Source organism: Pinus tabuliformis, chromosome 6, assembly GCF_031772625.1.
Source record: "Pinus tabuliformis cultivar Carrire ecotype Pingquan chromosome 6, CPIR1, whole genome shotgun sequence".
In the NCBI taxonomy this organism is placed as follows: Eukaryota; Viridiplantae; Streptophyta; class Pinopsida; order Pinales; family Pinaceae; genus Pinus; species Pinus tabuliformis.
In genome coordinates this window covers 2,071,821,764-2,071,965,942 of record NC_142292.1, presented here as the reverse complement: position 1 = coordinate 2,071,965,942, position 144,179 = coordinate 2,071,821,764, and positions in this window count along the sequence as shown.

The window sequence follows — 144,179 nt, the reverse complement described above, 5'->3', positions numbered from 1 at the left end:
GGATTATGTATAGGTTGACAATAGGATAACCAAAAAATGGTGTAGAATTTGGTATAGGTGGGTTGAATGGTGGTGGAGAAAAAGTGTCAATAATATAGCACGACTCACCAACAACCATTAGGATGTTAGAAGTGGAAACTAATGAAGACACTTAGATAGGAAGGGTGCTATCTAAAGCACAACTGCCCCAAGAGGATTTGTGAGTGGAGGATTATAAGGAGGTACTAGAGATTTAGTAAAAGGGTCCTTAGGTAGAATAGAATCTGGGTTAGTATGATGTGATTCAGTGTTTGAAATTGGAGGCTAACTCCCTTAAGTAGAGGGGGAATCTGAGTCACTTAAAAATTCCTCTGCAGCAAGTGGAGAAAGGCCTCACATCCATTGATACTGATGATGAGGTCCGATGGTAGCCATGGTGGATAATATGTCTTACAAAATTTTATTAAGTGATGTATATATATATATATATATATATATATATATATATATATATATATATATATATATATATATATATATATATATATATATATATAGTCTTAGTAACAAAAATAGCACACACCTAAAAAAAAACCTTTATGAGATTATCAAGAAGTCAAATTTTTTTCGATAGTTATAGCTAGTTGGTGATGGAATCCGATATTGAAGGATAATAAGAGAAAGCCATTTTGGAAAGAGACAATTACGATTACTCATGAGCTTCACTCGAACCTCGGTAAGAAGGGGCCAAGCACTCTCGTGAAGACGAGTACCCTCCCAAAAAACCAAAGACGAAATAAGTTCATCTGACTGAGGTACTAGGGCAACCCACCCCATTCACCTTGTGTATGTTTCCCTAGATTACAATCACTATTGTTTACCTCAAATCACGATCTTTTCCAGGGGGTGGGGGGGGTAACGATTGTAGAAAACACACTGTGTGGGCAGGATACCTGTGTCCCCGACTCAACTATGAAATTCTCGAAGGAATCCTAGGTACAAAAAATGTCCACAAAAATGTATTTGAGGCAGGCGACCTTATCATATAATCTGATGTTGTCTCAAGATTAACTCCCTTGTTAGAGGAGTGGTCCCAACCAATGAGAGTGCAAAAATATTTTTACTCATTAATAAAAATAGTTTAGTTTTTCAACCTTGGGGAGTTGACTTGCAAAACCTATCCCAAGATCCTAGCCTAAACTAAAATGTGTTGTCCCTGTGAAAAAGAGTTTTTAATCAATCTTATTACATGGGGTACTTCCTTAATGTCTCGAGAAGGGTGTTAACGTATGAAATCATGAGACCTGACTCAAACCATGCATATATATGATTTTCAAATTTCTTTCAATGAGAAAGTGATTCTCCAGGGAGAGAGTAATCAACTTTGTTTCTAAAAAAAATCCTGATACATATTCTAACACTTAAAAGTAGATGCAAAAATTCAAACACGTATTAAAAGCTCAATATCAAACTGAACAAACAAGCTAAAATGAATAGAAAGAAAATTCTTTTATTTTTCTTTGAACGATGCAACTAAGCTATCTTTTGAAAAGAAAATGATGGACGCAATTAGATAAAACAAAGTTTCATGCAATATAGATTCAAGGACTAACAAATAAGCAAAGCTAAATAATGAAATCCACAAACAATGTGAAAAGCATAGGTTACAGGTAGTAATTTAGGTTTATATACCAGATAGAGCATCAAGATAAGGGATAACGCACTGTGCACAAGAGTAACTTGCATTATAATGCATTGGAAGAATGTGTTATAATGGATTTTATGAGAAAAAAGGGAACTCTAGGTCAAATCAGAGACTAATATCAGTGAAACTAGCACGCCAATAGATAAATGACATGAATTCAATACCGACAAGACTAGAGATTCAAGATCTAGGAGATACAAATAAAACTGGGAAGCAATGCACTCCCCAGTGGAGTCACCAATTCTGCTATAGGGTTTTATTCTCAGTAGGACAAACAAGAAACCCTCTCATGTTCTCTCAAAAACCTATGGCAGACAGATTAAGGGATCTACTATTCTACGGTAAAACCCATTCAATAATGCAAGTGATAAATTGGAATTAACAAAGTGAGGGTGAAACATAACTTGATTATCCTTTTGTGTAGATAAATTTGAGCAATTAATGTGGTTGAGAAGCATTCCCATCCAACTCCAAGGACCAATATTACACATAAAAAGAACAAACACAACCTTCATAACATATAAACCTTATCAAGCCAAAAAAATATCAATGAACATCAATACATTATTGAATACATCAATATGAGATCATAATCCAAACCATTGTTAGATAAGCACAAGATGCATAAATAATGAACAATAATTTAGAATAAACAATGGTAGATGTATATTTTAAGTGAATGAAAGGAATATTACAATCATAAGTAGCTGTAACATGACCTCCTCTAGCTCCTAGCTCCAAACTCTCTCTCTCTTTCTCATAAGTGAAGTATCCATAACATAACAATACATGAACTCTGATCCCAATCTCAATGGCCTAGCCTCCAATATATAGGCAAGGGGAGGCTATTAAGATTACCAAATTCTTCCTTCAGTGCAATTTGGGAAAAATCCATAGGATGGAAGATGTTTCCTCAACTTTATTGCTTTATTTTTTCTTTATTGGCTTTATTTAGGATAAGAAACATCTATGGATGACTTTGAGACGATCCTCTTCCATATTTTTAGAGTTTATTTGAGTGAACAACAATCATAGTGAGTTAACTAATGATTTTTTCTTGTGGCTACATGAAATTATGGTAATGTGGGCTTTGATAAGATACATGGCATTATTGGCTATGGTAACACAAGTTTCTCCACTATGACCAGTTTTATAACACACTCCGCAAGGAAGTTAGGGCGTGCTATAGCCTAAAAAGGTTAGAGAAAGGGGTGTATCTCAGGAAAAATAATAACCTTCTCCTTTGAGTTGATGAGGAGGTATTTTCATGGATAACACACACTTTATGTGCTTCTCGATATGTGCTAGGTGAGCATCCAAGTGATCAAGGCTGTCTTGCATTATCCGTTAGTTTCTTTGTAGATCACTAAGAAACAAGATGATTTTATTTATATTGTCACACTTCTCCCGTAGAACTCACCCCAATAAAGTATTAAACTACCAATGAAGAGTGAACAAATATATGTACCAATTTTTCCTCTCCCTAGTGTGCCAAGGGTCTAGGAGCCAATGCGAAACTTCACCGATGAGCTCAAAATTTGAAAAGGTTTGTCTTTCCTTGTGAATATTCCTTTCAAGCCATTAAATGTCAACTTGAGTACTAGGAGAGGTTTTAGCTTGGTAAGAAACAATCGCCTCTTGGGCCTAAGCCTCAGAGTGGGGCCTACCAGTCTAACAACACTCCCTAACATATTTTTGGCTATGATCACATTGTCGTAGCATGGTGAACAAGACTATTCACCAAATGTTATAGTCGCTGAGAAGACTGTGAGTAAAATTCCTCAACCCAGGACTATGAAACAAAGTAGTTTGACTGTAAACAAAGAGCTCATATCCCCCCTTTCCGCAATACCAAAGAGAAAATAAAACCTCCTTAACACCTGTAGTGAGAATAAAAAGACACAAGGTGCTACTAGAAATCTAATTCTAGAGCCATGGGAAAGCAAAGAACATGAGAAGGAGACAAGAGACATGCAACTTCAAAAATTATAATAAACACAAAAGAAATAGAGCTGTATGGAGAAACATAAACTGAAAATCCATAGACTTGATCGAAGAGAGCAACTGAAGACCTATAATCACCCAACAACTAACAAAAATGATAAAGCAGAGTAGGCAAAGCCAACATCACATGATTACTTCATATTGTGTCATGAAGGAATTGAAGGCACCCTACTTCGGACCAAAAACTTAGTGATGTGCCTTCAAATTATGCCAATCCAAGCTAGGCACTCTGTGATAGTTATTTTCCCTCTTCAAGCCAGAATCTCTAGCTTTTTGATCTTCCTGCTTGTAAATGTTGGGGCCTTGAGCTTCCAGATATATAAAGGTTTCGATTTTGGGAGGCTTGTTTGAAAGAAAACTTCTAGGTCGCCTTACCCTACCGATAATTCTCACTGCAGACTTCCACTTATTCCAATAATTTACAACATAAATTCTTGAAACCAAGCTTGTAGGGTTGCATGTATAACCCCCCTGCGACCCTTGGATATCCCACACAAATTTCATAAGCAATCTACCTCAAAGAAGGTGAGAGAGAGAGAGAGAGAGAGAGAGAGAGAGAGAGAGAGAGAGAGAGAGAGAGAGAGAGAGAGAGAGAGAGAGAGAGAGAAGTAGATGAGGTGTCATTAATTCATGTGAGGTCACATGTAAGGTGCATGATGAGAAAGGAAGGCCATTCCACCCTCTCTTTATCGTTCTTGGGAGTTAGTGGGGTGGTGGCCGCAGCCCCCCTCCCCTGAACTCCATTTCCATTTGGTCCTCCACCCTATCGAGGTTTTAACAAGACAAATATGAAAGTAAATACTTAACTTGTTTTTTAATTTGAAAATGATTTTTTTTTTAATAACTAGATAAAAAGTTAATTTAAATATAAAATAACAAATAATAATAAAAAAATTTAACCGATTAAAAATTATTTTAAAGAAATACTTAATACAAAATATGTAATTAGAGAATTATGTTGGAAGAGGTAAAAAGTTATTAATTTGCAAATTAAAAAGGATTTTATGGTATTAAACAACCTATGTAATATTATAAGTTTGATTCTTTATTAATGTATGTAGTTAGAGCATTATGTTGGAAGAGGTAAAGAGTTATATATGTGTGTGTGTGTGTGTGTGTGTGGGGTTTTAAACAATATATGTAATATCAAAATTTTGATTTTTTATTATTATCAAAATTGATATTTTTGAGATCTAAATTAGAATATTATATGTATTATAAATATGATGCTTATCATTTCCTTGTTATAATTTTATATTTAGATGCTATGTTATCTTATGGTAATAGTAAATATGTGATTCATGATTTGAAGTTTCATATTTCCACACAATTTGATATGAAGCACTTGAGGATTACAAAATACATCTTGGAAATGGTGATAGAGCAAATATAAAGTTTTGGTTGAGCCAAAGAAAATATGTAATTATATACTATAATGTTTTCACATGGCATATTGGAGAACATTGAGCATTCCAATTTATATGGGATTTTAATTTTTAGTTGAGCAATGTCCTACAACACTGGCAAAGATAGAGGATATGGCTTATGTTCTTTATTGCAGTGTAATTGGTAGTTTTATGTATGCTATTGTTTGTATTATACTATATATCACCAAAGAAATGAGATCTTTGAGTAATTTCATGGCTAATATTGGATGTGAGCATTGCACTAGTGAATATGGTCTTCAAGTTTTTGCGACATACTTCTGGATATTCCATTTGCTATCATAGTAATGTTTTATGGCATTCACATTCACTGGATATACAAGGTTATCTATATTCTAAGTAAATTATGTTGATGTTAATTGTCACCCTAACAATTAACTCTCAATTTTATGCATTCTCCCTTATACTTTTGCAAGGTATACTGAAAGTGGCAGGATGTTGGGATATGTGTGTTATATTATAACCTTGCAGTGTTTTAATAGAGCAGGCAATGATCCTTTAACAATAGTGGGGAATAAAGAGCAGCAGTAGGGAATATATGCTAAGTAGTGGCAAGGCATAAGTGCACATTACATGTAAAATTGCAAAACCATAAATGGTTTAGGGTTTTTTTATGCCTATTTATTGAGTGTTAGCGTTGAAGGAAAACTATATACAAGTTTAACTTACTATAATGTCCAAAATTTCTTGTGAATCCTTATGTTATTATTAAACACTATAGTTGAGAGAAATGGGACTATATAATATATTGTAACCTAAATAATAATTTGAGTGTGTTTTAGAGTGGGGTTTTTCCCATAATATTTACTTATCATTTAAAACTATCTATTTAAAGTTCCACACACATTATTTTCACATTAATAAGTGTAAGGAGGATACTTGGTACCTTTCATTATTCAACATAATGCTCTTGAATTATCTTAATTTTTTAATAAAATGATTCTTTTTTTTAGAGAGAGAGAGAGAAAGAGATCAACACACATTATTTTCACATTAATTAGTGTAAGGAGGATACTTGGTACCTTTCATTATTTAACATAATGCGATTGAATTACCTAAAATTATAAAATGGTTTTTTTAGAGAGAGAGAGAGAGATCTCGAAAAAAATCAATTTATAAATTTTAGGAGAGAGAGAGAGAGAGCTAATCCTGGGGGATTGGGTGAATAAATTGTAAATTTAACTTGGAATATGAATCCCAAAGGTATCTGTTATAGCACCATTTACCACTCTTGGTAGATTTGATGCTCTGATTATGGCCTAGGGCAACCCTTCCTTCCAGACTTGGTCCAAAATCTAAAAAACAATGTTTTATTCCCTATACGCTACTTTACCCCGTGATAAAAGTGTGTACACGTGGGTCATCATATATCCAACCCACGTACATATGTTAAAACACTTAAAAAAATTTAATTTTCTTAATCTCGGGCGAAGTTCACAGGTTTTACCTGTTACTCACCTCCTATTGCCCGTGGCCCAACTGTTTCCCAACTGAAAAGACTAATTTGGAGAAGTATAAATAAACCTCCATAGGAAGGCCTTATGGGAGAAGATATGAGATATTGATACTATGGTGAGATTATCCTTGATCGAGTCTGATGAATCCCTGTGCCTCCTGCACTCCCCAAATCTTCAGGAAACCTTGTTTCCTTGTTATAGATATCCTCCATCTTGCTTGAGATATCGTTGTATTGGTGATGGAGGAAGATTGCTGAAGGCCGGGAAAGGACGGAACTGCTTGGAGCCGGAGAAGGACTCAGGTCGTATCTCTCCTCTTTACTTGTAGCTAACTTAAATAAAAGGAATGATGTTTTGTTTTCGATGTTAAATATGTTTATCCATCAAGTTATGTTGTAATTCATTTATGAATCTTATATTGATGTATAATTAGTCATTCATTGATATGATTTAAAGTTAATATCATGAACATGCTTTATGTTTCTACTGTTGTGTATGTTCCATTTAAATATTTTTTAGGTTTCAAGAACATCGGGAGAAGCTGAGGGCTTGCACCTTGCGGGATCTACCCAAACAAAGGACATCTGGGTAAGGACACTCCTACACAGTTTAGTAGAATAAGCCTTTTTGTTGATTGCGTGAGCATTTCTTGTTGTGGTTTGCCCTTTGCTTTGTTGGGGTTCTCAACCCAAAGCCCTAGGGTGGTTTCACCCGCAACAGTCTCTATATGATGTTATATCATTTTTCTCTCATTATTGCAATGGTATATGAGTTTTGGAAGTCATTCCTTGGCTTGACATGGTATTAGAGCCACATGCCCCAAGTTTAGGAATTCTCTATCATTTTAGGCATTTATCTACCTATGTTCTGCCTCCAATATTTCTCTGCCTCCCACTATGGTCATGAGACATTCTCTTTCAATTTAGGTGTTTCTCTGCCTATGTTCTCCTTGCCTAACATTTCCACAAGTCAAATTTTCCATTACTAAGTGGAGTACAATATTTCTCACATTGATATTCCCTCTAGCCACATCCTCAAACCTTAACGCTTCTATCAAATCACCTCCCACTAGTTGGTCCCTTTGTTTGTACGTTAGAAATTCTTGCCAGTGAGCATTGCAAAATAATGAATCTACTCTCCATAGGGAAGACCTAACTATTCTCTTCACCTTTCTCTCTCTCTCTCTCTCTCTCTCTCAATAGTTTCAAAGTCTCTTATGCTAAAACTTGCTTGCATTTTTCAACTATCATCACTACAACAGAACAGGTAAATAGTGCCTAAAATTGTGTCAGAATTTAGTGTTTTCAATTCACGAATTGGGTACCTTTCTTGGCTAAAAAATGGGGGCGACTAGGTATGTTTTTATTAGTGCTAGATTTTTCGCTGTAAATTGCTCTAGAAATAACATCAGAAATAGTGCCAGAAAAATAACACCAAATAACGCCTGAAACAACGTCTGAAATAGCGCCCTACAATTTGCTAGGAGTTGCACAAGAAATAACGTCGTAAATAAGTGACCTAGAATAGTGCAATTTTAACGTTGGATATCACACCATGAATTTCTTCCAATTTTTCTGCTTGTTTGGAGTCCAGTTTATCGTCCAATTTTACTTCCCATTTTTCTTCTAGTGTGGCTTCCAATTTTTCTTCCAGTGTGGCTTCCAATTTTACGTCTAATTTTGCTTCCAGTGTGGCTTCCAATTTTGATTCCAATTTCGATTCTAATTTTGCTTCCAGTTTTGCTCCTAGTGTGGCTTCCAATTTTTCTTCTAGTGTGGCTTCCAATTTTGGTTCTAATCGTAGGAAATAACGACAAGTTTAGTTCTAGATTGAGTGTCAGATTTATTAACAGGTGTAGCACTAGGATTTACGTCCAGTTTGGTTTCTGATTTGGCTTCAAGTTTTTCTTCCCATTTTGCTTCTAGTGTGGCTTCCAATTTTGGTTCCAAGTTGGCTTCCATTGTTGCTTCTTCATTTGCTTCCAAAAAATGACTATTTTTTTGCATAGAGTTAATTTAATATCCTTTATTTCAATTTAATTAGTTAAATATATCATGTCTCTTAAATAAGTTATATGATTATACATCATATGATGCATTTGAAATATTTTATAGAATAACATTTATAAAGAATTTTTAGGGAAGAAAACATCCATACAAATTAACAACATCATTATACTTATTAAATCTACATCAAAATATAATCTACAACATCCAATATATATAAAATAACAAGATAATTATTGTAACATGATCAACATCTATAGTTAAAACAAGTTAATAAAATATCTATAATTTAAGTGAATTTGATAACATTGATCATGAGTAGTAAATCAAAACCATCATACATAATAAATATGCATCCAAATCATCAACCACTTTCAACATATAAAAATTAATGAGTCAATACTGACAAGATCATCATCATCATATGTGTGTTTGGAGACTCTCTCATTACAATTAAAAAATGTATCAAATTGAATCATTTCAAGAATCCAAATACAAGACAAACTCTATAAAGAATCCAATTGATCATGGATAAATTTGAAAATTTGGAGTTCTATCATATCAAGAGAGAGAACAACACTTTGGTGGACGATCAATCCAACAAAGGCGTCAATTTGGTTCAAGGCGAGTTGATGGAGGAGGGTGACATAACAACTATATGTTACATACCATGAATTATCATAACTCGAGGATATCGAGATGCTTAAGGGTAATTAAGGAGGATAATCTGATTGACTGAGGTTGCATAAATTTGGTAGTTATTTCAAGGTACAAAATATCATCAGTGATCACTCCAACTCATCGGTGATCGCTCTAGCAGAATGAGAGTCCATTCATCCAACATATGGTTAAACAAGAGGATTAATGTTAGGTATGTGGCTAGGTGGGATGTCGTTAGCAAAATGATTTTATATTTTTGTGGCTGAGAAAGAACGTCTCAGTTCAACGTGTGTGTTTATGGTCTAGACTAAGAAGAAATGAATTTACAATTGTTAATGAGAACAACACTAAACTCAAAGAGACTCCCCCCGCAGTCATTTTAGAAATCAAGTTTAGCTATAAGAGGATGGTTGTGTAGAATTCACACACAATGGATCTCCATACATTCTTTCTGAGCCGAAGAGATCATGGCCACTTCGTCACACAATGGTGTTGGTGGCTCCCTATATGAGATTGACCAGGTGTTCAAGAAGGAAATCAAGAACATGATCTCTAGGACAGGTGGGCAAATAATTTAAGAGGCTCGTTCTCATTTCATCTTGGTAACAGTTCAGTTGGAAGGTCTGAAAAAAGATGTTGAAATTGTGCAAGCAACAATGGAGGTAATTATATCCAAGATATAAAATCTTGATTACAAGGTGGAGAACTCTGAGGTCAATGTGGAGAATGTAGTTGTTTTAGTGTTAAAATAAATATTTGACCTCGATGAAAATAGTGAATAGGATATGGTGATTGGTGAGGGAGGGGCTCTCCCTCTAGTGTTTCCCGATCAGCAGGAGTTGGAGCAGGAGCAGGGGCAACAAGGAGCAGCAAAACCATTCCAGCAGGAGGAAGCAGACAAGGATGCTATGAAGGAACTCAAACAGAACAATGTGGAGGGAACCGGGTAGTTAATTTCATAGTAATAGCTAGGTAGATTATGTTATGTAGGTATTTAAGTATTAATGGGTTATTTTGGAGAAATTACAAGAAGAATGATGTAGTAAATTTGGAAAAAACATTACTGCATACCCAAAGATACTGGTCTGAGAAATTTTGGTGCTTTTGAATGTAATGGCACTGGACAAATTCCAGTTTGATTAATAGAAATATATCCGCTCCTTAAAAATAAAATAACATATGAAAATAATGTGTGTCCAATAATAGACATAAGTCAAAATAATATGATGAATTATGTAAGACAAAATGATACAAGTCAATAAGATATGCCATGTCCAAATGATATAAGTCAAAATGATACATGTCAAAAAGATACAACTTAATAATATGGTATAGGAGGCTGTGAAAATGATACATATGATAATAACCATGAAAATCGACATCATAAAACTATATAAAAAATGATACATGATGCAGTCTATATGATCACGATTGTCACTATCTGCTACCAACAATTTCCTCATGATTATCATCACCATTGTGATCATCATCATCATCATCATCATCATCATCTTCATCATATTCTATATCACATTAACCTCGTTTTCATATGTATCTGTGTCATCATGAGCATCATCTGCAATCTCAACATCAGAGCCAATGTGATCTGGATTTATGTGATGAGGATCATTAAGATCTTTTGGAAGATCCTTGTTCTGCAAAAAAAAAAATACAATTAAAAGTTATTATTTATTTCATGCGATAATTAATTTCTCTGTTATATATCTAATATTACAACATATGAAATGAGACAATAATAATATTACATCATATCAAAGTGCACATACGATAATTAAATTCCCAATAAGTTACAACTAAGATGCTGTAACAATGGATGCTGTAATAGCGGATGTTGTAACAACAAGCCATTTAATCTTGCTTCTCAAAGCTTGAAAGTGGGTAGCCAAATAGGTGTTTCTACTACCAAACACTACACAACCACTTGAGGGATCAAGAAAACAAATTTAGAAGCACAACATAGGCAATAAAAAATTGAGAAGTAGATGATGTGACAACGGATGTTGTATCAGTAGATCTTGTAACAACATATGCCATAACAGATACTATAACAACGGATGTTGTAACAGTAGATGCTGTAACAATATGTGCAATAATATATGCTATATTTGTAACAACCAATGTTGTAACAACAAGCCATTTCATCTTGCTTGTCAAAGCTTGAAAGTGGGCAGCCAAAGAGGTGTTTTTGCGACCCAACACTACACCAACACTTGGGGGATCAAGAAAACAGATTGAGAAGCACAAATATAGGAAACAATAGATTGAGAAGAAGATGCTATAACAACGGATGTTGTAAGAACATATGCAATAATAGCATGTCAATGTTAAATATGCTGAAAATGTTGTAGCAGCTAATGCTGTAATACCCATTATTGTTGAAAATGATGAAATTGCTGTAAAGGGTGATGCTATAACAAATTCTACTATTGAAACTACTGAAACCATGACCATTACAGAGGATGTTGTAATAATGGATGTTGTAACAGTCGATGTTGTAACAATTGAGGGGGTATAAATCCATTTCATTTTGCTTGTCAATGCTTGAAAGTGGGTAGCCAAAGAGGTGTTTCTGCCACCCAACACTTAGACACCAACACTTGGGGGATCAAGAAAAAAATTGAGAATAAAAAGTATAGCTAACAACATATTGAGAAGTAGATACTGTAACAATGGATGTGTAACATTACCCAACACCTCACACTATTATAGGAATGGGGTAAAACATATTTATTTATTTTTTCTTTCAAACCTTACTTGAATTCCAACGTCGTAATAAGGGCCTCACAACTAGAGTTGTTTTTTTTTCCAACTGTGGTTCGCGGTCACTAAGTAGCTACTACATCCACGGGAAATAATCCAGGCAAATCCACCCGAATGGATCTACCCGCCGACCTAATATTTTGGGTCTAACCCCAAGGACATCGAGGATATTTGACCCTGTAACCTCCCATTTAGCAAGGTACTTAGAAATGAGAACTCGACCAACTGAGCTATCCCTTGGGGCTTAACTCACAACTAAAGCTTGTAGAAATTCTACAAATCTAGCTCTGATATCATGTAGAAATTTCTAAAAATCTAGCTCTGATACCATGTAGAAATTTCTACAAATTTGACTCTGATACCATGTAGAAATTTCCACAAATCTAGCTCTAATACCATGTAGAAATTTCTACAAATCTAGCTCTGATACCATGTAGAAATTTCTACAAATATATCTCTGATACCATGTAGAAATTCCTTGTAGATTCAAACTGCTAATTTTAATATGCTAAAACAATAGACTTGAATCTACTCTACTCATCAGTGGAAACAATAAATAATTGATGAAATCATGAAGCATATAAGAGAAAGAGTTCAATCACACATAACAAAATAATTTTATGGGGAAAGCCACAGCTAAAAACCCCTGCTATTTGTATATTGGATTAGTCAGAAAATATGAGAAGATTACAATGCTTTTCTCAAGCCTGAGAAATTTTTGCACTATCTAAATCTGTCTCACTTCTTCCTAGGCAAGCCTTGGGTGAATGCATTATGCTCTTCTCAACCTGCACAAGTATTTTTTATCCTCTGCCTCACTGACTTCCTTTGGCCAATACTTAGCCAAATTCCTAGCCTTCCAAGATCCTACTTCCTTGCACTGTTTCCTTGGGCATTAGCCCATATTTAATTGAGAAATTTCACAATTATTAATTGCGCAATCCTCATAGGCCTTACTTTGATTTCATGCACCACTTGTACAATTCAGATGATTATACAACTGATAGTACATTGTCCCTTAAATCCAATCTCAACTGGGTCTTTCTATCATCTGACATGCATGCATTAATTATGAGTGAATCTCCAATTTATTGACCAGTGCAGGTTACACCCCACTACTGCAGGTTGCACTCCACTACAGTAAGTTACACCCCACTACAATAAGTTACACCCCACTGCTACAAGTTACACCCCAATACAGTAAGTTACACCCCACTATAATAAGTTACACCCCATTGCCGTAGTTTACACCCCACTACTGCAAGTTACACCTCACTATTGGATCTCCCACTAATTCCTCCATCAGTTGGAACTAATTTAACTGAATTTAACTCAGTTGTACTTAATGAAATAATTACAACTCAAAATAAACTCAACTAGTGCTCCTAATTATAGGAGACACTCTACATGAATCTAGTTAGAACCTCAACCCGAATTAACTGATCTAACTAAGTCAAAATAAATTAGTTAACTATTACAAGTTGTCATGATAAGTGGAATTACAATTTATTCCCAATTTAATTCAAGGACAAATTAAATTAGGTTTTTTATTGATGCTATTTTTAACATTTCTTGTTGCTATTTTCAACACTCCCTCTCAACAAGAAAGGAATTCAACTCTATCTCGATCCTGTACGTTTGGAATGTTTTGCATGAAACAATTATCACTATTGCTGTTTCTACTGTTGCATCTGCAACCCAAAAAAACACATCCAAACAAAATAAACTAAATCAATTGTGTCTGCAACTGTGTACTGGAAAAAAATTACTACTATTGACTCTACTACTGAGAATCCTGCTCTGCTGTCAACACTTCTCTGCACTCCTCAGTATCTAAATGGCATAGATCCTCCTGCTACTAAATACTGCCCCCCGTAGCAAGGTAATGATCAATGAGACAAACACTCCTCAATGGACCCTACCGAATTTCGAAAACTCGTAGACTAAGGTTTCATATCGCCCCACCTCACACCTAGAGGTATGGATGCATGTGCTCCCTCTGCCCACTTGGCTTAAATGCCCCCCTACTAGAGGTCTATGCTTGAGTGGATGTCTCCAGTCAGTGTCCTCTCTCCTTCTCTAATTGTGGCTGCTCCACAACTTGTTGAGGTTGCTTCTGAGGCTGCATGTTAAGAGGTAATTTATGCTCCCTCTCAACCACAAAATCTATAACCTTTGACTTCCTTCTCAAGGCTTTGGATGCATGAGATAAATTTGATCTACTCATACTACTGCTGCAACTGCTCTGCTGCTGCTTCCACACCACTGTTGTAACTACTGCAATAATGAGTCTGATCTCCCCAGATCCTAAAGCACTAGCTTCCATAGGGCTGTTCCCTCTAAAACTAGACTCCCTCTAAGTCTCGATATCCCTGTGGGAAATATATCTGCTCGTTATTCATCCAATACCAATGATCACAAATCATTTTTATGTCACTAAACATTGGCTCACGAATCTTCCCACTAGTAGCCGTATAACTTGATTAAGAAGTCTGCACATAGGGTCTTCATGATCTGCCATGATCTAGAGCTCCATCAATCTACAAGTACAACTTAAAATTCTTCTCTTCTATCATGATTTCACCTCCGATACCGTGTAGAGATTTCTACAAATCAAGCTTTGATACCATGTAGAAATTTCTACAAATATATCTCTCATTCCATGTAGAAATTTCAACAAATCTAGCTCTGATACCATGTAGAAATTTCTACAAATATAGCTCTGATACCATGTAGAAATTTCTACAAATCTAGCTCTGATACCATGTAGAAATTTCTACAAATCTAGCTCGGATGCCATGTAGAAATTCCTTGTAGATTCAAATTGCTAATTGTAATATGCTAAAATAATAGACTTGAATCTACTCTACTCATCAGTGGAAACAATAGATGATTTATGAAATCATGAAGCACATAAGAGAAAGAGTTCAATCACACATAACATAATGATTTTATGGGGAAATCCATAGATAAAAACCCTGCTATCTGTATATTTCATTAGTCAGAAAATATGACAATATTACAATCCTTTGCTCAATCCTGAGTAACCTCTGCACTATCTCTTATTGGCATTATGGTACAAGTGTTGTCCTTGATGGCAACTCACTCACAGGTCTGCTTAGATTTTATAAAAAAAACTCACAATGTAACTGGTCAATTCAAAGGTAATAGGGCATTGGTACAGAAGAACAAGAAGTTGGAACAATGGTCTATTGATCAGAATCCAGAAGTTGAAGGAAAATGATGTTTTCAGATAGTTTAAACTGTATATGTAGTTTCACCTTGTAAAAATAGCGTATACACGTAGGTTCACATAACAAAAATAGCATATACATATGCACGCACTTTCACAAGAAGAAAAGCGCTTATGGGTTGGAAAATCAAGGAAATTCAAGAGTAAAGGATACCAAGGGTCAATACCATGGTATTAGCCCACAATATTGAGCGGAGTAATGACTATTTGATCCTGTCCAAGAATACCACAAGTCCTAAGTGTGGTTTTGGTCCGAGGTATTGAGGAAGGCAAAAACTATATAAGGAGGAGAAGATCTAAGGGACAAGTGTGCAAGTGAAATGGTTTCTCAGGAATGCTTCTATATGAAGTATATTTGATGTTGCAGGGGATATGATTATGATATAATTTGAAATATTTTGTGCACCTTGAATTAAATGTTGGATCAAGATCACGAGACATGAAATGACTTACCATTGAATGATTTGATATTGGTTGGGCTAGATATGATTGCTTACACATGTTCTATTCTTTAAATGTCATGACCTGGGTATGTCTAAAGTCTGGAATAGCAGTGAAGTTGTGAGTTAATATTTGTAGGATCCATACGCTGGTTCGCCTTGGTAAAGGCATGTGTACACATTGGTTCGACACTTCCAAGTAGCGTATGCAAAAGAAAATCCTGTTGTTCAGAGATGACTGATCTATCTGATCAGTGCTGCTATTTTACTGCTGTCTATCAATGAACTCTTTTTAGATCTGAATGTAAAATCGAATGCATAAGGAGTTTGTGTCTGATCGATTGATTGATTAGGTGAGAAGGGTTATCTTTGATGCTGACTGTCCAGATCTTTTCAAATTGAAAGTAGATGTCTAGAATATTATTGTTTGGTATAGATTTGATTCAGAAGTTGTTATGATTCAGTAGTTCTAAAGGTATACACAAGTTTTGTTAAAGGAAGTAGCGTATACACGCAGGTTGGGTTCAGTAAAGTAGCGTATGCATTCTGATGTATGATTTTTGAGGTTGCAGCTAGTTTTGAATGATGATGCAAATTTCTAGGTTCAACACAGTGTTCTGGTGACAATGATCTGATTGTTTAGATTAACTGATTGTTGGTTGATGCAGTTTGAGTTTAAAAGTTTTTGATGGGTCTAGTATGAAAATTTGATGAAATGAGGCCTTCATATTGTATTTTTGTGTACCAGGAGCATCCAGTCTGAAAATTAATGAAACGTGGTCCTTGGAGGAAGAGAGTAGGTCGTAGCCTTCTGTATGCCGGTGCCTATGTACTAGTAAACGCATTGGCTAGTGCAAGAGCTAGGGGGTTGTAGATCCCTTCCAGCAGAAGCTGGAAAACGAGAGAAGGTTGTAGCCTTTTGTAGGTGGGTGCCTGTGTACTGGTATGAGTTTGCACCAGTACAAGATTGTAAACAATATTTTTTTTTATTTTTATTTTTATATTAAAAGAAGACAAAGACGACAACAACAGGTGGTTTTTCTCCTGCATCGGGTTTCCACCTTAAATCTTGGTGTTCATGTGTGTTGTTTATGTGATGGTTATTATGTTATTACTTTGAATAAATCATAATTTCTTTGGGTATACAATGGTTTTCTTAATCACAGTTGCATACACACACAAGTTCACTTCACTGAAGTAGCGTATATAAATATGTTTTGGAATTGAAAAATTATTGAATTATGAATACTAATTCACCGCCCTCTCAGTATTATTTCCAACAATAGGTATCAAAGTAGGTCCTTCAGAAGAATATTGATCACTTGAAGGGAGATCTTTCAAGATGAACAATCACAAAGGCATGGGATCTATTAGACCACCAATATTCAATGGGAACAACTTGGTATATTGGAAAATAAGAACTAGATATTATCTTCAATTGCTTGGAGCCTATGTTTGGGAAATTTTGGAAGGAGGATACCAATTTCCAGCAGCAATACCTACGGATACAACATGTAAGAAGTTATACGAAACCAATGACAAAGCAGTCAATACTTTATTAGGAAGTCTATCAGAATCAAAATTCATCATAGTCATGTAGTTCAAGACAACCAAAGAGATATGGGACAAAATCATTCAGAGCTACAAAGGAAACTCCCAGGTAAAACGTGCTAAGCTTCAAACTCTCAGAATTCAGTATGAAACTATTAATATGTATAATGATCAAGAATATGGGTGAAGAGATAAAGGAGGCTACTTTAGTACAGAAAATTTTGAGATCTTTGTCTTCTAAATTTGAGTCAAAAGTATCTACCATAGAATAAAAGTAGGATCTTTTAAATATTACTATGGTTCAACTTTATGGAATTATAATAGCCTTTGAAATGAGGAAAGGAGGTCCATTAGATATGAGAGAAGCTGCTTTCAAAGCTTCAACAAAGGGAAAAGAAAAGGAAGAGTACAATGAACCATGATATATTTCAAAAGAAGAAGATGAGGCAAACTTTGTCAAGAAACTTCAACTAGGTTCAGTAAGATTCAGAGGTAAGCTACCATTCAAATGCTTTGCTTGTGGGAGAGTCGACCATTATGCTGCCAAATTTCCTCATAAAGATAAATATGAAAAGGGAAAGGAATATGCAAAAGTCAATAGAAATCAGGTTGTTAATAGAAGAAGTTACTATATCCATGAAGATAATGATGGTTTATCTAATAGTGATGAAGATGAAATTTAACAAGATTATAAACTACTCATGGCTTATGAAAATGATGATTTTTTGGATGCCTTAGAAGAGGAAGAATTTCTTGAAGAAATCACAAAACTCAAAATCTGTTTAGAAGAAAAGAATATGATCATAGACACGTTGACACATCAACTCACTGAAAGAGAAAAGCACAATGAAAAACTAGAATGTAAAGTTGTGGGTCTAAGAAAAGAACTTGAGAAGACAAAATATCTTAATCTTAGATTTGCTAAAGGGTCAGAAACTTTAAATGAAATCATCAAAGTTCAACGTTCTCCTCTTATAAAGACAAGTCTTGGATATACTGAAGAATCATCCCAATCACAAAATCCGTCACCCTCGACTAGAAGCTATGTTGATGCAGCAAAGACCAGTGAACAATATGTCGATTGTTAGAAAAACCCTAAAAGTACTCATCATGTAAATCATGCTCAATTTACTCCAAGGATAAACATTAATAGAAGCATCAACTAAGAGGGAAACAATGCCAAAAGATTCTATGATCGCAGAAACTTCTTTAATGGACAATGTTTTTCATGCCATAAATTTGGGCATAACGCTGCTCAATGTGTTGCTTACAAAACCATCATGAATAGAGAAGAACGAAATCAAAGGAGCGTAATAGGAATCAAGAAATTTTCCTATAATAAATTTTCTCCTCTTGAAGATGAAATTGAATGTTCGTTTTGTAATAAATTTTCTCATGAAGAATCTGAATGCAGGAGAAAATTTCAGCCAACACTTCAAAAGGAGCAAACATCATCAAATTCCAAGACATGGAGAAAGAAGGAATTTCAATTAGAAAGATGTGGCATATTTTGCAGAAGGACAAGAGAATCAGTGGTACATCGACAACGAATGCTACAAACACATGACAAGTGATAAAGAGAAACTTCATTCATATAATGATTTAGAAAATGAAAAGAATGTCTCCTTTCGAAATGAAACACCAGCTGTCATTAAAGGTAAAGGTTTTGTTTATTGAAAGAAAAGGTTAAAGTTGGAAATGTCATGTACGTAGATGGTTTAAAGCATAACTTGTTAAGTGTCATTTAAATGTGTGATCAAGGAAATGAAGTTGTGTTTCGATCAAACGAATGTGTGGTTCGTGAGCTTGATACAGGAAAGACAGTTATCAAAGGTACAAGAACTCCAAACAATTTATACATACTCAAAGGAGGACAAAAACAATGCTATTTAAGCAAAATAGATGAAAATTGGTTATCGCACAGGAGATTGGGTCATCTAAGATTTTCTCAAATAAGAAAAGCATGCAAGCTCAACGTGGTCCGTGATCTTCCATATATCAGCAATCCAAAAAATACCATATGAAAACCATGTCAAGTTAGTAAGCAAACCAGAGTTCATTTCATTGAAAAATAAGGATCAACAAGTAATTCTCTTGAACTCATCCATACTGATTTATGTGGAACAACAAGGAAAAAGTCACCTCGTGGAGAAGAATACTTTATTTTATTCATTGATTTTTCTACAATGTGTTGGATAGGTCTACTAAAGCATAAAGATGAAGCATTTGAAAAGTTTAAAGCCTTCAAAGCTTTAGTTGAAAATGAATCAGATCGAAAAATCAAATGTCTCAGATCTGATTGAGGGGGAGAATTCATATTAGATGAATTCTTTGATTTTTGTGAACAACATGGAATAAAAAGGTAGTTCTCAATCACTAGAACTCCTCAACAAAATGACGTAGTGGACAGAATGAATAGAAAAATTCAACAAATGGCTTGAGGTATGCTTGATGAATCTGGAACTCCTGCAACCTTTTGGGGTGGAGCTGCATTTGCTGCCGTGACTATTCTCAAGAAAGCTAATGTCTAAATAGTGATCAAACTCCATATGAAATCTGGTATGGTAAGCCTCCTACTGTAAAACACTTTAGAGTTTTTGGAAGTAAATGTGTCATTAAAAGGACTAATGAAAAACTTGGTAAGTTTGAACCCAGAGCAGACGAAGGAATTATTCTTGGTTACTCATCTATAAGTAAAGGATACAAATGTTATAATAAAATACTTCGGAAAATTGTTGAATGCATTGACATAGTAATTGATGAAGCATGCAGAAATTCGGAACACATGAAATCAACAGAGGAATATGACAATGAGGAAGACAGTGAATGCTTTCCCGTATCAAATCAAAATGATATAGAGGAAGAAACCAATGAAGCACCAGAAGAAGATACAACAGACAGGGAAAAGACTCCATCCAGGTATGTTCAAAAGAATCATCCAGAATCTCAAATTCTAGGAGAAAAAGGGTTTGGAGTACAGACAAGAAGAACTCTTACAGGTACCTCCAGTTATCTAGCATTACTATCCTCCATAGAACCACAAAATGTAAATGAAGCTAGTAAAGATGAATGTTGGGTTAAGGCCATGGATGAAGAACTTGACCAAATTGAAAAGAATGATACTTGGGAATTAGTTCCTAGACCTCATGATAAAAATATTATAGGAACAAAATGGATATTTAAGAATAAGTTGAATGAAAATGGAGAGGTTATTAGAAACAAAGCAAGACTTGTTTGTAAAGGGTATGCTCAACAAGAAGGTATAGAATTTGAAGAAACTTTTTCACCTATTGCCAGACTTGAAGCCATAAGAATGTTTCTTTCTTTTTCTAGTTTTCAGAAATTCAAAGTATATCAAATGGATGTAAAATCATCTTTCCTTAATGGAGATTTATAATAAGAAGTTTATATTGAGCAACCAGAAGGATTCATTCTAGGAAATGATGCAAAACTTGTATGCAAGCTCAAAAAGGCTCTTTATGGACTGAAACAAGCTCCAAGGGCTTGGTATTATCACCTTGACAAATATCTACAACAACAAGGGTTCACAAAAGGTTCTGCAGACATCAACTTATATACAAAGATTGAAAATGATAAACTGCTAATTATTGTTGTTTATGTTGATGATATCATCTTTGGTAGCAATGAAGAATCTATGAGTCAGAACTTTGCCTCAGTTATGCAACAATAATTTGAAATGTCCTTACTTGGTGAACTTACTTATTTTCTTGGTCTACAAGTACGACAAACAAAATATGGTATTTTTATTTCACAAACTAAATATCTCAAGAAAACTCTGAAGAAGTACATAATGGAAGATTCTAAACCAGTATGTACTCCAATGGTAACATGATGTAGTCTCAGTTCTAACGATGAATCACCTGCAGTGAACCAACCAACATACATATCTATGATTGGAAGTCTGCTTTATCTAACAGGTACCAGACCTGATATCATGCACACAGTAGGAATTGTTGGAAGGTTCCAAGCAAATCCAAAGGAATCACATCTTCAGGCAGTAAAAATAATATTCAAATACCTTCAAGGAACTCAAGACTTTGGTCTATGGTATCCTAAAGATACAAATATTACTCTTCATGCATATACAAATGCAGATTGGGCAGAAAATGCTGATTATCAAAAAGCACTAGTGGAGGTTCATTCTATATGGGATCATGGTTAGTGTCTTGGTTCAGCAAGAAACAAAGTTCAATTGCCTTATCTACAACTGAAGCAGAATATGTGGCTTCCGCATCTTGCTGTACACAACTAATTTGGATGATGCAAACATTGGAAGACATTCAAATCACATGTACTCCACCCATCTCCATTCTATGTGATAATACAAGTGCCATTAGTATTTTGAAAAATCTAGTCATGCACTCCAAGACCAAGCACATACCCATTAAGTACCATTTTCTACGAGAACAAGTTCTTGAACAAAAGGTTAAATTGGAGTATGTTCCCTCCAAAGAACAAGTTGCTGATATATTCACCAAACCGCTTCCCAGAGAAACATTTGAATATCTCAGACAAAAGATGGGAGTAGTTTTTGCATCATCCTATTGTTAAATCCATCTTTTTAGAGGAAGGTTCATATACACGGTTTTCATGAAGGATAGTCGCATATATACGCGAGTTTTTGTGGTTGCAGGAGCGTATATGTTTTTTTGATAGAAAAACAATGGGTCAGACTATGATATGGGTGCTCAGTTTGATATTGATGATTACAATCTGCTGATATGCTTTGTTCATTGATTTTTATCTGACTGATGAAGATGCCTTGATGAATAATTTGTTGACAATGCACAGGTAGCACAGGTTCAGGGGGAGCATTAGCCTTCACAAACATTCTGCATTGTTGGCATTATGGTTGCTGACTTCTGCTATGGTTCAGATATTTATATCAATTGTTGCATAAGTCATGTATAGATCTAGGGTGTTATATGTCTCCTTCTGTCATAGTCTATTTTTTGAGTTCTATTGGACATATGATGTAATTTGCATCCCCACTATGCATGGGATGGATGATGTAATTACTGTATTTCAGTTATGTATAAACAATTGCTATATCCCCACTTGGTTGTGTGGATGAGCCAAATTTGGTGTATCCCCACTTGGTTGGGTGATTGATGTATGTTGAGTCATTGTTCTTAGGGAGGTCATACTCACTTAGTTGAGTTATAAAGTCATTTTATTCTTTTGAAACATATCTCTGCAGACTCTACATGTACTCAGGGGGAGCATGAACATCATAGTGTATCTGATAGGGAGAGAATTTCTTGGTCTGCCCTTTGCCCTTAATGTCAAAGGGGGAGAGTATTTTGGTGTTGTTTGATATCTCTAACAGTCTCTACAGCTTGCAGTAATCAACACCAATATGGTTTCCATCAAATCCAAAGGAGGAGATTGTTGGCATTATGGTACAAATGTTGTCCTTGATGGAAACTCACTCATTGTCCACTCAAATTTGATAAAAGGAAACTCACGGTGTAACAAGTCAATTCAGAGGTAACATGGCATTGGTACAAAGGAACAGGAAGTTTGAACAAAGGTCTACTAATAAGAATCAAGAAATTGAAGGAAAAAGAAGTTTTCAGATTGTTTAAGCTGTATACACAGGTTCACCTTATGAAAACAACGTATACACACAGGTTCACATAACAAAAAGAATGTATAAGTATGCACGCACTTTCACAAGAAGAAAAGCACGTATGGGTTGGAAAATCAAAGAAATTCAAGAGTAAAGGATACCAAGCGTCAATACCATGGTATTAGCCCACAATATTGAGTAGAGTAACGACTATTTGATCCCATCCAAGAATACCACAGGTCCTAAGTGTGGTTTTGGTTCGAGGTATTGAGGAAGGCCAAAACTATATAAGGAGGAGAAGATCAAAGGGCCAAGTGTGCAAGTGAAAGGGTTTCTCAAGAATACTTATATCTGAAGTATATTTTATGTTGTATGGGCTATGATTATGATATAATCTGAAATATTTTGTGCACCTTGAATTAAATGTTGGATCAAGATCATGAGACATGAAATGATTTATCATTGAATGATCAGATATTGGTTGGGCTAGATCTGATTGCTTACACATGTTCTATTATTTAAATGTCATCTTATGGGTATGTCTAAAGTTTGGAATAGCAGCGAAGTTGTGAGTTAATATTTGCAGATCCATACGCTGGTTCGCCTTGGTAAAGGCGTGTGTACACGCTGGTTCGACACTTCCAAGTAGCGTATGCAAAAGAAAATCTAGTTGTTCAAAGATGACTGATCTATCTGATCAGTGCTGCTATTTTACTATTGTCTATCAATGAACTATTCTTAGATCTGAATGTAAAATCGAATGCATAAGGAGTGTTGGCTTATATGGGCCTGACCCAGGTTTAGAAGAATTATTTAGCCAAGCAAATCCTGCAGCTACCAGCCCTTTCGGCAACAGTTCGCGGAGTGCTGACTGAGGTCTCACCCGAGGTAGCAGGGGAGGGTGATGGGACTAGGTTTCCACACCCTTGGGGTGTCTAGATGTGATTTGGAGGGTTTGCGCAACCTTTCGTAGCATCGCGTTGGCCTGTTCGCATAGATCCACACCCAAAACACTCTTTACTAGTTATTAGCGCGTCGTTTATAGATCTACTCTATGTGATGAAGCATTACTTAGAAAGGTATTTAAGCAAACATTTATTAGCCTTGCTAAGTTCGCATACTTAGATTAACCACATATTCACATGTATTCAAAATGTAAGCATATGCACATAGATCAAACAGTAATATCAATCATTCAAAAAGCTAGATCCACGATACTTCAGATTAACATAGAATTATATCAAAGCAACTTATCTTTATTTACTTTCTTCACCAATACATCCAGATCTGCCCTGCGCACTCAGCTACAAGGGTCCGCGCACATAGTTGCGGACTCTTCCAGGCCTCTGTGCACATAACTATAGAGCCTCTACCCACTACCCACACTCTCGACTCGGACTTACAGACGCTTATCGATTGCTCTTCTCAAAAACCCATTACATCAAGATCATAACCAAAACTTAGCTACCTCTACCCATAGAGCCTCGCTCTATTTATACCTTTCCATGGACCGTGATCCATGGGCGGGTTGACTCAACTTACATTTCTTCACATTATTTTCGGGCAGACTACCCTTTGACTTTGACCTACTACCCATCGCGCTCCGCACTTATTGCAAAATCATTACCCAAAATTGCGGGCTTCATGCCCCATGACCGTTGCGTGGGGCTTCTGCTACCCAATAGTCCCCCAACACAATCATCGTGACTCGTCCCGAGTCACTCAGCTGGTGCTGGGATCTTTCCCCGGAGGTCGCTCAACAACTTCTGCATCTTGCCCGTCTCTGCAACAAATTCGGCTGCGAGCCTCTGTACCTTTTCCAAGTGAGCCACGGAGGCATCCCTTTCACCTACAACTACCTGCTCTGTCACACATACTGACTGCATCTGCGTTACCTTGCCTTCAATGGTTGTCGATACACTAAATGCTTCATCGAGCCAGGGCTGGATATGCTCTTTAAGTACTGCCTCCTGTTGCCGCACCTCGTCAATTTGGGCTTTGAGTGCTTGGGCCTCTTTCATTTTGGCCAACCGCTGTGTGATAGTGACCGTCTGTGTAGCCCTGCGGGTGGTATCGTAGGCCTGCTGTAGCTTACACGCCTTGGTTTCTACTTGCTGTATAGTTGGGTCCTCCTGGAGGGAGGTGAGTATCCCGAGTGAATGTCCGAGTAGTCCCGAGCATTCGTGAACAACGCTACTCATCGTTTCTAGTCCAGCTACAACTTCATCACGGCAGCGTTCCCATTCGACTGGGGGTGTGGGAGGCCGGGCCTTAAGACGGAGCTCTACAACTTGTAACGTTAGTTCCTCCTGGTTTCTTGCGGCCTCTGCTTGGGCTGTGCGAAAGTCGGCTGCCATGTGCTGAATCTTGGTGGTTGGTGGGAGGTCCCCAGGGATAGCTAGCTTGAGTACCATGCTACATGCCTCTATCACCGCTTGTTCTACCGCCCGGTACCGTGCAGCCAGTTCTTCATGCATAAGAGTGATCTGTTCGATCTTTGCCCTGTGTTCTATCAAGATGTGGAAAATTCCATATTCCTTGGCTCGAACCTCCTATGCTACTCCCTCTTATAGTAGGTGTAGTATATCTCTAGACAGGGCGGTGAGATTTAATTCCCAACTACCCGTGTCACTTGCAGCTACGACTTGGACAACATCTGTTGGAAATGGGAGGATATGTGGCATGTGCGTGTTGATCCCCTGTTCGGTGGTAGCTGTGTCATCTGTGGGCTCACGAGGGACCTAGCCCGGGGGTCGCTCTTGCAAGGCCTGTAGCTGCGCTCTGATCTCCCCCAACACAGTGGTTTGCACGGTGAGTAGTTCGGGCAACGCGTCGGTGGTAACATTGCTTGCGGGCTGGCTACTGTCCATGAATTTGTTTTCCAGAGCCTTCGCTGTTTTGGACTTTTTCTGGGTGCTCGGTGTTTCCTTGTCGCGCGACCGCTTGAGGTGGTCCTATGTCTCCGATTCTTGTTGCAGGTCCTATTCCAAATCTATGCCTTGCTCTCCCTGATTCCCCGTTGTTAGTGGGCTCATCATAGCCTCCTGTTGCAAAGTGGCCTATTGTTCCTGACGTGTTTTTTCTGCCAGTTGAGAGAGTTGCTGCTGGCGTTCCTTCTTCTGCTGCTGGGTGGCCAATTTGTCGAGAACGACCTTGTCTGGGGCGTGCCATTCCAGAGGCCATGCTGCCAATACTGCGTAAATGGCATCATCGGTCGCAAGGAACAAGAGTGTGACCCAAGATCGTCCCGGATCCTTTCGCGCACGGATATACACGTGATGCATGTCGGCTTTGAACTCGGCCGTGCTTTGAAAATTATTGTAGATCATGGGGGACATGCGTGGTCTTCGAGCAATTTGTGTCCATATCTTTCCTTCCATGGAGGTCCAAAACGCCCAGATCGCAGAAACCCTTGTTGTGTCCTTTGTAGCCTAGAGCGAAATATACCGCACCGCTTCGGGTAGGCTGTCCTCAATGTGGGGAAACTGGCTCTCCTGCGGCAGTTCACCTGTAACCAGAAGGATCGATAAGAGCAACCAAGCATAATGAAAGGTCTTACCCTTGTCTTGTGCTTCCTGACAATTGGTTAGAAACTCGTCACATAAAAACTGTGCCCAAGTGAATTGAACCCCCTCGACGCACTATCCTACCAATGTGATGACAGAGGCTGGTACTTCATCTGCGCAACATTTTCTCATGAGCTTGCAGGCTAGTAGTTGAGTAATGACTTGTACTGCGCAGTCGCTGATGCTTGTTATGAAATACCCACATTTTCCTTTATCTAGATGATACTTCAGCTTCACTGTTTCGGCGAGGCATCCCTCGCTACTGGTTCCTGTGATGTCTACTGGGTTATTCCCTTTAGTCGGTAGGTGCATGATCCAGTGGATTAAGTCAGTTGTGATCGGGATCGGTTCTTCCAACCAGAGATATCCATCATGGATGAGACATAATAGCTGTCAGATCACAAATATGGTGATGGTCATGTGGTGATAATGAGGTATCCATCTGAGATTTAGTAGCCCGGCCCTATCCACACCCAGTAACCACTTCTGTGGCAATAACTTGTCGTGGGCGAGTTCGGGGAACTTGTTGCTGTCTGCGAGGTCCCAATCTTCAAATTTGATGCTTGTAACGCTCCCCATTGGCAATCCTTCGAACCTTATGTCATCCAGAAGAAGCGGGCTTTGCAGCATAGTTTTCACAGCGTCTACGTCTTTCGATATCTTGGTCTTCCTGGTCCATGGAGAAAGGTATGGGGGTAACAATGGAAACTGGAATGCAGGTTCTTCTTCCTCTGCTTGTGCGTCAATCTGATCGATTAGGTCTTGTAGATCGTCCTCTTCTTCAGCGGGTTCGGTGGTTACTGCTTTGCCCTTGTCCACGGCCGAGCATTTGTTGAGCCTTGGGGAGGCTTGGACTGTTCCCATCTTTTGCTTATTCTTTCTGGGTCGTGGGGTACATGGGGATTTAGGAACTTCAGGGGCTGGAGTCACAGCCTCGGGCTCTTCTTGATTCAACTGCATCTCTTTTGCGACCCGTGCTTGGGTTCTTGCCATAGTACTCATGGAGTGCCTGATAGCTACGTACTTGCTGCTTTTTGCTGGTTTAAAGCGCCAAAAGTCCAGTGCCGGCCTCAAACCATGCAATTTGAAAAAATCCCTTCCCTTCGTTTTTAGTTCATTAATGGCATCGAGTGGGCAGATCTTTGCATATCTCATTCGGAACCTTTGTCTTAATGTCCCGTCGCTCGCTCCTTTTTGACGTGATCAGACCTTCGTGTTAGGGCCAATGTGGCTAACGGTTATATTTTGACTTTCCTCTATGGTAGTGCTATCCGTGGGGCACGGCTGCGGACTTGGGGACTGCTGGTTTTTCGCAGACTAGTTTATAGTCCCACGCCTTCTCTCAACTGCTCGAGGCGCTGAGACTGCAGTTTCCACTGCTAGTCAGGTATTCGCACCTTTGGTGCGAGGTCAGAACGGCCCTGCTAGCCCGGGCTGCGAGCACCGTTCATGCACCTGGTTAGCCGATCGAGGGGTTATGTTCTTTCATGAGTGCGGGTACAACCATGATAGCAGGGTTGCAGCTCGTTCCTGGTCTATTAGGCTGGATCCATCCCTTTGTAGCGTGCGTTGCTTTCTTGGCTGTAACCACAATGTATTGATGTTGCAGGGCTTGTGGCTACTTTGTTTTTTCTGAGCTTCCCTCTGCCATTTATTATAAACCCAACGAATCTGTGGTATCCGTAACTTCCTTGAGCCTCCATTGATCTTGGTGCCGGCCGCTGGTGCACTGGTTTGTTGGGGTGGCTTGGGACTACTGATGCTAAGTTGATTGGATGCCCGTACCACAGACACCTGTCGCCTATGTTCTCGAGGGATGCTTACTTCAATGCGCTCTTTCCTCCGTACGCGTGCCTGCCTTTGACATCGATGCCCTTTCCTTCGCATCCTCAGGGTTATACCTTTGCCTGAAGCAGTGGTGGTGCAGGATGGTTGCGCAAATACCTCCGGTTGTTCTTTTGCCCCTATTGCCACCATCCTATTACAATTGAGTGTGGTGACCTCATGCAGTCGGTTCTGCCATCGTTCAATCTCTTCATCTGAATCCGACGTGCAAGAACTATCATGGTCCCATGAGAGTCCACCGTTTGCTGTTGGATTTACCCTATCGTGATCCTGCGTTGTAATCGTGTAGATACAGTCCAACTCCCCCTCACTGTCTTCATCGCGTACAGGCTCGGTATATCGCGCCCCCTCCACTGGATCCAACGGGATCACTACGCGGAGAGATTTCTTTTCGAATATCATTTTTCGTTTCTTGAGGTTGATGACTCCATTCATATCAGTTGCCCAATCTATCCCTAGTAGAGTAGGATATGGGTTACTATCATCCACAATTTCGATGACCTCAAAATCAGTCTGTGTGCTGGCGCCATCGATGTCTACTGTAACTCCATGCAGGCATCCCATGGGCAGAATCTTTTGTTGGTTAGCCATCCGTAGTTGAATTGGTGACCATTGTAGCGGAGGCCTACCCATGCATTCCCAAGTCTGCTTTGGTAAAACATTCATGTCGGATCCTAAATCTAAGACGACCTGATCCATCTCATAGTCTTCGATCTAGACAGTTAGTCGCATTTCCCGCCCAGTGTGCAAAGCATGTTTACCTAATTTTTGGATCGTTCACGGTTCATCCGCTCCCGCGCACCGGGTTATCAATTCCTGTAGCCCCTTTACCGTGTTAGCATCCCTGAGTAAGTTCATGCAGGTTCCCAAAAAGGTGGTTAGCACAGATGTATCCTTCTCTGATCCTACTTGGTCCTTACTTCCCGACGTAGAAGCTTCTGTGAAGCTCTTCTTGGCTTCCATAAAGGTTTCCTTCACACGTTCCAAGTCAAAGTTTGGTTGTTTTGGGGTGGCCTTACGGACCCACGCATCCATCTCTAGTTGTTTCCCCTTATCTTCTCCAGTGGTAGCGCCACTCCAGAGCATCATATTTATGTTTGGTTCCTCCGCACGAGGTTCAGCCTTCATCATCTGGACGTTCTGAGTGGGGTTGGCCAGGAGCACCCCCTTTTCTCGCATCTGAGCAATCAACGTGGGGCAATCGACTGCTTCATGGTCAAATTGGTAACAGTAAGGACAACAGGCTTTGGGCGGGTTCGTGCAATCCTGCGCATAATGTCCTGGCTCTCCACAATTGTAGCAAATTAATGGCCCTCGTCCTTGCCCAAGTCCCATGCCCCCGCGGGCTCGTCTGTGTCCCTGCTATCCCCCCCGCGTGAAGGATGTGGTGGGATCCTACCCGTGCGCCCCTGGTTTCACCCTATAAGCAGGTGTTCGATCCATCAACATTTGGTAACTGCGGCAATTTCTTTCCTCGTGGCCCACCGTCCTACAGAAGTTACAAAATAACTGTTGAGGAGGGGGCTATCTTAAGTTTGGCAGTAGGTGACAATTGTCTATATCATGCTTCCCTCCCACCTGATAGATTGCGCACCAGAGTGCGGGCACCATGCTTGGCCCAGCTTGTATCTCTGGTCGCAATGCTATTGGTCCCCCTCCTGCCACATAGTTTGCGAAGGTCGGGCAGTGGTCCTTGTCGTGGCCCTGTCCCTTACATTTGATACACCACACTTCTTCCTGTGCCTCTGTCCAAGGTGCTTGTCCTTGTTTCAAGCTTCACATCTCTAAACATAAATTTTGTATTTGTGCTTGGATTTGCTGTACTCCCAACCCTGGATCCTGTATTGGGGTTTCATGCAGCCGCATGGCTGCTTCCAATGCTTCTACCTGGGTTGAGATCTTTTGTTGTGACAACGCTGATCTTAGATATGGCGTTAATGATGCGAAAAACCAAGCGTAGTGCTGTGCATCCGACAAGGTCATGTTAGCCTCGCGGATGGTGCTTTTCAACCTCTGATCTAGATCCCATGGGATTTCACCAGGCAAAATTACAATTTCCTTGAACCCAATAACCGACTGTGTTTTTGACTTCGGTCGCCCAAATTCCTTGTTCAGCATCTCTTGGATTATGGTTATTCCTTCATTTGGATGATCACTTGAATATTTCATATACCAGGTTAGGGGACGGTCTTGAAACATGCTAGCCAAGGTAGCCTTCTTGATATTCTCTTCTCTAATGCCCTGAGCATCCAATATAGATTTTATCACAAACCAGAACCGGCCCAGTTCCTCATTTCCTAGACCCTTAAATGCTGGCAACTGGACTGTGCTCACCATCCCGACTTTTGGTGGCTATGGAGTTGGGTTGGACGGCTCAGATGTAGGCAAGGAAGGTAGTGGCATGGACGGAGGTGATATGAGTGGCAAGTGCTCCTTGATTAACCGGACTGCACTTCTAGGTGAGAACTTTGCAAGCTCTTTCTCACTTTCCTGTGCAATAGATGCCAAAGGATTGTTTCCTATCCCTTCCATTCTGCGATAACCTCTTCCGCTTCGCGTTACTCCAGACATCAACACACGCGCACGTTGTGTCTTTCACACGATAGCATCTTAGCCCACGTATTCATTGATTTGATATATATACCCCGTGGTCCTTGACGAAACCGCCTTTCTGCTTCGCTGTAGCTCACAGTGGTATCTATCAAGAACTTAGTAATAAATCCTTTTATTACTCAATCCAACCACTTTTCAATCTATTTATTCGTAGGGTTCTAGCGTCCTAACATTATACACCCCTTAGGCAGATCCTGGTCCTAGCAATGGAACCATTTATTGGCTTATATGGGACTGACCTAGGTTCGGAAGAATTATTTAGCCAAGTAAATCCCGCAGCTACCAGCCCTCTCGGCAACAGTCCGTGGAGCGCGGACTAAGGTCTCACCCGAGGTAGCAGGGGAAGGTGCTAGAACAAGGTTTCCACATCCTTGGGGTGTCTAGATGTGATTTGGAGGGTTCGCGCAACCTTTCACAGCGTCGCACTGGCCTGTTCGTGTAGATCCACACCCGAAACACTCTTTACTAGTTATTAGCACGCTGTTTACAAATCTACTCTATGTGATGAAGCATTACTTAGCAATGTCTTTAAGCAAACATTTATTAGCCTTGCTAAGTTTTCATACTTAGATTAACCACAGAGTCACATGTATTCAAAATGTAAGCATATGTGCATAGATCAAACAGTAATATCAATCATTCAAAAAGCTAGATCTGTGATACTTCAGATTAACACAAAATTATATCAAAGCAACTTATATTTATTTACTTTCTTCACAAATACATCCAGATCTGCCTTGCGCACTTAGCTGGAGGGCTCCGTGCACACAGCTGCGGACTCTTCCAGGCCTCTGCGCACAAAGCTGCAGAGCCTCTACTCACTACCCACACTCTTGACTCAGACTTACAGACGCTTACTGATTGCTCTTCTCAAAAACCCATTACATCAAGATTATAACCAAAACTTAGCCTACTCTACCCATAGAGCCTCGCTCTATCGCTCTATTTATACCTTTCCATGGGCGGGCCGACTCAACTTACATTTATTCACATTATTTTCAGGCGGACTACCCTTTGACTTTGACCTACTACCCATCGCACTCCACGCTTCTCGCAGAATATTTACCCAAAATTGTGGGCTTTGTGCCCCATGACCATTGCGTGGGGCTTTCACTACCCAACAAGGAGTTTGTGTCTGATCAATTGATTGATTAAGTGAGAAGGGTTATCTTTGATTCAGTAGTTTTGAATGTATACGCAGGTTTTGTTAAAGGAAGTAGCATATACACACAGGTTGGGTTCATTAAAGTAGAGTATGCATTTTGATGTATGATTTTTGAGGTTGCAACTAGTTTTGAATGATGATGAAAATTTCTAGGTTCAGCACAATGTTCTGGTGACAGTGATCTGATTGTTAAGATTAATTGATTGTTTGTTGATGCAGTTTGAGTTTAAAAGTTTCTGATGGGTCTAGTATGAAAATTTGATGAAACAAGGCCTTCATATTGTATTGTTGTGTACCAAGAGCACCCAATCTAAAAATTAATGAAACATGGTCCGTAGAGGAAGAGAGAAGGTCGTAGCATTCTGTAGGCCGATGCCTACGTACTAGTAAAAACTCGACTAGTGAAAGAGCTAGGGCATTATAGCTCCCTTCCAGTAGAAGATGGAAAATGAGAGAAGGTTGTAGCCTTCTACAAGTGGGTGCATGCGTACTGGTATGATTTGCACCAGTACAAGATTGTAAACAAATTTTCTTTATATTAAAAGAAGACAAAGACGACAACAACAGGTGTTTTTTCTCCCACATTGGGTTTCCACCTTAAATATTGGTGTTCATGTGTGATGGTTTATTATGTTATTATTGCACATAGTTACTATATAATAAGATACTGATGCACTGATTAAAGATCAACACATGATAAATTGATTAGATCATAAGTTCTCTGGGTATACACTAGTTTCCTTAATCACAATTACGTACACACGCAAGTTCACTTCATTGAAGTAGAGTATATAAATCTGTTTGGGAATTGAAAAGTTATTGAATTTCAAATACTGATTCACCCCCCTCTAAGTATTATTTCCTAGATATCTATCTGTCTCACTGCTTCCTAGGAAAACCTTGGATGAATACAATATGCTCTTCTCAACCTTGAGTTCAACCTGCACAAGTATTTTCTATCCTTTGCCTAACTCTATGCCTTTGGCCAATACTTAGCCAAATTTCTAGCCTTCCAAGTTCCTATTTCCTTGCACCGTTCCCTTGGGAATTTACCCATATTTAATTTGGAAATTCCACAATTAGGAATTGCGCAATCTTCATAGTCTTTCCTTTGATTTCATGCACCACCTATACAGTTCAGATGATTATGCAACTGATAGTACACTGTCCCCAAAATCCAATCTCAATTGGGTCTTTCTCTGATCTAACATGCATGATTTAATTATGAATGAATCTTCAATTTATTGATCATTGCAGGTTACAACCCACTACTGTAGGTCACACCCCACTACTGTAGGTTACTCCCCACTATAGTAAGTTACACCCCACCACAGTAAGTTACACTCCACTGTTGCAGGTTACACCCCACTATAGTAAGTTACGCCCCACTATAGTAAGTTATACCCCACTACCGCAAGTTACACCCACTACTGCAGATTTACACCTCACTACTGGATCTCCCACTAATTCCTCCATCAGTTGGAACTAGTTTAACTAACTTTAACTCATTTGGACTGAATTAAATAATTACAACTCAAATTAAACTCAACTAATGCTCCTAATTGTAGGAGACATTCTATATGACTCTAGTTAGACCCACAACTTGAATTAAGGAATAAAATGAGCTAACTAAGTCAAACTAACTTAGTTAACTATCAAAAGTTGTCATGAGATGTGGAATTACAATTTGTTCCCAATTTAATTCAAGGATAAATTAAATTAGGATTTTTCTTGATGTGATTTTTAACATTTCTTGTTTCTATTTTCAACAGAGCTATTACTCTACATGCTTATATATATATATATATATATATATATATATATATATATATATATGAATCAGAACTTGCCGAATGCAATGATCTCTGCTCACCATATCAGCCCGTCGCCAACTTGTCAAGAGGGTCCGGGCTAGCATGTCAGCCAGCTCATCTCGGTTGATCCCATAACCGTGCCACACAATCCTCCAGGGTAATGTTCTGGGTTTGTACCTTTGGGCCAGGTTGTCACTTCCTCATCCAAGTGCGTTAAAGAAAAAATCAGGCCATGCCAATGAAGAGTCTCCACGACTAGGGTTTAGAGCGGTGCAAGGTTTTGATGAACTTTAGTTATAAGTTTAAGGATTTTCCTCTTGCGCCACATCGAGATTTAATTCAATATTTTCCATGGCTTGACTAAGGGATCTTGACCCTTCCTTAAGTAATGCATTAGATGGGGATCTTTATCATTGTCTTAAGAGCAAGTCTCGACCCTACCATAATTTCCTTGAGCTAGCTATTTAAACCATGGCTTTGTCGCAGAGGTCCTGCAAACCTCCAGATCAATTCCAGTACTCAGTGTCGACATCGATGGATTATTAAGGTGTCCTATGGTTCTATCCCTCCTGAGCTTGAGCCAATCCAACTACAAGTATTCCTAGCCCTTATGTATTGCCCGTTCTCGAACAAGTAATTATAGGCATGCTGTCATAAGTGTTCTTGCAACCATCGGATGTGTGTGAACTCCTTAAAGGTATCCAGCTTTCCTGTCACATGCCAAAGGTTTTAGGATTCAAAGCAGGTCTATAAGCAGCTTCATGGTGATATGCAGATACTTTCAGGGCCGAGTTAGCTACACGTTGATGCAAGTAGAAGATATCCAAGATGCTTATATTGAAAGGCTGGTGAAGACTGCCTGCATGGGTTTTGGCTATTCCTACACTTAAAGGGAGTATAACCCTTCTAGTGTTGACTCAACGATTTTTGCACAAGTTCAAGGGATTATAGCCTGGTGAAGGAACATGCATGTATATGTACAGACCCTGCCAAGCAGGCAATCTCTTATGTACTTATTTTATGTTAGTAAAAAGGGTCTTTGTGCCTACTTTTCCAAGTTTTTATTCCAGATTCTTATGGATCCTTCCGCTGCCTATGACATTTCATGACATCTTTGTATTACTTACATATCCACAGTCAATAAGTATGAATGAGAATTTACCCCAAGACAAGATTCCGGTGCAGGAACATGACTCAAGTTAGTTTATTGTATACATCATTACACATTTTTCTACAGAGTATATGTTATGAACCGTGGTAATGAGCATTTAACACAACACTTCATTCCATTGCAGATGAATACGCTACTTGAACTTGTTTATCAACACTGTTCATTTCATAGGCGTGACATATGTGTTTACGTATATATTTTTTTATCATAACTATAAAGCTATCTCTACATAGAGAGGCATCCACATGCTCATCACATTAACAATGCTGTTACATTCCAAAAAGAATCCAAACTATTTCAACCCGAAATCTATCATAAGTTCATTAATATTTAAGCAACACAAACATATACTTATATTTAAAGTTGCATGGAAACTGAGTTTGGTACAAGGAATCTCCACCCAACCATAGACAACTACATCCTCACTTTCAACAACCACCCTTAAGCTAGATTCTAGATTCTGAGGGGAGTGTTTGGTTAAGGGATTAGAACACCAAGTGCATATTCCAGAGGGTCCCTTCCTCAATCCTATTAGTTGACACTTCCATATTCTTAGCATAGGGAGCCTAGAGGTTTTTGCCTCACACTAAGTGCATACACAACGATTCACTCCCGTCCAGGGAGTCCAGGATCCACTGTAACATTAATGCAGTAACGAAGGTCTTTAATCAAATATTCTTTTGATGCTACTATAGGATTAGCCTCTTCCCAAGCTGTCTAGGGATCCATAGCCTACTATCTCAACCCATAGCCTCCAGGGGACCCAATCTGTTATAGGACTCCATAGATTACATCCCAACCGACAGCCTCCAAGGACCCAAAATGTTACAAGGCTCCATAGACTATCTCAACCCACAATCCCTAGTGACCCAAGCTGTTATAGGGCTCCAGGGATCCTATCTCAACCCATAACCTCCAAGTAATCCCAAATTGTTATAGGGCTATAGAGACTAGCAACTCAACCCACAACCTCGAGGGAAACTAAGATCCGATCCCCTTATCTTCTCTCTTGTTTTGCGTTGTAAGATGATTGAACCAAATTTCTCTATTTTTCTGTTGCTTGAATTGTGTCTCCTATCTCCTTCATAATGAATTCAAATAGCACACCTTTCCTTCTTTTCATGTCTCACATTTACTTCTTCATCCATGCTTTCTTGCACTTCGCAGTTCCCCTCTTGGTTTCTTGTCACTTTTCCTTGTGAAGGTTCCCAAGTGCATGGGCCTATGTACCTTCCTTGCTGTTAATTCAATTTGAAGAACCAGTTCATTAATTCATTCACTATCCAAATTTTAATTTCTTCCCCAAACATTTCACATCGTCTCCATAAGAAAACCTCAAGCTCCCAAGAAAGCAATCCTCCTCCGCAAATTTGGAATCCGTGTCCCTTCGATTCAATCCCTTTTTCTTAATTTCACATATTTGTAAAACATATTTACAATGGATTTTATGATAGAACCATGGGTGGGGCTATCACAAGATGTTTTAATAGCATATGTTGTAACAACAAATGCCATAACAATTGTCAATGTTAAAGCTACTGAAAATGATGTAACACCCATTACTGTTGAAAATGTTGAAACTGCTGTAAAAGCTGATACTATAACAGCTGCTACTATTGAAACTACTGAAATAGTGACCATTATAGTGGATGCTGTAACAACATATGTTGTAACAATAGATGCCATAAAAACTGTCAATTTTAAATCTTCTGAAAATGCTGTAACAACTGATGCTGTAACACCCATTTAGATCCATTTAACTTGGTAGTATCACCACTTTTCAACAATTTTAAGAAGTCTTTCTTAAAAGATGGTGTTGTAGCTATTTTATCATTATCTTTCAAAAAAAAAATATTTAATATATTTAATATACACACACACACACACACAAAAAGAAAAGGGAGATATAGGGACTCTTTGAGGCAAGCTTTTGTAAAATTTTGTGTTATATATACACTACATTTACACACTCAAGTGAAGGGATGGTCAATGCTTCCTTTCAATGTTGAGTAGTTAGATGTATTAAAGGTGTTGAAGATGAAATGGTTGTGGGGAATGAGACTAGAGTCAACTCTAGGTGGAGCAGAAGGATCAACAAGAATGGAACAAGTGCAATTGCAACTAGTAGCGTTGACTCTCTAGTTGCAAGAAGCGGCGAAAGAGATCTTATCTTTGTCTATGTCACTTCCTAGAGAAATGGTTCTTTTTGAAGCTCACATGTAGAACAGATAGGAGATAGAGGGATCGTTCCATCCTAGGTGTGATGCAGGAAAGTGTTCCCTCTGCGGACAGAGGCAACCCCTCTAGCCCTAGAGTGGGTCTAGTCACAAACAAGGACAGATCAACAATAGCTTTCCTTAAACAGTCATAGTTGGAGGCCTACCTCAACCGGTGGTCGATGGAGTTCCGTTGCGCTGCTCCAACTTCCACTTCCTTCTCCTAATGAGTGATCAACCTGAAACAATGCAAAGGAAATACAACAAAGCACGTAACCAGAACAACAATGATCTATTTACTCACAAAGTCAAGAAGTCATGAGCTATCAAGTACATTACATACAAGACATAGGAAAACATCATTGATTGCATTAATTATGAAATAAGAGTAAGCTTACAACCAAAGTCTTGACGTCACAAACCTTATCAGAGGGATCCAACCAGCATGTTCCTCAAGCATTCACTCTTGAAGATGGATCTCCCAACATACAAGTCTCTCTCACTCACAAGTTTTACGCAAGATTAAGGGCACTTCACAACCTTCCTCAATCTATCAACAATCCCACACTTGTCACACTCACACTAGCTATCTAGCAAACTCACAAACACTAACAGCACTATCAACAACCATTCCAAAGACTAAGAACTACCAAACTAGCAGCACATAGCAATGGTGGGAGTTTAAATAGGAGAAGGAGTCTCATTGAAAGGTGGGAGAGTGAGCTTATCTCCAAGGAAGGTAGCACAAATGACGGAACAACCACGCCAGAGAAAGGAGGACGACATAAACTAGGCCAACAACTAGGTCTGGAGTCATCTGGAAGGCCGACTGTTGGAACAAATTCGCCCAATCTGGATCATCACGGGCACATAACTGGTCTTCCGCGCTGACATCACTAATTGAATAACGTATCTAGTCAGGTCATCGCCGAATATTACAAGAGACAGTGGCGCTGACACATAAAATCGGACCATCACGGGAATCAGGTGTACTTCCGTGATGGCAGCGCTTCCGACCTGTTTTGGAGCGCCCTTCAGCGCGTTTATTTAGCCAACAGACGTGATGAGGCAAAAACCTTTGAAAAAGTGGGTCATTTGGCAACATCAGAGAGAATTTGTCAAACATGAGCATATATGACTTTGGACACATGACACAGTAGGAAGAATGGAGTGAAGACAGCGACAAATTACTGTGTAACACTAGGATTAGGCCTAGAGGTTAAAAACAAGTCAAAGACTTGTGGGACGAAGAAATAACTTGACTTTAGTCTAAGAATGAAGGAAAGGAAGGTGACTTAGAGGTGACCTAGGGATATCCTAAAGGGTTGCTACAGGTCTGCACTAAAATTGTAAGTTGATTGTTCATTGCGACTTCTACAGGGTAAACACTTTCCATATAGATGATTGTTGCAAATTATTTTTGCTTGCCTAACAGTTTGAGAACATATTCAAGGTAGAGTTTTCCAGGGATAGTAATTAGGGGTCAAATTCAAAATCAAGATAATTCATGGAATCTATGAATTGGCATCGGTCACTTCACAAATTGGGCATGATGAACCTCTATTCACTGGTGAACCTATGGATTTTAGATGTTGCAACAATTTTCAACTAAATAAATCAAACTTCCTTATGAAATAACCTCTTATTGATGAATTATAATGTTGGAATCTATTTGGAATTAGGCTTGAAACCTAGTGCAAACATAGTTGATTATACCCTTTGTTGATCAAGAGTAATGATCACAAGAAAATTTTCTTTTGGTAAATTGTATACAAGTTGAAGGTTGAGCATTGGTTACATTAATCACAACAATGCATCATGGGTAGATCCTTTAACTCGCTTCCAATAACAAAGCATCCTTGAAATCAACTTAACAAAGTTATGATTTTGGAAATGAATTGCATTGGAAACAACAATTAATTTTTAGAGACACCATTGTTTTCTTTTATATTTAGTTTCACAATGATCCATGTTGATGAGACAAATAGGCCATAGGCCTACTGTATATGGATCATATTTATCAAATTAGCTGAATTTTTAGCCTTGAAGGAGATGTAGCACCTTGAGGATAAAATTGAGGGGGTAGAAAACCATTTCAAATTGCTTGTCAAAGCTTGAAAGTGGGAAACCAAAGAGGTGTTTCTGCCACCCAACATTACACCAACACTTGGGGGATCAAGAAAACAAATTGAGAAGCACAAACATAGGTAACAACTTCTACTATTGAAACTACTAAAACAATGACCATTACAACGGATCCTATAATTACAGATGTTGTAACAATTGAGGGGGTAGAAAGCCATTTTATATTGATTGTCAAAGATTTAAAGTGGGAATCCAAATAGGCGTTTCTACCACCCAACACTACACCAGCACTTGGGGTGTTGTAACATTTTCTTATTACATTAAAAAAATCAAAATTTTGATTAAAATTAAAAAAATGTTTTTATTGCAATTTGTAATAGTTTGCACACAAATATATAATGCCACAATATATTATTTTGTTTTATTTTAACAAATAAAATGTCAAATCACCACACACTAAACATCATGCATTTTCTATAGGTGGTGATTGACGCTTTGGTGATCGATGACTCTTGTTCTATTACGTGTCCCTCCCCCTTCTTGGTTAACATTTAACGAAGCGGGGGGTGGGGGGGTGGGGTGCAAAAAGTTATTTTTCCAAAACAAATTTTGCAACATGGTAGCAACATATGAATTTCGCACCCACCCTCTCACTCATTACCACTAACCGCCTACCGCCCGCGCAAAAAACCATTCTTAGTTTTCGGTAATAAATATCACCCGCCACTATTTTATTGACAATTTACCACTAATACCATTTTCCATTTAATTCTAAATATGCCCCTTATCGGAATGTTCATTCCACTGCGTTCTCACTCCCATTAATAATTTAATTTCTCTCACCTATGTGTATCCCCTCTCACCTTTCTAGTCGCTAGACACAGAATCAAAGTGCAGAACTACAGAAAGCCCTCAGTGACAACTCAGAAATGCAATGCACAATACATTTTATAGGTAATTATGATCCTTGATATAAGTTGATAGTTCAAAATGAGTTCAACTAAAGGAAAATATTCTCAGGTTTATTCTAAAACCTTCCTAAAATTGATGAATTTCCCTTAGTTGATAGGGAAAGCATAATAGAAGATACAAACTCAGAGTTTGACCTCTATGAATTTTAGAATTGGTCTTCCAAAAAATTTCAAGATAATAGTGACGATTTTTCTCTGTGGTAGTCCTTTTTATCCCAGTTTATATTTCCTCAAACTCATCCTTTTCTAGAATTTGTAGTATGGTGTGCAGATAGGTACTTACCCAATGAGAAAACCATAATTTCTCAAAACGGTGAAACCCTATTTTCTATAACTTATGATTCCATTTTAAGATCCATATGCATATCTTTACCTAGCTCTTTGCATTCTCTAGTGAAATTATCTTGGAAATATATCAGAAGTTAACTTTTGAAAAAAGAGCGGCTATTTTTGAATTATTCATGCTTGAAGGGACTAGTATTCCCACTCACAGTCTGCCTTACCCTTCATCAATGTTTCCAGAATTTTCAAGAAAAATCATATCCATTTTATGTTTTATTTTAGGGTATCAGAGTGATGAGAAAGTGGATGAAATAGTTCTAGCTTTTTTGTCAATTTTTCGTCCATATAAGAAACTGCAAAACTTATTAAATTTCAACATTTTTATCTGAGGCCATTCATGACCAGTTTCTTAAATTTGGAGTTGAAAATAGTTTTAAATATGATCAGTCCTGGTGTATTTATTTTTGTATTATTAGTCAAAAATATTCCCAATACAATTGAAAAATAAGGATCTCCAAGGGGATCAATGGTCTGTGATTCATTGGATGTCCTTGGTCAAAAGGAATTCTGAGGAATTTTCCTTCACTGATTTTGTGAACAAATTTCTCCACATATGCTACAGTCTATTGATTCGTGATAGTCCTTGTTACACAATATTTTGTCACGCCTCCTGCACTTCCCTGTGACATACCCTAAAGTGCCCGAAACATGACCATTATACAGTATACTCATCCATGTATACAACTCAGATCCCTGCTAAGACTTTATATGGAAAATGTCTTGAGCTTTCCCTGAAGAAATAGCTCTTAAAGCCCTAAAATGAGAGTCATCGTTTATGAAGTTCAAAACGGAGATGGTCGCATGTTTCACTGTGTTTGACCCGTGATGGCATCGTTCTTTTCTCTTGCATACTCGCGATGATCCCAAAAAGGTAATTTTCCCAAAGGAGATGAGAAGCTTCGTGATCTAGAAGCTTCCAGAGGGGCGAGATGGAGGTGGTTTCGCATACATGAGGTTGAATCCTCCCTTTTTTACATCTTTGTCTTATCTCTATGAGATACCTCCTTGAGATTTGGGCCTAAACCTATCTTTGGAGAAGTCCTAACTCCCTCTCCCAGCCTATAGATTCCTCCTCTCCTAACTCCCCTATGCTGAGCTTGTGCTTAGAGGCTATTCATTGGACTTGGAGAAGGAGTGTTTGGAGAGTTTCCTAGCTTGGACTTGGATTACCACTCAAGGAGAGCCTTTCAATATCAAGGCTATGGTTGTAAGCTTCCCTTTATTCCTTAAATAATATACAACTGCTGGTTCATCTTCCAAAAATATATATGTTCATGTATGTATTAGTTTGGCATTCCTTGATCAGTTAAGTAGGTTATTATTGATTTTTCTATTGGTTTTGGCATTCTGATCACTTGTGCCGGTACATAAGCACTGAGAGAAGTAGGAACAAACCTATGACACAAGCGGTTTGAGGCCCTCAACAAAGGAAATTGGAATAGCACCAGAACGAGGTAGGTCATCTATTTCGTTCTACTTTTCAATTATAACCTAGGAAGATGTCTAGTTGATTGTTACTTCAGTTTCTAGACCCACTCATTGGGCTAAAGGGATCGTCTCTGCTTGCAGAGAGGATTGACCTTGTCAACAAAATGACGACTCCACTGGGGAGCCTATGACCATTTCCTTCCATTTCTTCACCTTGTCTTTTGATGAATTTGATCAACCATTCATGTTTAGATCTCATTGTTTGTTTGTAGTCAGTTTCACTTTTTGGTAGATGCTTGAAGGTTGTTGATTTGAGCTATTCTTGAAGAATTTGTGTTTTTTCTTTGCTTTTCTCGACCATCACATTTTTGACCTTGACAGTCACGATGATATCGTAGGTTTATTGATTACAGTAGTGATGATCGCTACTTTCCTCCTGATAGGTGTGATGATTGCAAAATATTAAGAAATTTAGGGTTTTTCTTCTTATTTTCAGTTCTGTTTGCCTTCTCCCAATGATTTACTAATGTGATTTTGGTTGACTCTCTTATTTTCTGATTGTAATCACCTTTCAACTTGGTTTGACTGTGCTTGAAGTTTGACTAGCCTTGTAGGGTTTCTAGATCTTCTAGATCAACCTTCGTCCACTTGTTGGTCTTCTCATCAGAGATCAGAGATCAATCACCTGTGTTAAAGAGTCTTTTTCTATTGAGACATCCTTCGCAGATCACTTTTGGTTCTTGTATCTTAAGTTGTCTTCATTAGTAGATATTGTGAAAGTCACTTAAGCTCCATTTGACAAACAATAGATTACAAATTGATTGTCTCATTTGAATCAAAAGGGAGTGTTTGCTTTGAGTTTTGTGTTTCGAAAAGTGAAAGTGAAAGTGTTTATATTTTCATAGTTTTCGAAGCATTTTTTGAGTTGCATTCAAATCATTAATGTGAAAGAGATTTTCATATTTGTTGGCTTGCTTGCATTCTCTTTTACTTTTGCACTATATTATGTTAGTTGCATTTTGAAAAAGAGAAAAATCATCATTATATCTTAAGGTAGATTTGCTTTAAGGTTTGTTTTGGCATTGCATTTTCTTATCATATGAAAGATTAGATTTCATATTTTGCATTTAGCGTTTGAAGATTGTCATGGATGCACTTTTGCATTTGGTTTGATGCATGATTTGAGTGATCTTCTTCCCTACATAGATAGCTTTCATCGAATTGAAGGATTTCATTTCATCATCTAGTTTGCATTTTAGGAACATGTAACATTGTTAAGGCCTTGAAATTGAAACATAATTCCAAGATCAACTTTAAAATCTATCAATTAATATAAGGAGCATTTGAAACATTAACATTCATATTTAGTGGTCTAGGCTAGATATGTGTTTTGGCATCTTTAAAACTTAGTAGCCATCGTTCGCCCTTGCATTAGACAACGCTAGTACGAACTTGTACTCATTGTACCGTTGAGTATATAAAGGGATACCCTTATAGGTTGAAAACCTTTATCCATAGGAAGCCGAGTTTATCGCCCTGTAAATGTGATACACCAAACACAACATTCAGGGAGATTACCTGCACATACGTCAAGTCCCTGGTAAATTTATTTTTCGAGGTGTATATTGCAATTCACGGTTGCTTAGTACTCCTTTTGCCTAGAGTTACTTGAGTAGTCATTTCGATCTTTTCTAACTCCTTAAAATTGGAAAGATCATCGAGCACTTGTCCTTTCAAGCTCACTAAACCAACAAAAGCGACTAGAGTCACCTTTTCGTCCTTTTCTCGACTCTTAAAATGTGAAAAGGCAAAGTTTTTGTTTCAAATTATAAAATTAATTGACTGTGGAACAACATCCTTCCCATGGAAATACTCCTTGTAGATCTTAGGTTGATACTAATGGCAACATTTCCTAGGTCTACCAGTCAAGGAAACCCCTCTGATGGGAATCCTAGTCCTTTTCCTTCTTTTGGAAATATTGGTGCTCCCTATATGGAAACGTTTTCCCTTCTTGGATTAACCATTGGTCTTCCAATTTGGTTATTTTCGACCTAGGTGGTTCCGAGTGTCCAAACTACTTTTCATCCAAGTTCTCCTCCACCTGAACAACATTAAACTCATGTTGATATTAAAGTTGGCCCCTTCCCTTTTTCCCCTATTTCTTAACCTTGTTCTTCCTCTTCTCCTGGTGAAAGTATGGATTCTAGTAACTAGGAAGTTAAGAAGAAGAAGAAGAGGCCGAAGAGGAAGAAGCAAAATAAGCAAGGGGGTAATCAAACAACTATTGTTACCGATGCAACTAATGAAGAAAAATATTCCAACGAGCCTTAGGAAGTAAAATTCCCTTGCATGTTATGTAAGGGTGACCACCTTCTTCGGAATTGTCCTGGTATTCCCAAGGTCTTAGAAGTGTGGTCTACAGGTTCACATCGACCTTTGTCATCAGCCTCTAGTGATCATGCTGGTGACAAACCCTCAAATAGTAACAATAAAGCTCATGGGAAAAAGGAAAAAGTCAAATTTCACTCTAAGTTGTGAGAAGGTCATCATCCCATTCACCTTTGTCCTTTTATGGATGAAGCTTCCAAAGAGTTGGAAAAACTTACATCTTCTCAACTTCACCTTCCGATTGGGCATCGAAAGCTTTCCCTTGATCCTTCACTAGTTGATCCAGTGATCGATCAAAAGTAATCTTTGGTCAACTCCACTCTCTTTAAAAGTGAGTGTCGTGAGTCCATTCTCGGCCAACCATTGGTTGAGAAACCGGTGGACTTGACTCCACCTTTAGTTAATCGTACCTTTATGGTAGAGAGTGAACCTCATACTACTCAGGTTCTTCTAGTTTCTTCAGTTTTGAATGAAATGGAGGTAAATCCTACTGTTCCCGAGGTGGATGAGGGCATTTATCTTGTTCCTATCGAGCAAGAGGGTAGCTCTCATGTTCCTACGACATCCCCTCTGAGTATTTTAGTCACTTCTTTTGATTGGAGTTGACTGGTAGGATATCGCCTTCCATCTTATGTTCCTTTCCAGATTACAGTACATGCTTACCATATGGCTATACCTATCATAGTCATAGATGAGGGTGCATTTGTTAGTATTATGTCCTCAACTACTTGGCAAGCTTTAGGTTCTCCTCATCTTGTCCCTGTCACCCAAAATTTGTTAGCTTTTAATAGAGGAACCAGTCAACCATTGGGGATCCTTCCTAAGTTACCTATTACTTTGGGAGGAAAGACTGTCCATATAGACGTGATGATTGTCCAAGGCCCATTGAATTTTAATCTACTTCTTGGTCGTGACTATGTTTATGTCATGGGAGCTCTTGTTTCTTCTCTCTTTCCAGTGATGTGTTTCCCGCATGAAGGAAGCATTGTGATCATTTATCAAATTACATTCATTGGGAATCAACTCCCAATCAACCATCATCCATAAATGGTTCTCATATGCATGCAGTCTCACCCTCACCACAGGTTAATTACATGGTCACATGTTCTATACCCACATCTACTGATGATCTAGTGGTTGATGTAGTACACCATGTACTGGGGGCATTGGAGCCAGATTTTTCATTTGGATCCCTAGACATGTATCCCTTCCAGAGTGTTGTTCTCCCATCTGATGAGAACCTCTTGGAAGCCATGGCCTCTTTTGCTCTATGATCAAAGGGAATGAAGCATTGTTCCTTGTCGTTTATCAAGCTTGTTAAAAAATGAAACAACAACCATGAGGATAGTTCTTTTATTATGTCAACCTCATTAAAAAATTAAATAGATTATGAGCATGGTTCTTTTTCCTGTGTCAAGCTCGTTAAAAATGAAACAAATCCCCTTCCAATTCGAGTCTTTGACTAGATCTCGTAAAATCCTAGTCGAGTCTTTCACTTGATCTCGTAGGTGAACCTTCTTTCCATCCACTTAGGTGAATGAAATGAAGCTTGGGGGGCATGTACCTTGAATCGAGTAATTATGCTGGGGGCATGCAAACTTATCTCAAGCATAGTTTATCTTTGGTTCAATCTTGTGTAAAAATGAAACCAAATTCAAGCACAGTTTGTTTCCATTTCAAGCTTGTGTAAAAATGAAACCAAATCCAAGCAGAGTTTTTTCTCATGTTTCAAGCTTGTGTAAAAATTAAACCATTCCCTCCTTACATCTCATGATTTCCATTTTTATCAGCCGATTTTTGCTAGATGAGCCTTGGTGTTTTTTTTTCATTCCATCATCACCATCTCTTTGGCCGATCATATACTTTCACTTGATTGTTTTACCCTTGCCTGGGGAACATCCGCGATGAGTGGTCTTATTAGCCAACCTCTTGAACTTTACATGTTTTGAGTAGTTCCATCATGACTGGAACTAGTTGCTATCCTTTTATACCATTCATTCCTCTAGGTGGAGTCCCCTTTCAACGCTTTTCAGACTCCAAAAATATGAAAAGATAACCAAGTACGTGTCATTTCGAACTCTTTAAAGTAAACGAATTGGCGTCTACTTAGTATAAGTTTAACCCTTTTCTGGACTGAGATAGAATATCTACGAAAAAGGAACACCTTAGTCGAAAATGGCTTGGATATTCTCTCGAATATTGTTTTCTACCTTTTCGGATTCGAGAGACAAATTACGAAAAGGGACATGATGCAATTTTCTTTTTCAAACTCTATAAATTTGAAAAAGACATTGAGTTATTCTTCCATCATACTCCTTAAAATTAAGCGACGAAAGAATTTTAACCATGACGAACCCGAGTTTCTCCTTCCTAGGACTCATAAAACTTACTAGGATGGATTCATCCGAAGGGTGAACTTATACGACAAGCATATGGTATCCTCTTCAAGCTTGTGTAAAAATAAAGAGGTACTCGCTAGAAATAGCGGGGGAAAAATGAAGATGAAACATCCTTTGTATAGGCAGCATGTCGCTCTTGAACATGACACTCTTCTACTATCATGTTGGGTTTGGGATATCCTCACTCAGTCCCTTTTCCTTCCAGGTTTGGGTGATCCATTTTTGCCTCTCATTTGACTATTCCATTTTTTCATTATGACCCTTGGTCCTATGTTGAGTCTAATGTTGCCACACTTTGAAGTCGTGTCACCAATATGTTCAAGAGAAGTCCAATATGCAGTTATTTACCTATACACCGTTTGAGTCATTGTTACAGTCTTAAAACTTATTCCACTTTGTTCCTCATTTCATGTTGATGATGGGGGAATAATTATGACCCTCCTTCGATGGGTCACTTCCTGTCAACTTCAGCTCATTATCCAGGAAGATGAATTAGAAACTCCGTTTCAGTACCTTAGAGATTGCATGCCTTAATGGCAAGTTCTTCGCATCCGACAACAGGTCTTCATCATTAGCTTTTGATCGGGTGATTCCACAAGTGTTCGACCTCAGTTTCATTATCACATTCACGGATTGTACTGTTGTACCTTGAGAGCCATTGTAATTATTGGTGGTTTCTCTCATACCTGTTAATGGTCCACATCACTGGCCAGTAGTCAGGAGGTTTTCAAGCATGTTTGACTTCAACACATTTATTTGCATGTTAGGATTCATACATTGATCGGGTCAGAATGGAGCGTAAGACCCTAAGTATTGTCTGTTATGACTCAAGCTGCATGGAGTATATGCCATTCATGATTGTACACATATTTCCACTATACGGATGGCTATGACCATACCATGGGACTTTATATTTATGATGATCTGTTGGGTTGTGTTATATTCTTTCCACGACTAGCCCATGCAGTTAACTAGGGGGTTAGAGGGGGGGCGGAGCCCCCCCTTCGTTGTGCCGATTGTGTAGCGGGGGGATCACAGGGGGTTTGAGAGGTGTAGGTAACCCCACTCTATGGGGTCCGGGGTAGTGCCCTGGAAAATTTTGGTTTTGTACCCTATGTTAGGTTGGGTAGACCCACCTATGGTTTTGAGCATGATTTTCGCGCATGGTTTTGGACGTGATGGTTTTCAGTCCATGGTTTTGGACGCGATGGTTTTTGGTCCATGGTATTGGATGCTTCGGCATGTATAAATATGTATTGTAACATCGAAAGGAACATAATGAAAAATCAAGCTGGTAGTCCCGGTTTTGGGATCTAGGGGAAAATCTCTGTGTATATGTGTTTTATGTGTTATGCTCTTGCATTGTTTTCTGTGTTTTAGAATTCGTATGCAGGTAATTTCTGTACGGGGTTAAAACCTACATGATCCTCATTATCTGGATGGCTACACCCATACCATGGATCTTTTCATATAGTCTTCATCATCCAGATGGTTGCGTCCATGTCGTGGATTCATGTCTTGATCTCAGATATGTATATGCGTCCTTGATTTGCACGTCTCTTGATAGTGCATGTCCTCGTCCTTGCAAGAGCTCATAAAGCATCTCAACCATCACTCCTCGTTCTACCTTCATGCTTTAGGGCGCATCTGTTACACAATATTTTGTCATGCCTCCTACACTTCCTTGTGACATACCCTGAAGTGCCAGAAACATGACCATTATATAGTATACTCATCCATGTATAAAGCTCAGATCCCTCCTAAGATTTTATTTGAAAAATGTCTTGAGCTTTCCCTGAAGAAATAGCTCTTAAAACCATAAAATGAGAGTCATCACTCTTATGAAGTTAAAAATGGGCATGGTCTCATGTTGCACCGTGTTTGACTCATGATGGCATCATTCTATTCTCTTGCGTACTTGTGATGATGCCAAAAAGGTAATTTTCCCAAAGGAGATGAGAAGCTTCATGATCTATATACTTCCAGAGCAACAAGCTGGAGGTGGTTTCACATAGATGAGGTCGAATCCTCTCATTTTTACCTCTTTGTATTATCTCTATGAGCTACCTCCTTGAGATGTGGGCCTAATCCTATCTTTGGAGAAGTCCTAACTCCCTCTCCCAGCCTATAAATTCCTCCTCTCCCATTCCCAAATGGTTGGTCTATGTCCATTTGCACCCCTATGTTGAGCTTGTGCTTAGAGGCTATTCATTAGACTTGGAGAAGGAGTGTTTGGAGAGTTTCTTGGCTTGGACTTGGATTAACACTTAAGGAGAGCCTTTCAAAATCAAGGCTATAGTTGTAAGCTTCCCTTTATTCCTTAAATAATATACAACTACTGGTTCATCTTCCAAAAATACATATGTTCATGTATGTATTAGCTTGGCATTCTTTGATTAGTTAAGTAGGTTGTTATTGAATTTGTTATTGGTTTTGGCATGCTTTGTTCTCTCTTGATCACCTGTGTAGATACATAAGCATTGAGAGAAGCAGGAACAAGCTCGTGACACAAGCTATTTGAGGCCCTCAACAAAGGAAATCAGAATAACATCCGAACGAGGTATGTCATCTCTTTCGTTTTATTTTTCAATTATAACCTAGGAAGATGTCTAGTTGATTGTCACTTCAGTTTCTAGACCCACTCATTAGGCTAGAGGGACCATCTCTGTCTGCAAAGAGGATTAAACTTTTCAATAGTCCTCCAAAAATATCACCTAAAATCAAAAGGATTATGAAACTTACTGAGAAAACAAGGCTTGGTGATTGGTATTTGCACCAACATTTTACAAAAAATAGATTGTATGGGTATGAACTTCCACCCTATCAAATGCCATTTTTTTTGCCTGTGCGTATTTTTGCACTTGAATTCATCAGACAAAGCCTCAATGTCGATCAAGTACATTTTTTATCTAGAAGGAAGAAAACCTTGTTTAAACTAAAGGCATAGGTAGGGCTATTTATAGTGAATCAAAGGTCAATAGACAAATAGGTGGAACAATTATTGGCACAAATGAAGTTTAAATTGGGGGTTACTTGGCCATATGAACCCATTGAGATAATTTCACCTATCAGAGTTCAACAAAGTTACCCACCTTATTTTCATGTGTCAAAGCCTTAGATAGAGAATTTTTCTAATAAGGACACCTGGGAGGAAAACTATTTGTAGGATGTGACAAAAGAAAAAACTGTGGAGCAGACAGTAGGACACAAAATTTTGGTTACACCTCCAATGAAATAAAAAAATCTTAAGAGGAAACATCAAAGCTTATCAGAGCCAGAAATGGAACAATTCAGAGTATACAAGAGAAAGAAGATAAACAATATGGAGGGAGTGGCATCATAAATTGTCTCATCCAACATTTCTTCACCAACTACTATTGTTTCAGATGAGCCTATTTTTAGAATGAAAGAATTGGATCTAGGGACAAAAAAATCTTCTCCCTCTCATTATTCTAATCAAAACATCTTTGTTGAGATTTTGGAAATGAAGAAAAATAATTAGGCTTTGAAGGTGGTAACTTATACCAAGTTATGGAAGCAAACTTCTTCTAGTAAAAACATGTTGATTGCATCTATTGATACTAAAAAAGGTGAATTTATGTCAGTGTTGATGGTGTTGGACCCGCCAACATGTCAAGGGATCTCCCCTGTAAGAAGTACCAACTAGACCTCAGACCGTTTGGAGTAGGAGTCCTAGCAGTGGGTAGTACTGTAATGCCTTGACTGCGGTAGCGTGCAGAGGTAAGTAAGATAACTTTGTTGGAAGAAAGTGTGTGACCTTGAGGTGAATCAAGAGAGATGCATGGGGAGGTTCTAACACACGAAAGGGAAAAGTAAGTGTGTCCCTTAGAAGCCTGTAATAGTACGCAACCTGAAAGGAATGCACAAGCTGAATGGCATCACAAGCTGGAAAGCAAAATAGTCGACAATCCAAAGTGATGGGTTAAACTAACAACATAACTCCAATGAGATTCATACAATCATATATGAAATAGTTCATACAAAAATGCGTAAGTTAAACAACATACATTTCTAAAGTAACCAAAATAGTCAAACTACAATAACAACATATGCATGAAGACATGCCAACTTTGTTATATTATATAAAAATGAAAGTTCCATGCATACATACAACCATGAAAACCACTAGCCCCAATAGTGGAACGTTACACTCAACACCGCTTGCTCCTGCAAAGATGATCAGGTGCTCAAAATTATGTTCAAAAATCAAAAATTTCAAAATGGTGTGGAACCTGAACGATCGCGTAATGCTCGTCATCCTAAATACGACATAACTCATTTCGCATGAAACGAACACCGTATGCTCCTAGAAACACGATCTGTTCACTTTGTTGAATAGGTAAAAAAAAAGGTAGAAGAAATGATATGGAAGAGTCTTCAGCGAATGGGGAAATGCCAAGTGGCAGGCTACCCTTGGCCCTGCATTTTGCAAATCGCAGAAGGAAGAGGTTCGTGGTTAAAGAAATCACCCCCCAGTACTACCGGGTTCAATTTGTGATATCACAGTCGTAGATTGGAGGCAGGTCGGTGGTAAAGAATTGGCCCTAGAGCGAAGGCAGAGTGCGACGCGATAAATCACAATCGCACATTGAATGGATCAAGTGCGTTTACAGAATCTGCCTTGGTAGAGTCAGGGTGTGATTGCGATATCACACAGCACAATGACCCGTTATGGACAATCACCCTTGCTTTGGACGATTGCGATTTTTAAAACTTTATGGTCACCACATGTCCTCCTAATGGTCAGCTAAAAATTTGGTTTGCAAGACAAGTTGGAGGCCAGGGTCGAACCCATGACCTCCCATACGACAGCACCAAAGTTTACCGTTGAGCCCGTAGCATGTGACTTAACAAAATATGGTTGTGGACTATAGTTTAAATTATGTTGAACATCAGGTTGGGGGGAGACCACCAACATAATCACCAACAACCCTCCCATGTGAACACCTCGTCCGCAACCCGTAGCAGTTATTTTGCCGCCGCAGTAATCACACCGCCAATTTTTAGTCCAAACACCCATGTGACCACCTTATCTGCAGGCCGTGACATTTTTTTTATAACTACTGGCGGGGTTATGGGTGGAATTAGCCTTCCTACAATTTCACCCGTTGCACGACAAAATCTTCGCCCAGTTAGCGCTTTTTGGGGCGAAATTGGAGGATCATGCCGGATTTGGGGCAATTTGTGGAGCGAATAGTGGGCTAACTAGGAGAGGTCATAAATTCTTCAGTTTTTGACCAAATGGGATGCAAAAAGAGGCTAGATATCTATTGTTGAACATGATGGACTCATTAGAGCAGGTTGCAGAAGCATTTGAGCACTGTAAAAACACATTTTTACACTTTTGAGCATAATGGAGAGGCCTAAGCCATTGGAAGATGGACCAAGGAGATGTATCCCAGGAGGGGTGAACTCCTTTATCATGTTCATGTTGTAATGTGTTTTTGATGATGTTCTATACATGTTTATGCTGTTGTACATTCTCTTATTTATGTTAAATTTCTCATAAAATTAACATAAAAACTCATCATTTCACTTGCAAAAGATCATGAATCCTTAAGCACAATGAAAGAATTTTATTTCTAATCTGAGGAGGATCTTAGCACAATAATATAATATTCTAAATCAGATCATTTTGGTATCATATCAATAGGTTTTCTTTGTGAAAGAAGGATTTAACTATTTGCAAGTTTATGTCATGCTTACAAGGTTAAAACTCAAAAGAGGAGAAGGGAAGTTGGTTGGAAGCCCTGAAGTTGGGTCAAGGGGAAGGAGAGAAAGGTTGCCACAATCTCCAACACCAGTTCAACCTCGAGTTGCAGTTGAGACTCCAGAGATCATGTCTCATGAAGGAGAACCTACAAACATGACAAAAGATGAGAATACCTTTAGAAAGGATTTCTTTGATATGACAAAGATGGTGAAGGTCCTCTATGAAGACAGGAATACCAGGTTGCAAGGGGAAAGTTCCGAACCTCCCAAAGGAGAAGGTTCTTCAGGAGGAGTTAATGGAAATGGAGACAAACCTCCAACCTGTCCACCATATTCTTCATCTTCTTCTTCATAAGCATATTCACCCTCTTCCACTAACACAACCCTTACTCATACTCATCATCATACTTCAAAAGGAACTGGTAAATCACCTTTTTTAAAACTTGATGTTAAATTTGAGCTACCCATGTATAATGGTGAAGTGAATGTAGAGAAGCTTGATAATTGGATTCATCAGTTGGAGGTCTATTGCAAGATTCAAAACCTTCAAGAGGATGACATAAAGATTCAGTTAGCTTCCTTGAGAATGGAGGGTGAAACACTAGTATGGTGGGAATCAAAGACCCAAGAGGAGATTAAAAAACATGGTAAGATCTCAATTTATTGGATTGATTTCATTGCTGCAATCAAAAGAAAATTCTACCCTCTAGATTATATGTAGAAATCCATCATGAATTGGCAGAACTTTAGACAACTTAAAGGTCAAAATGTGCAAGATTACACCCAAGAATTCAGAAAAAGGTCTTTAATGTTAGGTGTAGATTTGCAATCACAGGACACATTGCTGAAGTACATAGGGGGTTTACACAGTTACCTTAGGCATACTATCTTAATGTTTAATCCCAATAATCTAGATGATGTGTGTGTGCAAGCCACTCATCTTGAGGCAAGAGGGAAAAAATCTCCAGGTGAAGGTAGTAAAAATCCATTTAAGGCTAAAGAGAAAGAAAATGGTTTCAAGGGAAAGAAAAATTCATCCATTAAAAAGGAAGAAGAGAAAACAATATGTAAACATTGTTCCAGAGAGGGTCACAATGAATCTCATTATTGGAAGCTTCATCGTGAAATGAAACCAAAAAAATTCAACAAGGGAAAAGAAAAGATAGCTACCGTCATTCAAGAGGATTTGGGATTTGATTCGGGTGATGAAACTACAATTACAACCATTGGTATAAAAGGAAAATAATCCATTGCTAGCACTAGTATATCAAATTGTCACACTAGTACTCCAAATGGAGAAACAATGATTGAATTATTTCATGTGAGAGTTATATCAAAACATACAAAAATCGACACACTTTTTGATAGTGGGTATCAAGCTAACTTGATATCTGATAACTTAGTCAAACAAATTAATCTTGAAACCATTTTACATCCCAAGCCATATCCATTGGGTTGGATACGCAAGGACACAAACTTACAGGTTGCAAGAAAATGTATTCTTTGGTTTGCAATCAAAGCAAGCTTCATTGACGAAGTTGAATTAGATGGTGTACCGCTTGATACATCAGGAATTGTTTTGGGTAGTCCTTACCTCTATGACAGAAAAGAAATCTTATATCGTCACGAAAAAAAGTACCACTTTTTTAAGGATGGGGTGGAGTATATTGTGAGAGATCATCACAAGAAACTAAATATTTCATTAGTTAATGTAGGGAAAATGAAAAGACTAGTGAATTCAAGCACGAATTTAGTGCTTCTTATGATCAAACCCAATGTTGATGTTGATTATGAAGCGTTTGATGATTGTGATTCAAATTTGAAAATTGATTTGATTGATGTTTCTAACCATGTTGATGAGGTGTTTCAGAAAGCAAAGGGATTTCCTTCCAAGAGGAGAATCCAACATGAAACACCATTGTAGCAAAAGTGTCTTCTTTCTAACATTGACATGCATCAGATGTCAAGAAGGGAAAGTGCAGAAATAAAAAAACAAATCCAGGGATTGTTGAATAAAAGGATCATTCAACCTTCTCCTTTACCATGTGGTGCACCTCTTGTTTTGGTGCCCAAGAAGTATGGTAAGAATTTCATTGAATGGGATTCAAGAAGTGGTTTTCATCAAAGTAGAGTTGTTGAAGGAGACATATGGAAGACGACATTCAAAACCAAGAAAGGTTTGTTGGAATGGCTTGTTATGATTTTTGGTATTTGCCATGCTCCTACTACTTTCATGCATATGAAGAAAGATGTGTTGAAGCCATTTCTAGACATGATAGCCTACTTGGATGACATTTTCATTTTCAAAAAATTTCATTATGAACAGGTCATGTATGAGAAAGAAATACTTGATGTCTATGTCAAGAAAATTTGTTATTGAAGATGTCAAAGTATATGTTGGATAAAACTTCTTTGACGTACTTGGGCCATGATATTGGAGAATATGAGATGAAGTTAGAATTATCCTAGATTGATGCCAATATGGATTGGTCAATGCTCAAGATATTCATTTGGATATGAAGTTCTTTGGGAGTAGCCCAATATTGGAGGAAATATTTTGTTAATTTTTCTTCTGTTGTAGCTCATTTACATTCTTTGGCAGTTGTGCAAAAGGTCTTCTAGTGGGGAGGCAAACAACAAGAGGCATTTGATGCTTTAAGACTAAAGATCAGTTTAGCCTTTATACTTGTTTTTCTAAACTTGAAAAAGTCATTTGAGTTTCAAGTTGATGTATGTGACTATGCCACGGGAACAATATTTATGAAATATGGTAAGCCCATTTCATTTCATTCAAAAATTTTCAATGGTGCAGTGTTTAAGTTGCAGCAACAAGGGCACTTTCATTGGATGGGTTTTCTTTTACTATTCCACTTGGTCAAAAGGTATTAGAAAGGTATAACTAACAATTTTGTTGATGTGATTTCTAGGCCTATAGTTTGTGTAATAAATATCCTCAACCATAATTTTGTTTTACATGAAATTTATGTTGAACAAAATATATACTTTCAAGATGTATATTCAAGCTCGAGTCAAAAGAATCAAGTAGAGGAATTTGATTACCATTTTCATCATAATGCATTGTATAATCTTGGTAAGAAGGATGTTGCCACTGATAGTAACATTGACAAAGCCAAATGGATAGAGGTTGGAAAGGTGAGGGAATCTTACCCTCACATGCTGGACAACTGAAAGTGATATTTTGGAGTCCAAAAGGCTTCTAGTGGGGAGGAGTGGTGAGGTGCTCAAAATTATGTTCAAAAATAAAAACTGTCAGAATGGTGTGGAACTTGAACGACCACATAATTATCATCATGGACACAACTCGTTTCATGTGAAACAGACACCATATGCTCCCAAAAACGTGATCTGTTCACTTTGTCAAATAAGTAAAAAAAAAGGGCAGAGGAAATGAAATAGTAGAGTCTTTATCGAATGGGGAAGCACCAAGTGGAAAGTTTCACTTGGCCCCACATTTCATATATCACATAAGGAAGAGGTCTGCGGTTAAGGAAATTGGCCCCTAGTAGTACCGGGTTGTGATTTGCGATATTGCATTCGCATATTAGAGGTAGGTCGACGGTAAAGAATCAGCCTTAGAGAAAATCCAGAGTGTAATGTGATAAATTGCAATTGCACATCACATGGATCAAGTGCGTTTACAGAATCGACCCCGTAGATTCAAGTTGCAATTGCGATATCGCAATTGCATATTGCACTGCACATCGGATCGTTATGGAGAATCATCCCTGCTCCAACTCATTGTGATTTGTGGTAGTTTATGCTGCCACGTGTCCTCCTAATGGTCGGCTAAAAATTTGGTTAGAAAGATAGTTCAGAGGCCAGGGTCGAACCTGTGACCTCCCATACAACAACACCAAGGTTTACCTTTAAGCCCGCAGCATGTGACTTAACAAACTATGGTCGTAGATTATATTTTAAATTATGTTGACCGTCAGGTTGGGGGGAGACCGCCAGAATAACTACCGGTGGCCCTCCCATGTGAACACCTCATCCGCAGCCTAAAACAATTATTTTTCTACCATGGTAACCACACTACCAACTACCAGTCCAAACACCCATGTGACCACCTTATCAGCAGGCCATGACATTTTTTTTTATAACCGTCAGTGAGGTTATGGGTGGAATTAGCTGTCCTATAGTTTCACCTTCTGCACGGTCAAATCTTCACCCAATTATTACTTTTTGGGTCGAAATTGGAGGATTATGCCCGATTTGGAGCAATTTGTGGAGTGAATAGTGGGCTAACTAGGAGAGGTCATAAATTATTCAGTTTTCGACTAAATGGGATGCAAAAATAGGTTAGATAGCCATTTTTGAACATTCTGGACTCATTGGAGTAGGTTGCAGAAGAATTTGAGCATTGTAAACACATATTTTTACACTTTTGAGCATAATAGAGAGGCCCGAGCCATTGGAAGCTGGACTAAGGAGATGTAGCCCAGTAGGGGTGAACTCCTTTGTCATGTTCCTATTGTAATGTGTTTTTGATGATGTTCTGTACATGTTTATGCTACTATTCAGTCTCTTATCTATGTTAAATTGCTCATAAAATTAACATAAAAACTCATCATTTCACTTGCAAAAATTCATGAATCCTTAAGGACAATGAAAGCATTTTGTTTCTATTCAGAGGAGGCTCTTAGCACAACAATCTAATATTCTAAATCATATCAAAAAAGATGTACTCGCTCTACACTATGGAGAAGCCAAGGCTCATCACAATACTCTCCAAGCCCTTCTCTAAGCAATGCCTACCAAAATCTTGGATCCCAAAAGCATGTTCTATGAGTTATGAGGTTCTATTTATAACAAAGGGTGGGGTGACCCTTGACATTCCCCTTTGTGACTCTTGGACTACCCTCATGACTCTTCAACTTCATTACATAACTCTTTACATTACATATGACTGTTTGCATTCCACTAATGACACTTGAAATTTCACTTTACATCATGTTTACAATAATAATACATTTTCCACATATACCCATGTGGGACAAAAATAGGCTTCAGTCAACATGATAAGATGAATGTGGAAAGACCATCTCATCAACGTTTTCTCCATGATCCTTGGTGACGAACTGATGCCAAGCTTGGTATTGCACAATGGTGTCCATGTAATATTTGATGATGTCTTTCTGGAAACAAACTCTTGCCTCCATCTCTTCCGGGTATACTGGTCCGGAACCTCTATCCAACTCCTCCTGTAACATGCATAGCTTAGTCCTAAGCACGACAGGAACGACGAAATATCTCTGCATGTTCTCTGCCCTGATATGCAAATCCACGCTAGTGGCCATGTGCATTAATTGATCAAAGTATGCGTCGAGCTCTAGTCAGACTTGGCTCTTCTCTTTGGCTTCAGTTTGTGTTCCAATTGACAGGGTGTTGTACTTTCTCACCATGACATCCAAACTCTTGAACAACCGTACGTACGAATCCTCAACAAAGGTGATGAGTGGTGGGAGTTCCTCATAGTTCTGGGTTAGACTCTTGATGCGTTCTTTGTCCAAATCTACCTGTGGTTTCATCATCTTCTGCAAGTGAAACGAGGCTCCCTTGTACCTCATTTTCCATGTTTGTACATGATCAACAATGACATGTATATCTGTGAGTGTTCACGCTAGCTTGTTGCACCATTACTGATGACCATGTAGATGAACAAATTCCTTGTGCAGAGTGACGAAGCTGTCATATAGTCTTTGCTTGACTGTCTCAAGAGGCGATACTTCAACAAGTATCACTTTCTTCATCTCTTCTCTAGTGAATCCTGTTGATTGTTCCTCTCTCTGCTTGGCTTCTTGTAATTCCTTAGACATGCGCTCATTTTATACTATCAAGAAATTCACACTTGAGCTCGTGGATTCGGCATAAGCCTTTGTAGCATCAACCAGGGAAGCTGGATGTCTTCACAAATCTGACACAATCATCCATTCTTTAAAGTGCGTAGGTGATGCATGCTCATCCAAGATGTGCGCTCACGTAATTGTATAACTATTTTCTATGAATCATCAAAGGCTATTTTTTACACATCTATTCCTGAATCATCTTCAAGGAGAATGATATCCCATTGTTCACTTGGGACTTTCTCTGCTACTGGAGCTGGTGAAGCCTGTGGGGTGACCTCGGTTTATTTTGGCATGAGGTCAGTGTCCTGATCCTATTCGGATTGTTCCATCTCCTTATACATCTATTCTACTATTGTTTCATCCTATTTAACAAGTTCTTGTTCCTGCGACTGCTCACCTTGTTCCTCATATGCTACTGGATCTGAATCTTCAACCTGTATCGACACAGTTTGTGCTGTCTGTGCACCTTGCACTTCCTCTTGTTCTTATTCCTGTTCCTTTTCTTGTTGTGATTCCTTCTCTCTTATGCATAACTCTTTTTCTTCTTTGAGCTTCTTCTCTACTTCCCACAACTTATTCTTCGTATCTTCTAGTCTTTTCTTATCTCTCCTTTTCTACGCTCCTCTCTTGTCGCACTGTCGCCACTTTGCTTCTATCTCCAAAAATACTCTTTCAACAAGTGGATCATTCTTAGATGTGTAGATTTGCCCTATGATCCAGGTGGATATTGGTGGCCACCTGCCTATCCCACTTGGACCCCCACCATTGTCTCTTTTAGTTTTTCAATTTCCTTATTTGTAGCACAATTTATGATTTTTGGCAGTTTTTTGGGTCCTGAACTTCTGGAGCCATTTTCAGACCCTAAACGACGTTATTTTGAAAAAAATAAATTTAATGATTTCTATGGAAATCACTATGACAACTATATTCCTCAGAGAGATGTTTCCAATGAGGTATCATACACGTCAAATGGAGATAATATGACCAAGTTACGATCTCTGGAAGTTGGCTGCCCAACTAACCCCAACGGGGCCCATAAACTCTTGATGTTACATCTCCTCAGGTTAGGGTTTTGGTTGTTTAGGGTTTTATCTTATTGTTCAATAATAAAAAGGCCCTTGAGTTGAATTGTAACTGAGTTCATAGGCATGTAGCCACCACATATCTTCTCAGAGATTAGCTACCATTGCTCGAGCTATCTTATTTCCATTCTGTTTGTAAGCATAGTTCAAAATTTTTATATTAATAAAATGAAGTGTTTTTCTATTGCATATCTGTGTTTATGATTATATCTGTAAGTTGTTGCATTCCTGCATAAATCCGGATCTTTGGTTTCAAAGTGGTCTTCTCTTTCTCTATTTTTCTTTGCATGCCCCCAATGAGGTTAGGGTATAAGGAGTTAGGGCTCGATCTAGTTGAACCATTATAGGATCAGCCTCAAAAAACCCAACGACCTCCCATGGCAGAAGAAAAGAAAGATGAGGAGACAAGAGATCCTATCAAAATATTACCCGAAGAAGCCCTTGAGTGACAAAGGAACATGATGATGGACAACTTTGCCCAAATCCTTCAGCGAATACCCAGGGGTGATGCATCTACTTCCAGCAACTACTTTGTGTTATCACTCAGGTTGTCCTTCTGGTCAGATCAAAAGGATACGACCGAGGTAACCACAGACCAATCTTTGGACTACGGTTCTAGCCCACCTGCAATCAGAGAGGGCTCTCTCTTTCTGATTTAGCTTTGTTGATAAGGTTTTTTAGGCTAGTTATTGAGTTCAAGGGGTTTTGTTTTTATTTTTGGTGGGAAGGATGATGCTTTCAAGTAAAGAGGTAGGGATAGCATGAAAGTTTTAGAACCATTGGGCGTGGAGTCAAGGAGTAGGACCGCTGGTGCATTTTCTTGGTCATAAGAAGGAATATGGAGCAAGCTAACTGCATATGAAACAATCATTCAAGGTAAAAGAGATGGATTAAAGGATAAGGAATGAGGGGCAATTAAGAATCTCTCATTCAGGTTAGCAGAGAGAAGACAAATGAGCCCTATCTAGGAGCAGTTAAGAATTCCTAGATAACAGTCATTCATATGGGAAAATAGGTCAAACATGAGCCATAACAGAATTCATATTTATGCCTAATTCAAGAGGAAAACATTAAGAAGCCACAGAAACTGAGCATAGAGTGCAACCAAGAAAATTCTAAACCAATCCTTTGTTCTGTGACTTGAGCATATGTGAAATCGAAATAACAGAGGTAAGGAAAACTTATTGATTCATATAGCAGCACAAGAATTCCGCATTCAATTCTTCAAACCATTAGACACAGAGCAGACAGTCATTCCTCCAAAGCTTTTCAACAATCTTTGATTAAGTAAAACATCTCAAATATCCAGTGCGAGTCTCTGATGAGGATTATCAACCAAACAACCCTTTAAACAATACAGAGGGTCGGTATAAATAGGGAAAATTATCCAAAAATTAATCTATTACAGCTGACCTAAACAGGTCTGAAAGAAAATGATTACTTCAACCTAATCTTATCCAGAAATAAATGCATGAAAATATCTTTGAGCTGTGCTCAGGGCAGTTGTATCAAAACTGAGTTAATGTTTGTCCTGGGTGGCTCAGTGCAGTCCTCCTGTAATAACTGTGATTTTTCCTTTATCTCCACCTCTAACTTGGTTTTGCTGCTGTTTGCTGGCATTAATGTGCACTAATCCCGACTAGATAGGATTTTAAATGGCCTTAACTGCTTTGCTAACTTTGATGAAGGTTTTTAATTTTCACCTACTTTGATGTTGTTGAACTGATACTCTTTGCTGCTTCATCTTCCCTCTGATACTCTTTCGCGCTGATCCTGGAGTCTTTAATATCTTATGAGTGGTTTAGACTGTCCCATCGATCTTTCATGGCAGTTGTTCAGCCCTATGTTTCTTTAAAAACTGTGTTTGCCCCTTTCTGAATGCTTCGTGAAGAAAATCGGGTCATTCTGCGCCTTTCGGGCTTGCTGGGGGCCGTGCGGTGAGGGGCTTTCCATTTTGGCCTATTTCCCGTAGCCATGCGCGATTAGCGCTAGGCGCTAATCGCGCATGAAAAACTGCCTCAGATTCTGATTCCGGGCTTCCTAGGCTGCGATTTGCACCTTTCGCACTTTTTGACGATGACGTCAGCAGTGGGTCCCAGTACGGCGGTGACGTGGCAGGATGACGTCAGCAGATGACGTCAGCAGTACGGCCGGGTGACGTGGCGGTACGGCGGAGGAGGTGACTTGGTGGTACGGAGGCAGCTACGTGGCAAGGACATGGTGGCAGGGCGAGGGGAGGTGAGGGATGAGGTGGCGGCAATCGTGGCACAGCAGTGGAGGCGCGGAAGGTGACGTGTGGTGGAACGTGGCACTGATGTCATGCAGGCGAGGGCGGTAAGCGGTTTCATGGCGCACTGCTTTAGCGCCTGGGTGGTTTGGGAGGAGGGGGCTCCGCCACAGCCGAGGAGGTGACGTGTGGCGGGAGTACGACGGGAAAACCGACGATCTCCTGGACGCTAACCGTTGGCATGTCCGGGCGTGAAAACACCGGCCCACCGTAGATCTTGGGCGCACCAGATCTGACGGCTGGCGGGGCGGACAAGGCGGTGGAAGGATAAGGGACGGGGCCCGTGGCGCCTTTTTAACTTATTTGATTCGGCGGGGGGGGGGGGGGGAACTTTAGGAAAGTGGGTTTATGGGTTTATATGCGAGCGGGGGTTAAATGTTTAGTTTAATGTTTAATATAATATTCAAACATTAACTTTGTAAAAATGACTGCGGAGGGGAATAAATGGCTATCAGTTCAACCAGGGGTTAACTGATCCCAAGGGACAAACAGGGAGGGTTAAATGTAAGTCCCAGATGGATTTGACATTTCCCCATATTTTTAGAACATATGGCTATAGTGCTAAGGGGTGGGGATAAGTATATAGGGGAGCTATTAACATAATTTTAGTAGGGGAAGGGGAACACAGATAGGGATTTACATAATAGAGTCTGTAGTTAATATGGAAATGACAAGAAAGCGCTAAGTATGTGGATCTTAGGCTATGAAACGGGGAAAAGTGACTCATAGAGGAAGAATGGAAATCTTTGAATGAAGCAGATCTTCACTAGGCAAATGATATGGAAAATGATGAAACTAACAGGAATGAAGCAGATCTTGACCTCTTCAGGGAAATTAGTGAGTGATTTGGGGGAAGAGGAAGAAGGGGAGGTTAGAGATGTCCAGTTTGAGCTCCTCCAAATGAAAAATGCCTTGTACCTGTGATCTGAAGTACAATATCACTTTAAAACACAAAACTGATCACATATCAACCTTCTACAACCTCAAAAACTACCTACCCAACCTATTTACCTAGCATTTTTTCTTCTTTTTGGTTTGGGTGCACTTAGACTTGCAGACCCTGCTTTACAATTTTTCTTTTGACTGCCCTCCTATCTAAATCTACACTTATTTCTGCCAAGGGCCCAGATTAAGCAGTTGGGCTCCTTTGATTCTCTACCTATCTACAAATCTGCCAAGATTAAACTGTTTGGACAGATATCAATTCTCTACATTCTAAAACAAGAAATTGAAACCTAAGGAAGCCAAGATTAAGCTGTTTGGACTTCCCTTTTACAGAACATTCTTCAAAAATGGTTAAGTCATCAAAATTGGAATACAGCAGCGACATTTAGACTGGCACATTTTCATGGCCTCTTCTTTGGCCTCTTTAAGAAATATGGAGCATTGCAGTATGCAAAGTATGACATAGTTGGCATGTAAAACTGTCAATCATGAAAGATGAACACCTGTTGCAACAGGAGGCTAACAGTGGCTCCACTTGGGGATGGCTTTTCCTTGTGAAAAGCCAAGAACAGCAGGTCAGACTGCCTTGATCTTCTATTGTTGCTGTAGATTGAAAAACTTCTTTATGCTGGCTGTTAAAGTGTGAAACTTTGAAATATGAACAGCTCCCTTCTCAACTGAATTACTGTGAATTGTATAGCATCGCCTGCTTTCTTCTGCGTGCTTGATGTTATGTACAGTATTGCTTGAGCATTGTGCCTTTGAAAAACATAGATCAAAACTAATGTGTTTCCTTTAGCTCTGGTCTAGAAACAGTTGCTGATGTGAAATTAAAAAATGCTCCGCTCTTATTGATACTGTTTGACTGAAGACTGCAAACTTCCCACTGTTTGCTTTTACCATGAATTTCTGTGATATGACAGTGCTACTATTGCTGTTTTACCGAGATTAATGCAGAGACAGAGCTTTAAAAATGGAATACTGGCAATTGGCTGTGTCTTCCCAAACATTGCTGCTGCTCCTCTAACACTCAGACTGCTTATACAAAAACTAAAAACAAAGTGCTGATATATACAAATATCAATGTACAAAGAGATATGTACAGAGCTGGATTGTATCCCTTTAAAAGGGATCATGGTAATGTTTCAGCATTCAACCATTTACAGGGCCTTCTTCAGCCGTGCTGCCCTCTACAGATTTGAGAAAATATGTGTTATTTCCCTGAACAGCAGAAATAACGAATGGCCCTTTCCATAAAAAATCAAATTTTGCATGTTTTCCCTTGTCTTCTCTTCGTGAATCCCACCTTAGAACTTTGTCACCAATATAGAAATCCTCAGCCTTAGCTCTCTTATCAAACATCTTTTTGAGCTTTTCTTGCAAAATCTGAGCTCTGTCATAAACTTGCTCTTTGGTTTGCTGAAGATGAATGGTTTGGTTGATTCTTCGTTGAATGTCGTTTGGTTCAGCCTGAATCTCCTGTAATAGTCTGATAGTAGGGATGCCCAAAGATGAAGGAAACCTGGCTTCCATGCCATATACTAGCTCATAAGGGCTCATCCCAATGGATTTCTTTGTTGAAAGTCTGTCTGCCCATAGGGCATTTGTGAGCTTTTTGTGCCAGTTCTTCTTGTTTTCTTCTAGCACTTTTTTTATGATATTAATCAGGCTCTTATTAGATGACTCAGCCAAGCCATTACCTTGGGGGTAATAGGCTGTGGAATGCCCCAAGGTGATGTGAAATTTGTGGCAAAAATTGATCATTTTTTAAAAGCAGCGGCGTTATCAGTAATGATCTTCTCAGGGAAGCCAAATCTAGAAAGGATGTTGCACTCAAGGAATTGGATAATGATGGTGTCATTGGCTTGTCTGCATGGGATGGCCTCAACCCATTTGGTGAAATAGTCGGTGGCTGTTAAAATCCATTTGTTCTGGCCTGAGGAAGAGGGATGGACTTCTCCAATGAAGTCAAGACCCCATTGTTGAAAAGGCTTTTCAGTTGAGATGGGTTTAAGGGGCAGGGGCAACAAATTTCTTTTGCCCTCAAAGATTTGGCATTTGTGACATGAAATGGCAAACTTCTTTACATCTGCAAAAAGAGAGGGCCAATAGAAACCAGCCCTTAGAATTTTATCAGCAGTAGACTTCCAATAGAGATGTCCTCCACAGTCACCTGCATGGAATTATTTCATGACATTGCTAGTTTCATTCATGATTAAACAATTAAGCAATATACCTTCATGATTTTTCCAAAATAATGCACCATCTATGACACAAAACTTTGAAGCCTTCATTCTTAAAAATCTTTACTTAGTTCTGGACAATCCTGGGGGAGCAAACAGGTTTAACAAAACAAAGCATATATCAACATACCATGGGGATTGCGAAAAGGTTTCACTGATCTGTGGAGTCGCCAACTCCTGTTCATTGTCCAATTGGTTAATGTCTAAGGCTTGAAAGTTTGTTTCGGACATCAGTTTGGCTAAAACTTGTCCCTTTATGAGCTTGGTTGGTTTTATTTCTATGTCATACTCAAGGATATTTCCAATCCATTTGCCTCTTTTTCCCTCTAATACCTCTTGGATTAATGTGTCTTTTACAATAGCATTTGGGACATAGGCAATCACATGTGAATATAAAATGTACACTTGGAAATCTTTGATTGCTTTGACCAGGGCATAGGCCTTCTTCTCCATGATTGGGTACTTCAAAGGGGCATCTCTTAAGGCTCGGCTGAAAAATGCAATTGGCTTTTCAGCTCCCTGGTCATCCTTTTGCAAAAGAACAACAACTATGGTGTGATCAGATGCAAAAGAAAATATGATAAAGTCCCTATCAAATTGTGGACTTGTGACGACAGGGGCTTGGGTTAAGGCAGATTTTATGCCCTCAAAGGCTTGTTTGGTTTCAAGAGACCATCTTACCTTGGCATCCTTTTTTAACATGTTTCTTAACAGTCTTATCAGCTCAGCTAAATTTGGAATAAATCTCCTTAGGAAGTTGATCTTTCCCAGGAATGCTTGCAACTCTTTTATGTTTCTTGGATATGGGATTTGGAGAATGGCTTGGATTCTTTCAGGATCAATTCTAATCCCGTCCTTTGATATGATATGGCCAAGGAGTTTGCCTTCTTCAAGGCCAAAGAGGGATTTTTTGGGGTTCAAGGAAATGCCATATTTCCTACATGTCATGAATATTTGCCTCAAATGTTTCAGGTGCTCTTGATCAGATTTAGAGAAAGGGGTTAGATCATCAAGATATACAACTAGGAAATCATGTATTTCTTTGGCAAATGCAATATCCATTGCCCTTTGAAAGGTAGCACCAACGTTTTTAAGTCCGAATGGCATCTTCACATACTTAAATGTTCCCCACGGTGTGGTAAAGGCTGTCTTGTCTTGGTCATCCGGGTGAACCAGTATTTGATTGAAACCTGAAAAGCCATCTAGCAAAGAAATTCTAGATGATCCCACTACTCTCTACAGAATATGATCCATTTTGGGCAATGGGTAGTGGTCTTTTAGGGAGACTTGGTTTAAATTTCTTAGGTCTACGCATAGCCTAATCTCACCTGTCTTTTTTCTTGTAGGAACAAGATTGGATACCCATTCAGAAAATCTGATGGGTGCTATGATACCTGCTTCAAACATTCTTTTCACTTCCTTTTCAATCAAAGGGAGAAGCATAGGATTGATTCTCCTCAGTCTCTGTTTGAAGGGCTTTTGGTTTCGTTTTAAGGGAATGGTGTGTTGGATTACTGAGGTGTCATAGGACTTTAAGTCCTCATAACTCCAAGCAAATACATCTTGGAATTATTTGAACAAATCAACATATTTGGGCTTCTGATCAGGTGGCAAATTTTTGGATAATTTGATCATTTTGGGCTTCTCTGCTATCCCGATGTTATGTTCTTCTATAGCAGCGTTTGGTGGTTGAATTTTTGGTTTCTTGGGAACATCATTAGCATCAAACATGTCTTCCAACGGAGTGAGGCCAGCAGGGAGTAAGTTATCTTTCAGATCAACGATCTCGGCCTCTATTTCGGCTATTTCCTCCAAATGCATCAGTTTCAGCTCTTCTATATTTGTATTATCAAAAACAGTTGGGTTCAGCATTCGTTTGGCCGTTATAGGTGTTACAGCCTGCTGATTTTCATTCGTTTGCTGTTGTTCATCCGTCATAGCATCCATGTCAATGTTAATATTTGAAAACTCATGCTCAAGAGTGAGGAAATTGTTAATATGGGCATCATTCTTGAACACTTGCCAATCTTTAACATTATTTGGGACAGCGGGCCTGTGTTTTATCTCAGAAGTAAAATGATGATTTGGCTCAAAGGGAAGCTTGCATGTACTAGCAAAAGTGGCTAGGTTGTGTGCATGAATGTTATGCTCTCTTGAAATTTTGGCAAGCTTGGATTCAGTGAATGTATTGAGTATAGTAGTGGCAGCAGTCCTATAGGCCCTCATTCTATTGTCATTGGTAACAAAATTACCTTTCATCTATTGTATGATTAAATCAAAGTCACCTAAAATGGATACTTTTGCAGCTCCTAGAGCTTTGAGCAGTTTAAGGCCTAAGAGGAGAGCCTCATACTCTGCCATGTTATTAGTGCATTTGAAATTTAGTCTGTAGGCATGGCCTTCTGCATGATTTTTATGTGTATTGTGAATCCAGACACCTGCCCCTACTCCTAACTTGTTGACAGAGCCATCAAACTCCAAATACCATGTGATTTCTTGCTTGTGGTTAGTGTCAAGAGTTTCTTTCATTCTGGCAGTGGACAGATTTTAATTTTCTGTTTGAGGAGGTTCTTCTTGTAAGCTGGTTGCCTTGATTGTTTTGACAGTTTTATCAGTATGGGCAACCGATTCTTCATTGAAGTGTGTGTTCAGTTCTAAAGCCAACGGCTTGTCATCAATGGGAGGACTTATTTCATCATTAAATAAAATAAAAGAATCCATATCAGAATGGATTGAGTAAATGGGAAAATTTTCAGGCTTGCTCTCACTAGTTACCACATATTTCATCAGTGTTTCTCTATACAGTCTCTTTGGTTGCCCAAAGACAGATATAGTGGCATAAGAGAGGTCTAATTGGAGGGATCCTTGGAGTTTTTCTCCCCAAGATCTTGACAATAACATGCCATACTTTGGTGGAATGTCAACAACCACCACATCCATGAGGATTGTCTTGTTAGGAAATTGGACTAAGGAGACACACAGGTCTTTGATGAGGCCTAAACACTTGACTTGACTTGAGTCAAAGGAGAATAGATCTTTGTAGGGTCTTGTAACATTAAGGTTCAGCCTTTCCATTACAACTTTGGCCATAAGGTTGTGTGAGGCACCTGAGTCAAACATGGCATTGTGCAGGACTTTGTCATGTATATGTAAACTGACATAAAAGGGCAAGACAGATCCATATGTTGATTTTCCATTAACTTCTGGACCAAACATCAGCTCAGGTTGATCATCAAGAACATTCACATCATCCTTTACCTCCGGCATTTGAAGTGACCTTTGAATATGTTGCCTATACACATCATGTTTGGCCAGTTCGGATAAGGCGATGGATATCTTCAATTTACCTATTTCTGCCTCTAAGTCAAATGATTTTTCAGATTGGGTTTTAGTAATGTGAGAGGCAGGTTTCCCTTTTTCCATTGGACTATCAGCAACTTGGTCTTGTTTATTAGTGTTATGGGAAGTGTTTGATTGCGGTTTTTCTGTTTTAGGAGGGATTTTTGGAATGCTGTTCAAATTTTCTTTCGAGGAAGAAGGTGGCAGAGGCTGGTCAATAAAAGGCTGCATTTGTGTTATGTCCTCTACAGTCACTTGATGCGGGTTTGGGATAGGTATATCAGCTGGTTATGTTATGACAGCCTTGCCTTTAATCTTGTTGGGCTGTTTTCCATCCTTTGGTTTGTTAGGTTTAGGGATGTCAATGGTCCTAGTTCTTAGCTTATATTGTTTGTGGACCTCATACACAATAGTATCATAGCCTCGTTTAAAATCAAAAGACTCACCAGACTTAGTCTGAAATTGATTAAAGTCATGCTCATCTTGGTCTTGTTGAGTTAGGAAAATTTGTTGCTCAGCCCTCGAATCCACCAGGTTCATGTGAGTGTCCTCTGGGGGTTCACTAGATGTAGATGCTTCCGCATAATTTTCATGAAAAGGTGGTCTTATATCATGGTCTGGACTAGACCTACCAGCATTTGTGTTCTGCGTTTTCCTGAAATTTGGGTTCCTTATGGTATTGGACTGTTGTCCTTCCCATGATGATTTCCTCTCAACACTTTCTACTTTGTCTCCTAGCCTTTGCATGCCATTGATAATAGCATCAAGTTTCTGATCTAAGGCTGAGTTCTTCTTTGAAAGTGGTTCTTCTCTCCATTCTAGCTCTATTTCTTTTGGCAATTAGGTTGGCCTCTACGCTAACAGCAACATTTTGCATGTCTGCAAGGGTTTGAGGGGCTCTTTATTTTAATTGGTAGGCCATATCTGGGTCGAATCCATTAGGGAATTTATAAAAGGCAAGGTCAGGTGGAGGTCTTAGGTTCTGTGGTATTGCATTATAAGCATTATTGAATCTTGCACAGTAATCTAGGACAGACTCTTGAGGGCCTCTTTTTATTGTATCGTATTCAACAAGTATGTGCAAGGGGTCTTTCTTTTTCTCCCATCTGTTGGTAAAGGATTGGTAAAGCTCATCCGGAGTGGTTATGGAATTTGCAGCAAGTGATCTGAACCAAGTTCTTACATCACCTGTTAAAATTTGAACAAAAATTTTCATTCTCACACTATCATCATCTATTTCGTAGTTCTCAAAGTAGTCTTGCATCTTCTTTGTATGCTGAAGGGCTGTGCAAGTGCTAGTTCCATCAAAATATGTGATTTTAGTTTGATAATCCTAAGTCATAGCCCCAGGGTTTGCAGGTAATTGCAGGGGTGCATATCTATTGGCCATGTTTACAGGGACGACCGAAACAACAGGGATAAGTGGAACAACTGGGACAACTGGAACAACAGTAGTGGTAATGGTAGCATGTGTAGTGAATGGAGGTGTGGAAGGAGTTCTTTGGGAAGTAGATGATGAACAAGGGGAAGCAGGGGTTGAACGAAATAAAACTTGGACAGGGGTTGGAACATTTATTAGGTGAACTGCTTCAGAACTATTATCAGCAAAATCTTCTCTTTGTTCTTGCTTCCTAAAGATTTTTGGGATTAAGTTCAGATTTTCAAAAGCAGCTGGTGGATTTGGGTCTGGATTTGACCTAGTATAACGAGAATTCTTTTTGGGAGCCAGATTCTAAATTTGTTTTGGTATTTTCTGCGAATGTTTTTAGAATTAGCAAGGAACTGATCAAATTTCTGGGACAGCTATCTGTAGTTTAAAACTAGCATGAAGACTGACTGAAGAAGCATTTATTTACTCCTGTAACTGCAAAGCAAGAACAGTTTCAAAGGCTTCCTGGCCGACATTCAGATTTCATCTGTAGTTTTAAGGAATAGACAACATTGATTTTTGTTCCTATGGAGTTTTCCAACTTGATTTGTGAAAATATCTGAGGATGTCCCCAGTGGAGTCGCCATTATGTTATCACTTAGGTTGTCCTTCTGGTCGGCTCAAAAGGATACGACCGAGGTAACCACAGACCAATATTTGGAATGCAGTTTCTAGCCCACCTGCAATCAGAGAGGGCTCTCTCTTTCTGATTTAGCTTTGTTGATAAGGTTTTTTAGGCTAGTTATTGAGTTCAAGGGGTTTTGTTTTGATTTTTCGTGGGAAGGATAATGCTTTCAAGTAAAGAGGTAGGGATAGCATGAAAGTCTTAGAACCATTGGGCGTGGAGTCAAGGAGTAGGACTGCTGGTGCGTTTTCTTGGTCACAAGAAGGAATATGGAGCAAGCTAGCTGCATATGAAACAATCATTCAAGGTAAAAGAGATGGATTAAAGGCTAAGGAATGAGGGGAAATTAAGAATCTCTCATTCAGGTTAGCAGAGAGAAGACAAATGAGCCCTATCTAGGAGCAGTTAAGAATTCCTAGATAACAGTCATTCATATGTGAAAATAGGTCAAACATGAGCCATAACAGAATTCATATTTATGCCTAATTCAAGAGGAAAACATTAAGAAGCCACAGAAACTGAGCATAGAGTGCAACCAAGCAAATTCTAAACCAATCCTTTGTTCTGTGACTTGAGCATATGTGAAATCGAAATAACAGAGGTAAGGAAAACTTATTGATTCATATAGCAGCACAAGAATTCCGCATTCAATTCTTCAAACCATTAGACACAGAGCAGACAGTCATTCCTCCAAAGCTTTTCAGCAATCTTTGATTAAGTAAAACATCTCAGATATCCAGTGCGAGTCTCTAATGAGGATTATCAACCAACCAACCCTTTAAACAATACAGAGGGTCGGTATAAATAGGGAAAATTATCCAAAAATTAATCTATTACAGCCGACCTAAACAGGTCTGAAAGAAAATGATTACTTTAACCTAATCTTATCCAGAAATAAATGCATGAAAATATCTTTGAGCTGCGCTGAGGGCAGCTGTATCAAAACTGAGTTAATGTCTGTCCTGGGTGGCTCGGTGCAGTCCTCCTGTAATAACTGTGATTTTTCCTTTATCTCCACCTCTAACTTGGTTTTGCTGCTGTTTGCTGGCATTAATGTGCACTAATCCTGACTAGATAGGCTTTTAAATGGCCTTAACTGCTTTGCTGACTTTGATGAAGGTTTTTAATTTTCACCTACTTTGATGTTGCTGAACTGATACTCTTTGCCGCTTCATCTTCCCTTTGATACTCTTTGGCACTGATCCTGGAGTCTTTAATATCTTCTGAGTGGTTTAGACTGTCCCATCGATCTTTCATGGTAGTTGTTCGGCCCTCTGTTGCTTTAAAACTGTGTTTGCCCCTTTTTGAATGCTTCACAAAGAAAATCGGGTCATTTTGCGCCTTTCGGGCTTGCTGGGGGTCGTGCGGTGAGGGGCTTTCCATTTTGGCCTATTTCCCATAGCCATGCCCGATTAGCGCTAGGTGCTAACCACGCATGAAAAACTGCCTCAGATTCTGATTCCGGGCTTCCTAGGCTGGGATTTGCGCCTTTCGCACTTTTTGACGATGACCTCAGGATGACGTCAGCAGTGGGTCCCAGTATGGCGGTGACGTGGCAGGATGACGTCAGTAGATGATGTCAGCAGTACGGCTGGGTGACGTGGCGGTACGGCGGAGGAGGTGACTTGGCGGTACGGAGGCAACTACGTGGCAAGGACGCGGTGGCAGGGCGAGGGGAGGTGAGGGATGAGGTGGCGGCAATCGTGGCATAGCAGTGGAGGCGCGGAAGGTGACGTGTGGTGGAACGTGGCACTGATGTCATGCAGGCGAGGGCGGTAAGCGGTTTCATGGCGCACCGCTTTAGCGCCTGGGTGGTTTGGGAGGAGGGGGCTCCGCCACAGCCGAGGAGGTGACGCGTGGCGGGAGTACGACGGGAAAACCGCCGATCTCCCAGACGCTAACCCTCGGCATGTCCGGGCGTGAAAACACCCGCCCACCGTAGATCTTGGGCGCGCCAGATCTGACGGCTGGCGGGGCGGACAAGGCGGCGGAAGGATAAGGGACGGGGCCCGCGACGCCTTTTTAACTTATTTGATTCGGCGGGGGGGGGGGACTTTAGGAAAGTGGGTTTATGGGTTTATATGCGAGCGGGGGTTAAATGTTTAGTTTAATGTTTAATATAATATTCAAACATTAACTTTGTAAAAATGACTGCGGAGGGGAATAAATGGCTATCAGTTCAACCAGGGGTTAACTGATCCCAAGGGACAAACAGGGAGGGTTAAATGTAAGTCCCAGATGGATTTGACATTTCCCCATATTTTTAGAACATATGGCTATAGTGCCAAGGGGTGGGGATAAGTATATAGGGGAGCTATTAACATAATTTTAGTAGGGGAAGAGGAACACAGATAGGGATTTACATAATAGAGTTACTAGTTAATATGGAAATGACAAGAAAACGCTAAGTATGTGGATCTTAGGCTATCAAAGGGGGAAAAGTGACCCATAGAGGAAGAATGGAAATCTTTGAGTGAAGCAGATCTTCACCAGGCAAATGATATGGAAAATGATGAAACTAACAGGAATGAAGCAGATCTTGACCTCTTTAGGGAAATTAGTGAGTGATTTGGGGGAAGAGGAAGAAGGGGAGGTTAGAGATGTCGAGTTTGAGCTCCTCCAAATGAAAACTGCCTTGTACCTGTGATCTGAAGTACAATATCACTTTAAAACACAAAACTAATCACATATCAACCTTCTACAACCTCAAAAACTACCTACCCAGCCTACTTACCTAGCATTTTTTCTTCTTTTTGGTTTGGGTGCACTTAGACTTGCAGACCCTACTTTACAATTTTTCTTTTGACTGCCCTCCTATCTAAATCTACACTTATTTCTGCCAAGGGCCCAGATTAAGCAGTTGGGCTCCTTTGATTCTGTACCTATCTAAAAATCTGCCAAGATTAAACTGTTTGGACAGATATCAATTCTCTACATTCTAAAACAAGAAATTGAAACCTAAGGAAGCCAAGATTAAGCTGTTTGGACTTCCCTTTTACAGATATTCTTCAAAAATGGTTAAGTCATCAAAATTGGAATACAGCAGCGGCATTTAGACTGGCACATTTTCATGGCCTCTTCTTTGGCCCCTTTAAGAAATATGGAGCATTGCAGTATGCAAAGTATGACATATTTGGCATGTAAAACTGTCAATCATGAAAGATGAACACCTGTTGCAACAGGAGGCTAACACTCTGGAAGTGCCACACCCTTTAAGGTACAAGTTAACTTTGACATTCCCATATTTGAGGGTTAGATAGATGCAGATGCTATAGATAGATGGTTAAATCTGCTAGAAGGATATTTTTTTGTTCATGATTTTTCCAGTCGGGAAAATATCACTTTTTGACTTCTCAAAGATGCCCCCCACGTCAAGGACTAGTGGGAAACCTACTGTGAGTAGAAGGATGAGAAGGAACCCACACTATTTTCTGCCGCACCCACTTGGAATTCATTCTGGGATTCCATCAAGGATAAGTACTACACTGTTGGGTGCTATGAGGATAAATACATAAAGTGGACCATGTTGTGGCATGGAAGGGGCCAAGATGTGCCAGAGTTTACCAATGTTTTTCACATTCTTTGGGTGAAGTTAGGTATCAAGGATTCTGAGAAACATTTGGTACTCAAGTACTGTGACTTCCTACATAGATACATCCAAGATGAGATGGAGTTCCTGGACATCTCCTTGCTCAACACGACATACCAATACATTATCAAGATTGAGCATAAGTTTAAACAGAAAAAGTGAGATTTTGGATCTGCAAATTTGAAGCAAGGGAAAGGCACCTCCAAGCTGTAAGGAAAAGGACAAATCCAAGGTGGGGTGACCCAGGATAACCTGTAGAAGACGCAAGAAAATAAAAACACCATGAAGTCAAAGAAGGACACATGAAAGTGGTGTGAGTTCCATAAGAGCCCCATTCACAACACAAGTGAGTGTCATCACAAGCAGTCACTGGTGGCCGAGTTGAAGGCTTCAGAATCAGATGCATGTTCCGACTCTGAGTCAGAATCCAACAAGAGGAATGAAAAAGGGAAGTAGATTATTGATGCAAAGCCGAGTGCCACTGTTGCCACCACCAAGATCCAGAAGGAGGAACCTGATGGTCCAAACGAGGAGGAGTGCCTCTTCCACTCCCAGATGTGGTTAAAGGGTTCCCCGCTACAGTTCATTGTCGATAACGGGAGCCAAAAGAACCTCTTTTCAGCAGAGGTCATGAAGCAGCTAGGCTTACTGACAACAACACACCCACAACTGTACACCATCGGGTGGCTTCACCAAGGACGAGATCTTTGCGTGAGCCAACAGTGCCACCTTCAATACAACATTAAGCCCTTCACGGATGAGGTATTATGTGACGTTTCTCCCCTTGATGTTTGAAATGTATTATTAAGCCATCCATACTTGTGGAAGTGACATGCTGTTTATGAGTCAAGGCCTCGCGCTGTTATTGTTACCTTGGGAAATATATTATACAGGATACCGGAGGTAGCCCCACCTACCACCACCTCTTTGATATTTGCTAAGAAATGTATTAAGATCATCTCCCAAACTAGGAAATTTATTTTCTTTCTGGTTCGCTCAAAAAGTAAGGAGAAGATTGTAGCCCCATCCATGGCCCCCAAGGAGGATTCCTCCACACAACAGAAGCAGGTGGATACGGTCGTGGAACAATACAGGGACATCTTCACCTCACCCACAGGGGTACCCTTGCACTGTCAGGTTCAGCATCTGATCGATCCAACTCTCGGAGCACCTCTACCCAATGGGCCAATATATCGCTGACCCATTCTGGAAAATAAAGGGATCAAGCATAAAATCCAGGGTGTACTACAAATAGGACACATTTGTTAATAGGTTCACGACATCTTGGAGAATTCAAATGAAAAGTACAAGTAGTGACATGATAAACATTTGGTGCCGCACAAGTTCTAGGTGGGCAACAAAGTTTGGCTTCATTTGCAGAAGGAGTGCCTTGTTGGACCCCACGGAAAGCTTTGCCTGCTCTGATATTGGCCATACACCATCACCAAGGCCATTAGTGACAATGCCTTCAAGCTCAGCATCTCGCCGTTCCTTCGTATTCACCCAGTGTTCAATGTAGATCACCTTCGGCCATGCTTCCAACCATTACTAGACACATCATACATTGGAAAATAGCTTACACCAGCAAAAGCTTCCTCATCTTATGGAGGAACTCAATGCAATGGGGACCATTGCTTACTAGGGGGGAGGAATGATCTAAGTGGATATTGGTGGCCATTTTCCTATCCCACTTGGACCCCCACCATTGTCTCTTTCAGTTTTTCAGTTTCCTTATTTGTAGCACAATTTACTATTTTTGGCAATTTTTTAGGTCTTGAACTTTTGGAGCTGTTTTGAGGTTCTAAACGACGTTTTTTTGGAAAAAAGAAAATTGGTGATTGCTATGGAAATCAAGTTAGCAACTGTAGTGATTTGATTTAGAATATTAGATTGTTGTGCTAAGATCCTCCTCAGATTAGAAACAAAATGATTTCATTGTGCTTAAGGATTCATGAATTTTTGCAAGTGAAATGATGAGGTTTTATGTTTATTTTATGAGAAATTTAACATAAATAAGAGACTGAACAACAACATAAACATTTACAAAACATCATCAAAAACAGATTACAATAGGAACATGATAAAGGAGTTCACCCCTCCTGGGCTACGTCTCCTTGGTCCAGCTTCCAATGGCTTGAGCCTCTCTATTATGCTCGAAAGTGTAAAAATATGTGTTTACAATGCTCAAATGATTCTGCAACATGCTCCAATGAGTCCAGAATGTTAAAAAATGGCTATCTAGACAATTTTTTCATCCCATTTGGTTTAAAACTAAAGAAGTTATGACCTCTCCCAGTTAGCCCACTATGCGCTCCAAATCCGGTGTGATCCTCCAGTTTCACCCAAAAAGTGCTAACTAGGTGAAGATTTCACTGTGCGGCGGGTGAAATTGTATGACGACTAATTTCACCCATACCCTCGCCGAGGGTTATAAGAAAAAATCTCACGACTTGCAGATAAGGTGGTCACATGGGTGTTTGGACTGGCGGTTGGCGGTATGGTTACGGTGGTGGAAAAATAACTCCTGCGAGCTACAAATGAGGTGTTCACATTGGAGGGACGCCGCCAGTTATGCTGGTGGTCTCCCCCCAACCTGACAGTCAACATAATTTAAAATATAATCCATGACCATAGTTTGTTAAGTCACATGCTACGAGCGTAACCTTGGTGCTATTCTATGGGAGGTCATGGGTTCGACCCTGGCCTTCGACCTGTCTTGCCAACCAAATTTTAGCCGACCATTAGGAGGAAACGTGGCAGCCATAAACTATTGCAAATCACAATTGGCCGGAGTAGGGGTGATTCTCCATAACGGGCCGCTGTGCTGTGCGAAATGCGATTGCAATATCACAATCACAACCTGACTCTTCAGGGGCCGATTTTGTAAATGCACTTAATCCATGTGATGTGCGATTATGATTTATCACTTCACACACTAGCTTTTCTTTGGGACCAATTCTTTACTTCCGACCCACCTCTGATTTGTGATTGCGATATCGTAAATCACAACCCGGTAGTGTTGGGGGCTGATTCTTTACTTCCGACCCACCTCCGATTTGCGATTACGATATCGTAAATCACAACCTAGTAGTGCTGGGGGCCGACTTCCTTAACCGCATACCTATTCCTTATATGATCTGCGAAATGCGGGGCCAAGGGAATCTTGCCACTTGGTGCTTCCCCATTCGCTGAAGACTCTACCATGTCATTTCCTCTGCCTTTTTTTTTACCTGTTTGACAAAGTGAACAAATCACATTTCTGGGAGCATACAGTGTCCGTTTCATGTGAAACGAGTTGTGAAAGATTCAGGATGATGAGCATTACGTGGTCATTCAGGTTCCACATGATTCTGACAATTTTTATTTTTGAACATAATTTTGAGCACCTGATCACTCCTCCCCACTAGAAGGCTTTTGGAATCCAAAATATCACTTTCATTTGTCCAGCATGTGAGGGCATAGTTCCCTCACCTTTCCAACCTCTCTCCATTTGTCTTTTTCCACGTTACTATCAGTAGTAACATCCTTCTTACCAAGATGATACAACACATTATGATGCAAATGGTAATCAAATTCCTCTACTTGATTCCTTTGAATCAAGCTTGAAAATACATCTTGAAAGTATGTATTTTGTTGAACATAACTTTCATGTAAAACAAAATTATGGTTGAGGATAGTTATTACACAAAATATAGGCCTAGAAAGTACATCAACAAACTTGTCACTTATACCTTTCTTCTACCTTTTGACCAAGTGGAATAGTAGAAGAAAACCCATCCAATGAAAGTGCCCTTGTTGCTACAAATTAAACACTGCACCACTGAAAATTTGTGAATGAAATGAAATGGTCTTACCATATTTCATAAAGAATGCGCCCATGGTATAGTCACATACATTAGCTTGAAACTCAAATGCCTTTTTCATGTTTAGAAGAAAAAGTATAAAGGCTGAACTAATCTTTTGTCTTAAAGCATCAAATGCCTCTTGTTGTTTGCCTCCCTACTGGAAGACCTTTTGCACAACTTCCAAATAATGCAAATGAGCTATAATAGAAGGAAAATTAACAAAATATTTCCTCCAACATTAGGCTGCTCCTAAAAAACCTCTTATCCAAATGACTATCTTGAGCATTGACCAATCCATAATGGCATCAATCTTGGAGAAGTCTAACTTCAGCTCATCTTCTCCAATAACATGACCCAAGTACATCAAAGAAGTTTTATCCAGCATATACTTTGACATCTTCAATAACAAATGTTCTTGACATAAGACATCAACTATTTCTTTCTCATACATGACATGTTCATAAGGAAATTTTCTGAAAATGAAAATGTCATCGAAGTAGACTATAATGTCTAGAAATGGCTTCAACACATCTTTCTTCATATGCATGAAAGTAGTAGGAGCATGGAAAAGACCAAAAAGAATAAAAATCCATTCCAACAAACCTTGCTTGGTTTTGAATTTTTTCTTCCATATGTCTCTTTCAACAACTCTACCTTGATGAAAACCACTTCTTGAATCCCATTATTTGAAATGCTTACCATACTTCTTGTGCGCCAAAACAAGAGGTGCACCACATGGTAAAGGAGAAGGTCAAATGATCCTTTTATTCAACAATCCCTGGATTTGTTTTGTTATTTTTGCACTTTCCATTCTTGACATCCGATGCATTTAAATGTTAGAAAGAAGACACTTTTGCTACAATGGTGTTACATGTTGGATTCTCCTCTTGGAAGGAAATCCCTCTGCTTTCTGAAACACCTCATCATCATGGTTAACAACATCAACCAAATCAGTTTTTGAATTTGAATTACAACGGTCAAACACTTCATAATCAACATCAACATTGGGTTTGATCATAAGAAGCACTAAATTCTTGCTTGAATTCACTAGTCTTTCATTTGCCCTACATTACCTAATGAAAGATTTAGTTTCTTGCGATGAGCTCTCACAATATACTCCTCACCATCCTTGAACAAGCGATACTTGTTTTCATGACGATAGAAGATTTCTTTTCTATCATAGATGTAAGGACTACCCAAAAAAATTCCTGATATATCAAGCGGCACAACATCTAATTCAAATTCATCAATTAAGTTTGTTGTGATTGAAAACGAAGAATACATTTTCTTTTAACCTGTAAGTTTGTGTCCTTGCATATCCAACCCAATGGATATGGATTGGGATGTAAAATGGTTTCAAGATTAATTTATTTGACTAAGTTATCAGATATCAAGTTAGATTGAGACCCACTATCAAAAAGTGTGTCGATTTTTATATGTTTTGAGAGTACTCTCACATGACTAATTCAATCCTTGTTTCTTCATTTGGAGTACTAGTGTGACATTTTGTTGTACTAGTGCTAGTAGTGGATTCTTTCCATTTTATACCCATGGCTGTAAATTTAGTTTCATCACCTGAATCAGATCCCAAATCCTCTTGAATAATGACAACTGTCTTTTCTTTTCCCTTATTGTTGATTTTTTTGGGTTTCATTTCAGGATGAAGCTTCCAACAATGAGATTCATGGTGACCCTCTATGGAACAATGTTTACATATTGTTTTCTCTTCTACCTTTTTAATGGATGCATTTTTATTTCCCTTGAAACCTTTTTCTTTCTCTTTACCCTTAAATGGATTTTTACTACCTTATTCTGGAGAGTTTTTCCATCTTGCCTCAAGATGAGTGGCTTGCACAGACACATCATCTATATTATTGGGATTAAACATTAAGATAGTATGCCTAAGGTAACTGTGTAAACCCCCTATGTATTTCAACAATGTGTCTCGTGATTGCAAATCTACACCTAACATTAAAGACCTTTTTTTTCTTTGAATTCTTGGGTGTAATCTTGCACATTATGACCTTTAAGCTATCTAAAGTTCTACCAATTCATGATGTCTTTCTGCATATAAACTAGAGGGTATACTTGTCATTTGATTGAAGTAATGAAATAAATCCAAGAAATTGAGATCTTATTGTTTTTTCTAATCTCCTCTTGTGTCTTTGATTCCCACCATACTAGTGCTGCACCCTTCATTCTCAAGGAAGCTAACTGAATCTTTATGTCATCCTCTTGAAGGTTTTGGATCCTGCAATAGACCTCCAACTGGCGAATCCAACTATCAAGCTTCTCTGTATTCATTTCACCATTATACATGGGCAAATCAAATTTAACATCAAGTGTTAAGAAAGGTGATTTACCAGTTCCTTTTGAAGTATGATGATGAGTATGAGTAAGGGTTGTGTTAGTGGAAGAGGGTGAAGATGCTTGTGAAGAAGAAGATGAAGAAGATTGTGGAGAGGGTGGAGGTTTGTCTCCATTTCCATTACCTTCTTTTGAATAACCTTCTCCTTTGGGAGGTTTGGAACTTGCCCCTTGCAACCTGGAATTCCTCTCTTCATAGAGGACCTTCACCATCTCTTTCATACCAGAGAAAGCCTTTCAGAAGGTCTTCTCATCTTCTATCATGTTTGTAGGTTCGCCTTCATGAGAAATGATCTCTGGAGTCTCAAATGCAACTCGAGGCTGAACTAGTGTTGTAGATTGTGGCAACCTTGCTCTCCTCCTCCTTGACCCAACTTTAGGGCTTCCAACTAGCTACCCTTCTCCTATTTTGAGTTTTAACCTTGTAAGCATGACATAAAATTTCAAGTAGTTAAATCCTTATTTGACAAAGAAAACCTAGTGCTTTGATACCAAAATGATCTGATTTAGAATATTAGATTGCTGTGCTAAGATCCTCCTCAGATTAGAAACAAAATTCTTTCATTGTCCTTAAGGGTTCATGAATTTTTGCAAGTGAAATGATGAGTTTTTATGTTAATTTTATGAGAAATTTAACATAAATAAGATACTGAACAACAACAGAAACATGTACAAAATATCATTAGAAAGACATTACAACATGAACATGATAAAGGAGTTCACCCCTCCTGGGCTATGTTTCCTTGGTCCAACTTCCAATGGCTTGAGCCTCTCTCTTATGCTAAAAAGTGTAAAAATATGTGTTTACAATGCTCAAATGCTTTTTGCAACCTGCTCCAATGAGTCCAGAATGTTCAAAAATGGCTTTCTGGCCTCTTTTTTCATCCCATTTGGTAGAAAACTAAAGAAGTTATGACCTCTCCTAGTTAGCCCACTATTTGCTCCACAAATTGCTCCAAATCTGGCATGATCCTCCAATTTCGCCGCGCGGAAGGCGAAATTGTAGGATGGCTAATTCCACCCTTAAGCCCGCTGGCAGTTATAAAAAAAAAATGTCACGGCCTGCAGATAAGGTGTTCACATGAGTGTGTGGATTGGTGGTTGGTGGTGTGGTTATCGTGGCGGAAAAATAACTGCTGCGGGATGTGGACAAGGTGTTCACATGGGAGGGCCACCAGAGGTTATGCTGGTAGTCTCCCTCCAACTTGACGGTCAACATAATTTAAAATATAATCTGCGACCATATTTTTTTAAGTCATATGTTGCGGGCTCAACTATAAACCTTGGTGTTGTTTTATGGGAGGTCACGGGTTCAACCCTGGCCTCCGACCTGTCTTGCCAACCAAATTTTTAGCTGACCATTAGGAGGATATGTGGCATCCATAAACTATTGCAAATCACAATCAGCCAGAGCAGGGGTGATTCTCCATAACAGGCTGTTGTGCTGTGCGATATGTGATTACGATATCGCAATCGCAACCTAACTCTACCGGGGGATATTCAGTAAATGCACTTGGTCCATGCGATGTGTGATTGTGATTTATCACGTCGCACTTTGGCTTCACTCTGGGGCCGATTCTTTACCACTAACGCGCCTCCGATCTTCAATTTTGATAACGAAAATCGTAACCCGGTAGTGCTGGGGGCCGATTTCCTTAACTGCGGACCTCTTCCTTCTGCGATCTGGGAAATGCGGGGCCAAGGGTAGCCTTCCACTTTGTGCTTCCCCATTCACCAAAGACTCTTCCATGTCATTTCCTCTACCTTTTTTTTTACTTGTTTGAAAAAGTGAACAGATCGTGTTTTTGGGAGCATACGGTGTCTGTTTTGCGCGAAACGAGTTGTGCCACATTCAAGATGAAGAGCATTACATGGTTGTTCAGGTTCCACACCATTCTGACAATTTCAATTTTTGTACATAATTTTGAGCACCTGATCATATAGTCCTCAGAGATATCTTTGCAACAAGGTATCATACGTGTCAAACGAAGATAATATAACCAAGTTACGACCTCGGGAAGTTGGCTTCCCAACTAACCCCAACGGGGCCCATAAACTCTTGGTGTTACATCTCCTCAGGTTAGGGTGTTCTCTTTTTGTTAAATAATAAAAATGCCCTTGAGACTCATTGTAATTGAGTTCAGAGGCATGTAGCCACCACATCTCTTCTCAGAGATAAGCTACCATCACCCAAGCTATCTTGTTTCCATTCTGTTTGTAGGCATAGTTCAATATTTTTCTATTAATGAAATGAAGTGTTTTTCTAGTGCATCTTTGTGTTTATGATTATATCTATAAGTTGTTTCATTACTGCATAAATCTAGATCACTCTTCCTCTACGCTTTCGAAAATATTTATCTTGCCTTTGTCTTGCGTAGGTTTGCTGGTTGCTGCTATTGTTGTTGCTTCTCTCTGTGTTGCTATTGCTTTGAGTGCTACTAGCCACTCTACTACCATGCTGACCGGTTCGTTGAACCTAGAGGAGTTATAGAAATATCTCCATGGGTCTTCCTTTGGCCAATGACATGTCCCGTAGATCCTGTTAGTGTCAGTCTTTCCAGCCTTCCTCCAGTGATCAAACGTGCTCTTACAAAGTGATTTTGAAGTGTCAAGGTCAAATTTTATCATTTCAGTGAGTCTTCAAGAAAAATTTGGTCACTAGGCATTAGGTCTAGGGTTTGCTTTCACTCTTTTCAAAGTTGCCCAAATTTCAATGTATGTCACTATTCAGCTGAGTCTATCATCATTCATAGGGTTTTCATTATCATGTCAGTGTCTAATGAGTCATTTTACACCTTGTTCATGCTTCAGTTGCGCCTAGGTAGGGTCATTTCCCTCTCCTAGGGTTTTGGAGGTAATTTCTCTTGGACGGTCAAGTCATCGACAAAACTTGTATCCAGATGTTCATACACCTTCCCATATCCTTAAAGTACCTTATCAAACACTTCCAATCACTGAGATCCCCCAAATTCTTCATTTTTGCACAAACCCTAGTTTCTAGCTACAACCTGGCAATTTTCTAGGTTGGGCCTGTGTTTTGCCCTTTTGGACCCCTTCCCCTCGCTCAATCTCTGATATTCCACTTTCCCTTGCTTCCTAACATCCCTCCCCACTCCCAAAAATTTCCCCAAGAATTTAGAAGCCCCCTATCCCCTTCATTTCGCTTCATTTCGACAGAATTCCTTGTTTCACACATCAGGATAAGTTTCACTCAAAAGATGTTTTAGAGAAATAAAATATGAATTTTGGGAAAATGAGAGAGGTTTTTGTCCAAAACATGCCAAAGAAAAAAAACCTCCTTCTCTTTTTGCACATGTGTCATGGTTTGAGAGAAATGTCAAGAATACCGTTGCCTCAGGAGAATCAAAGACACCTCTGAAGTGACCTTGGGAAAATCAAGTTTTCTCCTAGCTTGGTTGGCCAAATGATTTTCTTGATGGGTAAAATGATAACGAGACACAAATAGCTTTCCAATGAGCTATCATGAGCTCAATTTTGGGTTGAGTAAGGCATTCAAAAGTTGACTGCAACAACACTCTTCCTTGAGGCAACCTCATTTGACACTTTTTGACCAGTCTTGGGCGATTTGATTTTTGACAGGTCAAATCAACTCCAAATTTAAAAATTCTAGTTGGGTTCTAAAGTAAACTCAAAGACCTTTCCAACGAGCTATCCTTCACCCAATTCTGACACCGGGAAGGCCTCCAAAAGCCTCCTGCAAAAGCACGCGACCCATTGAAGGCGCGCGACCCATCAGGACACATTTGCCAGTGCAAAAATTACACTGGCGCGACCAGTTGAGGGCGCGCGACCCGTTGGGGATTTCTCCACAGAAATTTTCCAGTGAGCCACAAATCAACTTCTTTCTCCTAAATTTCTTTAGGTAGGCCTCTAAATCATGGTGATTTTTCTTGGTAAAGAAAAAATGAGCATGGAAGATGTGTCAAATGCCATCAAGATGAAATGGGAAATTCATGTGTATTGTGCTTAAAAAGGTCAAAGTGCAAGTAAAGCTAGGGTTTTGTTTGCTGTGCTCAAGGTCATCCTTTTCATCCCCACTTTTTCCCCACATCCCATTACCACCTCCCTTATCATTTTTACCCAATCTCCCTACCAAAAATACTAAAAGCCATAAAACCCTTGCATATTATGATTATGTGATGTTGTATATGTCATAATTTCTTCCCTAAATTCCCTCTTACATATATTTTCCCTAAGTCCCCTCAAAATTCCACCTCCCTAACTTCTCCCTTGTGTTATTTGTCCCCTTGAAACAACATCTCAAACAGTCAAAACAACAGGGCATCCCATGGGAGGAGTTTATCTCTCATGAGTTTTTCACAGCGCCATCATCACCCCCTGAGGTTGTTCACGAGGAGGGAGGACCATCACAACAGCATGACATCCCCGTCACTAGACATGTCAGCTGCTCACCTGTGGTTACTTATCAGAGAGGCCAGAGGGCCTTATTTGCAGCAGCTCGACGAGTACTTTCTCCACAGCAGGTGGAAGGGGTCTCGCCTTCTTCATCGGCTCAGCGAGTGTTATCTCCACATCAGGTGGAAGGGGCCTCGCTTTCTTCACCAGCACAGGTACCAGGGAGGGGCAAACAACCCAAGATTGATGAGGGACCATCAGGCGTTCCGGATATAGAGCTTATTGATCTTGATGTCAGTTCTCCTAGCCGAGAGGCAAAGGAGATCATTCAACACCTCAAAAGCTGAAAATGATGCCTTGCAGAGGAGATTAGAAGGGGCACAATGGACAATCTCATACCTGGAGCAGCGCAACAAACAGTTGGAAGATGAGCAAGCACTTGATGAGCTGTGGAGGATTCGTAGTGACCGCATTTTGAACCGGAGAAGACCCGGTGATCCATTGCCCGCTGACCGAGAGTCCATGCTCATCCGGGTAAATGCACACTTGGAGAGGCTGTTGGCTAAGGCCAACCAAGAGAAGAAATTGCTGAGGAACATGAAGAACCATTACTGGGCAAGAATGCATGTGTGCAAGGCAAAGATGAAAATGTTCCAAAGGCGGTTGGCCAAGGCACAAAAAGGGAGAAAGAGGCCCGATCCCCTCCATATCTTGGTTGAGGCCTCACTGAAGGACCAAGGCATGTTGTTGGGAAAAGTATCCAATATGGAATGACCCTATCCCACTCTAAGGGTGATAGTACCTCAGCAACAACTGAATGCAAAGCTATTCAAGATTACTTCTTTATGAGATGAGAGAGAGAAGAGAAAGGGGATCCACTAACCGTTATCTTCTGCTAATGGTTGATCCGATCTTCCCTGTTCGCTACTTGCTCCAAGCTCCTTTCTCTTTCACTGGCCCAGCTACGCAAAGATCCTGTAAAAGCACAAGAAAAGGAAACTACAAGAAGCATACATCCATAATCGATTCAGGGATTAGTATAAATCAAATATACAAGCATCAAATCACCATTGAGACACATGCATATAGAATAACCTCAAATACTTTATTAATGGAAGAAGTAAAGTTCTGAGAGTGTTACAACCATAATAGGCCCAATCCAGCAACACCTCCCAGCAAAAAGAAATCTCCTCTTCACCTCCTTCAAGCAAATCACCCAATAGTTCTATACTCAAACCAACAACACTTCCTTACTTGCACAAAATTCCCCTCTATAGACCTCATGAGAGAGCTCTATATATAGAAGTTTTGGAGAAAGCATGAGTCAGCTTGAGACTGACATGAAGCTGACTAGTGTCCTCTCCTACTTCAGTTAATCTTCAGTTCTTGAGTCCACTTGGAGTCTCTTGCTTCCACTTGGAGATCGAGATCCTCTTACTCATCACAAGGCGAATTCCCTGATCCAAGTGTCATTTTGGAAGCTTCCTGGGCATTTGACACCTTGCAGAATGACTGTGCCACTTGGCCAATCTCGCCCAGTGCAGGTAGCCTTCATTGATTTTGACATTCAGCGCAGGTACAGAGTGGAGCAGTTGACATTCAGCGCAGATGCTCAGTGGAGCAGCTGACATGATCCAGAAATAACTTGTTTTTGAGTGTTTTCAGGTGGAGAACTGATTTTCAGTGCTGTGGTTTGCTGACCTTGTTCCTCTAGGGGTAAGAACAAAATGTTTAGGGACTTTGGATCCCTCAGATTATTAACATTTCATGCTTCATGCTGTTAGGCACAAAAATGTCTATAACAGTTGCCCCCTAAAGTATGAGGTCGTTTATCGGGTGAAATGCTTTATCAGGAGGATCGAAGTTCATTCAATCGCTGAGAGGTGCCCTGTAATAAAATACAATACAATACATTATTTTTCATTCTGCTTTCATGATCTAGCTGAGGCGGGCATTCCCATGCTCAGCTTTATAAATTCATTTTGGTACATACAACAGATGATCGTCTGATGGTAGACTGACAATTCTCTGTTGAAATTATCATCCTTTGAGTAGGATGATCATCTGCTGCAATGATGTACATATCAAATGTCTTTATATTTCCTGAATATATATCGCAGCCCGGATGGATGAAACTAGATCCGGGGTCTTCAAACTCGTTCGATCTTCACTCTAAGTACAAGTCGATCCATGTGAGAATTGCGCTGAAGTCGAACATGGAAAGACATCGCTTGATTACCGGTCAATAATGTAAACCGTTAACAAGCGCGAGAGGAATCACCAATAATGACAATGACCCTCAAGGTACTGCAGTACAATTCACGTGGTGTGAATAAAGGACTTGGCGTCGAACACCACGCAAAATCTTCTGGTCGAAGGTCATTGATGTATACCTGTCGCCGGAAGTGAGAAACTTGCCATTGAGGCATGCAAGCTTCAAAGTACTGGGAGGGGTGTCCCTAGATCAACTTCTTGGATAATGAGCTGAAGTCGACAAGAAGCGATCCGTCAAAGGAGGGCCTTAATGAATCCCACATCAGTGACACGGAACGGAGCTAATGATTTTAGTGGAGGTGAAAACAATCTGTGAGATATGATTCAGGGTGTCGATCATGGGTGGATGAAGGATAATGTACGGCAGTGGATGGGACACGGTTGACTCTTTCTGAACACATCTCTTGAACATATAACGACACTGATGTGATGGATTGGTAGCATTACCCCAAATACGGATGGTTTGGCGAGGACCATGGTGATGAGACCGGTGAATGAAACAACCCAACCCGATGTGATACTGAGGACAAAGTGTCATGTTCAAGAGCGACTTGCTACCATTAAAGCTTTGAGGTTCTCCCAATTTTTCCCCAGTCATTTCTGACCAGTACCTCTTTATTTTTGTCAAGCTTGAGGAGGATAACATATGCTTGTTCTATAACCTGCCCTTCGGGCAAGCCCATCGCTATGTTTTAACGAGCCTAGCGATAGGGAAACTTGTTCTCGTCTAAAGACAAGTTTGTCGCTATTTAATCATTTTAACGAGTCTAGCGACAAAGACAACTCGGTCCTTTTCATTTTTAGAGAGTCTGAAAAGGTACAGAAAGTTAACTCCAAAATTCCTTTTTCGTCATCTAATCCCTTAAGTCCGAAAAAGTATAAAACAATACAGAAGGGATGAATTTTCGATAACTTTAACGAGCCGAATAAAACAAGCGCTCGACCTTTTTGTGCAATAATCCCTCAGGTCCAAAAAGATTAAAATCTAGAGGAGGGATAGCTCTTTCGGTCCTTTTAACGAGCTGGAAGGCCAAAAATCGGCAAACTTTTCATATTTTACGAGTCAATTGAAAAGAGCTCAAAGAAGACTCGTCTTTTGAGGAATGAGTGGTAAACAGGGATAGCAGCAGATTCCAGGTACAGGTTGGAAATTTCCAATCACGGCAGTGTCACAAGGATGGCTAAGTGAAATCACTCTTCGCAGCTGTTCCTCAAAATGGGTAAACAATCATATGGGAGTGAACGATCGGCCAAATGGAATGGAGGTGGCGGGTGCAAACACGACCAAAGCTTTTTATGGCTAATAAATTTACGATCACAATGGTTATTTACCGAAATAGGTTCATTTTTTAATGAGCTTGAACTCTGGGGGAAACTCTTGCTCACGCTTTTCTATTTTTTAACGAGCATAAATTCCACGGTAAAACTGCTCGAATCTTGCGTTTATTTTTTAACGAGCATGAACTTTATGCTAAAACTGCTCGATATACCAGTCATAAGATAAGAATGTCTCCTGAAAGATCCCATTTTTTATAGAGCTTGCGCCTTACCAAAGCTATGCTCCTACTCATCCTTTCTTTATGCAAGTTCGGAAACGGCTAATCCCAAAAACAGATAAACAACCGCTCTTAGCTTGCACTCCAAATGGTTTGCATGCCCCCAGGTATAAAGTACAATTTCAAGGCTGCCCCTACTTATCCGATAAAACATTTGTTTTAAAGGGTGAGGCTTACCTCTTTCTGGTTACCCAAAGATTGTTCTGTTAATCTTTCAAACTGAACACTTCCTCGGCACTGCCTCCCATAGTAGACAATGGTGAATGACCTTTGTCAAACACGTGACCTTAACAAAAGAATCCTATTCTAGAACAACCCCTCTTCCAACCACGGACGGGGTACGGACTAGTCATATTCTTTCGCAGAAATTCTACCTTATACCCAGGGTTTCCTCTGCCCGAAGCAGACCAGGATGCATGCCCCCTGGGTTCCAGTCCCATCTTTCCGAATCACTCACACTCATCGGGAAGGAGGACTGGGGTTGGAGACATTTCTTGAGTAAATAGACCATTGAGGGTTGGTATTTGACTATTTGCGATGCGTGATCCTGGAAATGAAAGTTGGTCTACGAGCTTGACCACCCTTCCTTCGTGTGGAAAACACATTACTCTAAAGAGTGAGGAGACTATAGCTCCCATGCAATATACATAGTCTCGTCCAAGGAGTAGGTTATAATCCAAGGGTCCTTGAACGACCATCACGTTCATTTGAACGGTCTTCCCTTTCAATGTAACAGGCACATTGGGGAGGATCCCTAATGGTCGACTGGTTCCTTTGTCAAAGCCCGAGAGATTTCTTATCTCAGGCAAAAGCGCCGGGGAACCCAGTGCTTTCCAAGAAACAGAGGAAAGGATACTCACAGATGCCCCTTCATCAATGATAGTCCCAGCCATCACCATTCTATAAATTTGGACTATGATTCTGAATGGTATACTGGCTGGCAACCGGGGTCTGCCTAGTTGGTTCCAATCAAAGGACACAACCAGGTTGCTTGGTGGTGGGACCGAATACACGGCCGGATACGATCCTGACGATGTTCCTTCCTGCGATAAAGGAATGGGCGCATTGCCCTGATGCTCATCAGAATCTGTGTTGATGAAAAGAATCTGGATGGTGTCATCCTTATTCTCTTCAGTGAGGGTGTCATTTGAAGAAGAATCTTCAGTGACGGTGTCATTTGAGGATGAAACCTCTGAAGGAAGAACTGGGTCAACTGCCGTATCAACCTTTAGACTTTCGTCTGGTCTGGATTCAGTAGGTTCATTTTCAATGACTGACGCTTCAGCTGACCACTTGAGCGGGCCAGCTGTGTTTTCAACCAACGAAGGACTTGGCACGAGTTTTTTGTATCCAGGAGGAAGTCTCAACGGTGAAACCGGACGATCTTCCAAAACTCTCTTCGCTTCGTCTAAGAAGGGACAACGGTGGATGGCGTGATCGCCTTCACACAGTCTACAGGGGGATCTTGCTCCCCCTTTTTGTCTTGAACCTTCACTTTCGCTGGTTGACGGTAAGCACTCAACCTGGCTATCAGAGGTTGATGCTCCCGAATTGTGCAACCGAGGGGACCAATCCCTTAGTATCCGGGGAATACAGGGAAAATCTCTATGGAAGTGGTCTCCTCTACATATGACACATGGCGATTTAGGCCCGGTCTGTGCTGTGTGTGGGTTTTTGTTAGATGTCTTTTGCTTGCCCCCAGTCGCCTTAGGCTCCTTCTTCTTCTTCTCTTTCTTCTTCTTTTCCTTCTTCTCCATGGGAGCTTGGCTTTTGCCAGCCCCACTTTTCGAAGATGAAGGATTGGAGGAAGAATTATAGGAAGTAGAAGGCCGGTGGGCAGCTCTAGACTCATCTAACTGTTGACTCGACTGTTCAGGAACCATGGTGTTCTGAACTACATTAGTTGAGAATAGCCAAATAGGCAGGCCAATTGTCAGTCCTGGAAGCGACAATGTGGCCATGTGGGGTGCACCAACTTCTCCCCAAGAGGAGAAAGGACTAGGATTTCCATCATGTGGAATTCCTTGGTTGGGGCGTTCCATGTTCTCAACCTAAAGATCAACGCAGGAATAGGAGGTGATTATGTTCCGTTTAAAATAAATTTTATAACGACGCTTAGACACAACTTGCTTTTTCACTTTTTAAGAGTCGAGAAAAAGCTAAAGATGACTCTAGTCTCCTTCGATGTTTTAACGAGCCCGAAGTGACAAATGCTCGGATGGACTTTTTCAGTTATAGAGTTTGAAAAAGGCCAAAAGAAACTGCTCTGGAGATCTAGGCAGAGGGTGTGCCAAACCTTTCGCAAAACCACAGAATACGTTTTACGGTACGAGTGGTCGATCTTCGTGAATGCTGTGTTCACTGCATTGCGATCAGTAGGGCGGCCGACACGGCTTCCTATGGATAAAGGCTTTGATCCTATAGGGGTCTCCCAATATATACGCGACGGTACGTGGGAGCACAAGTCCGTATTGATACTTATCGCTTCACTGTGGAGGAATCACCCAACCACTCAACGCTAAGATATCATGTTTAACGACGCCGGAACACGTCTCTAGCTTAGACCTCTATGTGTTTGTGTTATGTTTCAATTTGTTATGTAAATTCAATTTATTTTAAGGTTGATCTTGTTTAGCAGTTTGCCTTTATGGATCACCACGAGATGTATAGTAACACTCCTAAATGCAGTCTAAGATGATAAGCAAGCTTTTCAATCTTTCAACTTTGAAAACCTTAACTACTGAGGGAAAAGAAAGATAACACCTTTTCACACAGATCATAGAGCACACACTAATGCATTTTCCCTAAATCAACATGAAAACTGTCATAATGCACATGCACAATGCAAGTATTTCTTTTCTCTTTCTTAATGTTGGTGCAATACAAAAACAAAGCTGTTGTATAACTTCGAATTCAATTTCAAGTGAAAGAAAACAAGCTTGTCCAAAATCAAAAGACACCTTAAGATTTACTTGTTTCGACACTAGAAATATATAAATTCAAACCATATGACGAAAGCAAAAGCTCAATCAACTATGAACAACTAATAAACTAACTCTTAAGATCAAAACGACACTTTATCACAGGTCTAGATCTAAGAGGCCACAACAAGACTAGTTCACTTTTCGTTATGGGAAACTGTAAATGCACAAGAAATACACAAAGAACAAACACAGTTTCTTTATACAACCGAGGCGGAATAGTGACAAGGAAAGTTGGTTTCAGATAGGCACATTGACTGGTAACAGGCAGCAAAACAAGAGTGAAAACAGGGCAAGAAACAGCAGGAAACCCCAGTAGCACAAGGCAAGACTGGTCCAGCGCAGGTGGGACACTGTCTGTTTGACCTTCAGCGCAGGTAGCCCCTTCGGGAACTGCGCTAAAATGCAGACAGCCTTTGTACAGCCTGCACTGAAGAACGAAACTTTCGTTTCTCTTGGTTTCCGGGTCACAGATTGCTAAAAAATTCACAGTTTTTGCTCAAATCAGAAGCTATCAGTCAAGGACATACTAAGGGATGAAAAGGAGGATGCAAAGCTATCACTAAGAGCTTATTAGAGTCCTTGTGGATCAGCTCTTCAAATCATAAACTTTCCCAGAAACTGAGCTAGAGTAGCTGCCCTCTACTTTGTATTTGAAAGCTCCAAATACAGTTCGATTCGGTACTCCCTTTGTTTATGAAATGAATAGCAAAAACACAAACAACCAACAAGATACGATCCCCAACGGAGTCGCCAATTTGTTGTTGGGAAAAGTATCCAATACGGAATGACCCTATCCCACTCTAAGGGTGATAGTACCTCAGCAACAACTGAATGCAAAGCTATTCAAGATTACTTCTTTATGAGATGAGAGAGAGAAGAGAAAGGGGATCCACTAACCGTTATCTTCCGCTAATGGTTGATCCGAACTTCCCTCTTCGCTACTTGCTCCAAGCTCCTTGCTCTTTCACTGGCCCAGCTACACAAAGATCCTGTAAAAGCACAAGAAAAGGAAACTACAAGAAGCATACATCCATAATCGATTCAGGGATTAGTATAAATCAAATATACAAGCATCAAATCACCATTGAGACACATGCATATAGAAGAACCTAAAATACTTTATTAATGGAAGAAGTAAAGTTCTGAGAGTGTTACAACCATAATAGGCCCAATCCAGCAACAACTCCCAGCGGAAAGAAATCTCCTCTTCACCTCCTTCAAGCAAATCACCCAATAGTTCTATACTCAAACCAACAGCACTTCCTTACTTGCACAAAATTCCCCTCTATAGACCTCATGAGAGAGCTCTATATATAGAAGTTTTGGAGAAAGCATGAGTCAGCTTGAGACTGACATGAAGCTGACTAGTGTCCTCTCCTACTTCAGTTAATCTTCAGTTCTTGAGTCCACTTGGAGTCTCTTGCTTCCACTTGGAGATCTAGATCCTCTTACTCATCACAAGGCGAATTCCCTGATCCAAGTGTCATATTGGAAGCTTCCTGGGCATTTGACACCTTGCAGAATGACTGTGCCACTTGGCCAATCTCGCCCAGCGCAGGTAGCCTTCATTGATTTTGACATTCAGCGCAGGTACAGAGTGGAGCAGTTGACATTCAGTGCAGATGCTCAGTGGAGAAGCTGACATGATCCAGAAATAGCTTGTTTTTGAGTGTTTTCAGGTGGAGAACTGATTTTCAGTGCTGTGGTTTGCTGACCTTGTTCCTCTAGGGGTAAGAACAACATGTTTAGGGACTTTGGATCCCTCAGATTATTGACATTTCATGCTTCATGCTGTTAGGCACAAAAATGTTTATAACAAGGCACTAAATAGCCCAGCCACAGCACAAATGCTAAGAAATTTTGAAAATTTTGGGTCAATTTTGATTTTTCAGGCAATTTACAGGTTTTTTCTCATTAACGGGTCTCACCCCCCGCGCGACCCTTCATCCCGGCAACTCCATTTTGCAAAAACTCAGCATTTCTAGATTTTTTATGCAAAGTTACACATGCTCATTAATGGACTTGAGATTTTATGAAGTTTTGGGCCTCCAGAAGGTCAAAAAACAAGCAAAAATTGACTTTCTGCCACATTTTTGAGTTGCAGAAAGTAGTCTTGGGAGATTGCAATTTTGGAGGGGCAAATGACCACCAAATTTAGAAATTCCAGTTGGGTTGGAAAGTAGACTCATAGAACTTTCCAACAAGCCTACTCTTGCTCAATTTGGACACCTGAAAGTGCCCCAAATGTGGTCCAAAAGGCGCGCGACCCGTCAGGCAGAGGCGTGCGACCCGTCAGGCAAACTTCTCCAGATCTCAGTGTACAGCTCAGAAAAACGCAGTTTGACCCTGTTTGACTTTTTGGGGTGGATTATTATCCTATTTGATGTAATTAATGTACTTTATTGACAATTTTACTCTTATGTACCTCTTCTAGAAGATTCATTCATGAAAAAGGTGAAAATTAAATGAATGAATTGGTTTCTTAGCTTATAGAGGCAAGTTGTTTTGATTGCCTAGTTTGTAGTGCTTAGTTTAGAAGTGGTTGAAACAGCTCCTAGGATAGTGAGCTCGACCCATGGAGGCAGGGAAAGAGGTTAGATGATCTATATTATGTACTTTCTTTCTCATGTTCATGGTTGGACTCTTGAGGGATAAGCTATCATTGTATTATTCCCTGTATCTCTGCAATTTTTGGCTAAGGAAGACCAGGGTTTTGCAGTCCTTTTTGGGATTCTTGTGGTTACATGTATTGATGGTGTGTTTCTCTATGTACCTGTAAGTGTGTTATGTGAATCATTTCCTTTCTTTTCCTTCTGCACATTAAACAAACGAAGTGTTAAAGTAAGAATTCATGACTGTCATGCTCTGCTTTTAAGTTTGTTTAATTTCAATGTTTTCTACTGTTTAAGGAGAATTCAAAGTTATTGTTTGCTCTCCTTAGCTCCTCACCTGTCATTCCGGACCATCCACCTCAATCAAAAGCATCAATACTGTCTCCTACCTCGCCCCAAAGAACTCCCTGCAGAAACTGTGTCCAATCCCCGCACCCAAAATTGCCATCCCCTCAATTTGCCACCAAAAACCCTAAATCAACCTTTTGATCAGTTTACTAGCCTAAAATCAGTGTTACCCTATTGGTCATCTCATCCATTGAAGATTTCACCGAGATAGACCGGAGAGAGCCCTCTCCAGCCCCGTAGGGCTAGCTACGAGGCTAAGTGGTTTGATGTTGCCTTGAGGTTTGCCTTTCTCAGCCTGAGGTGAAATTTCAAGCGCTAACAGATCCAAGGTGTTGGGTCAAGAAAAAGGTATGTTTTCTCCTTGATAATCACTTTATTTAGCACTCATCCTCACATGATTATCTCTGTTTATGAATAAAAGTAGAGGAAATAATAGCTAAAGTCGAGTAAAAGTAATCAGTAACAAATTAGACGAATCTAAGTAGGAAAAACTAATTTTTACTATCTTTATGTGCAGAAGTCACAAATTGAGCGATGGCTGCCCAATCGACAGAACGACAACATCTCACAATGGAAAGCGACAACGTCAAAGGCAAGGTAGGACAACGAAAGATTGGGCAAACCAATGGCTATTTTATGACAGAATCAGATCAAGTATAGCGAAATCCTTAGGATCCCCTGATCCTGAGGATTCACTTTTATCTTGAGGATTCACTTTTATCTATTTATTTTCTAAATGTAATATATAAGGCCGAAAGGCAAAACTGCAAGAAGTTTAGAATTACACAGTTTGTAACTATTCTTTTTGACATATAATACTGTTATTTTGGATGTTGTAACTTGGTTACTTACATTAATGAAGAAAGGTTGTGTTTAATTCATCTTTATATTCTGAGTACCTCTTAGCGGAGACTTCTGGCGACTTTGGGCCCGGTCAAGAGAAGATCTACTGCTTCACCTGTGTCATTATCTTTTCTATTTCATTCTTGATTGCTTGTTAATGTTAAGTTAATATTACTTCTGATTATTGTAAATATTGATGATTCGGTTTGCATTTGCTATTCATTTGAGATTTAGATTGATCTGTGTGTTATATGTGAGTAATACTTTCGATTGAATCGGTTATGATAGTTCTAGCTCAGATCGTTGTTCCTTTCAAGTAATGTTATTTCAGAGATAGAATTAATCGCTTTATGCTTCTACAGTCATTTGCTATTAGATAACGTTTGATATTCTTGTATCGTTTTCTGTTCAATTTAGAATTGTTGTTCGATTCGAAATTGCTATTCAATTCAGAATTGTTGTTCAATCCATAATTGCTATTCAATTCAGAATTGCTGTTCAATTAAGAATTTCTGTTCAATTTGGATTTTTTGCTTAATTAGGATTTGTTGTTTATTTATGATTTCCTGTACAACTACCATTACTGTGAATTATTACAGTTCTCTTTCATGAGTGAGCAAGTTAGCTTCAATTTTAGTTAAAACTACCAAGTGTGATTCTTTACAAGTTGTATTCAGATTTGTTTGCTTCCATGATAGGTTAAGTAGGATTGCAAAGCGCGTTATGAATTTCTTTCAGAATTGATTGGATTGAGTTTGAAGAAGATAGTCATTAGCAATTGCAATGATTTGTATTAGTTAACCTCTGAATTCACTGCATATATAGTGTTGACACTCTTGAAATAAAAATACTTGCCTCGGGTTGACAATTAATGTAGGAATTAAGATTGTTTGTAAAAAGACATCTTAGTGCACCAACATTTTGGCGTCGTTGCCAGGGAGAGTGTTCCAAAGTGATTTCCTTTTTTATCTTGCTGTAAAAGAATTGGGTTTTAAAAACGGGAGGTAAGAACCTGCGTACCTAGCAAGTAAAGTGCTTGCTTACCAGCCTGATTTTCAGCAAAAGCTTAGAGGTTAAATAGGAATTGGTTTTTATGAATGAATAGGAATAGAAAAATAGAAAAAGAACCGAACCCCCCTCCAAAATTCACAAAACTGAAGGGACCAGTGAACCTTGCGAGAACGACCTTTATAGACGAAATTGTGAGAAAATCAGAGTCTTAAGCATCAATAGGATTCCAGGCTATAACTGGAAAAAGTCCTACTATAATCCCTCAAGCAGTAGGCTCACCATCTGCAGCTCATGCTGAGATTCAAAGCCAAATTGGAGGATTTGAACAGAGTCTTCAAGCTACAGTAAGCCTACATTTTGATCCTCTACAAGAGGGAAAATCTTGTAACTTAAGAGAAGGAGAAGGAGAAACCAGTGGAATTGCTAAGGCAGGACCTCAGTTGTCTGAACAAGGGTCTCCTGTGATCCCAGATCTAGGCAGTGCTGCAAAGCCATCTCGTGTTGTTAATCCCCCGCTTACTCGAAAAACACCCCCTGAAATTCCTGAAGAGTATTGGCACATCTTTGACCAAATGGAAAACCAACCACATCAAGGTCAAACCTTAACATTGGAATACCCCATAGTTGACCAAGTGGCCAATGCCCCCATGAAGGCTATTCCTCTGCAGAGCATCCCAACCTTTCATGGGATGATCATAGAAGATCCTAACTCCTTCCTATTTGAATTTGACATCCTCTGCAGAGGGTATGACTACACCACCGGCCCCCAAAAGAGAAAACTATTCCCTTCTACTCTAAAAGGAACAACTTTAAGATGGTTCATGGGTCTGGGTGGGTGTACTATTAATTCTTGGGACGATATGAAAACTGACTTCTTCACTAGATACCCCGACTTTTTCAAGACTAGGGAGCTAAAGGATGAAATCTTTAAGATGGCTGCAAAAGATAATGAAACTCTAGAAGAGTACGTCAAATGGTTTCATTATAACTTGCAGAGATCTCCACACACCACCCTACCAAAAGAAGTCCTAAGAGCTATCTTAATTAAAGGAATGAAAGAGGAATGGTTAGAAACTTTAAATTTAATGGGGAAAGGAGATATTTCTCAGGAATATTATGATGAAATCGTTCACTTGTGTATCAGGTGTTTGTGAGGAAGCTCACAAACAGGAGCAGCAAGTCGAGATCCCATGAGCAGGGGAAGCAAACCACACAGTGGAGGAGTAACACGAATGGAAATCGGTAACCTCCTAGAAGATTTCAAAACAGACATCTTGGGCACCCTCATGACGCAGTTGGACGTCCTACAGGCTAAACAAAAACAAGCTTTAGTAGAACAAAACTTGGCCATTTTCTGTCCACGCTGTCGAAAGAAGCACAACCAACGGGAGTGTCCACTAGACATGGTTTAGACATGCACTATCTGTACCAAGGATCATGCCACTGAACAATGTCCATCACTCCCAGGGTTGAAAGCAGTGTTCAAGGAAGCAAAAGAAGAGACAGAGCTAGTATATCTAATGAACCAACGTCGACAGTGGTAGGCCAAACCTCCAGGTATGTCACAAGATGCATCCTAGTTCTTTCCTTCACAGTTTAATCAGCAACAAAACCCTGGGGCAGCATGGCAAGGCCAATCACACTACTCGAATTGGAAACCTCAGCCATTCCCTATGACACCATGGTCAACTCAATCCTTTCCAGGTAATGGCTGGCCAAATTCTCCTTTTACTCCTGTTTGGCAAGGCAATCCCTATCAATCCCAATGGTCTGCCTCCACTTCTCAAAACCCGAATTGGTCTACAAATTGGCAACGACCTTTGGGAATATCCAACACTCCTATGGGGACAGGTCCCCAACCTCAACCCACATTGTTAGCTCCTTATCCATTACAACAAAATCCTCAGCCTCTTTTGTGCCCTCAATTACCAGCCCAATCGAATCCAAATCCCAATAACAAACCGGTCCGGTTGATGCAAATTGTAGAAAGCTCAGACTATGAGATTGAGCAAAAAGAATGTAATGAACTTAGATTGAGATCAAGACGTATCATCACCCCTGAGGAAAATAGGGATCAACCATCAATTGAGATTGAAACACCACTTGTACATATACCACCACCTATACATATACCAACACCTGTAATTGATACTGAAATGAAACGAGGAGAAGAGACAGATCAATAGAAATATCCAGAGGAACTCATAGTCACTTCTCCCTTGTTCCCCAAAAGGTTAACGATACCTAAGTTGATTGTGTATGCAAATTTTGATCTTGTGGGGGAACTAAAAAATCTTTGTATAAAAATTCTGCTCCTCCAGGCCATTTAGGACATTCCCATCTATGCTAAAATAATTAAAGAGTTATGTGTAAAGAAGCCTGTGAGGAAAGAAAAAACTTCACACACCATTCATGTTGTAGGAACCTTATTTGATTTACTCTTGGGGGAGGAAGCTCCGGTAAAGTATGAAGATCCTGGAAATCCCATAATGACAATTTAGATATATGGCTGCTCTTTTCCCAATACACTAGTTGATCTGGGTGCAACCATTAATATTTTAACAACAGAAACCTGTCAAGCACTTGGGATTATAGCCTTGGAACCAACCACCACCTTACTAGAACTTGCTAATCATTCGGTGGTAAGGCCAGAAGGAACTCTACAAGATATCATGGTCTCTGTTGATTCATAGGAATATCCAGTAGATTTTCTTGTTATAAACCCGAAGAGTCGATCGGATGGGCACCCTCTGATACTGGGCTGACCCTAGTTGGCGACAGCTAATGCATATATAGGCTGCCGGAGGGGCAACATGACTATTTTAAAGGGGGATGCTGTAAAAAATCTTGTTCTATATCCCCTTGCCAGACCAAGTTTTCCATTGTAAAAATATGTAGGCAACCACCAACATACCTGGAAGAAAGCATCCATTCACCACTCACAGTAGCAAAGGCACTAGAATTCAAAGATCAGATTGAAGATGACGTTATCAGCAATTTTATCAATTAGCCAATTGATGTAAGCAATGTAAAGTGTTCAATGCTGAAAGAAATCCTTGATAATGAAGCATCGAAAGATCCCTTGAAGGAAACTGATGATTAGCACATCCAGACGACTACTGTTCATAACAACAAGCTGATGGAAATTGAACCAGGAAAAGTTTTGAACATTAATGATAGCTTGGACAGTGATCAAAAACAAAATCTCATTCAGATCCTGCAAAAATATAAAGGGGATTTTGCCTGGGATTATCTCGATATGAAGGGTATAGGTCCACAACTGTGTACTCATCGCATCTATACCGAGAAGGATGATCAACCTATCCGGTAGCCTCAGTGGAGATTGAATCCGCACCTTGAGGATATTGTGAAAGAAGAATTACAGAAGCTGCTGGATGTGAATTTCTTTTATCCTATTTTAGATAGAAAATGGGTCTCTCCATTGGTGGCCATCCACAAGAAAAATGGGAAATGGCGTATCTATGTAGATTACTAGGAACTGAACAAGGCAACACAGAAATATCATTTCCCTCTCCCATTTATCGATCAAGTCCTAGATACTTTGGCAGGGAAGAAATTATTTTCCTTCGTAGACAGCTTTACTGGCTACAATAAGATTCAGATCGCCCCTGAAGACCAAGATAAAAACAACCTTCACCTGTCCTTGGGGTACGTTCTCTTACATAGTATTACCATTCGGCTTATGCAATGCCCTAACCATGTTTCAAAGAGATATACTTAGCATTTTTCTGACTTGATAAATGAAGGACTTGAGGTATATATGGATGACTTTACTCCATACAGGGATGACTTTGATCAAGCACTGCAAACACTAGAAAAGGTTTTAGAACGATGCATTGCAACCAGGTTATGCTTAAGCAATGTCAAGTGTCACATGATGATGACCGAACGTGTAATCTTGAGACATCATATTTTTGCAACAGGGATATAGGTAGACCCAGCAAAAATTCAGGTAGTTCTTTTACTGCATACTCCCTGTACTCAAATAGAGGTACGTATTTTTCTGGGATATGCAGGCTATTATCATAGGTTTATTAATTTTTTTTCACAAATTCCTGCACCTTTATATGCTTTAACTGGAAATGTTGATTTCAAATGCTTTGACAAATGTGACACAACTTTTACAGGTTTAAAGAAGCTAGTCTCGACGACACCAATATTACGTGGACCAAACTGGGAGCTGCCTTTTCACATATCCACGGACACATCAGATGCAGCTATAGGCACTATCCTCAGCTAGGATGAGGACAAGAAGCCTTATGATATATATTATATTAGCAAAAATCTCACCCCTCCAAAACTTAATTATACAGTAACAAAAAAATAATTGTTAGCCGTTATTTATGCAATAAACAAATTTAGACATTACATAACTAGATACCAAGTTTTTCTGTATATTGATCACTCTGCCATTCAGTATTTAGCTAACAAACCTATCACAAATGGTCAAGTGACTCGTTGGCTATTGCTTTTGCAGGAATTTGACATCACCATTAAGGATCGTCCGGGGAAGGAAAACCTAGTTGCTGATTTTCTGTCTCGAATCCCAAAGGTAAATGATCCATTGGCAGTAGATGACCAATTCCCAGATGAACATTTGTTTGCCGTGACAATCAAGATGCCATGGTACGCAGATGTGGAAAATTATCTGGCAGTAGGGAAGCTTCCCAGGCATTTGACAACGAGGGAGAGGAAACATATTGTTTAGCGCAACACCCAATTCTCTTGGATTGGTAGATATATTTTTCACACAGGGTCCGACATGTGTATACGCATATGCATTCACGAGGATGAGATTTATGACATCCTGAAAGCTTGCCATGATGAGCCCTGTAGAGGTCACTTCGCAAATCGAAGGACATGGCATAAAGTACTACAGATGGGTTATTATTGGCCCACTATTTTTAAAGATGCTAAGAAATATGCCCAGGCTTGTGATAGCTGCCAAAGGATGGGCCGACCTGGCCAATCTGATGAAATGCCGCTGCAACCCCAACTAGTCATAGAACCCTTCGAACGATGGGCGTTGGACTTTGTTGGCCCATTCCATCCACCATCGAATCAGAAAGCCTACATATTGGTTGCCACAGATTATGTGACGAAATGGGTGGAAATAGTAGATTTACCAAGAGCCACAGAGGAAGTCGTGATTAACTTCCTCTTTGGGCTATTCGTGTGGTATGGTTTACCGCGGGAAGTGATAACAGATGGGGGAGGGAAATTTGTAGGACACAAGATTACTGCCACTCTTAGAAACCATCACATTACACACATGATCACTTCGCTGTATCACCCACGAGCGAATGGGTAGATCGAAAGCACCAATAAGGTCATTGAAGCGATTATGACCAAAACAGTCTCAACACATCGGCCATACTGGGTTGCTAGACTGCTAGAGGCCTTATGGGCCTATCACACGACTTGGAGGAATACTACTGAATACTCTTTGTACCAGTGTGTTCAGCAAAGAACCTATTTTTCCGATCGAATTTGAAATAAATACTCTAAGAACAGCTCTGGAATTGGGGCTGGATTTAACAGAAGCCCAAATCAAGCGACTGCAACAAATCAATGAACCAGATGAAGCTCGACTGCTAGCTTTGCAATGGACTGCAATTATTCAGCAACAAAGGGAAAAGTGGCACGAAAACCTCATAAAAAATAAGACATTTCAAAAAGGGGTTTAGGCAGTCCTTTACGACTCCAAAATCCAGGACTTCCCGGGCAAGTTGCAAGATGGCTCAACCCTTACGAGATTCAAGAAGTACATAACAATGGCACTCTTACTTTGACTACCATTGACGGGTCTGGCCATTCTTTTAAGGTGAATGGGCATTGAATGCATCTTTACTACAAACCACTCACCAAGGAGTCTTTTCGCCAACAGGTACGTGAAGACCCCTCCATGCAAATATTAGCTGTAGAGAGTGATGACCCTGCAGCTTTTATTTTAAAAAATTGAGATTTAAAAAAAAATGTAAATAATGTATATATTCTTTTTGATTAATAGTAATTTAGTTAGGTATCACCATGTAAATATGAGAATTTTTCTTGCTTTAGTGCTTCGTAAGTGTTATTCAATTGATTGAACAATTGCTGTTCAATCTTTTTAACATCACTTATTTTTATGTGTGGAAATTGCTATTCAATCAATTGAACAACATTTTTGTGTTTTGATTTTGTTGTTCAAATGATTGAACAAAATTTTTGCGTTTTTTTTATTTTGTTGTTCAAACAATTGAACAACACTTTTGGTGTTTTTATATTTTTGCTGTTCAGATGATTGAACAACATTTTTGCGTTTTTGATTTTGCTGTTCAAACAATTGATCAACACTTTTTTGCATTTTTATATTTTCGCTGCTCAAACGATTGAACTATTGTTGTTCAATCGATTGAACAACACTTTTTGTGTTTTTATATTTTCGTTGTTCAAACGATTGAATGATTGCTGTTCAATCAATTGAACAACACTTTTTGTGTTTTTATATTTTCGTTGTTCAAACAATTGAACGATTGCTGCTCAATCGATTGAACAACACTTTTTGTGTTTTTTATATTTTTGTTGTTCAAACGATTAAATGATTGCTGTTCAATCAATTGAACAACAATTTTTTCATTTTTATATTTTCATTGTTCAAACGATTGAATGATTGTTGTTTAATCGATTGGACAACACTTTTGCGTTTCTATATTTTCGCTATTCAAACAATTGAACGATTGTTGTTCAATCTATTGAACAACACCTTTTGCGTTTTTATATTTTTGCTGTTCAAATGATTGAACGATTGCTATTAAATATATTAAACAACACTTTTGCGTTTTTATATTTTCACTATTCAAACGTTTGAACGATTGCTGTTCAATCGATTGAACAACATTGTTTGCGTCTTTGAATTTTCGCTGTTCAAACGATTGAACGATTGTTGTTCAATCGATTCAACAACATTTTTTTCGCATTTTCGTTTTTACATTTTCGTTGTTCAAACGATTGAACGATTGTTGTTCAATCAATTGAACATCACTTTTTGGTGTTTTTCAAGTTTTGTTGTTCAAACGATTGAATGATTGCTGTTCAATTGATTGAAAAACACTTTTGTGTTTTTCTTTATTAATATTTGGTGTTCAAACGATGGAATATTTGCTGTTCAATCGATTGAACAACACTTTTTCACTTGTTATTTTTCAAATTTTGCTGTCCAAATGATTGAACGATTGCCGTTCAAACAATTGAACAACACTTTTATGATTAATTTGGACAAATTGTGATTTATTTTATTTGATTCATTGCCAATCATTGCCATATTTATTTATTTATTTATTTATTTTATAAACTTTATTTGAGTGGATTTGTGCCTAACATGAAGAAAAATAGTAATATCAACATTATTATGATTTATGAAGCCTCTTGATGGTTATCTTTATCCAAAAGCTGATATGGTGCATCTCTATAATGACTGGCTAGACATCTTTTTTTGGACACATCATAAAATGATTCATTATTTCAAACCATGCTGGCTTATTTACCACACTTTCAAATGGAAAAATTCCTTCAAAATGATGAGATGGGGGTAAGAGTATAACCTTTATTTGGCATCTTTTTACTTCTTACACCATCCCTGACTCTTAAGGAGCAAATGAGCCTCCCTCTTTTTATAAAAACATCAAAAGATGAGAAAAATAAAACTAAAGAAATATGCAAAAGCAATAAATACTGTCTTAAAGAGGATAGGGGGTCTCATCATGAGCCAGCCTACCATGATCATAAATATGTAACAAGTGACATTCCATTTTTGGCTACCAAACCAAGATAATGACCTTCTTGATGATTACAAACTGTTAGAAGGATAGGGGTTCCCATTACGAGCCAGCCTGATCATTTTGTTATATCTTGGTGAATGGAACTATGACTATCTGGTCACCATGCCAACATAGTGGTCTCTTTATGGCAAAAAAAGAAGAATCAACTACGTATTAAAAGGAGGACTCTTGCTCATTTGTGGGTTAAAAAGAAAACCTATTGAGGCTATGAATGCCTATTGGCAGCAGTGGCTCTGCTTATGCTATTAGAGTATTATCTTACACTTCCAAATGCTCTCTATTTTGTTGCCACCTATGGATTCATTTCTAAGTTGGTTTCCCATTTGAACAACACTCTTACAAGACAATATGCATGGTGATTTATGTCACATATGCATTATATTATATTTGTCCAATCAATCCATGACAGTCATTACTGCTTACCACCAATTATGCATCCATTACTAATACCACTTGCGGTGAACATATTTTCACATAATAATGTAGATATTTGTTGTTATCTTTTTTGGCCATTTTTACCTCTGATACGTGTCTTGCTTTAATTGCTTTGTCATAAATTGTGCCGCTTTTTTGGATTGGTTGTCTGCATTTATGAGTCCTCAATTCATGTGCTTGCTTTTCACATGTTTGGTAGACATGGACGTCCTTTTTCCCATTGGAGGGGGGATGGTTTGCATGTGAACAACGTGTGAAACAATTATGGATAATTGAATGCTAATTATTAAATTGATTTTCGGGTAGAGGCTGCATGATGATTGGATATGTGTAATAATTAGCAAGGTATTTCTGATTAGAGAAACGATGGCGACCATTATGGATAGTGTTGTAGCATCCATCATAATTTGAATTTCATTTTTAATATTATCACAAAAAAATCAAATATTATGTTTTAAAAAATCAAATATTATGTTTTAAAAAATCAAAAGAGAATTTGAAAGTTCGAAGTAGTGATTTAATTTATACTATTGGCAACATTCAAAGCAATGTAAGGTGGGCCCAACCCATATGCTAAAACTCGAGCAGTTTTATGAAGTATGATCAAACGATGGCTTAAGAGGTAGGCAAAGCGTTTTGCGGGGGAACAATGAGCATGAGTTATAACTCAGGCTCAACCCCCATAGTTGACCATGACATTGATATGGTTGACTAAGATCTACAGCCTGTGATCGCTGTGCTGGTTCAAGCCCGATGAACCTCATGGCCTGTGATCGCTGCGGGGGTTCAAGCCCGATGAACCTCCCATACACTCCCTACCTGCGCAATGGGCCACCCACACCGTTTCACTCCACCTCATCTTCTCCATGTCATCTGCCACTCTCATTCATTACCGTCCACCTCACCCACCGTACCCGTCACCTCATTTGCCAATTCATTAATTAATTACATTAATTACAGGTTTCCCTCCATTTTGCTTACCATATATATAAGAGAAAATTAAAAACCCCGTTGCATTAGTCATTTGCTTTCAGTATTGAGCAGCCTCGCCTCCAGTTCAACATTATGAGTCAGCAACTGTCATCTACAGACACCATGGCCAAACAAGTAAATTCTTCCTTAGTCATCCATACCCCATTAATGAATGTTGAACGTGATATTTCTGATACCCTCTGCAAAATTAAGCACCTTTCACTATATCAAGAAGTCACCCTGAACCATAAAAGGTCCCTTATATTCATGGAAATGGTTAGGTCAGGTGTTTTAGCAGCTTTTTTCCCAAGGACTCATTTATTCCCTAAATTCATTCAATGGTTAGCCTCAACAATGTACCCCAAGAAGTGTTTTGTAATGAATCAGTCCGGGGAGAGTGTTTTCGAAGTAACCTCTCAATTAATTCACCAAGCTTTGAATTACCCTACATCTGGAACTTACACCACCTTTACTGATTACGATAACTTGTCACCCCAGATGTTTTCTCATGTTACCTCATTCCTAGCTCCTAAATCTGGACAATTCTCTCTAGATGGAAATCTGTTCTCTTTAGACATTTTTGCAGTTGATATAAGACTTGTCTTGCAAGTAATTTCTAAGATTTTGGGAAAGGAAGACTCCAAGTAGGTTGATAAAGCAGTGTTGGGATTTTTCTCTTTAATGATGAAACCAGAAGTAGTACTAGATATTCCAACATTCTGGGTAGACACTATCAATACCCAATTCATGACTTTGCCTCTTACTGGGTCCTTTAAGTTCCCTTCAGTTATTACTTATTTATTTCTGTACCAGAATGCTGAACATTTTACAGGTTTGGGACTAAATATTGTTGACATAAATAAAAAGAAGCAGTCAGTGGTATTTTGGACAGACCTGATAAGGGGTGATCCAGGAGATGGTGGCTTATTTGAATTCACTTATTTATTCCTTCCAGTGGCCTACAAGATCTTGAATGGAACCTTGCCCCCAACATTTCTTCCTAAAGCTCAAGAATTCCTTCAATTGAGTAAAGATGTGAGGTGTGGAGACTGGTTCATATTTGAAGAACATGTAGAGATCAAGCTTTATGGAGCCTCTGTCAAACCATACAGGTTACCAAAATTTGTGCCAATGAGTTTTTTTTCCCTTGAATTTATCAGACAGAGATTGAATGCAGATTAGGTTCATTTTGTCCCTATGAAGAAAGGTTATTTCCTTAAATTTCCCAAAGCAGTAGGACCCTCCATTGTGAACACCAGACAGGCTACCTAAGAGGTCAAGAAATTACTGAATGACATGTGTCTTTTACAAGTGGTTTAGTGGGCTTATGACCCTCAACAAATTATTTCAAAGAGGAGGTTAGAGAATGGATATTCAACCTTTGTGCATGAGAGTAGACCAGAAACAGAAAAATTGGCAAATGGAGGTTTGCAGAACACCCAGGGGACAGAGATTGAAACCCCTAGCATTACAGAAAAAGGTGTCAAGAGGGCTAGAGAAGATGTTATTGATTTGGATGAAGAAGAATCTGAAGCAACAAAAAGGACTAAACTTCTGGATGCAATGTCTTTAGCACAACCTGGTTTAGTAATTCAATTGGGAGAAATAGAGGGTGCACCAGCTTCCCCATCTTCCAGAGAACCTGTTCATGATCAGGTTCCTTTAATTCAAAGTATGTTTGCTCAAATAGCTGAGAGAAACCAGAAAGTGAAGTTAAATATGGAGGCTCAAGCTGAGTCTCAAGTTGTTCCTGAACAAACCAGATTGTTATCTGCTATGGATTTGGAGAAGAGTCAACTTAAAATTTATTTCTCTCATCCTATTGAAATGTCAGTTGGGTCCACCAGTAATTTCAAAACTGTTAATTTGACTGTTGATACTCACAAGCTTCCAATGCTTGACAAGATCAATTTGCACATGCAAACTGGGCAATTGATTGTAAATAGTTTACATAAAACAAATGAAACTGCTATGAAGGGAAAGAAAATGTTAAATAAGGTAATTCAACAATTGAAGTTGGAGAAAACCAACTCTAGAGCTCTGAATGCCCAGGTAGATGAACTCAAGAAGATTATTATAAAAATAGGTGTCAACCCTGATGATCAACCTGCAATACATAAATTGTTGCAATCTTCTAAGTCAGAGATTGGTGTTTTAAAGAAAAAATTGAATCTATCTACCAGTGAGCATCCCATTGCTGCAGGGATAACTGAGGTTGAAAATGAAAAGGAAAAGCTCCTACAAGATGTATCACAGAAAGCCGAAGAAGTTTCTTTACTTAAAGAATCTTTGGATAAGCTGCAACAATAGGTAGATACTCATGTCTGTACAATAGTAATGTCAGCCAATACAGAGGATCCAACATCACAGGTATTACAGTTGGGAACAGAGCTAAAAATGGCTGAGCATGATGTTGGGCATGGAATCTCCCCCAACATGTTTTGGGGCTCAAAGCCCAAGTTTTGAGTGATATTATAGTAAAGCCCCACAAATTGCGGGCGTGGAATGTATGTTAGAGTCATAGGGCTTTCCGCCCTAAGTTTGAATGTAATGTTGGCCTACCCATGGTCCGTGGACCATGGGATTGTATAAATATGAGTGAGGCTCTAAGTTGTAAGGAGAATTAGATCATGATAGAATAGAATGGATAGAATGAGATAGCGAAGCATAGAAGAAGAGTCTAAGTGCATCTTGGGTCGTAGTAGTAGGAAGAGGCTCTGGAGTTGAGTGTGTAGAGGCCTAGTAGAGTTCGCAGCTGAGTGTGTGGACCCCTGCAGGTAAGTGCGTAGGGTAGAGTTGAGTCTGTAACTGGAGAAAGGATTAATAAAGAAAGGTTCTTTTACAAATTTTGTGCATCTATTTTGAGTTATTACATATTTGATCCTAAATTGCAATTATACTGTTTATTTAATGCACAATAAAGCCAATTGTGTGGAATCTAGAATTAGTGTGTAGACTAGAATCATCAGAAGATAAGATTGCACACACTGTGGACCATTGGCTCGGTCAAATTATAGGAGGATTTATCACTGTGTTCGTGGTAGACACGACAGTCAGCTACAGTGAGGCGGAATGACGCTTCCTCAAAGGACCGCGAGGTAAGTACATTAAATATTTTAACACTTGTATTAAGATGCTATCATGTGAAATGAGGGTTATGCGAATAAATTGATGTTTGGGGCTACGCGAAGTGGGAGGATCTATAGAAACGAAGGTAGCGCAGAGATAGAAAATAGCCCCTTGATTTCACCTCGGCGGGAAAGTGAGGAAGAGCTCACAAAAGTTTCTCTGAGGAGCGTGATCAGTTTGATAAGGCAGCGAATTCCACGCATACCACCCCCACCTACACCACCACCGGTCTCACCATCTTCACCTCCATCTCCACCCACACCACCTCCGCCACCACCACAGTTCAATATGGCGAGCGCGATAAAATTGCTGGTATTCAGAGGAGTAGGGAATGAAGATCCGGACCAATTTTGGTTCGTGGTAAGGGCCGTATGGGAAGCACAAGGAGTCGTGGATGACAATATAAAGAAGGCAATGCTGGTAAGTGCATTATAGGATCGCGCACTAACATGGTACATTAAGAATTATAATGACCATCCAAACGCGGGGATCACAAATATCCAGGCTGCGCTGAACAGGGAATTTAGCAGGCCAAAGTCGGAGACACAATCAATTATCAGGTTTAAGGAGATCACGATGCTTCTAGGTGAGACCCCATGGGATCTGGATTAGAGACTGAAGAGTATGATTCGCAAAGCCAACATGACCTTGACAGATGGACAACACTGCACATGGTTTGTAGCATCACTAATGCCGCATTTAAGGATGGCGTTGTCACAATAGAAGTTATCCACCCAGGACGAAGCTTTGGAGATTGCAATGAGATTACATGAGACACCAATACAAGATCTTGGCCTGGGAGTCCAACGAATCCACCCACAACTACAAAATTTGTGTCTGGAAATGTAGAGTTTGAAACAAGAGAGGACAACTCGGCTAGAGGCACGCAAGGAGGTATGGTGCATAAAATGCAATGGCTAGGGGCATGAAAAGGACCATTGTCCAGTCTTCGCGAACTACTTGGTGGGAGGAGGGCCAATACCATTAAGACCAGAGGCACAAGAAAGATCGAGCCCAGCGCCTGAATTATGGTGCGTGATTTGTCAGATAGGAGGAAAACATGCTACGGATAATTGTCATCTATTACAGAAGTATACGCAGATGTCCCAACAATTGTTCTGTAATTTCTGCAGGTCAATAGGCCATGATGAGCGCACCTGCAGAAGTTATGAACTAATGATGGATCAGACTCCTTCCTACAGAGTACAGACCCAAACGCAAGCCCTAGACCCAAATGCGGAAATGGCACGCGCTAGATTTCAAGGGCGTGGATGAGGTCGAGGTGGAATGGGACCAGGAAGGGGTCATAGACAACTGATTTGTTACAATTGCGAAGGGCCAGGGCATTATGCCAGCGACTGTACAAATATGACGAGAGAATCATGTTTATATTGTACTCAGTTTGATCATGAGACAGAGGACTACCCTACCTTGATAGCAAGGCTGCACGATAAAGTGATACTCCAGCCTCCCCCGACTCAAAATTTGCAAATGATGAGGTCTGAGTCGCGTGAAGAGGACCCAAATGTAAACATATTTCTTCGAAGCAGTATCACGACAGGAGATGACAAAGGTAAGCAACCTGAAGAAAGTGCGTGGGTTCACAAGGCTCCTACAAAGGAACCTGAATTTGATTTAGAGCGCGCGAAGGAGACATTCATGGAAGCTAAGAAGAGCTTCACGGAGGCCTCCACTTCAGGTAGTAAGGATCAACTAGAGCTGGAGATGGATCCTTCAATGATCACTACCTTTCTGGAGACATGTATGAAACTGCTGCGTGACAGCAAGGCTATAAAAGGACTGCAGGAACTTATCACTAGATGTGCTGGGTCAGGAGAACCGCGCATAGTCCGGAAACTTGGAAAGCATGCATTGCGAATAGGAAGGGAAATGAGATTGACTGCGCAAATCAGAGAGTACGAAATGGATCAAGTAATTTTGGATCCCAAATCAGACGCTAATGTACTGCCAAAGCAAATATGGGAACGTATGGGCAGGCCCACATTACAATGGTCTCCTATTCAATTGCGAATAGCGAACCAGCAGAAGATCCTACCGATGGGAAGGTTGTAGGGGATAACAGTAGACATCGAAGGTGTGAACGCGCTGGAAGATTTCGAAGTGATAGAGATTGTCAATGACAACAATCCCTATCCCGCGCTACTAGGAATAGATAAGGCCACTGATATGAATGGAGTAATAAATCTAAAGAAGTGCAAAATGATTTTTGAGAAAAAGTCACTATGCGTGGTGGTACCTTTAGACCCTGTAGAAGGGGAGTGCTACACGGAATTGGTGCGTGATGATGATAATGATGACGATATCGACTGTATCTACAAGATAACCGCTCGAGAGCAAGATTGGGTGAATCCAACAGCGGATGGTAGGATTGCGTGGGAGCGCGAAAGCTCCTGCACTTCAGATTTAGACGAAGAAATAGAACAATGGAAGAATTGATTACACGAGGTAACCACACTCAATTGCAACATTATGGTAAGATCATTGCGCCTGAATGGGTGCATTTGTTCTATCATACCCTGGATGTTGTTATCACTCAGGTTGTCCTTTAAGCTCTGGAAAAGGATACGGCCGAGGTAACCACAAACCAACTTTGGACTGCAGGTTCTAGCCTACCTGCAGTCAGAGAGGGCTCTCTCTTTTAGATTTAGCTTTGTTTGAAAGGATCTTAGGCTAGGTATGATGCACAGGGGTTTTATATTGTTTTTGGTGGGAAGGAAGATGTTTCAAGTAGAGAGGCAAGACATAGTCTGGTAAGTTTTCAAACCATTGGGCGTGGAGTCAAGGAGTGGGATTGCTGATGCGTTTTCTTGGTCACAAGAGAAATAAGGAGCAAGGTAGCTGCTCATGAAACAACACTTAAAGCTTAAAAGGATGGGATGAGGGATAAGGAATGAGAGGCAACAAAGAATCTCTCATTAATCTTAAAAGGGGGAAAGTGAATGAGCTCTATCTAGGAGCAATTAAGAATTCCTAGACAACTGTCAAAGATGAATGGATTAGGGGAAATATGAGCTGAAGGGAATTCATATTCATGACTGATCTAGAGGAAAACATAAAGAAACAACAGAAAATGAGCATAGAGGGTAGTTAAACCAATTCTAGACTATTCTTTCTTTCTACTATTTAGACGGTATATTAATGAAAAAACAGAGATAGGAAAACTTATTGAGTCACGTTGCAGCACAAGAATTCCAAATTCACTTCTTCAAACCATTAGACACAGAGCAGCCAGTCTTTCCTCCAAGCTTTTCAACAGTCTTTGATTATAGAAAACATGTCAGGTATACAGTGCGAGTCTATACTGTAAAACTATCAACCAACCAACCCTTAAAGCAATACAGAGGGTGGTATATATAGGGAAGATTTATTTGGAACCATCTATTCCAGCTGACCTAACAGGTCTGACAGAAAATTGATTACTTTAACCTAATCCTATCCAGAAGTAAATGCCAGAAAATATCTTTGAGCTACGCTGGGGGCAGCTGTATCAAAATGAGTTAATATCTGTCCAGGTGGCTCTGTGCTTTTCATCTGTCATAACTGTGCATTGGTCTTTGCACCATTGCTGTTCGGCGGTATTGAATGTTTCTGACTGTGATTTGAGAGCTAAGGTGGGCTTACTCCTCTTGATTTGACTTTCTGAGGGGCTCATCAATGTTCAAGTGCATCGAGCCCCTGAAAAATCTTCGGCGGATACTCTTCGGCTCTCCTCTGATACTCTTTGGCAATAAATTGATGTTGTTCTACCGTGCTGTGGGTCTTATTCATAATTTAATGGCCGCTGTTCGACCTCTGTTTCTTTAAAACTGTTTTCTGCTCCTTTCGGCCAGCTTTGCGAAGAAAAATGAGTCATTTGGCGTCTTTCGGGCTTGCTGGGGGCCGCTGAATAAAAAGATTCCCTAAAGATTCCCCATTCAGGTCCAAAAAATCTAGCGATGAGCGATTTGCGCATCGCTCATCAAAAACTGCCTCAGAATCGGATTCCGGGGCTCCGAAGTGCGATTTTCGCGCCTTTGCACCCAAAAAGTGCTGATGACGTCAGCATTGTACGGCGGGTGACGTCAACATGACGTCAGCAAGTTGACGTGGCGAGGTGACATCAGCATGACGTCATCATGTACGGACGATGGCGTGGCAGGGACACGTGGCAGTGATGTGGCAGGAGGCCACGCAGGCAGGTGACTCGACGTGGTGACTGGGCAGAGGGGGTGACGTAAGCGGTGACTAGGCAGAGGGTGACGTGGGATGTGACGTCACGGGCGGTAAGCGGTTTCGTGGCGCACCGCTTTTTGAGGATGGTGGTTTCGTGAGGGGGCGCTCCGCCACAGCCCAGAGCCTGACGCGTGGCGGGAGTACGGCGGCAATACCGCCCATCTCCCGGACGCTAAAGCTCGGGCGGTTCGGGGATGGGGCGGCCCGCCCACCGTTGATCAGCGAGGCGGGCGATCCAACGGTTGGCGGTCGGGGCGAGGCGGCGGGTAGTTAGGGCGGGGAATATTCGCAGGAATATTCCAAATTTAATAATATGCGCGCGGTGGGTTAAAAACTATAGGAAAAGCGGGTTATGGGGTTTTTAAAGGCGCAGAGAGTGGGTTTTCTGATATTTTTGCGCCGGGGGTATATATTTACATGATAAACATTGGGATAAAGGTGAAAACATGGGTTTTTTGGGGGTTTTTGGGCTAGGGATGAGGTTATTAACCTGGCCAGGTGTCAGATTAATCCCTGTTTGGACACAGATGGGCTAAAGACAACCCAGATGGACTGTGATTCCCCGGACTTGTTTTTAGGAAATATGGCTATATTGCCAGGGAGGGGATATTTGCATAGGGGAGTTTTATATACATGATTTTAATAGGGAAAGGGAAAAACTGATAGGGAGTTATATAATAAAGTTAGTAGTTAATATGGAGATGAAAAGAGGGTGCTAAGGTATGAGACCTTAGGCTTTGTTGGGGAAAAGAAGGCTCACAGATGATGAGTGAGCAGTACTTGAGTGAAGCAAATCCTCACCAAGGCGAATGTCATGGAGACGATGAAACTGAGAGGCTCAAGCAGATCTTGACCTCTCGAGGGATGTTAGCAAGTGACTTGGGGGAAATGAGAAGAAGGGGAGGTTAGTGAATACCAGCTTGAGTACCTCCTTTGACTGCAAAACTGCCTGATAACTGTGATAAAAAATGGAATACAACAGTGGCATTTGGACCAGGATACTTCCATGGCATCTTCATTGGGCTGTTATGGAAATATGGAACACTGCAGCCTGCAAAGTATGACATATTTGGCATGTGAAAATGTCAATCATGAAAAATGAATACCTGTTGCAACAGGAGGCTAACAGTGGCTCTTCGTGAAAAGTCAAGAACAGCAGGTCAGACTGCCTTGCTTTTAATTACTACTGTATTCTGCAAAATTTGCTTGGCCGGTTTCCTTATTAATCCTACCTACCTACCCTAACCAGTACTTTCCTTGCCGTTAGGTGAAATGAAACAGCCAATGCAACCACTTAAGCATTATAAATATGAAAGGTCCCTACTGCTTATGCTTGCTGTTACCTGGAATGCAGATCTTGCAATCTGATAAGGCTTTATTAATCTTTGAGAAGATCAGGAAGCTACTGACCTTTTCTGCTGAAACAAGAAACTGTACAAAAGGGTCTTGTAGCATATATACATTATTGCCAGACTGACTTGAAGAACTATACAAAAGTTTGAGATAACTATCATGCTTTAAACTTGGGGAATCAGTAACAACTTGATTTTGAGTTTTGCAGCTTGCTAGCGGAGAAGAGTAGTGACTTACCTCATCACACAACTTATCATCAGATGAGTTATGCAAAACATGGAATGGAACCTGTAATTCTTTGAAAGCCTGCTCAGATGGCACCTGACATTGTGCTGACTGTTCTTTTTCTTCTTCAAATATTTGAGATGGCTGAAAATCAACAGGCAGGGAATCCAGTTGGATTTTTTGGTCACATGCTGCTGCTTCTGAGTCTTCCTCAATCTGACGCTCCCCGGCACTTTGGGGCTGTAAATCTAGTGTTAATGCATTAAGTGCGGGGTCTGGACTTTCGTCTAGCTGGTCAATATCAACATATGGTGACGCTTGATTATAAATGGCATGATTATTTCCCCTAATAAACTGAAAAGACTTGAAACAAAATGGTAAAGTTCCTTCGCTGAACTCGACACCCTCTGCGTTTTCCTCCATTTTTTCGTAGCTAAACTGGGCCTGTTGATCATTGGGTTCAAGCAAATGAGCCTGAACTGTGCTTTCTGCCAAAATAGGCTTTGATCCCTCTGCGAGGCTGATCTAATCGTTAGGTTCGTAATCATCGTCATACTGATCATATTTGGGCAGACAGTTGAAAGAAGAGAAGCTATTATATTCAAATATTATATCAGGAGATTGCTCCATCATGCATGGCTGCATGAATATGTCATCTGTTTTGTAGCAGGTTTGTTCAGGAACACCATTACTTTCCTTTTGCAAAACAGATTCTTTGTGGTGCTCCAAACCTTCAACTTCTATTGTGAATGTCTGCTTTAATTTCTCTGCTTTCTCTACCCAGGTATCCAATTTACCCTCTTTTTCTGCTTTCAACTTCCTCTCCCTAACTTCTAGATTAACCTCTACATCTACTGCCATGTTCTGCATCTGTTGCATAGTAGAGGGGCTCCTTTCTCTCAGATGAAATTCTATTTCGGGATCGAATGCTGCTGGATAATGTAGTAGAGCCAAATTAGGGGGAGGTCGTTTATTCAATGGTAAAGAGTGATAAACCTGATTGAATCGCTCAGAAAATTGCTGAACAGATTCATTTGGAATCCTTTTTAACTGTTGATATTCTTCTATAAGCATGAGGAAATTGACTTTGATCATCCATCTATCAAGGAAGAGTTTGAATAGCTGCTGGAGATTTGAGATGCTTGCCTCAGGAAATGCTTTAAACCAAGTCCTAACTTCACTTTGCAAAGAAAGGGCAAACAGCCTAACACTAACATCCTCATCTTCTACCTCAAAAATGTTTAAATAATCTTCAAAAGCCTGGATATGCTTTTGGGCAGTAACTCCATTCTCTCCATCAAATTTTGGGAGCTTCATGGGATGATTTTTGGGCAAAGGATTAAGCAGGGGAGGCAAAATGAGAGGCTTGTATCTATCAGGAACTTTACGAGGCACGGGATTGTGTACAGGGGCTAAATGATTGGGTTCGGTATGAACAGGGATAGGATGATTTGATTTGACAGTAGTGTCCCCTTGGACTATGAGGTGAGCATCAGCTGCATTTAGAGGCTGTCGTTCTGATGTGCAAGGAGGGCTTTCTTCAACATTTTCTAAAGGAAAATCATAAAGGTTAAATTTAAACAATATGTACAACAAAATTTTATGGAAGAGAAAGAACATGACCTCTTGGATCAAAATCCAGGTCAAAAGCCTGATCTGCTCATAAATTTCATTTGGGTCCATTTCTCCAGTGGAGTCTTTATTATGAGGATGATGTGGAGTCGCCAGGTGGATATATTACCTTTGAGTGCCTGATCTCTGTCCACCATCAAAGATCAGAACTAGACTTGAAGAGTGGCTGTGAAGGTTTGGTTCCTCCTAGCAGAGCTTTCCAACTTTCTTCGTGAAACTTTGTGAAATTATCTGAGGAAGTTCCCCAGCGGAGTCGCCATTATGTTATCACTCAGGTTGTCCTTTAAGCTCTGGAAAAGGATACGGCCAAGGTAACCACAAACCAACTTTGGACTGCAGGTTCTAGCCTACCTGCAGTCAGAGAGGGCTCTCTCTTTTAGATTTAGCTTTGTTTGAAAGGACCTTAGGCTAGGTATGATGCACAGGGGTTTTATATTGTTTTTGGTGGGAAGGAAGATGTTTCAAGTAGAGAGGCAAGACATATTCTGGTAAGTTTTCAAACCATTGGGCGTGGAGTCAAGGAGTGGGACTGCTGGTGCGTTTTCTTGGTCATAAGAGAAATAAGGAGCAAGGTAGCTGCTCATGAAACAACACTTAAAGCTTAAAAGGATGGGATGAGGGATAAGGAATGAGAGGCAACAAAGAATCTCTCATTAATCTTAAAAGGGGGAAAGTGAATGAGCTCTATCTAGGAGCAATTAAGAATTCCTAGACAACTGTCAAAGATGAATGGATTAGGGGAAGTATGAGCCGAAGGGAGTTCATATTCATGATTGATCTAGAGGAAAACATAAAGAAACAGCAGAAAATGAGCATAGAGGGCAGTTAAACCAATTCTAGACTATTCTTTCTTTCTGCTATTTAGACGGTATATTAATGAAAAAACAGAGATATGAAAACTTATTGAGTCACGTTGCAGCACAAGAATTCCAAATTCACTTCTTCAAACCGTTAGACATAGAGAAGCCAGTCTTTCCCCCAAGCTTTTCAGCAGTCTTTGATTATAGAAAACATGCCAGATACAGTGCGAGTCTATACTGTAAAACTATCAACCAACCAACCCTTAAAGCAATACAGAGGGTGGTATATATAGGGAAAATTTATCTGGAACCATCTATTACAGCTGACCTAACAGGTCTGACAGAAAATTGATTACTTTAACCTAATCCTATCCAGAAGTAAATGCCAGAAAATATCTTTGAGCTACGCTGGGGGCAGCTGTATCAAAATGAGTTAATATCTGTCCAGGTGGCTCTATGCTTTTCATCTGTCATAACTGTGCATTGGTCTTTGCACCATTGCTGTTCGGTGGTATTGAATGTTTCTGACTGTGATTTGAGAGCTAAGGTGGGCTTACTCCTCTTGATTTGACTTTCTGGGGGGCTCATCAATGTTCAAGTGCATCGAGCCCCTGAAAAATCTTCGGCTGATACTCTTCGGCTCTCCTCTAATACTCTTTGGCAATAAATTGATGCTGTTCTGCCGTGCTGTGGGTCTTATTCATAATTTAATGGCCGATGTTCGGCCTCTGTTTCTTTAAAACTGTTTTCTGCTCCTTCTGGCCAGCTTTGCGAAGAAAAATGAGTCATTCGGCGTCTTTCGGGCTTGCTGGGGGCCGCTGAATAAAAAGATTCCCTGAAAATTCCCCATTCAGGCCCAAAAAATCTAGCGATGAGCGATTTGCGCATCGCTCATCAAAAACTGCCTCAGAATCGGATTCCGGGGCTCCGAAGTGCGATTTTCGCGCCTTTGCGCCCAAAAAGTGCTGATGACGTCAGCATGACGTCAGCATTGTACGGCGGGTGATGTCAGCATGACATCAGCAGGTTGACGTGGCGAGATGACGTCAGCATGACATCATCATGTACGGACGATGGCGTGGCAGGGACACGTGGCAGTGATGTGGCAGGAGGCCACGCAGGCAGGTGACTCGACGTGGTGACTAGGCAGAGGGGGTGACGTAAGCGGTGACTGGGCAGAGGGTGACATGGGATGTGACGTCACGGGCGGTAAGCGGTTTCGTGGCGCACCGCTTTTTGAGGATGGTGGTTTCGTGAGGGGGCACTCTGCCACAGCCCAGAGCCTGACGCGTGGCGGGAGTACGGCGGCAATACCGCCCATCTCCCGGACGCTAAAGCTCGGGCGGTTCGGGGATGGGGCAGCCCGCCCACCGTTGATCAGCGAGGCGGGTGATCCAACGGTTGGCGGTCGGGGCGAGGCGGCGGGTAGTTAGGGTGGGGAATATTCGCAGGAATATTCTAAATTTAATAATATGCGCGCGGTGGGTTAAAAACTATAGGAAAAGCGGGTTATGGGGTTTTTAAAGGCGTGGAGAGTGGGTTTTCTGATATTTTTGCGCCGGGGGTATATATTTACATGATAAACGTTGGGATAAAGGTGAAAACATGGGTTTTTTTGGGGGTTTTTGGGCTAGGGATGAGGTTATTAACCTGGCCAGGTGTCAGATTAATCCCTGTTTGGACACGGATGGGCTAAAGACAGCCCCAGATGGACTGTGATTCCCCGGAATTGTTTTTAGGAATATGGCTATATTGCCAGGGAGGGGATATTTGCATAGGGAAGTTTTATATACATGATTTTAATAGGGAAAGGGAAAAAATGATAGGGAGTTATATAATAAAGTTAGTAGTTAATATGGAGATGAAAAGAGGGTGCTAAGGTATGAGACCTTAGGCTTTGTTGGGGAAAAGAAGGCTCATAGATGATGAGTGAGCAGTCCTTGAGTGAAGCAAATCCTCACCAAGGCGAATTTCATGGAGACGATGAAACTGAGAGGCTCAAGCAGATCTTGACCTCTCGGGGGATGTTAGCAAGTGACTTGGGGGAAATGAGAGGAAGGGGAGGTTAGTGAATACTAGATTGAGTACCTCCTTTGACTGCAAAACTGCCTGATAACTGTGATAAAAGATGGAATACAGCAGTGGCATTTGGACCAGGATACTTCCATGGCATCTTCATTGGTCTGTTCTGGAAATATGGAACACTGCAGCTTGCAAAGTATGACATATTTGGCATGTGAAAATGTCAATCATGAAAAATGAATACCTGCTGCAGCGGGAGGCTAAGAGATGTCATACCCATGAATTGGTATACTAAGACAGAGCTCCACCATGGTATGAGTGAATGGGATATCTTGTGCGAAGGATTTCTGTTAACTTTCATGTTTGAAGATCGTTGGTGGAAGGCAGTAAAAGCAATCATCTTCAAAATACCCCAGGAGACAATGGAAGTGGTTTAGCTAGAATGGGCGACACAGCTGGGCTGTGTGCTGGAATGTTACAATGTAAATGTTGAGGAGGATGATGAGGACCCATGAAATATTAACATTCCAGAAACAGAAGGCTGTTGCGAGGTTTGAGGACCATTGATTGAGGATCCCAACATCACCGCACCGCTAAAAATAAAGCAGGTAAACATTGGAACAGAGGCAGAACCAAATTATGCCAGGCTTGGAGACTATTGGGATGATGCCACGGTGGATAAGGTCGCTAAGTTACTTCATGAATACCAAGACTTGTTCCTGACCAAAATTACAGATTTAAAAGGGATCGGTGGCAACTTAGGAATAATGAAGACCACCCTGAAACCCGATGCGAAGTCAGTTAAGAAGAGGCCTTACCGCTTGAATATGAAATATAAGGAAAAGGTCCATGAAGAATTAGACAAAATGCTCACAGTTGGAATTATTGAGCTAGTGGAAGAATTCAACTGGGTGAGTCCTATGGTAGTGCAGGAGAAAAAACAGAAGGGAAAAATAAGAATATGCATGGACCTTAGGAAGCTGAACGACACCTGTGTACACAATCCATTCCCAACACCGTTCACAGATGAAGTACTAGAAAATGTTGGTGGCCAGGAAGCATACTCGTTCATAGATGGGTTCTCAGGGTACCATCAGATCAAGATCACACCGGAAGATAGGAGCAAAATGACCTTCGCAACAGAATGGGGCTACTTTCAATACATCGTTATGCCGTTTGGATTGAAGAACGCGCCAACCATCTTTTCGCGCATCGTTGTTGCTGCATTCAAAGAATACATCCACAAGTTCTTGGATTTCTATCTGGATGATTGGACTGTCTTTGGATTAGTTAAGCACCATGTAGAAAGCTTACAATTGATGCTGGATACTTGCCGATGGCACTAGATTGCGCTGAACCTTAAGAAGTGCACATTCCTTGTTCCCTTTGGAAACCTGCTGGGACATGTGGTCTGCAAACAAGGACTGATGGTGGACCCTGCAAATATTACCGTTATTCCAAATTTGGAAGCACCGCAAAGTGTTAAACAACTATGCGCTACCTTGGGAAACACCAGATATTATAGAAAGTTTATCAAAATCTATGCCCAAATCACCACACAATGGAATTTTTTTTGAAAAAGGATGTTACATTTTGCTGGAATGACGATAGTATGAAACGTTTGGATGTCCTGAAGGGGAAACTGGCCTCTTCTCCAATCCCAGCCTTCCCAAAATGGGATGTGGAGTTTCATGTCCATGTTGATGCGTTGTGTATCATGCTAGGAGCAGTACTTACACAAGAGGGTGGGGAAGGCTTGAATCACCCTATCGCGTTTACAAGTCGGAGGTTGTACAAAGCAGAGAAGAACTATTCCACCACGGAGCGTGAGGGGTTGGCAATGGTGTACGCGCTCCAAAAATACAGACACTATTACTCGGAGGACATTTCAAGATGTATATCGACCATTCCGTGCTGAAATACCTAGTCAATAAGCCTGTGTTGGGGGGGTGCATATGCATGTGGCTCTTATTGTTCTAGGAATATGATTTCGAGGTCGTAGTTAGCCGAGACGCCTGAACGCAGGACCGGATCACTTGTCACAAATTGAGATGGGCGAGGAACCCACTAATTTAGAGGAGGGACTACCTGATGCATAGCTCTTTGTGGTGCGCGTCGCAGATGGGCACTTTGAAGACATAATCCATTTTCTGACAACATGGACTGTGCCAAACGAATACTCCTTCCAACAGAAGAAGGAATTGGTGGTGCGTGCAACAGATTTTTCTGTCATCGTGAGGGACATATACAAAATAGGAAATGATGATATATTGCGAAGATATGTACCTGAATTTGAACGAAGTCAGATCCTCGCAGAAGCAGATGGGGGCACTGTAGGAGGACACTATGCAGGACGTGCGATCACATAGAAGATTCTTCGCGTAGGGTTATGGTGGCCAACCTTACACCAGGATTCGAAAGTGCACTGTAAGGCCTGCGATATATGTCAAAGGACTGGAAAACCATAGTGGAGGGACCAGATGCCGTTAAATCCACAAATGATACTACAACCATTCAAAAAATGGGTAATCAAATTTGTAGGACCAAACAAACCTCAGGGAAAGATGGGCATGCACTACATCATCACCGTGACAGAGTACCTGACATGATGGGCGGAAGCGCAATTGGTAAAAGACTACATGGCTGCTACAGCTGCAAAGTTTTTGTTCGAAAACATGTTGACCCGATTTGGCTATCCGAAAATCTTAATGAGTGATCGTGGAACACATTTCCTGAATGAAACCATCAACGTGCTCACAGAAGAGTTTCAGGTGTATCATTAGAAAAGTACACCGTACCACCCACAAGCTAATGGGACAGTAGAGGCATTCAACAAAATACTGGAGACTGTGTTGACCAAAGTGTGCAACGCGTAGCGAAACGATTGGGACTTGTGCGTACCTACCGTGCTATGGGCTTACAGAACAACGTGAAAGAAACTGACAGGATAGACACCTTTCTGGTTAGTTTAAGGCGTGGAAGCTGTCATGCCAATGGAATATATCGTACCTAGTCTATGCATGGCAGTGCTCACAGGGATGACAGACCACGAAGCTCTGGAGGAAAGGCTCGCACAATTGGAAGAACTTGAGGAAGAACAGTTTTTGGCTGGGTTTCAGGTACAAAAGTAGCATGAAAAAGCTTGGCACGACTGCCATATCAAGTTGCACACATTCAAGGTAAACAACTTAGTGCTTTTTTATGATAGTAAGTTTGAAAAATTTCTGGGAAAATTCAGAATGCACTGGATGGGACCATACGTGGTTAAGGAGGTCACAGACGGAGGCGTGGTCCAGCTAGTCAAAATAAATGGAGAACGCTTCCCAGGCAAAGTAAATGGCAGCCACTTGAAGCCCTACACAGGTGGGATGACTATCTGACTAACCGACTGAAGCATAGTCTTCGTGACCCGAGGAGTCGGACAAGGGCGCCGGACTATAAACATACGCAACAAATGTTGGTATAGATGTAAGGACACAATTCAGACATAGAGGTCTCAGAACAACAGATGCAGAAGGTTCAGCAAGCAGCAGCTCAACGCGCTGCAGACATCAACACCATACGAGAACAGTTGGAGGGACTTCGCGCGAAGATCACCGCACTGAAAGAGTGACTCGAGGGTGAGTCATGATGTTTGTGCTGGGGGCCTGTTGGGCATGGAATCCCCCCACAACATGTTTTGGGGCTCAAAGCCCAATTTTTAAGTGATATTATTGTAAAGCCCCGCAAATTGTGGGCGCGTCATGTATGTTAGAGTCATAGGGCTGTCTGCCCTAAGTTTTAATGTAATGTTGGCCTACCCATGGTCCACGGACCATGGGATTGTATAAATAAGAGTGAGGCTCTAAGTTGTAAGGAGAATCAGATCATGATAGAATAGAATGGATAGAATGAGATAGCGAAGCATAGAAGAAGAGTCTAAGTGCATCTTGGGTCGTAGTAGTAGGAAGAGGCTTTACAGCTAAGTGTGCAGAGGCCTAGTAGAGTCCGCAGTTGAGTGTGCGGACCCCTACAGCTGAGTGCGTAGGGTATAGTTGAGTTTGTAACCGGAGAAAGGATTAATAAAGAAAGGTTCTGTTACAAATTCCGTGCATCTATTATGAGTTTTTACATGTTTGATCCTAAATTGCAATTATACTATTTATTTACTGCGTGCACTTGTATGAATTATGATTATTGTTAAGTATAAATGAAAGCGAACAAATAAGCTAAGTTAATCAAATAATATCGGGCTACTAGTACGAACTTGGGTAATAACACTGTTCGGCCCCCGTGTAGGGCTGCGCGAAGACAACATCTCAGGCTGCGAGGTATGGGTAAGTACGTGTAGCCACGTACACGCAAGGTCGAACCGCAGACCACTTGAAACCATCAGACATCTCCAGGGTGCGGAAACCTGGTTCTATCACTCTCCCATACTACTTCAGGTGAGACATCAGGCCGCGCTCCATGGACTGTTGCCGAAAGGGCCAGTAGTACAGGGATTTGTTTGGCTAAATCATCTCTGAACCTGGGTCAGGCCCCAACAAGCCAACACATGATGTAAAGAAAGCACAAAGGGAATTGGAAATAGCCTGTAAGTTATTAAATTTCAGTGAAGAAGAAGCAAGAATGGAGAAGGAAAATGAAAAAAGTATAGGGAAGATCTTCTAAGGGCTGAAGATGAAATTAAATACTGAAGGAGAAAATGAAGGCCAATATGTCCTTAATTCAAGCCAGGGAGATTCTATGGGATGAAATCATTGAAATTATCAGGGGCATCTGGGAGTTCCTTATTATTATATCTGAGGAGAAAACAATTCTCTGAGACATGGAAGGTGTGGTCATGCAAAATAAGCAAAAAGATTTATATAGATCAAAGTTTTAAAAAAGAATGATAGATTCTATTAATTCTAAATCTACCTCGGAACTAAAGGATCATGACATTCCAGACAGAATGTTATGAAAGAGTCAATTAGCCAGATCCAAGAAAATTCTGATAGTGTTCAGTCTATTTCCCTGCTAAATCCAAAACAGTTACAGGCTGAAGCTAAGAGGTTAAATACTAAGTATTTACATTTGGGATGTATAAGAATCGGGATAAATCCTCTAACTCATCAAGGATTGAATACCTTTTTTCTAGCCACAGTTAGAGATCTCACTCATAATAAGTATACCGATTCATTAATAGGAGGAATTGTCGCCCCTCTGTCAAATGGTCCAGTCTATTTTGACTGCTACCCAAATTTTTCTGTATATGTCTTTGATGAGACTATAGATCAAATCTTACAGTTGCAGATTCAAACTACAGGGTTTGATATGCATAAGAAAAGACATAATATTGCTATCCAGACCAGAGGATGTTTCTGACATACAAATAATTTATATCTTGTAGTCCTCCATAAGCCCAATATCGATTCAAAAGCGAGTGTTGTTGTTCTAACAGATTCTAAGAATCAGAAGATAGAACATCAGACCATACGTTGGGAAGATCTCACATTCCCCGAACAGTGGGTAGTCTCAAATCCCAAGCCTCCTGCTCTCAAAAAGATAACCTCTGTAGGCATCCAAGAAAACCAATCCTCTGCTGTATTATCCTTTCCAAGAAGATCCACAATTGACTACAGAAGGATTGAACAAGCCTCCAAAAGTTCACATTGTTGAGATTGCAACAAGATGATGGAGCTTAGTGAAAAGAGTCGCCTTCACTAAGTGGGCCCGCAGGCTATTTTTGGCGCAAGTCTATTTTTAGACTATGTCTATTTTTAGACATATGGATCATGTCTATGGATTGCAGGTTGCTGTTTATGGATGATTGATCAAGTTGGGAAAAAATAGATGGACTTCTATTTTTGATGAAAGTGTGAGTGATCACAGTGTGAGTGATCAAAGTCTATTTTTAGACTGGCTGTCAAAAATAGAAAAGTCAAATATTATTATCTCACAATAATATTTGGACTATAAACTTAATCTTATTCTCTTGGAGCACTTCAGTTTGAGCTACAGAGGTGGCACATGCAGCTGTCAGAAGGAAATACGCTTTTCTTATGAGTCAGTTGAGTTGTTGCATGCATGACTTTAGTTAGAACTCAATCAGTTGAGTTTGGTGGAGTTGATTGTGGAGTTGATGGAGTTGTGTTCAGTTTAGCTTTGTTAAACTGGTTGTATTTAGTCTAACTGGAAAATAGACTAGAAATGAGTTGGGTGAATTAGTTATTAATTAATTCACAAGTTATTAACTCATAATACAACTAATGAATACATCAGTTAACTCAGTTGCATGTCAGTGCATGTTCAGTTCAACAGGGACAGGTGGTAGAGAATCAGATTGCTATCAGTTGTGACTATAGTTGTGCACCAGATCTTGCACAATCAAGGGATTGAGTATGCTAATGAGTTTGCTCACGTATTGGCCCACATTATAGCTTGTGCTCACGTCCAACAAAGTGTGAGTGACTATTTTGCAGGTGAAAAACGAGTTTGGTGAGCCATTCTCATCAGTTCTTGAGCAGGTATTGAGCAATGGAGGCAGGCAAGCAGTGGAAGAGATTTGGAGATCAGATCTGAGCTGTATTGTGTGTAACAGAGGTGGAGATACTTGTGAGAAGTATTATGCTGTGTAATGTTACATGACTCAATCATTAATATACAGATAGTTGGGGTTTTTAGCGAGATGCTTTTCCTGGGATACATACTGTGTTAATGTGTGAATGCTCTTGATGTTTTATTGTTATTGATGCTGCTATATTGATGATCAACGTAGAGGAGCTTATGTATTGTGTATGTTTTCCACAATAGTACATGATCAGGATAATCTCCATTGAATACGTGTTAAATTATTCAAAATTTCTACATGGTATCAGAGCTGTTGATCATCAGATCTACTATTCAGGAAGTGTTTACATTCTATTTCTCTAGGCAGAGCCTGTAATCGGGCCAGGTAGCCTCTGGATTCATCCTTCCTTTGGAAGGTGAAATATCCAGTAAAAGCCCATACAGTCAATCTCTGTACGAGAAATATTTTGTTCTCACGAATTCTAGATCGGAAGCAGTTGAGTTGGTTGCTGGTGGAATTCGAATTTGCAGCAATGTTTTCTTGGTGACAATGTAGCAATGTCTTTCAACGGATCGCGATTGGAGTATGCTCTTGAGGGCAGCTCAAACTATATTGCATGGAAGGACAGGATGGAGGAGTTCATAGATACAGATATCCCAAAGCCTATTGATGCTGCTGAGGCAGAAGTTTGGCAAAAGAAGACTGCAAAATGTCGAAGGATTCTGTTGGAGGGCGTGAAGGATCACATTGTGTCCAGCCTCCATGGAAAGGCTACTCCATATTTGATGAGGAAATCATTAACAGAATTATTCCAAAGCAAGAGCGATCAGAGGAAGCTGGCACTCAAAGATAAACTCAGAAACATCAAATGCGAGAAGGGTGACAGTATTCCCAAGTATCTCACGAAGTTCACTCAGTGTCGAGATGAGCTGGGAAGTGTGGATGTTACTGTCGATGATGAGGACTTGGTGAGCTTGGCTCTCCTTGGTCTTTTGAAGAGTTAGCATTCCTATCAGGACTCTGTCAATGGTCGGGAGAAGTTGCCAGGATGGGAAAGACTATGGTCAGATCTTGTGCAGGAGGAGATTAGGCGGAGTACCAGGGATGGATCTTCGTCAAAGGGAGCTGATGAAGAGAATTGTGCTTTGGCTGCCAAAGCAAAGAAAGGGAAGAGAAAGAAAGCTTCTCAGTCTGGTGCGAAAGGCAAGAAGCAGGATATGTCCAAGGTGAAGTGTTTTCACTGTCACCAGCACAGACACTATGCCACAAATTGTCCGCAGAAGAAGAAGACCAAGCAAGCTGCTGGATCTGCAGGGGGAGAGGCCTTAGCTTCTCAGTTTGAGCTTGATTTTTCATTGATCGCATGCTTGGTTTCAAGTGTGATGGGATTAGTGTGGTTCTTGGACAGTGGTGCGTCTTTTCACATGACGGGAGATAGAGATTTGTTCTCTGATCTGGAGGACAAAGATCTTGGAGTGCACATCGAGATGGGCGATGATGGTAGATACAGTGCGACCGATATCGGTACCATTTCCTTTGAGAGGGAGTCTGGTAAACCCTTTGTATTGAAGGAAGTCATGCATGTTCCAGGATTGAAGAAGAATCTCATCTCAGTGGCGATGTTAGAAGACAAGGGGTATGATGTTGTTTTCAGTGAGGGAAAGGCCTTCCTGCGCAGCAAGACAACTGGTGAGACCCGGAAGATAGGGGTTTGAGTGAGGAACCTTTATCAGTTCCATGTAGATGGATGCGCAACAATGGCAGGAAAGGCAAAAGGATTGGTGAGCCGGGATGATGGCGAGTTGTGGCACAGGAGATTGGGTCACCTTCACCATGGAGCCTTGAAGATACTGCAGCAGATCACTACAGGGCTTCCTAAAGGCACACTTGCGCAGTCAGATCAGTGCAAGGGGTGTGCTTTGGGGAAGTTTGTGAAAGCCACCTTTCACAAGAAGGATAGTCACGCCACGACGATCCTTGAGAGAATTCACACAGACATGTGTGGACCTTTCTCAGTTGCTTCGACAGCAAAACATAGGTATTATGTGATTTTTGTTGATGATTTCTCTCGTAAGTGTTGGATCTTCTTCATGCAGAAGAAGAGCGAGACATATTCAAAGTTCTGTGAATTCAAAGCACTGGTCGAGAAGGAGTCGGGGAAGAAGGTGAAGGTTCTTAGGAGCGATAATGGTGGTGAATACATCTCGGACGAGTTCAAGGATTTCTGCAAGGCAGAAGGGATTCGTAGAGAGCTCATAGCTCCCCATAACCCACAGCAGAACAGGGTAGCTGAGCGGAAGAACAGAACGATTGTGGGTACTGCACGGGCAATGTTGCATGATCAGGGCCTACCCCTTCACTTGTGGGCGGAAGCATGCAATACAACAGTTTATGTGCAGAACCGTTTTCCTCATAGGATACTTGGCATGAGTACACCTGAGGAGAATTATTCTGGTAAGAAGCCTGATCTTTCTCATTTGAGGATTTTTGGTGCTAACGTTTACATGCATGTGACGAAGGATGCCAGGAAGAAGTTGGAGCCGACCGCAGAGGTTGGGATATTTGTGGGGTACACTGATACGCCCCACAACTATCGTGTGTATTTTCCAGACAGTGGTAAACTGTTGTGCGACGGGATATAAAATTTCAGGAGGAGAAAGCCAAGAAGTGTTCGCTTGAGAGGGAGCTACACTTGCATGCAGATGAGGAGCTATTAGTTCCTAAGGTTGAGCTTCAGGACGTGGATCAGCCACAGGACGAGGTTCATGGAGTGGAAGAGACCACTCATGCAGCGCCAAAAATCATAGGGCGAAAGCGCTTGACAGAAGCTGAGCGACTGGCTCAAGATGCAGAGAAAGTTGTAGGACCACCTACAGCCCAACGCAGGCAGAGACAGTCACCTGATCGGTACACTGGATACATGGCTCTTATGAGCAAGTGTGTTGTGACTGAGCCATCCTCTTTCGAGGAAGCTGTGGAGGATCCCGCATGGGTAGACGCCATGGTGGAAGAGTATGATTCTATTGTCAGAAACAGTGCATGGGAGATTGTTCCTAGACCGGAAGGGAAATCAGTGGTGGGTTCGAGATGGATCTACAAAGTTAAGCAGGCAGCTGACGGGAGTGTGGAGAAGTACAAGGCAATATTTTTTGCTCGAGGCTTTTCACAGATTGAGGGGATCGATTATGAGGAGATCTTTGCACCTGTCGCAAGGTATTCTTCCATACGGACGATTCTTGCTCTCTCATCGCAGATGGGATGGCACATTCATCAGATGGATGTGAAGACTGTGTTCCTCAACGGAGTCATTGAGGAGGAGGTGTACATTGAGAAACCCGAAGGCTTTGAAGTCTTCATCAGCGAGTTGCATGTGTGCAGGCTCAAGAGAGCGCTGCATGGGTTGAAGAAAGCACCACGTGCTTGGTACACACGGATAGATAGCTATTTCACAGGACTTGGATTCTCCAAGAGCGAGGTGGATCCGAACCTATACCAGATTGTGGTGGAGGGTAAGTTGCTTATCATTGTATTGTATGTTGATGATTTGATTCTAACGGGTGATGAGCTGTTGATACTGTCATGCAAGAAGGATCTTGCTACAGAGTTTGAGATGAAGGATTTGGGCCTCCTTCACTATTTCCTGGGATTGGAAATATGGCAGCGTAGTGGTGGACTGTTTGCTTCTCAGGGCAAGTATGCTCGGGAGATACTGGAGAAGTTAAACATGCATGGCTGCAAGCCTGTTGATACTCCTCTTCCTGGAGGTTGGAGGAAGGAGGATGCCACTTCGGGAGAAGAAGTGGATGCCACTGTTTATCGACAGTTGGTGGGGTCGCTGATGTATTTGGTCAATACATGACCTGATATATGATATGTAGTTAACCAACTTTCACAAGCTATGGTTAAGCCTACCAAGCTCTTCTGGAAGGTGGGCAAGCATGTATTGCGCTAATTGAGAGGCACATCGGGATATGGTTTGTGGTACAGACAGGAGGATGAGGTGAAGCTATGTGGCTTCATGGATGCAGATTGGGCAGGGAGCCCAACAGACAGAAAGAGCACATCAGGAGGGGTCTTCAGTATTGGTTCAACAACAGTTTCTTGGTACAACAGGAAACAGAGATCCGTGGCACTCAGTTCAGCGGAGGCCGAGTATATGGTAGCAAGTTTGGCTGCATGCGAGGCTATATGGATGAGGAAGATCCTAGTTGGTTTGTTCGGTTCTCATTTGGATCCTACTGTGATTTACTGTGATAACCAGAGTTGCATTAAACTCTCGGCTAATCCTGTATTTCATGATAGATCTAAACATATTGACATCAGGTACCATCATATCAGAGATTGTGTGCAGCGGAGGATCATGTTACTTTCGTACATTCCAACGGAGGACAGGATGCTGATATTCTGACGAAGGCTCTCACCAGGAGCAAATTCGAGTACCACCGAGACAGGATAGGGATTGCTGATAATCCATATCTTGTCGAGAGGGAGTGTTGAGATTGCAACAAGATGATGGAGCTTAGTGAAAAGAGTCGCCTTCACTAAGTGGGCCCGCAGGCTATTTTTGGCGCAAGTCTATTTTTAGAATATGTCTATTTTTAGACATATGGATCATGTCTATGGATTGCAGGTTGCTGTTTATGGATGATTGATCAAGTTGGGAAAAAATAGATGGACTTCTATTTTTGATGAAAGTGTGAGTGATCACAGTGTGAGTGATCAAAGTCTATTTTTAGACTGGCTGTCAAAAATAGAAAAGTCAAATATTATTATCTCACAATAATATTTGAACTATAAACTTAATCTTATTCTCTTGGAGCACTTCAGTTTGAGCTACAGAGGTGGCACATGTAGCTGTCAGAAGGAAATATTCTTTTCTTATGAGTCAGTTGAGTTGTTGCATGCATGACTTCAGTTAGAACTCAATCAGTTGAGTTTGGTGGAGTTGATTGTGGAGTTGATGGAGTTGTGTTCAGTTTAGCTTTGTTAAACTGGTTGTATTTAGTCTAACTGGCAAATAGACTAGAAATGAGTTGGGTGAATTAGTTATTAATTAATTCACAAGTTATTAACTCATAATACAACTAATGAATACATCAGTTAACTCAGTTGCATGTCAGTGCATGTTCAGTTCAACATGGACAGGTGGTAGAGAATCAGATTGCTATCAGTTGTGACTATAGTTGTGCACCAGATCTTGCACAATCAAGGGATTGAGTATGCCAATGAGTTTGCTCACGTATTGGCCCACATTATAGCTTGTGCTCACGTCCAAAAAAGTGTGAGTGACTATTTTGCAGGTGAAAAACGAGTTTGGTGAGCCATTCTCATCAGTTCTTGAGCAGTGGAGGCAGGCAAGCAGTGGAAGAGATTTGGAGATCAGATCCGAGCTGTATTGTGTGTAACAGAGGTGGAGATACTTGTGAGAAGTATTATGCTGTGTAATGTTACATGACTCAATCATTAATATACAGATAGTTTGGGTTTTTAGCGAGATGCTTTCCCCGGGATACATACTGTGTTAATGTGTGAATGCTCTTGATGTTTTATTGTTATTGATGCTGCTATATTGATGATCAACGTAGAGGAGCTTATGTATTGTGTATGTTCTCCAAAATAGTACATGATCAGTATAATGTCCATTGAATATGTGTTAAATTATTCAAAATTTCTATACACATTTTTATTGTGATCCATCCAGTGTTGATACCGCTTTCTCAAGTTCAGTTTCTTGTAGACATATTTCTTTATTTGAATTTGCCCAACTTGTAAATTTCAATTCTTTAGAAGTCAAATGTCCTGAATGCCAGTCTGCTATAAATTTGTGTACCCTTGCTGAATCCGTCATTCATGAGAATCATCATCCAAGGACTGGAGAGGCTCCTCCTTCTACCTTAGTTAATCCATATCCAAAAACACAGTGTTCAGACTTTCCTTTTCTGCATGAACCTGAGTCTGACCATATTTTGATGATGCATGAAATTATCACCTTAGAAGGTGAAGATCCCAGATTGATAGAAATGTTCAGCACAATGAGGCCAGCCAAGCCAAAATATGGGCTAGGTTATTTAGAGCAAACAAAAGGTCTGATCCCTCCATCCAGATTTGGCCCCATTCTAGAAGATTGTAAAAAACCTACAGTAATGGAAATGCACAAGTTCTTTACCTTAATGAATGGATACCTAAAATCAGAAATAAGTTCAAAATGGATGAAAGCCATGTTGAATTTGGACTTATTCACTCATCCAGAAGTAGAATAGTTTGGTCTCAGTCATACTATTGAAGAGAAGATTAAATTATCCCAAGATTGGAAACATTACATGGAAGTAACAAATTCCTGGATTTCTTTTTATGAATGGAAAAGAAATGTTTCCCCTGAAGTTGTGATGACTGGAACATCTTCTTCATCATCCACCAAACATGCCTGGACTGCTTTAGATGGCAGCAAAGTGGAGACACCATCTACTTTTCCCCCATATAGAGGAATTATCATAGGAGAAAATTAGAATGCAGCAAAGGCAATTCCTTTGGTTCAAAAAGATGATAATGCTCTGGGAATAGATGGAAGAATTCAGAAGGCCAGTGAATAGATCAACTGGACTAATACTGCAATAAAAGGCCTAGAAATAAATACAACAAAGACTGTAGAAATAAAAGAACAGTTTGACACTGTTCAAGTTTCTCTCAATGAAGTAAACAGAAGCCTGAATGAGGTACAATACTCCTCATTAGTAGTCAGGTCATATGCCAAAGAATCTTTGAATAAGATAGAAGAAGTAGAGGAAAAGATAGTAGACCACATGGGTACTACTAAAAGCTTAATCACTGGTTTAACTGAAAAGGTTGAAAAAATAAGTCTGTCTAAAGTTGATAAACCAGTTCCTACTTCATTCCTTTATAAAAGAAATATCAAGATTCAAGATCCTATCAAACCAGTTGACAGGTTTTCGGCATTATTTCCAAAAGAAGTAGCCCCATCTTTAGAGGCTACAAAGAAAATCACAATTTCTTCCTTATTCAAGGAAGAAGAAGAACAGAAAGAATCTGAATCCCAGATTCTCCCTATTTATGAACCACTTGAAAGTAGGTTCAATAAATATCCTGCACCTGATATAGAAGGAAAAGGCAAGCTTCCAGAATCTCATACCTTTTTCCTTGAGTCACATCGAGAATGGAATATTGATAATCTGAGTGTTGGTCAGATTAGACAATTGCTTGATATGATGTTCACTGGATATAAACTCATGTGCCTCAGAGGTAAAAGTGAAATAGAAGCATGCAAAACCATTATTCAGTGTTTTACAGGAACACTACTAAGGTGGTGGGAAACAGAATCATCTCCAGCATTATTGGCAAAAATGGAAGCTGAAGTCCTCAAGGATGAAGCCGGAGATGTGATTCATAATTCAGATGGCACAACAATCAGCAACATGATCGGAGCTCTAACTTCTATGATATTAGAGCATTGGTGTGGTTGTGAAGCAGAAATTGCAGACAAACATGAGGTCATCCTCATGAATCTTAAGTGCCACAAAATGTCACAATATGAAGACTTCCACAGGGACTGGATGCAAAGGATTTATGAAGTAAAAGATTCAAAAAATCTTTTATGGAAACAAGTATATCTTGCTGCCCTTCCATCTAGATTTGTTGATTACATCAGATTGCAAGAAATCTTCTGGTTACCTTTTGAATCATACACTTGGGGTGAGATTTATTCTCATATAACCAAGACACTAGTCAGTCTGTGCACAAGTTCCAAAGTGAACAGATCATTGGAAAAACTTTCCAAGCTTCCAGACAGAAAGTCCATTTGCAGCAAATATGGACTCACAATTGATGATCCTTTGGTTCGAAAAAGAAAAGCTAAGAAAAGGGCCAAAAAGGAACATAAACAGACTACTAAATTCTACAGACATCAAAGAAAGCCCTCTCACAGGACTAGAGGTTCTTCTGCAACAAGGAAAGGGTATTATAGGTATGCCCCTCGGACACATTATTACAAACCCTTTGATATTCATCTACATACATCTAAGCAAGAAAAATGGAACAAGCTTGCTTACTGGTTATGTGGTAAAACTGGACATACTTTCACCAAATATCTAGAAGGTGAAGAATCAAAGAAGAACAGAGGCAAAAAGTCCCAAGCCCTATTCCAAAGGGGTAAAACTGTCAACACAGAAGGAAAAATCCAGTGTATAAAGTGTGGTTCCCGCATTCACAGATCAGAAAGTTGCCCTAATGTGGTGATTAAAGACCAAATTCAGCAGCAACAGCTTGAAGAGTCATGTCTTGACTCCTATAGCTCTTCTGAAGAAGAATTTCAAGCCTACATGCAACCTTGCTCATGTTCAGAATCAGAAAACTGAGATTGCCACACTGATTTTGAAAATTGCACCTGTCATATGTATACTGATTATGATTCAGAATCTTATAGTGATTCCAATATTCAAGAGTACTATCCTCGTCCACCTAAAGAAAAAGTATTGATGACTGCTACAAAAGAAGAAGAAATCAAAATTCTTTCTTAGATCCGTGCAATGGAAGGAGAAATGAAGAACAGGCTCACAGAAGCATTCATGGAACATCTCCGTTCTAGCTCTTCAAAAAATTCAGCTAAGAAGCCACTTTTTGTTGATGCATCATTTGAACGAAACACCAGATCTTTTCAGCAACATCAAGAGCCAGCTGCTGGTAAAGTTCGTTCACTCACTTTGGGAGAGGTAAGTACAGAAATTCATAATATCAAATCAGAAATCTCTGCTTTAATATCACATATAGCTGACATACAAAAGGGAAAGCATGCTATAGAAGAAACTTCTCATCCATGGGATACAAAGGAGTATTCCAAGAATACTAATGTTGAAATCATTGAAGGAAGAAAAGATCCTGTTTTTGGATTTCAAGAAATGAGAATTCTTGCCATTGCATATCAACAGCATCATGTTAAAGTACATATCTGCATACAGGGAGAAATGTTTGCATTAACAGCACTCCTTGACTCTGGTGCTGATGTGAATATATTGAACAAGAAAGTCATTCCAGCTAAATACTGGATTTCTGCAAAAAGGAAAGTTGTTGGTCTGGGTAACAAGACAGTTAACTATGAGGTTCCAAAAGCTTCCATCTGCTTTGATAATCATTGCATAAATCTATCATTTGCAGTAGTAGAAATTCCAGTCGATTGCATTCTGGGAAATATCTTCCTAGCAGCAGTTGAGCCTCATGGATCAACCAGATTAAAAGGAAATCAAGCTGGTTATTTCATATCTATTCCTACATCAAAAGGAACAACAAGAAGGATTGAGATGGCTTATATCTCAAATCCTAGAGTTTCTACTATGATCCAAACTGTCCAAGATTTTGACAAAGCCGAAGCAAAATTGACAGATCTAAAAGATCTGAAATCTACATTGAAGGTAGAAGAACAGTTGAAAGTTCCTAAAGTTAAAAGAAATATTGAGGAAATAAAGAAGCATATAGAAGAATAATGTTGCTCAGAAGAGCCGGATGCCTTCTGGCATAGAAAACAGCACACGGCCCAATTACCTTACAAAGAAGGATATACAAGCAAGCCCTGTAAAAGTCGAGCTATTCCTATGAACAAGGAATATAGGGATTTGTGTGACAAAGAGATCAAACAACTACTGGACCGAAAAATCATCAGAGAATCTCACAGTCCATGGAACTGTTATGGATTCTATGTCAATAAAAGAGTAGAGCAAATTAGAGGAATTCCACGTTTAGTAATAAATTTTAAAACTCTAAATTCTGTTCTTGCAGACGACACTTATCCTATCCCTCACAAAGGAGATTTAATGGGAAGGATAGAAGGAGCAAAAATATTCTCCAAATTTGATCTAAAAGTTGGATTTTGACAAGTAGCCATCTTTGAAGAAGATAAATTCAAAATTGCTTTCAGTATTCCTGCAGGCCACTATGAGTGGAATGTCATGCCTTTTGGGTTGAAGAATGCTTCGTCTAAATTTCAGAAGGTAATGGACAAAATATTTAAGCCTTATTTTGATTGGCTTATAGTTTATATTGACGATATTCTAATTTTCTCTAAGAATATCCAAGACCATTTCAAGCATATTCATACATTAGTACAATTGGTGAAAAGAAATGGTTTAGTCCTTAGAAAAAAGAAAATATAAGTTTTTCAAACTTCTATCAGATTTCTTGGCCATAATATCCACAATGGCCTAATCACTCTGCAAAAACGTGCACTTGAGTTTGCTGATAAGTTCCCAGATTTCATCACTGACGAAACTCAACTCCAAAGGTTTTTGGGTTGTTTAAATTATGTCAGTAACTTCTATTAGGACTGTGCAACTGACAGAAGCATACTCAATCAACGACTCAGAAAGGATCCACCCCAGTGGTTAGATGTGCATACCAAAGCTGTCCAGAACATCAAGGCGAAGGTAAAAACTCTTCCAATTTTATATGTATCTGATGGCAATTCATTCAAAATTTTAGAGACAGATGCCAAAAACATAGGATGGGGAGGTATCCTGAAACAAAGAAAAGATGGTACTGAACAAATTTTCTAGTTTGCATCAGGCACCTGGAGTCCTACTGAACAAAAATATTCCACAATTGAGAAAGAGGTAAAACCTGTGTGGAATTGTATCAGTAAATTTGATATCCATTTGGTAAAAAAAAAGTTTCTTCTTAGAACAGATGCCTCGGCTTTAAGCAAAGTCTTAATTAAAGATATCAAGAAACCATGAGAGGCTAAATTTGCTAGATGGGAAGCTCTCTTTGCCAATTTTGACTTTGAGGTTGAGCATATCAAAGGCACAAAAAATTGTTTACCAAACTTTCTCAGCAAAGAATTTATCCAGCATCAAGAACATCTCATGGTTATTGTTACAGAATGGGACCAAAGTCAGAAATAGGAAGTTCTGAGAACAATACCAGATAAATAGGATTGGGAAGAATACAGAAACAATTGGAAGCCAACTTGGAAGTTAAGAAATACCAAAGTATTAGATGCAAATTTGCAAGCTCATACAGATATTTTGCATCTTGTACTAGAAAGGAAAGTGTACCCAAAAGGAAGTAGATGGATACACGACATGATCTATACAAAAGCCAAAATAGATGCCCTATATGCAGAAGATGCCCTCAAAAGAGATTTTCATGATATCACATGTATCTGGTCACATGGAGGAATCCGCTGTGGGATCTATGAAAAATATTTATGTATAAATCATACTAGAAATCTTGCATGGCCCATGCCTACACAAACTATAGCTTTATGGCCAGGAGGAGATCCCAAATTAATCTTTCTTGATACAGTATATAACTTTGCAGCCTACAAACAGTTATGGTGGGATCTATTGAATGTAGATGACAAATAAGAAACCCATTATACTAAATTAAAATTTAGTACAACTGGGATAATGCAAAGAAACCAACAATGTGACTGGTTACAAAAGTGGTGGGCCGACTACGGAGTTAACATAACAACAATGGATCCACTATATCATGAATCTCATTGCCGAATGCATTGTGACATCTGCTTTGAGTACAACATTGGAGATTGCTTCCATCTACCATATAAAACTGTCAATGAAATGATGGCAGGAGAATGGTCACCTTTCCATGATGAAAACAAGACTTTAAAAGAATACATGTCCAGACATTATGAATGGCTTGTATTAACTAAAGTAAAACATCAAATCATTTTAGGGAAACCCATGATTGTCAGGCGAATTTTTACCAAAGCATGGGATGAACTACTTTATAAAAAGCATAGATTCCCTGAAATTACTGTATTTTGATGGTTCTCATGGGCTTATCCAATAAAAGCATCCAACAGTGTAATCATGAGGTCCAGTCACAAGGACTCAATTGTGGCCAGATTTTCTCGTGGGCTTTGCTATACAAAAGCATCCACTATGTATTTTATGCAATTAGCATATTTTCTGTAGGATTTACTTTTCCGGACTTGGAATCTTTGTGTGGATGTCACCTCAGTGTTACTCAAAAGCAATGATTCCGTCCCTTTGTAAGATGCCCAACAGTAATGTTTGTCCCCTCTCTTTTCCTATAAAAAGAGGGTAAGGCTCATGAATGAGGCATTCGGAGTTGGAGTGTGTGTTATAGCTCCAAATCTCACTCTTATGGTTTGTGATGCTGCACTCATGGCCTAGGGAAACCCTTCCTTCCAGACTTGGTCCAAAAATTTAAAAAACAGTGTTTTATCCCAGTGTTTTTTAAAATTTTGGACCAGGTCTGGAAGGAGGGGTTGCCCTAGGCCACGAGTGCAGCATCACAAACCATAAGAGTGAGATTTGGAGCTATAACAATTAGTCTCTTGGAATTGCAGAGGACTGGGGAACCCATCAAAAGCTGAAGTAGTCAAGAGCATATTAAAGTCAGAACTTCCCGAGATCCTCATGCTCCAAGAGACTAAAATAGAAGGAGAAGCCCTTCTGGAACTCAACAAAGCAAAATGGAAAACAAAAGCTAGAAAAGCGGTAAGTGCTAGAGGTACATGCGGTGGGTTAGCCACCCTCTGGGAGGCTGAAAAATTCCAGCTTGAGAGCTCCTTTCAGACGCAACACTGGATTTACACCGAACTCCAACACCTACCAAGTAATATAAACATTACTCTCTTTAATCTCTATGTTCCTGTACTTTATGTAGAAAAGGAACAATGCTGGCAAACCCTGACTGATTTTTTGGAAGCTTACTCCCTCAATAATATAATCATTGCCGGACACTACAATCTAATCCTAGACCCAAAGGAAAAAAGAGGAGGAACTAGTAGCAGGGATCACTTCCTCCCCTTAGTGGAAAACCTAATTCAACATTGGGATTTAATGGACTTCAAGCCAAAAAAAGGGCTATACACTTGGACAAATAAAAGAATAAGGGAGGAGCATATCTCAACCAGGCTGGACAGGTTCCTTCTTTAGAGTTCCTTCCTCTCCAAGAAGATGATCATTTCCACAAAAATTCTTCCAAAGTGGAACTCAAACCATAAACCCATCCTCCTTCTGATGGAAGAATAAGAAAACCTTGGACCAATCCCCTTCTAGTTTAGCCCATTATGGGAAAACAGGGAAGGGTTTTTGGATACAGTTAATAAGGCATGTTCCATTCATGTTCAAGCATCACCTAGCTATGTTTGGGAGCAAAAGATAAAAGCCACCAAAACAACCATGAAGTAATGGATAAAAGTTCCCACAATCTCTCCCACTACCCAAAGAAAACAGAGCATAAAGTAGCTGTTGGATCTCCAAATGGGTCTGGAGACTCAAGACATAACTAGAACAGAAATTCATAGGGATCAAGAACACCAAATCAGCACCCTCCAGACATTTAGAGAAGAGGAAGAATATTTGAGACTCAAGTCACGCAATATCTGGCTTATGTCTAGAGACAAAAATACAACCTTCTTCCACAAGCAAATTCATACCCATCTCTCTAGAAACCACATTACTGAAATCACCTCACCAGATGGGACTATTCTTAAAGGCACAACTCTGATAATATAGGCTAAAACCACTCATTTTCAACTACTATTCAAAGAAGAAGGAGTGTAGGATAATGAGGAAGCTCAAAACTTCCTCAAGCTCATTCAAAGGATGGTTAACGAGGAGGACAATGCAACTCTCCTAAAGCCATTCATTGAAGAAGAAATCAACAATGTCATATGGAAGATGGAACTAGACAAAGCCCAAGGACCTGATGGATTCTCAATATACTTCTATAGACTCTGTTGGGATATCATCAAGGCTGAATTGTACTGAATGACCAAAGGATTCCTTCGAAAAGCCAAAGTGGGAGTGTTACATAGTAATTTGTCACTGGCCTCATATCCCCTGATCTTGGATAAAGTCAGTCTCTGAGCGACATCTCCGTTGTGCCATACATCAAATAAATGTGTCCAAATCTTCCCAATCATTCAAGAAGATTAAAAATTGCTCTTTAATCATGAAGATTGACCTTTTTCACCCATGTTTCACTATCATCGCAAGTAAATCTCATTCTGCTTGCGACGGTTCTCTGTAATGAACTAGAACGTTGCGACGTCATCGCAGGGGTACATCTGTTCCCTGTGATGGTTGAATTTTAGGGCTCAGCACAAGTCCTCAAGATCTTTCTTGTGACGATGGCTCTAAATACACTATTTCCTTGTGACATTGTCACTGAGTCCTAGTGTATGACTTGTGACGATCCAAATATGGCGAATTAGTTCAAACAAAATGCTTCTGGGTGGTTCTGGAACTGGTTGTTGGGTCAAGGAAGTTCACCTTTCCTCCTCTAGGATGGTGGTTCCACCTTTTGAGAAACCTCCCTTGAGGATAAGCTCCCTCTCCCTCATTTATGGAGGCTCCTCCTCTTATAAAAGCACTCCCCATTGCTATGATCAGCTAGTTTTTGGTATTGAGCAAATTAGCTAGCTTTGGTGTGAGTTTGATAGTTTGCAGTGTGAATTGTTGATAGTCTAGCAATTGGTTGTGGATTGCCTTAGCCTTGTACTAGTGCTTTTGAGTGAGAGAGAGATTGTTATGAAACCAGCTCAAGAAAAGATAGAAAATAAAGATCAACGCCTTAGAATTCAGCCTCTTCGAGGGGGAAACCTCCTTTACATTACATAAATGAACAATTCTTGGATGATACAAATGAAAAAACCTCCTTTCTATATATAGGAGTCTAAGGAGTCACAATATAATCCAGCCGACCTAACAATAATAATATAAAGCCACAAAAATAACAATAGAGGGATTCTATGGGGCACAGAAATAACAATATGGGGGTAATAGGGGCACAACAATATAAATAAGGGGTATAACTACAATAGTAATGGGGTAATCACTAGTATTATAGGGACCCAACATGCCCCTCTCCTTCAAAAAAGTGTTGTCCTCAACGCTTGAGCAGTTCTGGATACTTCTGCATAAAATTCTCATCCTCCCATGTGGAATCTTCAGCGGATAAGTTCTTCCACTTGATAAGATACTCTGAAATTGATCGATTTCGTAGCTGTCGAGTTCTTGTTTCTGTGACTGCTTCCGGTTCCAATATAATTTTTCCTTCCTCGTCAAGTTCTGGCAATATTGTTTGAATTGGGAGCTTGTCGCCTATAACCTTCTTTAAACATGAAACATGGAAAACTGGGTGCAATCGAGAAGCTGCAAGAAGCTCCAATTTGTATGCCATAGTACCAATCTTTTCCAACACCTTGTACGGACCATAATACTTTGGTGATAATTTATTATCCTTCTTAGCTTGCTTTAGGGACATTTGCTTATATGGTTGTAGCCGTAGGAATACCCAATCACCTACATCAAAACTTCTTTCACTGCGATGTTGATCTGCCTGTTGTTTCATTCTATTTTGTGCCAACACGAGGTTATCCTTTAAGAGTTGGAGGACTTGTTGTTGATGTTCGATGTGATGTTCCACTGCCTGAACCTTAGAATTTTCTCTTAAATATGATGTGATGGATGGTGGTTGGTACCCATAAAGTGCCATAAATGGGGTCATTTTTTTGCTGTATGGAAGGAAGTGTTATACCACCATTCAGCCAGAGGCAACCATTTGACCCATTGTGTCTGTTTATCAGATACAAAGCAACGAAGATATCCTTCCAAACATTTGTTTACTATCTCAGTTTTCCCATCAGATTGAGGATGATAAGATGAGCTATGAGCTAACTGAGTACCAAGACAAGAAAATAATTCTGTCCAAAAATTTCCAGTGAAAATGGGATCTCTGTCACTTACAATAATCTTTGGGTTTCCATGTAGCTTTTGAACTGTTTCCATAAATGCAGTAGAAACTGTACTGGCTTTAAATGGATGTGATAATGCACAAAAGTGTGCATACTTGGTAAGTCTGTCAACTACCACCATGATGACACTCTTTCCCTCAGACTTGGGTAAACCTGTGATAAAATCCATTGAAACCTCCTCCCAACGTTGGCTTGGAATGGATAAAGGTTGTAATAGACCCGGTGTCTTAATTGTTTCAACTTTATTTTGTTGGCAAACCAAACATTCCGCCACAAACTTTTGAATATCTGATTTAAGGCCATCCCAAAAAAATTCCTTCTTAACCCTGTGGTAAGTTTTTAAAAATCCTGAGTGCCCTCCTAAGGGAGAAGTGTGCAATTCCATAAGAATCTTTTGTTTTAGCTGGAAATTCTTACAGAGGTATAAGCGATCTTTGTACCATAACGAATCATTTTGCCAGCTAAATGTATCAGAAGTACTGGAATCTTGTTGTAGCTTTCGAATAAGTGCCCACACTTCTTCGTCATTCTTCCATTCCTCCTTGCTTCGTTTATCCAATCTGGTTGGATAATAGAAATGGCACACAACAATGCTTCCACATCCTCATCCTTTCTTGAGAGTGCATCTGCCACCACATTTTGCTTCCCTTTTTTGTAGATGATTTCAAAGTCATAACCCAACATCTTTGTGACCCACTTTTGTTGCTCTTCAGAGGATAATCTTTTTTCTAAAAAGTATTTAAGGCTATCATGATCCGTTTTTACCTTGAAGTGTCTTCCCATTAGGTAGGGTCGCCATTTCTTAAGTGCATGGAGTATTGCCAACATTTCCTTCTCATAAATAGCTTTGCTTAAAAACTTTCCCTTGATTGGACGACTTTCAAAAGCAATGGGTCTTTCATCTTGCATTAGAACAACACCAATTCCATTTCCTGAAGCATCACATTCCACAATAAAGGTTTTTGTGAAGTCCGGTGTAGCTAAGACCGGTGCTTGGCACATTGCCTCTTTAAGATGTTTAAAGGCCTTTGTTGCTTCCGGAGTCCATGAAAATGAATCTTTCTTCAATAATGTTGTTAGAGGTGCTGCTATTCTCCCATAATTCTTAACAAACTTGCGATAATACCCTGTCAACCCAAGAAATCCTCGCAGATGCTTTATGGATGTGGGGATTTTCCATTCCTTAATGGCTTTAATTTTGCTAGGGTCTACCTTAACTCCTTCATGAGATACAATATGACCCAAATATTCCACCTCCTGGACTCCAAAGAAACATTTGGATCTTTTTGCATATAATTGTTTCTCCTCCAATAGTTGTAGCACCTTGTCAACATGTTCAACATGATCCTTCCAAGACTTGCTGTAGATTAGTATATCATCAAAAAATACTAACACAAATTTTCTAAGGAATGGTTTGAAAATTGAATTCATCAAACCTTGAAATGTTGAAGGTGCATTGGTAAGGCCAAAAGGCATGACCAAAAATTCATAATGACCCTCATGAGTTCTAAATGCCGTTTTCGGAATGTCTTCAATCTTCATTCTGATTTGATGATATCCCGAACGAAGATCCAACTTGGTGAAGTAAATTGATCCATGCAATTCATCCAGTAATTCATCAATGACAGGAATGGGGAACTTATCTTTAATAGTGAGCTTGTTGAGCTCCCTATAATCTGGACACATGCGCCATGATCCATCCTTCTTGTGCACCAATACTACTGGAGCTGAGAAAGAACTTTGACTCGGTTGAATTATACCAGCCTCTAGCATTTCTGCAACCATACGTTCAATTTCACTTTTTTGGACATATGGATATCTGTACGGCCTGATGTTTGGAGGAACACTTCCTGGAATCAGATGAATAGCATGATCATGATCACGCATAGGTGGGAGACCTTTGGGAGTCTCAAATACCTTGGAATGATTGTCCAGGACTTTTTGGAGATCTGGAGAAATAGATGATTCCAATGTGGAAACATCTAGCGAACATAATTGTGCAATTACACCTCTTTGCTCCTTTTTTAGAAGCTTTGTCATGCCATTAGAGCTGATTATCTTTCCTGGTTTCCCTGCAATACCCCTTAATTCAACTTCCTTTCCTTCCATAGAAAATTTCATGAAAAGTTCTTGAAAATTAAAAGCTATTGTACCCAAGGATTGTAGCCATTGGACTCCTAGTACAACATCAGCACCTCCCATTGGAATGGAAAGCATTGGGCTAGTCAATACATATTCTCCCATGGATAGCTTGATATTATGGCACTTTCCAGAAAAATTTATTGTTCCTCCATTTGCAATCATCACTTGACACTCTGGTGCTGGATATAGGAAGCAATTCAATTCTTTTGCTACCCTACAATGAATAAAATTGTGGGTGCTTCCTGAATCAATCAACACTATTACCTTTTTCTTCTTGATTTGTCCTTCTATCTTGATGGTTTGAGGAGTGGTAATTCCCGCCAATGCATTACAAGATATGGTCAGATTTATTTGTTCTTCATCTAGGCTTTGTTCCTGGAATATATCCTCTTCTTTTGACCTTTCTTGCTCCTTTTCTTCTTCCTCTTCACAATCTATGTAGAATAATTTCTTCTCAGCACACTTATGACCTTTTGTGTATTTGCTATCACAATTGTAACAAAGCCCTTTTGCTCTTTTTTCTTCCAATTGTTGTGGTGTCAACCTTGTAGGTTGTGGAAGACTATGGGCAACAACACTTCCGTCTTTATAGTTGTGAATGGTATGCTTCCTAGTTGCCATAATTTTGCTTTCCATTTTTCTTGCTAACCTGAATGCCTTCTCTAATGAATCAGGTTCCCAAAGGCGCACATCATGTTGGATATTATCCTTTAAAGACCCTATGAACACATCAATCCTATGCTCCTCTGGAATATCTTTTACCCTTATGTTCAATTTTTGGAACTCCTCAATGTGCTCCATTATTGAACCCTTTTGTTTGAGACTTATCAATTGGCTAAAAAAAGTGTTGCTTTTTGTATCCTCATAATG